The sequence below is a fragment of the Myxine glutinosa genome, chromosome 10 (assembly GCF_964187855.1).
Source record: "Myxine glutinosa chromosome 10, kmMyxGlut1.1, whole genome shotgun sequence".
NCBI classification, from domain to species: Eukaryota; Metazoa; Chordata; class Myxini; order Myxiniformes; family Myxinidae; genus Myxine; species Myxine glutinosa.
In genome coordinates, this window is record NC_136270.1 from 89,673,492 (window position 1) to 89,776,584 (window position 103,093).

At 44.5% G+C, this 103,093-nt stretch overlaps 1 protein-coding gene across 1 annotated transcript; it reads right to left on the bottom strand.

The window, feature by feature from the left end:
- Positions 1 to 9,036: 9,036 nt before the first annotated feature.
- Positions 9,037 to 82,480, bottom strand: LOC137433990 (nuclear factor of activated T-cells, cytoplasmic 1). Its single transcript, XM_068126548.2, has 13 exons — positions 82,208 to 82,480; positions 49,819 to 50,000; positions 48,329 to 48,534; positions 46,303 to 46,609; positions 42,155 to 42,579; positions 37,689 to 37,851; positions 35,083 to 35,282; positions 29,945 to 30,117; positions 26,628 to 26,768; positions 25,851 to 25,906; positions 17,434 to 17,566; positions 13,290 to 13,847; positions 9,037 to 9,427 (listed from the first exon to the last, which is right to left on the bottom strand). Exons 1-13 carry the CDS (start codon positions 82,305 to 82,307, stop codon positions 9,402 to 9,404), a joined length of 2,670 nt encoding a protein of 889 aa, XP_067982649.2. The 5' UTR covers positions 82,308 to 82,480; the 3' UTR covers positions 9,037 to 9,401.
- Between the last annotated feature and the right edge of the window lie 20,613 nt (positions 82,481 to 103,093).

Sequence of the window (103,093 nt, forward strand, 5' to 3'; positions counted from 1 at the left end):
GGCAAACTTGGTATGGCATTCCTGACATTTTCCTGCCATGCAGTTGTCCGAATCCTGATCACATACAATGCTTCCAAGGAATTCACGAAAGTTGGTCGAAAGTCCAGGTACATGAGATGACAAGGCCTCCAATAAGAGGCGCATGTTTTCGTGATATTTGCAGAGGCAGACATTGTGCGGAAACTTTGAATTGAGGCATACATTGGCTGGACGAAGTGCTGCGAATTTGGAGTAGCCGATCTTGATGTTTGGATATTTCTCACAAAACAAACTGTATGCCTCTCGTATTGTCATCATTAGGAAACTCTTTTGAACCTTGTCCTTCCGTTTCCCAGTCTTAATGACCACAAAGTCTTTCTTCCCTGGCGACATCCATGAAATTTCCGACTGCTCATAAAATTTCTTAACAGCATCACTAACATCGGCAGGAACTTTGTGCTCAGGAGCATACTTGCTTTCCGTGTCACCTTCATATCGGGTAGGTTCGTTTCCGACAGCAAGCCGTCTGATAACAGCTTTGCGTTTCCTCTGTGATTTTGGGAGGGCCTCTCGAGCTCATTTAACAGCCTTGCCTATGCTGGAGCTGTTCTTGCAGGCAGGAGACAGAGAAGTTGGAACAGGACTCACAGTGTTTTTGCCCTTCGCCCGACATCTCCGCTGACGCGCACGTTCACTTTCCCTTGCCTTCGCAACATTAGCAGCACACGCCTCTCTTGCGTTTCACATCCAGGTCCCTGCATTTTTCCTTGTGCCTGTCTCGAAAACGCTTTTGTCGCTCGGCAGCAGTCAATGGCATCCTTTCTGTAATATGAATGCATCGACAAATTATCCATATGAATTGCACCGTACCTTTCTATGAATCATCTAAAAGATCATGAAATGTTTCAGGCCAAAAAAAACTGACAGTAGAGGTTGTAAGCGGCTTCACTCAGCTTCTCCACTGCAAAGTTGGCGGTCCGCGGTGGCGCAGTGATTTGTCTAGTTTTCCTCATATGACACGTATCCGCAGGTGACAACTTCTGTTTCCCTGAATTAAACATTAGAGGTCATGGAAATCGGCTTGGTAGAGTGAAATGCATGTATACCTGATTAATTAAACAGGAGGCCAAGGAAATTCCCGAGAATTTGTTTTTCTTCTTTTCGAAGTTATTATGCACATGTACACTTTGAAATGTACATGTAAACGTTCCATGTACACGTGAAATGAAAACACTTTCGTACACTCGACATCACCTCTGAATTTATGTACATTTTTTAAAACGCGTTCAAACCTGAACAAGGTACGTTTTCATGACAAAGAAGTCTTGATATACATGTGATTGTCTCTGTCTCTGTTCCTTATGTACGGCCACACTTTTTAAGGTACAAACTCCAAACTTGGGGTACAAATACAACTTTGTGGGTGGGGTAAAATAGGCTATGTGGCCGTGGTCTCATTTCAGGGTGTGGGGGGGGAGATGGTGGGGGGAATAAATTCCCTATGTAAATGTGTACCGTGTAGCGCCACCTGGTGGTGGTGGTGGGGGGGGGGGTTGTAAATCAATACTCAGACCTCTTTCAAGTAATGAGGTTTTATTGAACTATATCTCCACTCATCCTAAAACACAAATCAATGCACAATCATTAGCACTACAAAGGAAGCAATCAAAGCAAACATCTCCTCCAAGCCCCTCCAAGCAAGCAATCATGTACTTGTTAATCCCGTTAGTCTCTTGGCACTAAGGTAACAGAATGCCAAGAGATTGAGCGCCGAACAGTCCGGACTTATATAAGCTCCCTCAAGGTCGGTCCTCCGACCGAACATTCTCTTCAAGCTCGAGACATTACATCATATTTCACCACATTCTCTCTCCGTTAAAATCAAGCGAGCAATAAAGCAATAACAAGATAATAGAGCAACCTAACAAACCACAGGATTCATACCAACCGAAACGATTAGGTGGCTGGCACAAACGGCCCGTACGGGTGCGATATATCCCTTCATGTTCAGATCCTTCACCGCCTGTGGCGGGAAGTTCGTCCCCTCCAGATAGGTTTCTTTGCAGACTGTCACCGTCCAGACTGGCGACCCAGATAACGAAGTATCATCTCCGATCATCTCGTTAGCAGACTCCGGTGAATCAAGCGGCTTCAATCTGTCGGGAACCTCTGTGACCCCATTAGTTTTAGTGTCCAGCTCATTTAGTATCTCTTCACAGGGCACAACATGTCGGATCGACACCGTAGTTTCTCGCCCGTCCTGCAATCGAACTTGAGCGTATTCTGGGTTTGCCTCTAAAATATGTACGCAGTCTACCAATAGCTACCTGGCTCAGACAGCCATGAGGGTAGAGGCTGCCCGCTAGCACTGCGCTGTTGGTAGCAAAATAACCGCTCGTGGGGGGTTTCGTTTATAGCAGTAGAGTAGTGCTCGGATGGCATGCAATGCCTCAGATAACACTCCCTCCCATGATTGCAGAGGCAAACCGTACATCTTCAAGCTCATAGTCATCGTTCGCCATACGATCCCATTGTAACATTCCACCTGGCCGTTACCTTGGGGGTTATATGCCGCAGTACGGCTGGAGGCTACTCCCAGTTCCTGTAGGTATTGTTGAACTTCCCGAGATAGAAACGCGATTCCCCGGTCTGAGTGAACATAAGCAGGGTAGCCGAACACGAGAAACAGTTGCTGGAGACAGCGTATAACTGTTGTGGACGACATATCAGCACAGGGGTACGCAAACGGGAATCGTGAGTACTCGTCGAAAATTGTAAGAATGTATCGTCGTGGGAAAGGGCCAGGTATCAGCCCTTTAAAATCCACATGTTGTCTCTCCCACGGTCGACCTGCGTGGAACAAAATCCCAATGGGAGGTCTATATAATCTCGGCTTGACCTCGGCACACACTGGACATGACCGACAGTATATTCAATGGAAAAGGGCAGATTCCTACATCGTACAAAGTGAGCCAACCTTGTGACCCCCGGATGGCACAATGATTCATGGATTCCCCGTAAGTCTTCTGACGTCATGCCAGCACAGACAGGCTGGGATAGTGCATCAGCTGCCACATTATCCCATCCAGGTCTGTACACAATATTGAAACTGAAGTCTGCCAATTCTATGCGCCAGCGAGCTACAGTCACGTGAAAAAGTAAGTACACCCCATGTAAAGTTTTGACTTTTTCAACATATTTCAACATACAGCTATTTGATCTTCATTTCAACAATATTGACAGATAACGGTGATATAATATAACAAATATCATGAAACATTTACATTTTGTAGTCCATTGTATAATTTAAATAAACATAAATGCAAATTTCGCATGTGGAAAAAGTAAGTACACCCCTACATTTATCACTACTTCAAATACCTAAAATTAGAATCAGGTGCATCAGCTCAGGTGCAAATGATTAGAACATCGTTAGAGAGGATCTTGGAGGAACCTGTCTTATTTAAACCTCAGACATTTAGTTTGGTTTGCTCTTTGTTGTTGAAGTGTGCGGCATCACCATGCCTAGATCAAAAGAGCTCTCTGAGGCCTTCAGAAAGAAGGTTAAAGATGCCTACGAGTCTGGGAAGGGATTTAAAAAGATCTCCAAACAATTTGAAATCAATCATTCGACTGTCCGGAAGATCATCTACAAGTGGAGAAGATTCCAAACAACTGCCAACTTGTTCAGGCCAGGCCGCCCCAGCAAGTTCAGCCCGAGAGCAGACCGCAAGATGCTGAAAGAAGTCTCTAAGAACCCCAGAATGTCATCACGGGACCTACAGGTAGCTCGTGCCACTTTTGATGTCAAAGTGCACGAGTCTACCATTAGAAAGAGGCTGCACAAATTTGATCTACATGGGAGGTGTGCCAGGAGGAAACCTTTGCTGTCCAGAAAGAACATCAGGGCAAGACTAAAGTTTGCCAATGAACACCTAGGCAAAGACCAGCACTTCTGGAACAATGTGCTCTGGACAGATGAGTCAAAGGTAGAGCTATTTGGCCACAGTACCATAAGACATGTTTGGCGAAAACGAAAGACAGCATTTGACCACAAAAACCTGATACCAACTGTAAAGCATGGTGGTGGAAATATTATGGTTTGGGGCAGCTTTGCTGCATCAGGGCCTGGGCAGCTCACCATCATAGAATCCACTATGAATTCTTCATTGTACCAGAGGGTGCTTGAGGATAATGTGAGGCCATCTGTCGGAGAGTTGAAGCTCAACCAAAGGTGGACCTTGCAACATGACAATGACCCTAAACATACCTGTAAATCCACCAAGGAATGGCTGAAAAGAAAGAAATGGAGGGTTCTGGAATGGCCAAGTCAAAGCCCGGATCTAAATCCCATCGAGATGTTGTGGGGGGATTTGAAACGAGTTGTGCATGCAAGAAACCCCTCAAACATCGCACAGCTGAAAGAATTCTGCATGGAGGAGTGGGCAAAAATTTCTCCCAGTCGATGTCAGAGACTGGTAGACAGTTGTAAGAAATGCCTACTTGAGGTTGTTTCTGCCAAAGGGGGCAATACCACCTATTAGAGCCAAGGGTGTACTTACTTTTTCCACATGCGAAATTTGCATTTATGTTTATTTAAATTATACAATGGACTACAAAATGTAAATGTTTCATGATATTTGTTATATTATATAACCTTTATCTATCAATATTGTTGAAATGAAGATCAAATAGCTGCATGTTGAAATATGTTGAAAAAGTCAAAACTTTACAAGGGGTGTACTTACTTTTTCACGTGACTGTATTTTGTCATTCTTAATCTTTTGAGGGTGTCGTGCGTTGTACATAAAACCAAAAAAGTTTCCCAAGAAGGAAGTGGCGCCACCGTCTGACGGCTTTCACGATTGCGTACACTTCCTTCTCCATAGCCGAATGGCGCCGTTCGCTATCAGACAAAGTTCTCGAGAAGAATGCGACGGGGCGTCCCGCTTGGTTAAGCGTGCCAGCAATCGCGCTATCGCTGGCATCTGTCTCGATCATGAAAGGTACCGCTTCGTTGATCGGTCACTACGGCCCCCGCTATGTTGGTTTTGAGTTGTTCAAAAGCAGCTTTCGCCGACAAGGTCAACGGGGGAATAATTTGCATTATACCAGCGGTCTGATCTTCTCTGAGTACCGTGGGATCCACTTTGAGTAATACGCGAACAGACCGAGCGCCCTGTGCAGCGCAGCCCCATCAGGGGGAGGGCCATCTCGAGCAATGGTTGCAAGCGGGTTGCTTCGGGCCTAATCTCTCCGTTGGTCACCGTGTACCCCAACAGGTCTATAGTTTTGGCGGAATACTTACACTTCGTTGAGGGTCAGGTTGTACTTTCGCACCACGACCAAGAATCTCTGCAAATTTGTGTCATGGTCCGCCTGATCACGGCCACAGACAGTTACATTGTCAACGTACACAAACACATCCTTTCATTGCTCTTTGGCTATGATGTCATTGAGGGCCCGTTGGAAGCAGGACCACCGTTTGTGACTCCAAAGGGAATTCTTCGAAATTGGAACAGCCGCTGCCCTGATTCAAAGGCGGTATATGGCCGATCGGCTTCTCTGATAGGTATCTGGTGGTACGCGCTACGGAGATGCAAGGTGCTGAACACCCAGTAGGTAGCCACCTCCCGTACCATATCGTCCATCTTGGGGAGTGGGTAAGCGTCCAATTGAGTATAACGATTAATCGTTTGTGAGTAGTCAATTACCATTTGTTTCCGGTGATTAGGATTAGTGACCACGAGTACTTGGGCTCTCCAAGGCGATATACTGGCCTCGATAATTCCCTCCCATAGCAATCGTCTAGTTTCGCCCTCGATAAATTGGGCATCCGGCCGTGAGTAACGCCTGGACTCTACCGTGATAGGATGGCAGTCGGGAGTTAGACACGGGAAAAGCGGAGGGGGATCGATCGCCATTTCCGCAAAACTGCATACCGAAAACGTCTTGGCATTAGCTCCCTCGAATTGCATTTCTAGTCGTCCATGCCGATTTTAAAAATCGTTGCCCAATAGCACATCTGAGCGCATATTCTGTAATACTAAAAGCTTAACATCCGTATAAGGGGTGTTGCAAAATATTTTACCTTTTTTCCCCCAGAATGCGTGCACAACCGTAACGGGTTCTCGGGGGACAAAAAGGTAAAATGTTTTGCAACACCCCTTACATTACCCTGTTAGCCACCAAATTTACAACACTTTGGTTTTGTTTTTTTTTGTCTTTTGTCCACAGAATATTGTTTCTCACAGTCTGTGAGTCCTTTAGGTGCTTTTTTGCAAACTCCAAGCGGGCTTTCATGTGTCTTTCACTGAGGAGAGGCTTCCGTCTGGCCACTCTGCCATAAAGCCCAGATCGGTGGTGTTGCCGTGATGGTTGTCCTTCTGGCAGTTTCTCCCATCTCCACACAGGATCTCTGGAGCTCAGCCAGAGTGACCATCGGGTTCTTGGTCACCTCTCTTACCAAGGCCCTTCTCCCCCGATTGCTCAGTTTGGCCGGGCGGCCAGCTCTAGGAAGAGTCCTGGTTGTTCCAAACTGCTTCCATTTAAGAATTATGGAGGCCACTGTGCTCTTGGAAACCTTCAATGCAGCAGAGATTTTTTTGTAGGCTTCCCCAGATCTGTGCCTCGACACAATCCTGTCTCTGAGTTCTGCAGGCAGTTCCTTCGACCTCATGGCTTGGTTTTTTCTCTGATATGCATTGTCAGCTGTGAGACCTTATATAGACAGGTGTGTGCCTTTCCAAATCATGTGCAATCAATTGAATTTACCACAGGTGGACTCCAATCAAGGTGTAGAAACATCTGAAAGATGATCAAGAGAAATGGGAGGCACCTGAGCTAAATTTCAAGTGTCTTAGCAAAGGGTCTGAATACTTATGTCAATGTGATATTTCCGTTTTTTCTTTTTAATAAATTTGCAAAACTTTCTAAAATCCTGTTTTCTCTTTGTCATTATGGGGTATTGAGTAGATTGATGAGGGAAAAAATGAATTTAAACGATTCCAGCATAAGGCTGCAACATAACAAAATGTGAAAAAAGTGAAGGGGTCTGAATACTTTCTGAATGCACTGTATATAAGAGAGCTGTTGGTCTGTCTGTCTGTGTCGCCATTTTTCTCAGAGATGGCTGAACGGATCTCAATCAAACTTTCAGAGGTTCATCAGTGAGTGCCTGGGAGTGTTTTAGGCAAAAAAAAAATTTGGAAAAAAAAATGTTCGTTATTATTATTCTTTTTTATCTCTCTATTATATAGTGCTTAAGCCTTTTTGATTAATGACAGTTATACACAAGTACACATTCGCATAAATAAATACAAAACAATTACCAGACATTTGAACACAAATAATCAAACAATTCCAGAAGCAGTTGAAGTTGGTGTAAGGCTTCTTCTTCTTCCTGAACGTTATCATACTTAACTCAGAAACGTGATGAACGGCACATCACCAGCAGATATTCAACAAAAAGGTAAAATGATGATTTGACATTTGTGATGAATTCTGATTTGGGTGGAACTGCTTTTCCATTATATTTGCCCTCATTTCAAATATGTTAATGTTTCTTTTTCACTTGAGCAACGCCAGGTACTCCAGCTATAAACGCTTTACTCAGGGTACAAATACAAATACAACTTTGTTTGGGGGGTAACATAGGCTATGTGGCGGCGGCCTCATTCGGGGGTGTGGGGGACTGGGAGAGGTGCGTAAATTCTCTATGTAAATGTGTACCGTGTAGCGCCACCTGGTGATGGTGTCAGAGGGTATTACAATTTCCTTTTTTACTTGGGCAACACTGAGGTTAAAGCGCTCTTTGCACAGGTAAATTTTTCCTCCTTCCCTTCCACCCCCCTCCCCCAAACCAGAGGGGCTTGTCAAAACCACTCCCCCCCCCCCCCCCAAAATGTATATGTAGCATATATTTCCCCTCCCTCTCCCCTCACCTCCCCCTTCCACTCCCTTCCTCACCCCTCCATCTCCTGCTTCCTCCCCACTCCCCCCCCCCCCCCACCAACCCCACCTCCACAGCTAGTAATAAATATTGAGAAAACAAATATTCAGTTATGACTTCCCATTTCCAGCAATTCTGAGGGTTCAGACACTTCTGAAGTTTGAATGTGCAGAGGGGACAAACAGAACGATAGCACCGATATATGTCATCAAAGTCATAATTCTGAAGAATCTTTTCAAGAAGTGTCCTGTTTTATTCAATGCGTTTCAACAAAAGACTTCATTTTCACGTCATAAAAGACCGGGGCAACTCTATGGCAGCATTGCAGGTGAAACAAATGACCTTTTCAATCTGTGTTGCACATTACAACCCTGCACACACAACACACACACACACACACACACACACACACACACACACACACACACACACACACACACACATCTCAACAATGAATGAATGAATGTAAACAAAACAATGAGCTCAAACAAATTTGTAATGACATTGTAATAGTTAGAACATCACTGCCAACCATGTTTCTCATACACAATGATAGCTGGTGCTAATTACGATCAGTTGTTGACCACAACTGTTTACACCCGGTAATGAAATTACTCTAAAGTTTCCCTTCCAGTTTATAGCTGGCCAAAGGCTGATGCCTTGTGAAATTTGTCTTTTCTTCAGGGTATAGTTCTCAGGAGGCTCATTTAGCCCAACTCAGGCCTTCGGCCTACTCCAGACTAGCAGGGAAACTTTTAGATATAGCAGTAGTTTTAGCAAATAAAAATATAACGCAAGTCAGAATAATCAGCAAGCTCGACCCACTCTAGGAATCCACCACAGTATGGAAATACACATTTTAATGTCAATATACACTGCTGGGGTAATATTTATAAAGGATACTTGACTGAGCGAGGTCTTTTCCTGGCACTTCCGGTGTTCACGGCCTAAAAGGCATCAGGGCTTGGGCTCGTCTGGCCGTATTGAATGTCTTTATGTCGGCAAATGATGGAGGAATCAGCAAAACAAATTCCGTCATAATCACCACGACGTCACGCAAAACTACATAATCACCGAGATTGGGAGAAATGCAACCAAGTCGAGAGTGTTTGTCCAAAAAATATTTATTGGAAAGTATTTGTTTCTCCCCCCGTCCATCTTTCTTTTCTCAAGACCTTTTGAGCTTTTTATCTTTTTGTTGACAAAACCTCAAGTTGGTTGTACTTTTGTGTTCCGCACTCCGTTCTCATCATTTTTGTAATGGTAGATTATCCCAGATACATTGTGCTATTTGATGTCTTCAAAACAAGGCCTCGTGTATCACCTTGCTCGGCCATGATGATGGCAAACCCTAAATTCGTCGGTCTTCATGCCTCGCTTGACCACTGCCCGTTTCGATCGACATCCCCTCGAATGGATTGGTGGATTGGTACAGGAAGTAGAAAAACCTCAATGCTTTCAGGCTAATGTGTTACTTCTTCAGTGACAACTCAAGAGCTGCAACACACAAAATGATGGTTAATTTATACATTCATGGATGAGCAACCAATCATCAATATGCTTTTGCCTTGAATCAAAGATTTCAATTTACTTCCCTCTCGGACTCTCTCTCTTTATTCAATACATTTGGTGTTGGCATCACCGATTGTCTTCAATTATGGTGCTCTGGATTTAGGCTGTTGCGGACACTTCATCGCGCAACGTGTGCATATTGATGTTGTCTACCCTGAGCAATTTATACGGGAATTGGTGAAATGATTCTGAGCAAAAGCAAGATGACACCAAAACATAGTCACATGTGCATGTGTAACAGAGATGTATCATGAACTTCCTTGTGAAGAAGAAGATCAAAACGATTGTGGCATTCATCGGAAACCGTGTGTGCAATTTCATGATATACATCTTTCATGTGGTAAGTGGTGTGTTTAAATGTTCAGAGAGTTTAAAAATTGCAAAGTGAGTGAACATTCGCACACACAATCAAATGGGTGTCACTCAAATAAAAATTAAACATCTATATTGAAAAGCTCTATATTTTGTCCAAATTTTGAAAAAACAACAAAATTATTGGATGTCGGTGATGATGGAAATCTGGAAACTCATATTTTCAGTTGAAATTCAATAAGGTTCGTGCAAAGTTGGGAACGAATGGACTTCTACTCATTGCGATGACAAACACTGGATTGTCATCGCAATTCAGACTCCACCAGGTCTCAAAATGACCTCGTGGGGACTCGAGCAGAAACGGGCAAGGAAGTAGCAAGTGCCCGTACAATTCAGACTTGTGGCCTAATGATTGTCATCGCTTTCGGCCATTCAAACGACATTCGCAAAAGGTGAAGGTGCCATTAAAATTGTCCTGAAAATGGCCGTGCACACGTTCAAAAGATAGATGTGCAGATGCAAGTGAGGTGCTGCCACATCGATGGGACAGGTGCGACAGGTAGGTAGGTACGACGGCGTGTTGAAAAGTAATGCCTCCTATTCTATTTCTCCAAAACAGGTAAAGATATTCGAATGAAATAAAGACATAAACTATTACTAACATCAATCTTTATCCCACCATTGTGCATGTTTATTTCTCAATAACCACCACTGCGGTACACACAGTTCTGCCAACGTTGGAGTAATTTTATGACGTCACGATATAACTGTGCCACCTGCGGACTTAACCGGCGCTTCACAGCCCAACTCTCATGGACGTTGTCGTTGGAAGGAAAATGTTCTCCACGAAGGTGTTCCTTAACCCTTTGAGGACCACAAGCATATTGAGAGTAATCCCAATTTGTGTCGTATTAATTTGGCTATAATAATCACGAATACGAATTGAAATTCAAGAGTATACATGATGAAAAATACACGTTTTTCTAATCAACACCAAAAATGAAAAACTACAATGGTTCTCGGTAGAGAGCATACAGTAGAGCCAGGGTGAACAGTTTACGTTTTGTATCCCACTGAGAGGTCTAAACTGGATCCAGACCTGAACCAAAATCGAATTGATTAGTCCTCGTCACACACCCAACCTGCCCACCAAGTTTTTTTTTTTGGTCTGAATCGGTCCATTACTTTTTGAGATATTATGTTCATAGACAAACAAACAAACAGGGGTGAAAACATAACCCCCGTCCACTTTTGTTGACAGACATAATTACGGAAACGACAAAAGCTTTTACTCGGTGTTAGCTGCAATGTTTGCCAATATATAAACATAAAGTTTCTGTAATAAGTCTGATATGAATCTAAAATTGTAAGGAAAATATCGGAGATACACGACTTTAAGGTTTAGGGACATGTGTGTCCCTTGGTCCTTAAAGGGTTAAGTTTGTGGAAGAGAGGAAAATCTGACGGAGCCAAGTTGGGGTTGGTGATCATTTGTGGTGGTGGTGGTATTCCATCGAGCATCTTATTCTTAGCGTCATTATGGTGCAATTTGGTGCATCCAACTCTCATCTCCAATCATCTAGTCTCCAGTCAGTCATTCCAACCATCATCTCCAGTCAGTCATCCCAACTCTCATCTCCAGTCAGTCATCCCAACTATCATCTCCAGTCAGTCATCCCAACTATCATCTCCAGTCAGTCATCCCAACTATCATCTCCAGTCAGTCATCCCAACTATCATCTCCAATCATCTCGTCTCCAGTCAGTCATCCCAACCATCATCTCCAGTCAGTCATCCCAACTATCATCTCCAGTCAGTCATCCCAACTATCATCTCCAATCATCTCATCTCCAGTCAGTTATCCCAACTATCATCTCCAGTCAGTCATCCCAACTATCATCTCCAATCATCTCGTCTCCAGTCAGTCATCCCAACTATCATCTCCAATCATCTCGTCTCCAGTCAGTCATCCCAACCATCATCTCCAGTCAGTCATCCCAACTATCATCTCCAGTCAGTCATCCCAACTATCATCTCCAATCATCTCATCTCCAGTCAGTTATCCCAACTATCATCTCCAGTCAGTCATCCCAACTATCATCTCCAATCATCTCGTCTCCAGTCAGTCATCCCAACTATCATCTCCAGTCAGTCATCCCAACTCTCAACTCCAGTCGGTCATCCCAACTCTCATCTCCAGTCAGTCATCCCAACTCTCATTTCCAATCATCTCGTCTCCAGTCAGTCATCCCAACTATCATCTCTAATCATCTCGTCTCCAGTCAGTCATCCCAACTATCATCTCCAATCATCTCGTCTCCAGTCAGTCATCCCAACTATCATCTCCAATCATCTCGTCTCCAGTCAGTCATCCCAACTATCATCTCTAATCATCTCGTCTCCAGTCAGTCATCCCAACCATCATCTCCAGTCAGTCATCCGAACTCTCATCGCCAGTCTATCATCCCAACTCTCATCGCCAGTCAGTCATCCCAACCATCATCTCCAGTCAGTCCTCCCAACTCTCATCGCCAGTCAGTCATCCCAACCATCATCTCCAGTCAGTCATCCGAACTCTCATCGCCAGTCTATCATCCCAACTCTCATCTCCAGTCAGTCATCCCAACTCTAATCTCCAGTCAGTCATCCCAACTCTAATCTCCAGTCATCCCAGCTTTCATTTCCAGCTCTCCACGTTTCACAGCAATGATGAAGTCACGCTGTCCTCTGCCATCTTGACTAGCGTGGCACTGAGACATCCCATGTCAGAATCATGAACCTTCACACCTAGTGGCGGGAAGAATTAATGTGCGGACTGCGCTTTGTTTCATTAGAATAAACTTATCTAGCGTTCCAGGGAAAATTAATAGGAGGCATTACTTTTCAACACGCCATTGTATGAGGATGGGAAAAAATAATCAGCAGGTGATAAATGCCATTTCCTCTGCCATTAATGGCGGTTCTGTTGCTGAGTCGTATGTATGGTACCAGCCCCCTGCCCACAGAGATGCTGGCACAAATCACACCAACCTCATGTTAAACCGGCCAATGCCGAACCAACCATGCCCGTTGCAGCGCCATGCACATGATGAGGCATTTATGAAAATGATCTGGGTTTCTTCATCTATTGTGGCACTGATGCAATCCCCAGCTCCCTCCTCCGCTCCCCTCAATGTCCCACCTCCTCTCCAACGGTACCTGCCTCCATTGTCTCGAATCAAGACTACTCTGTCATTTCCCTACCAAGCAATTGCCATCATTGGCAGTGTCTTTTTATGCTTAAGGATCAAGACCGTGTGTATATATATATAATCAAGTCTTATTACAGCAATTGAGTCAATTTTCAATGTACACAAAGCCAACAGTACAGAATGAATGAGATGAGTTGATGACTGGTACAGGAAGTGTAAAGTCAAAAATTAAGGGTCAACTGAGGTCCCAAATATAAGTTATGTTGAAATAAATGATTATATACCTTCCTCCATCAAACTGTATTGGGAGCACACGGTTGAATAATTGTCCCCATCGGGCTCCAGTTTCACACCGAGTCCCTGGTGAGTCAGAAATGGGTCGTATAATGGCTGAGGGTTCAAATGGAAACCCTCTTGATGAAGGGCTTCAGTTCCCCCATGAGAGGTGGTGCCGTAGCCAAGTAAGGCCGAATGCAAGGAGTGTGAGTTTATGTGGGTGGATAGTGGACTTTGGAGCCGTGTGTATGTTTGCAAGGACAACGCAGGCTCAAGCCCCAGTGAAAGTTGGTCGTATGCAGCGGAAGTTGCGACCGATGGATCGCAGCTGGTGTAAATTAAGGAGGCTGGTGATGGCCGAGGCTTATCTGTTGGCGGTTCAGAGCTGTAACTTGAAAAAGAACTGCAGAGAGCGGAGCGACTGGATGGAACGTCACCGGAGCACACAAAGGCAGCACGTGCAGCTTCTCTGGGCCCGGGGAGGGGAAGCAGGTGCTGCAGAAGTGGGCCGAAGGCCAGGACGTCATCGTCACCTGGTTCATCCTTCACACAGCATGACGGGCCATCTGTGTGGCACACATTGGGTGCTGTAAGAGTTTGCAAATAATACGACTTCCTCTTCTGAAGATAAATGTTTACAAAACACAAATCTCTTCAAGAACCAGGATGCACACAGAAGCCTCGTATTGTTTCCAGTCATCTACAGCTTCTGCATTCCACTTAAGATAACTCGATGGAACTAAACATTGGCGTGTAATGCAAAGGAAGGGTGCAATTATTTCAATCTTCGACAATTAGATGACACGAGTACATCATTAGCAGCGGCACATTTCTTTTCATGAAAAATTAGTTTTAAAATTCCCATCGTTGTAGCTGCGGTAATGTGACACCTGGCTGGTGTTGTGCCTGGCCAACGTGCATTCTAGCAGTCAGTCCATGGATCTATACCTATTACTCTCAATTCCCTTCCTGCCATATTGGACCCATGCGCAGCAGGGTATTGCAATCACTGTGTGTGTGTGTGTGTGTGTGTGTGTGTGTGTGTGTGTGTGTGTGTGTGTCTGTCTGTCTGTCTGTCTGTCCAGGCCGCAACGTTTTTTTTTTTACCATTTGAGCTATTGTCATCAAATCTTCTCCAATGTTTTGTTATAATACGGAGAAGGCAGATTAATCATTTTGTCAAACGGTCAAAGGTCAACATCACATAAAATCATAAATTTTCATCCATTTGACCTGAAATTTCAATTTACCATTTGAGTTTTGTCATCAAATTTTCAATAAAGCTTTATTATGAGAATATGGAGAAGGCAAATTAATAATTTGGTCAAAAGGTCAAAGGTCAGCGTCCCATAAAATCGTCAATTTTCATCCGATTGACATGCAATTTTTAGAATTTGCACATTGGATCACTCCATCAATTTTCAACCACGAAGTTGGTTCACCAATCAAAAGCAACAGGCAGATCGTTTTTTTTTTTGATCAAAAGGTCAAAGTTGCGTAAAAGCACCAATTTTCATCCCGATTGACCTAAAATTTCAGGAATTTGCATATCCGGTCACTGAATTGGCTCACTAATCAAAAGGTAGGAGTCGATTGTTTTTTAGATCAAAAGGTCAGGGTTCAAATGGTGAGCTGTAATTTTAAGAATTTGCATATCGGGTCACAGAATTGGTTCACCAATCAAAAGCTAGAACCTGATAATTGTTTTAGCTCGAAAGCTCAAAGGTCAAGGCTGCATAAAATCCTCAATTTTCATTCTATATATATATTTTAAACTGTTTTCGTTATTTTGAGCATACAGAAGAAGACGACGACTGAATACAAATGGACGCAGACGGTGTTTGCATTTTCACATGCTTTCTAGTATTGAATCTGCACACATAACCTGAACATTTTCACATTCATCAACAAATGTATTACTGACTTTCTCACTGTAATTTACATGCGATACAGTCCACTCAAGTTTGCCTGTTACCTGCGGCCTTTCTCGCTCACCTGAAACTATATTCTCAATCCCGTATCCTTTCTATTACATCCAGTCTACCACAACCTGAACGTTTCAGCATTTATCACCAAATTATATTGATGCATTTTAACCATTGCAGCAAGTCTCAATGCAATTACTGACATTTGCCTTCATTGCTCAACAATAATACAGGACTTATTTCAAAAGAATGTTGAAACACATGACTTTTCACACAAAAATATATAATTTTTAGCAATCAAACACGGGTTCAAACTAGAGAGTTCATAGAACCCATTACCCCGTGCTGTCTTGAGAAATAAGAACATGGGCAGTGTTTACGAGCGGAAAATTTGATTGGTAGAGATGATGTAAAATGCCATAATATTTTATCAAACTACTGTTACACAACACAACAACATGCATTTTAAAGGCCGAACTACTGTTATCAGTATCAAACTACTGTTAAACGGAAGGTATTTGAAAGTGCCGAAAAGGCGATTTGTGTTCATCAGTGTTCAAGTATACAATTCAATCATACTAAAATACGCCATTTTGTGTCTGTCTGTCCGTCTGTCTGATGAATTTTTGACACCAATACATTGTCCTTACTTACCCAATCTCAACCAAACTTGACAGGATGACGAAGGGTTACATAATGAAGGTTGTAGCGCATTCATTTGCCCCTCTCCCCAAGGGGGTTTTCTCCCCCGAGCACGTTTCCCCGCCATTGCCGTCAATGGTGTTGCGTGTTGAGGTGTATATCAATGTTAAATTAGCTTTATCGTGGCGTTTGTCCAAAGAAGAAGATTTATCATGGCGTTTTTCCAAAGACGCTTTTAATATACAAAATTAATGATAAATCACATATTGTTAATGTTATTACAAAACAATATTAATACTAATAATCTCCCACTTCCCCAAGGCGTTTTTCCTGCAGTGATAACGTGTATAAATAACTTATAGTTATAATGGTGTTTACGTGGGAGCAACGGCTTCTACAGGAAGTAAAAAATATTATAAACCACAAACACGTATGCTTAGCTTTTTAAACAGTCGCTAATGCTCTTTATAACACTAAATGAAGAAATTTGGAGGAATCCCGACATGCGTGAAGGAATGTTTACTTACAGAACTGAGAGATGATCTAATGTACTCGATATAACCCACAAATGTTGGGTTAATAACATGGCTTTTTCTGCCGCTACCGTGGCATTTTTCATAGCGAACTTTTGAAATTCGCTCCTGCTGTTTGATACGAAACTGAAAGGGAGAAGCTCGGGTTGTGCTCATTTACCAAGCAGCTAGCTAGCGCTTGCCCAGCCAGCCGTTCCTTAACGGTTTTGAATGGAGTGCTTGCTCAAATGTTTAAACCACTTGGCGATCTCTCCACAAGAAACTTGCGAAATGAACACACACCCAACGTTCTTGAGATCCGACCATAGATCGACTGTAATCTACATACCCCACGAGGAATTACCCTTTTTTCCGCTCCCGTAGTGAGCGGGTGTACTAGTTTAAATAAAATAAAGATTTTAAAGGTTGTATAAAAAAAGATTCTGGATTAAAGTTTACCACCGTTGATGCAGCATCTTTTACATCACCTTATTTAACACATTACATTCATTCTTTGTGCCTGTTGTTTGTGTCCTTTATGATGTCCCAAAAACAGTAAGTTTCCTGTTTGGAATGATTTTCAATTTTGTTTGACTGCGAGACAGCGAGACAGGCAAGCAGACAGCCTGAACTAATTACTTTATCGTGTTGCGGGTTGCGCGCCTGCACGCTCGGGCCGAGCTTCTGTACAATGTGCCAAATTCAGAGCCAAAGTACTGCTAAACTGTAGGTTTGTGTTCCGATTCATGTTCTCCAGTGTTAAAAATGTGAAATTTAATTTGAGTGAAGTAGTTCCTCGATCAAAGACTGATAGAGAGCGTGAATTTATTGATTAACCCCGCTTTGTTTGTGCTATGCACGTGGGGTAAAAGTCCTGTTCTGATTCTGATTTATAAGGGGTACTGCATCAGCAGCACTGCTGCACCCCCAGCAAATGATGTTAACTGCAGCCACATGTTGCATGCGAAAGAAGTATTTTATGGAAGGGAACGGAGTTTACAAGAGCACGTATAAAATATTTTCACCACCATAAAAACCCCAAAAGTCTCATCAATCGATCATCAAATTCTCACCTGAGGTGGGGAGGTAAGTAAATGGGTAGAGCTGGCTGCGCCTCCTCTTGCCATTGCTAACAAGAAAATGGATGTGTGTTGGGACAGAAAGATTTTGGTTGCAATACGGAGGTACATTCACCACCAGGCAGGTCTGCAAAACAAAGCACACTTGCCATATTCATATATGAGAACTTTGCAGGAAAAATGACCAACACCTGCAAATAATATTATGGAAAAAGCATATATCAATGCACAACAGTCGGTTATAGGAACATTCATTGTATGAGAAAACAATACAAGAAAGAGCTCGAAAGGATTAAGGAAAGCGAAGTGGAGGCCTACATCCTTTGCACATGTCAAAACAATGTCGGATCTTCGAGAACCTTGATGGTCTTTCTCAACCTTGTGATTTTAATACTACTCTTGACCCATTTGTCAGCCGAGCAATGAGCAATGCACACAGAGTTCTGCTATAAATAACAGGCTGTATCCCTTTACATTGTTGGCTCAGTCGGTCCCTCTCACCGTCTATTTCCAAACACTCGCACGCGTGTGAAACGTGCAATCGTTGCAAAGAACGAGGTATGAGTACTACGGCCAGAGTCATATCTTTAAACTCCATATTCGGTTTATTCTGAAAATTACATCAAAATGAACACATGATGCCTGATAATAAAAAGTCCTTTAAAATATATTTACCTCTTCTACCTAAGGTGGACGGAGGTGATGTTTTCACCTCTGTTTGTTTGTCTGTCTCTGAACAGGATACCTTAAAAGGGTACAGATGGATTCGGACGAATCTTGGTGGACAGGTTGGGTGTGGGACAAGGACAAATTAAATAGATGTTGGTGAAGATCCGAATACGAGAATTCTTCAATTTTTCAAGTGATTCTTCATCATTGAGAGATAGTGCCAAAACGATATATAATAAGATATTTCAAAAGGTCGTGGACAGGTTATGACAAAACTTGGTGAATGGGTTGGGTCGGTGACAAGAACAGCAAAGTCGATTTTGGTTCAGGTCCAAATACAGATCCGGCCTATTAGTGAGATACAAACCGTAAACTGTTCGGCCTGGCGGAGGTATGCGCTCTACCCAGTGCCATTCTAGTTTATCAATGTTTTGGAACATTTATAAATTAGAGGATTTCTGCCTGTTCAAGCATTGTGCACCAGTCTGGAAATTAATCAAATGCATACATGTTCACTCTTTTTCACAAATGATCTCAAGCTGCCACAATGGGTAGATTGGCATCACGTATAATGCACATGGTGAGGCAGGGTAGGATCAAGATTACCCCTTTCTTGAAGCTCATTCATTATGATGAGCGAGTGTGGTCGTTTTATTGAACAGTCTGATATGATCGCAGCATGTCAATATAAAGTTCATCATTCACCTAGTACCAAGGAGAGGACATAAAGTAGTCTTTGCAACTATTGTTAAATTCATAGTGATGCAGAGGAAAAATAAGTTACACATGGAACCCAACAGGAAAGTTTTACGGTTCATCCCAACACTTGTTCGTACTTGGGGCCTGCTTCGTTATGTGTATCTGGGAGGAGTAACAGATGTGTGCAGCCACATCCACTGTGTTAGACATTACAGAATTAATTAAATGAGAGTTAAAAGTTGGTTGATTGCTGTGTGAGACGCGTCAAAGAGAATAGAGTAATTACAGTCACGTGAAAAAGTAAGTACACCCCATGTAAAGTTTTGACTTTTTCAACATATTTCAACATACAGCTATTTGATCTTCATTTCAACAATATTGATATATAAAGGTGATATAATGTAACAAATATCATGAAACATTTACATTTTGTAGTCAATTGTATAATTTAAATAAACATAAATGCAAATTTCACATGTGGAAAAAGTAAGTACTAGTCCTTGTGCCCACCGTCGAATTTTGAAGTTTGACTACCAAAAAAGAGGGCAAGTCGCCACTATATTTTTCAGTTAGAATTATATATTGCCTGTATGAAAAAATGTGATGGACATTTGAATTCGGTAGCTGAACCCATTTTGGTGGCCATTTTCCAAAATGGCCGCCAATTTCATATTTCATCAATTTTCATATTTCATATCTCATAAATTTGGCCGTAACTTTTAATCGGCTGGTCTGAGGCACATGCTCCGCGACATAAGATATGTTCAGTATGTCATTTGGCATATTTTAAAGTAAACTAAAAGGAAATAGGTTAACTAGCTGTCGAGATAATTGAGAAAATATGTCACAAATGTGCAATTTCAACGCAAAAATGCTCAACAAAACCTGATATCATTGCAATATATATTACATTTTTTCATATACAAGCAACATGTAAGACTAGCTGAAAAATATAGTGGCGACGTGCCCTCGTTTTTGGTAAACAAACTTCAAAATTCGACGGTGGGCACAAGGACTATATCTATATATTTAAATATAAATGCATCTATCAAACCAGCAAAATATAATAGATGTGTTGTTTGTGTATTCTCAGGTATTGAGTGAATCCCAAGCCAACAAGACAAACCATGGCTGAAGCAGAATTGAAAGCGAAAAAAAGGAAATTGTCTCTCCAAACATGCATTATATGCACGAAAGCGTCACCACTGCATGAACTATCATCATCACAAGATGAACAATCATGGGTCGTATTGCAGGCAGCCGCAAGGGTAAGGCAATTTGAACCAATTCTTAATTTGAAACATGATTCAACTGGTATACCCACACTGCATTACCATAGACAATGCAGAGCACAGTTCACCCACAAAAAATCATTGGCCAGTTTGTCAAAACAGGAAACATCCACAAAAGAAGACAATACCTCAAACCCAAGAGAATCATCACAACAAGTGCGCACCACACATACGAGAGTCTATGACAAAATATGCATTTTTTGTCAGAAGACAACAAAGTATATGAGAGGTTCAAAGAGTCGTGAACCTTTGAAACAAGCTGTGGAACTTAGAGCAGACAAAACACTTCGCGAACTTGCAACCCAACGCCTAGATGAACGAATTCTTTCGATAACTTCACGGGACATCGTAGCGGCTGAAGCCCAATTCCACAGGACCTGTTACAGGGCATATACACGTCCACAGGCACAAAAACCTGCCCCAGATGAGAACCCTTACCAAGAAATAGAGAAAGCCGCCCTTACATCGCTATTTGCTCATATTCGGGATGATTTGTTTTCCAACCCACGCATTGTTCCTTTCACTGAACTTACTGCGCATGTAGTATCGGTCATAAAAGCACGGGGAATAGGAGAGGTCACAGATGCGACAAGGAACCACCTACGTAGAACTCTTGAGACTGAATTTGGAGAGTCCTTACATTTCTTCACAGTAAGTCGCCAAGTGTATGTTAGACCAGACAATTTGACGGCTGAATCAATCATGATTGACTACATACAATTGAAAAACAAACTGGACGCATACGATGAACAGCAAGCTGTTGACATGCTCCAACATGGTGAATGACGAAAAAGAATTTCTACAGGTTGAAAACGTTTCGTCGGATAGCGATGATGACTGAACACACATTGTTTACATATAAAGTCTGCAAGAACATCAGAGGCCTACACATATTCATCAATCAAAGGCGTGCCTTCTAGATGGATCTACGTGGGAGATGCAGGTGGACTTGCACCAGAAGCTAGCCTTTCCAGATATTGTGCATTCAACCCTTCGGCCAGATGTTGTTATCTCGTCAACTCAGGAAGGCAGAGGACAGTAATACGCAGACGAGGAGAGCAAGCAGGGAGGGCGTCATGCTGGTTATGGTATCGTCGCGAAGATCCCCATTGGAAGCCGCATAAAGACAAATGGGTCGAAACGTCCAGTGACAGTTGGCAACCATCTGATGATGTCAGCGGTGAAACAACAAGGGTAGTACGACGAGCAACCGGGGGCATACAACTCCCAGAAGTCAGACGATACAAGCCTGTCCAGAGTACGAACAGACACCATCATCGGTAAGTGGATTATTATATCATGTATATGAAATGACTGCAATCAAACGTATATCATTCTTCACCTGAAGTAACATAAAATGGCTCTACGTTAAAATTTCTGTTTGCAAATGTCCCTATATATAACACACAACTTATAGATTTTATTCTTCATTCCGTTTTTACGGATTTGAAGAATGTTTTTTGGGTGTAAATTACCCTCAAAATTCACTGGCACAGGGAAACTCTCCACAAGCGCACAGCCTATTAATTAAATAATTAATGACAGCCAGCAATGAAAAATATTCAACCTTCCCCAAGCTGGGCAAGTTGAGCATTTTTGCATGAAAATTACACATTTTTTACATATTTTCCCAATTATCTCGACAGGTAGTGAACAAATTTCCTTTTAGTTTACTTTGAAATATGCCAAATGACATACTGAACATATCTTATGTCGGGTGCATGTGCCTCAGACCAGCCGATTAAAAGTTACGGCAAAATTTATGAGATATGAAAATTGATGAAATATGAAAATGGCCGCCAAAATGGGTTTAGCTACCGAATTCAAATGTCCATCACATTTTTTCATACAGGCAATATGTAAGGCTAACTGAAAAATATAGTGGCGATTTGCCCTCTTTTTTGGTAGTCAAATTTTATCTGGCTCATGGACTATACACCCCTACATTTATCACTACTTCAAATACCTAAAATTAGAATCAGGTGCACCAGCTCAGGGGCAAATGATTAGAACATCGTTAGAGAGGATCTTAGAGGAACCTGTCTTATTTAAACCTCAGACATTTAGTTTGGTTTGCTCTTTGTTGTTTAAGTGTGCGGCGTCACCATGCCGAGATCAAAAGAGCTCTCTGAGGCCTTCAGAAAGAAGGTTGTAGATGCCTACAAGTCTGGGAAGGGATTTAAAAAGATCTCCAAACAATTTGAAATCGATAATTCGACTGTCCGGAAGATCATCTACAAGTGGAGAAGATTCCAAACAACTGCCAACTTGTTCAGGCCAAGCCGCCCCAGCAAGTTCAGCCCGAGAGCAGACCGCAAGATGCTGAAAGAAGTCTCTAAGAACCCCCAGAATGTCATCACGGGACCTACAGGTAGCTCTTGCCACTGTTGATGTCAAAGTGCACGAGTCTACCATTAGAAAGAGGCTGCACAAATTTGATCTACATGGGAGGTGTGCCAGGAGGAAACCGTTGTTGTCCAGAAAGAACATCAGGGCAAGACTAAAGTTTGCCAATGAACACCTAGGCAAAGACCAGCACTTCTGGAACAATGTGCTCTGGACAGATGAGTCAAAGGTAGAGCTATTTGGCCCCGGTACCAGAAGACATGTTTGGCGAAAACCAAAGACAGCATTTGACCACAAGAACCTGATACCAACTGTAAAGCATGGTGGTGGTAATATGATGGTTTGGGGCAGCTTTCCTGCATCAGGGCCTGGGCAGCTCACCATCATAGAATCCACTATGAATTCTTCATTGTACCAGAGGGTGCTTGAGGATAATGTGAGGCCATCTGTCGGAAAGTTGAAGCTCAACCGAAGGTGGACCTTGCAACATGACAATGACCCTAAACATACCTGTAAATCCACCAAGGAATGGCTGAAAAGAAAGAAATGGAGGGTTCTGGAATGGCCAAGTCAAAGCCCGGATCTAAATCCCATCGAGATGTTGTGGGGGGATTTGAAACGAGCTGTGCATGCAAGAAACCCCTCAAACATCGCACAGCTGAAATAATTCTGCATGGAGGAGTGGGCAATAATTTCTCCCAGTCGATGTCAGAGACTGGTAGACAGTTATAAGAAACGCCTACTTGAGGTTGTTTCTGCGAAAGGGGGCAATACCACCTATTAGAGCCAAGGGTGTACTTACTTTTTCCACATGCGAAATTTGCATTTATGTTTATTTAAATTATACAATGGACTAAGAAATGTAAATGTTTCATGATATTTGTTGTTATATTATATCACCTTTATCTATCAATATTGTTGAAATGAAGATCAAATAGCTGTATGTTGAAATATGTTGAAAAAGTCAAAACTTTACATGGGGTGTACTTACTTTTTCACGTGACTGTAAGTTAGTCAGTGGTTCTATCTCCCATATGTCGGTAAGAACTTTTGGGATGAACCTTGTAAAAGCTTAGTATCAATATTCTTAATACTGTCCACTTCAGTCGTATTTGAACTAGGCCTCTGGAAATGCAGGCATCCATAATGATACAATTTCATATCATTCCGACATGTCTCGATGATGCATTATAAGCTAATTGAGGATAACGGAAAATTGTCCAGCATTTTGATTATACATTGAAATCATACTTAAATATGCCATTTGTGTTTGTCTGATGAATTTTTTACGCCAATACATTCCGCCGTTACTTATCCAATCTCAACCAAACTTGACAGGATGACGAAGGGTTACACAATGAAGGCTGTAGCGCATTCATTTACCCCCCTCCCCAAGGGGGTTTTTCTCCCCCCGAGCTAGTTTGCCCGCCATTGCCGTCAATGGGGTTGCGTGTTGAGGTGTATAGCTATATTAAGTTAGCTTTATCATGGCGATTTTCCAACGCCGCTTCGAATAACAAAACTAACGATAATAGCGTAATATTAATGTTATTACAAAACAATATTAATACCAATAATATCCCACCTCCCAAAGGGGTTTTCCGGCGAGTCAACGTATATAAATAGCTTATCATGGCGTTTTCGTGGGAGCAACGGCCTCTAGCAGAAGTAATGAACATTAATGAACAGTAATGAATATTATAAACCACAAACACGTATGATTAGCTTTTTAAACAGTCGCTAATGCTGTTTATAACACTAAATGAACAAATTTGGAGGAATCCCGACATGTGTGAGGTATGTTTTACTTGCAGAACTGAGCGAAGATCTACTGTACTCTAGGTACCCCATAAGTGTTGGGTTAATAACATGACCCTTCCTGGCGCTAACGTGGCGTTTTTCCTCGTGAACTTTTGAAACTCGCTCCTTCTGTTTAATACGAAACTGAAAGGGAAGAAGCCCGGGGTGTGCTCATTTACCAGGCAGCTAGCTAGCGCTTGCCAAGCCAGCCATTCCTTAACGGTTTTGAATGGAGTGCTTGCTCGAATGCTTAAACCACTTGGCGATCTCTTCACAAGAAACTTGGTAAATGAACACACACCCAATGTTCTTGAGACCCGACCATAGATCGACTGTAATCTATGTACCCCAAAGAGGAATGACCCTTTCTGCCGCTCCCGTAGTTAGCGGGTGTTCTGGTGTATGCAAAAGCATCAAGTGCTCCAGTAGATGCAGAGCCCCCAAGATTGCCAAACGGTGATTGGCGGAATTGACTATGGTGGTGGAGATACCGTTTCCAATGCTGATCACTAACTGATGATGCTCCAATCCAATGACAAATTAAGATTGCAACCACACATAACTTGAAACAATTTAATGATAGTGACGATGGCTTAAATAAATACAGGTAACACACGTCTGCTTAATAATTTAGTTAAACAAAGGAACCGAGGAACAAATTAAATGAGGAAAGACACAAAACATGCACTCAATGATCAAGGAAAAATGGAAAATATCATTAATTATAGCCACAGATCCACAAAAATCAAATAATTTGGTAGGGAATGGTGGGAGAGAAAAGAAAGAAATAAAAATTGCTGGAAAAAGAGGGAATAACCGAGTTTGTGAGGTCGCCACCGAATTATCATTGCTGGAAGCAACTCGGTCAGGCACGACGGGCTCTCTGGGCATCATGCCCGCGTTGTCATGCCCGGTGTTTGGTGCTCCATAGCTCTTCGGCTCGCTCTCGGGACCACTACTCCATACCCCACATACACTATTGACCTGTGTTACAACTCTCGATGATCCTCAAAGGCTTAATCATCTCCGGCAGCTCTGAGTGCATCTCGTGCCACCAATTCTTTCTGAGTTTCCCTCTATAATCTCTGCCCTGCCCCAACTGAGGAGCACTCCAGGTGCTCCACCCTTAAAGGATGAGGGCCAAGTCACCATTCCAGCCTCATCATCCTTCCTCGTTTGGCTGTGATTGGTTAAGCCCACCCCCCCCCCCCCCCCCCACCTGCCCCCTTGGTGATGCAGAATCGCTGGGAATAATAATCAAATTATAATTAAAACGAGGTTCCTGTGATGACTGGGTAACTGGATAAACAACAATATGGCGCACACAAGCAATTTACTTGCATTCTAAAGTGCTATTTCCTTACACATTCAACCAAACATCTTAAGACTAGCAAAGAACCCGGCCTTGCAGAAGCATCAATTCCCCCACTTGTAACAGCATTTTCCATGAGGCAGCGCTTATAGTTTTATATGATAAACAACAAACAAAGACACTTCTCAAATTATATATAATATTAGGTCGTAATCAGAAATGAAACGGAACAGAAATTTATGCCAAATAGATTTATCCAACAAAGAATATGACACATAGGTGGGCTACCTTACCGGCTCACATTTTCTTCGATCCACCTTGGCCTCCATTTCCCACATGCTACGGCCATCTGTGCAGCATGAACAATAAGACATTAGAAAATAATTCTGATGAACATCCTTCACCTTAGTCAACCATTTGCTATTTATTTAATTTAATCTATTGATTGTGCACAATGCAAATTATGCTCATTTTGATTGTTAAATATGGGTTGCGTTGTAAAAGCTCCAAAGTGAATGTCCAAGACCCATTTGCCTTCTGTAAAGAAATCTCAGACCATCGTCTCAAGTGCATTACCTCATCGGTGTGTTTGCTCAAACCGGTGTTCCGAATAGGAGTTTTATGGTGAAAAGGCTTCCTTCCTAAAGTTTCCTCTCTTGTGGATGTTCATATGTGATAATGCGCTACTTTTCATGCATTTTTAAAATAAAATGTCTACTTCTCACAAATAAAAGCAATCGGAGTACATGAGTACAGTCTTTATAAATATATATCCTGGAAGTCATCATCTGAGTGGGTGTTTTGAGAAAGTTGCAAAATACGTGAGATATAGGATTGAGAGTTGACTTCGGTCGACTGGCTTGGCCTGCAACGCATTTTCTTACCCAAGGACTGACACAGGTAGTGCACTCACCTTTTCCACCTGGACATTTAACACACTTTTATATTAAGGTAGCAATTGATTCGATTGTTGCTACATGATAATGAGATGATTACAGTACTGTTACTTGTACATCGTCATTTTCAATCTCCCATTGGCCAGTTCCTCAAGCGATTCCTTTCCTCCTCACCTGGTCCTTTTTCTATAAACAGAACCCGTGACTCTAAGAGGAAGTTGTGCCCAGTGAGGACAAGATCGCCACCACCATGGGCAGGCGCAGCTACTATACTCTGTTGTTCCACCATCGGAAGCTCCTGTGCAGATCGCTGGGCTGGGTTTTCAATAGGTGTCAGGGGTTAGAGATCAGAGGTCAGGGTTGACAATGACAGCATTTACACAAGGACATAGTTCCCATTCATAAAATGATAGAAAGGCTTTCTTTACATTTAGAATAACAAAAGCTTACTTTTCATGCAACTTACAAAATTATTCTACAAGATGTTTCCATAAAGATTGGTCGAGATAAAATTTAAACAACGATTTTAATGTAAATAGATCTTACTTTGAGATGACCTCTTACTTTGATGACCTCTTACTTTGAGAACAATCCCACAGTGTGCACAGGAAGAGATCAGTGGTGTCAGAGCTTTCATTCATTATGCTTCACGAGGCTGACCTGACTCAAACACTGGAGGGCTTTGTGGTGGTAATGTGGTGGAAAGAAAGGCCTGGAGCTGAGATCAAATACCAAAATAAAAACTTGCATACAACAGGAGTTGAGAACATTTGCTAAAATGAAGAAAGTACAAAAAAAAAGACTCCAAAGCCGGCAATCTGTAGCAATTCCTTCATGCATGCTCCGAACGATAACTCGAGAGCGACTGACGCTCTCGGATAAGTTGATGCTCAAGAGTCAAAAGCCGTACGAGCATTCCCATGGTGTGAACCCCGAGTGGTATTCTGCTCAATTTCAAATGCATCGAACGATTTCCTGCATTTAAAAAATAATAATTTAAAAACAGACGGAACCATCTGACACACAAATATGTGAGGGGATCGCGTTTGTGGAACTCCGAGGTGGATGTGGTGAGATACGCAGATGTGACGTCATGAGCTTTGCTGTAAATCACTGGAAAATTCATCAGAGTGCAGATAATTTTCTCCTCGGTGGTGATCAAGGGCTGATATTCAGGTAAAATAAGCTATTTGCAGGTGAGCGCTATCCGACATACACTCAATCATGAGGCGACCCCTGAATCCGCTCTTGGGCTAAGCCCCTTAACTTTGACGCAATTCACTCAGGATTCATGTATGGACTTCATTTTTGGAGGAGAATGATGAACACGGTTGACAAGTCAGTATGTGATGGTTTTTAAATGCTTTTTCTTATTTCTAACATATTCTAGTAGCTCGTTGTGGATTTTCTCCTCTAATTATACAATCAAACTCAAGAAGGGTGTGAAGCAAGGCTGTGGTGTGCTTGCTGGATGCAGCTGCACACTTCGACAAACTGTGGAGTCGTGTGTGGCACTCCACTGGCATCGATTTGTAAACAAAATTTGCTCGGTATCGTGCCGTAGTTTTACCTACTCTTACCTATAGGCCGTCACATGGTGTCGGCCTAACGGTTAGAGTGGTGGGCTTGGGATCCTAAGGTCCTGAGTTCGAATCGCGTTGAATTAATGACAAGTGGGGCTGACTCAGCCTGTCATCCTTCTGAGGTCGGCGAAATGAGTAGCAGATGACTGGTTATAGAGAGGCATTGCATCAGCAGCAGACTCGCCACAAAAAAGTGATGCAACCAGCAGCCGGGTGGCTGCACACGGACCACCCACCACCTACAGACATAAAACTTCCCCCTGTAATCCAGCCAAGTTAAACGGCTCAATGTACTGCAGAAACGTCACTTGCGTCAAATTCTGAAAATCAATTGGTCTGACTCTGTATCTCACGGAGAAGTTGAGCACATTTCAAACTTTAAACCGACGTTTGTGCAACATAGCCAGAACAAAGCTATGTTGGGTCGGCCACGTGGGTTGTATGGATGACAACCGAATGCCAAAATCAATTTTCTATTCTGAAATCGACTCTGGTCAATATCTACGCTACAAAGACCATCTCAAAATAATTTCGAAAAAGTTAGAGTTTGCACGTGAGAACAATCTTGTCACCGCAGTAACAATTGAAAAGACTCGTGTGAAAATGGCATCGCAAAAATGATGGACAAGCACAATTATATTTTGATGAACCCAGTCTTGATAGATAGATATAAATTGCCCTTATAACTCTAATCGATAAATCGGTGACTCCTCTGCTTAATCATTTCTACTCTTTGGGATTATTTATTGTAACTTCATGATTGTACGAATTGACCTTATCCTGTCATAGGATGGTGAATGATTATAGACAATCAATAAAGGCCTCTACTTGAAAGTAGAGGACAATTACACCATGTGATTCAATAAACCTACTAGGTATTACCCTAACATCTAATTTATTCTGGAATCCACACATTACACAAATATCTAAGTCTGCCCCAAAGAAACTAGGAGTCCTGTTCAGATGTCTAAGATTCTTATCCTCTGAACAGTTGCTTCAACTGTATAAATGATTGATTTGTCCTTGTATAGAGTATTGCTCTCACATCTGGGGAGGTTCTAGCTCCACATACTTACTGGTCAGAATTGAATCCAAAATAATCCGAGTTAGCAACTCTCCCAATCTGACCTCAAAACTCGACCTGCTCAAATTACGCTGCAAACTTGGCTCTCTTTCTCTTTTCTACAGATATTACTTTTGGTTTCTACTCCCAAGAACTTGCTGCTTGTAGCTCCACCATTAGCAAGACCATTAGCAATCCATCTCATGATTAGTGTGGCCATTGTCAACTCAAGGTGGCAACTGTGGCCATTGGGCCGTTATGATGTTTGTTTCTTCCCCTCCACTGCAAAACTCTGGAACTCTTTACCTTCCCATGTCTTTCCAAACACGTATGATCTTCCCCTTTTCAAAAAGCAGATTTTCTGCTTTCTCAAAAACCATTATACTATTCTCTACTTCTTCACTTTTCTATCAATGCAGCTCTTTTATTTAAGCCTGGCCTCGATGAGGACTACATAGTCTGTGCCTGGAGCCTTCTGCATTAAAAAAAAAAAGTTCTTCCAAGCCTTTCCAACAGGTTACTGCCCTCACAAACCTCACATCCTTGGGCCTGGTGAGCATTGTGATACGTGATGACAAAAAGCTTTGAGACCACTACTCATGCACAGTCCAGATTGGTAGGACAAAAAAAAGCTTTATCGAAAACAAATATTGTTTCTCTAGTCACAAACACATGGATGACAACGTTAAAGTCAGAAGTCGATATATTAAAAACGTGTGGAACGTCGAAATGATGGAATATAAGGAAAAACGTTGAAGAACATCACAACAGAAAGCGATGTTGAGTATACAGTGTTGGGAAATGTGTGTGGGGGGAAAAAAGGAGCGGCCTTGCGATAGACATACAGCATTCGATGGGGACAGACATTGTCTGCAGACAGAGTACCCGGCCTCCTGGTTGTGGAATGTTGACGCGAAACACAAGGCGAACGCGAGTGTTTTTACGTCCAACGTCCGTCTCCCCTTTCCGCAGCTCAATGTCCGAGTTCCTCAACTTCAGAATACCGGCACAGTCTATACTGAGAATTCAGAAACAGACAAGGAAATAGAAAACACACCAGTCTTTTGACAGGTTATGTTAAACAATAAAACACTTAGAAAAAAAGATATAGATATACTGCAGTCAAAAATAAACAACTGTATACTATACTATACTTGTAAAATACATTTAAACAATAAAAGAGACATTCCTAAGATTTTCGGTTCACACTCATCCTTATTTTTCACACAGAATTTCCTTAGTCAGTCAAATGTCAAAACAGTGGGACCTGATAGATGTCCGGTGTACCTGCGCTTACCCTGGAAAGGAAAAGTGTCTCAATGGTTTAGAGAACCAAATTACACAAACAGTTTACAATTTCTACCGATGCTGTTCAACCACAAGTAATTTTCACTACGAGTAGATTGCTTCCATCAACCCGTATGGATGTATTGCCCAACATTCAAACCAGCAAAGTTGTTTATGAGTACATGTGCTGATGCGGAGCTATTGACGGATCGCATTAAACAGCACGTCCCTTTGACTGTCCGACATTTAGCAATCGGACAAAGACAACCACAACCACTACATGTCCCTGTGCTTTGGCAATTGGAGCTCATTTTTTGAGAATTCCTCAGTGTGCAGAGCAATACAATAAAAGTTGGTTCCCGAACCCTGAGCAAGGCATGGAGTGTTTCCCACCCCCGCATAATGGAGGTGACATTTATCAGGTCTAATGACCCTATACTCTGTGGACAAAAGGAATTTGTGCGTACATTGTGTTTGTTCTGACCAGGTTAACTCCGTCGATCAACAATGGCGAATCGTCGACGGATGATCCATCCTCCCATCCTATTGGTTACTCGTTGCCTCCTGTAACAACCAATGAGCACCGAGTTTCTTACCTTGTTGTCTATAAAACGTGGTTTCTTTTACTGCTTCTTCCTGTTCGCGTTTCTTTCCCTGATGAAGCTTAGGAATGTCTCATCTCTCTTAGAGGATGATGCCCTTGTATGGTCTTGTATGACCATGCATTGTGGCCCTTCGGGGTCAGGATGCATGTGTTTTGAATGACCATGTGCTTCAGCCTTTGGGTTGAGGTGCATGTGTATGCCAATGGGACAGCCTTGATAGACGGTGTGCCTTGGCCGTGGGGTCAAGGTGCACGTCCAAGGCTGTTCAAATGTTTGATTTTTTTAACCTTTTTTTCTATGAAAAAGGCAGGCCTTAACTGCTGGCCTCAAAAGCAGGAATGTCTCTTTAATTGTTCAAATGTATTTTAAAGTTCTGTACCACGAAACGTTTACTATACTTATACTGTAATCACGTAATTAACCCACGAGTGAAGCAAAAAATAGGGTGAAGCAATAGGTTTACTCTGTCTGTCTGTCTACAAACATCAGTCTATGATCGAGAGAAAAAAACAAAAACAAAAAAAACACCTTTAGAGGCCATTTTTCCCCGCAAGCGGGGGTTGGCCTTTTTCGGGCACCGTGGTTGTTGTTGTTTTTCGGTCCCCTTTTTGAAGCAATGTTTTACGGCCGGATGCCCTTCTTGCCGCCAGCAATGTTTTACGGCCGGATGCCCTTCTTGCCGCCAACCCTGTTTGTTGCCTTTTACGACAAGCAGGGAATTACCAGTGAACTGGTACTCAATTTGCCGACCTCGGAAGGTATGACAGGCTGAGTCAACCCCCCTGGCGTTAATTCAGCAATCGACCGGGATTCGAACCCAGGATCCTTGGTATCCTAAGCTGGCACCCTAGCCGCTAAGCCAACGCCAGTCTATGATTGAGGAACAATTAAATTTCAATTATTTTTTATTTTGAACAAAACCTGTAGTTTAGCTCTGCATTTGGAAAATTGTACGGAATCTCATCTCGAGCACACATGCGCACAGAGTAGAAAGGGAACTTTGGTCGTAAGGTAAAATTTAAGAGTACCGTGAAATGGGGTGAATGAGGACAGCAAGGTGAATAGGGACACAAACTGAAAAAAAGTTCGGAAACCTTTTTCGCTGAAAATTGATAACCATACTGATTTGTTGATATTCGGGTTGAAAGTGTTCTCTTGTTTTAAAAAAAAAGCAACTTATAGGATTTTTATATCTTATATATATATATAAGGACAACTTATAGGACTTATAGGATTTTTATGGCTGTCCCTGTTCACCCCGTTTTACGGGTGAATAGGGACAGTCACTAATACAAAAAAATAATAATCAAGAAACAATCCTGAGTTTCCAACTTATTGCTAAATTGATCGCTCAGATGGATGCACATAATATGCACCCATAATATAAACCATGGTGCCAATGAAAAAAATATGGGATAAAAAGTTTCTCCAAACTCCCTATTTCTTGATTATTATTTTTTTGTATTAGTGACTGTCCCTATTCACCCGTAAAACGGGGTGACCATGCATTGTGGTGACCATGCATTCACACGTAAAACCGGGTGAATAGGGACAGCCATAAAAATCCTATTTATTCCTATTTAACCCATATATGGGGTTAATAGGGACTATAAGTTGCTTTTTAAAAAAACAAGTGAACACTTTCAACCCAAATATCAACAAATCAGTATGGTTATCAATTTTCAGCGGAAAAAGTTTCCGAACTTTTTTCAGTTTGTGTCCCTATTCACCTTGCTGTCCCTATTCACCCCATTTCACGGTAGTAAGGTAAAATTTATTTTCGTCGGTCTGCCTGTCTGGCAGTCAAACAAAATTGGAAGTCATTCCAAATAGCAAGCTTACTGTTTTAAGGATGTCAAAAAGGCCACAAACAACAGGCATGGAGAACTAATTTAACATGTTGGTGTAAATTTTTTACAATGTAAAAATTTTATTGTGTAAATTTTTTTTTTGTAAATATGTAAAATTTGTAATTTTGTATTTTACAAGGTGGTGTAAAAATTGTAAAATTTTAAAATTTTATTGTAAAAATTGTAATTTTTGTAATTTGTAATTTGTATTGTAATTTGCAAAAAATTGCAAAAAATTGTAATTGTAAAAAAATTGTTTTACAATTAAATTGTAAAAATAAAAATTGTAAAAAATGTAAAATTTTTACAAGGTGGTGTAAAAGATGCTGCATCAACGGCAGTAAACTTCCAATACTTGAAACACTGTAGAACACAAATAACCTTGACAAAATAGTCCGCCATTGCACACCATCTCAACTAATCAAATATGCAGCTCGCTTTCGCAACATTAGGGAAATTTCAAGATTCAGACAAAATGGTGGCTCATAGGAAATAGATTGTGCTCGGAAATGCAAAGAAAGAGTTCAAAAGACCCAACCCATGTCCTTTTTCTCATAACTGCGTGGGGTGAAGTGTTCTGTGAACTATCTTGTTTCAATAAGAAATTGTTAAACAAGGGGCCAATCTAACTTTTACGTGCGCAAATAATCGCAAAAGTTTTAGCAGCAAAATTTCAACATGAAAATAGCAATATCCTTCAAGTTTAGACCAGAGATGGGAACACTTTCCTTCCTCAAGCACAAAAAGAAAACGAGGAAAGATTTCCAAATTTGCTTCGCTCTGAAAAGGGAGTGGGGAGGGGAGAACGATGCAAGCACTGTATTTCACTGCAAAGGTGTTCAAAGATCGAAGAGACTGACCAACTTCCATATCACAAAATGACAGCACATTAGTGGGGTTGATAAGCTCATATATGGAGGTATTGTGCATTTTATGACTAAAGCATGAAAGTTTCAGCATATAATCTGCATACCCCAAGGTTTTATTTCACACGTGGAGGCAATTTGTATCTGACCTCTGGTGACCTTGAGAGGTCATTGACCTCAGCATCGCATTTTTCCAGTTTTTTCCCCATCACGCTTCATTATAATCACGTATATCTTTGCCAAAATTGCATTTTTGTTCTAATAAAGATGCTTACCTACCCTGCCAAGTATTTGTGTTTATTTACAGGTGTAAAGAACACCTTAAAATTGCCCCTACGATGAGATCAAATGGATTAATAATTTAATGAAATTTCACTCATTAAACATGTTTGCATTTAGTATTGCTGCATAAAAATTGATAAAGACCTGTTAAATATACACTAACAATGTGGTGTGTTCTTGTGCATTACAGGATAATCCCTCTGCATGCCTCAGCTAGCTCCTGGTACTCTGGTCTGCACTCTTCAGACCTGTAGTGGTGGAGGAAAACCTATAGAACCCTAGACTTAGACACTTCGACGCCTTCTGTTCTTCCCCTTCTTTTCTGCTTCTGGTGTCTGCTTCTTTGTCACCATGTCAAAACGCCATATACTGATTGATCCTGCCCAACCTTCGACATCTAAGCATCCCAAGCCACGTTGCACCACTAACTGGGAACTCTGTGCTCTCTGCCAAGTAGAAACAGGGGAAACTTTGCAATGCCCTGCCAGGTCAAGCAAGCCACCAGTAGGTAGCGGTTATGTGTCACTGACCAAGGATCTCCTTGAGTTTCAGGAACTTGGACAAATACCAGCTGAGCTGGACCTGGACAGGCTCTGCTCATCTGGATGATGGTAGCGGCATAGAAGCCACACTGATGACCAACAGGGCCCAGTGGCATAAGACCTGTCGGTTAAAATGTAATCAAACAATGCTGCAGCGATGGCACAAGAACATACCACAAGGTTGGATTGTGGACTTCCACGAGCCTCGACTATGAATGCAAATTTTTTTTTATACCTGACAAATTAACGTACCAAGGAGTGGATACGGCACAGGTGTGATTGCCCAAATAGCCAAAACCGCAAGGAGAGAAAAACGTGACATATTAGATTAGAGACTTAGAAACGTGCTGCTGCTTCCATGCTTGATGCTTATCATTTACAAAATGATAGAGCAAGGAAAAACAACCATAGGTGGGCAACTATTGTGCGGACTCCATGGGCCAAAGGGCTCCTCCTGCTTTGAAGTTCCTTGTACAGGAACTTGTAATACAGTAATAAATGCAACCGACAATACAGTCACCACAAAAGAGCATGAAGAGGACGAGGCATACCAGGCTGTCATGTTGTCTTCAGGGTGTAAGGGAATCTCCAGCATCTTGATGCCATCCAACTCCATCTCTTGACTGGAGGTGCCCACTGCTTTTCCAGTGATGCGGTGCACCTGATAGAATGGATGAGGACGGAGAGGGCGCTCGTCCGCTGTGCCAATGAACAGCTGTACTTTTAGCCCTTGTTGGCTGCCACCCTTCAACTACACACAATACATACACAGACACGCACACATTGCTCTATTGTAAAGAATAATTATCAAGGAAAAATTATACGCATACAGGTGGCACACACAATGGGTAACTGCTGAATTAAAGAGAACTGCCACTTTATAACTGCTGACAGAGATGACCAGTTTCCTCCGCCTTACCGCTTTCATACAACCCCGCTTTCACATTATTATTATTTTCACACACACACACACACATCCACACACACACACCCACACACACACACACACACACACACACACACATCCCCATTCCTCATACAAATATCCCCCCCCCCCCCCCCCCCCCCACACACACTGGTGGGTGTTTTCTGCACACATCTTTATTCACAACACATATAGCATGCATGGTTCCAGTACCGTTGGGGCATTTCAGTGGCTGTTTGACCGATTTTGACCAATTAAAAGTTATCAGCGGTTGCACAACCCCCAACATTCTATGAAAAGCGAAAGTAGAATTCAAATCTGAGCTAAGACAAGCACGTACGGCCAGCCTGCAGGAATCGCGCCAAGAAAAAAATTAAATAATTACCCACTCACCACCTGAGGTAATTCGGTCAAAATTTATCCGATTTGTGATGTGGTTTTTTGGGGCTTTTCATTTAAAACAATATGGCGGCCAAACCACGTGACATACGATGTCATTATAAAAAAATTCTGCATCAATTTATACCGAGATGATGTTCAAGAAATTTCATCCTGATCAGATGAAGTTTTTTTACTTGGCGAATTATGACGTCATAATGGAGGCACCTGTAACATGTTATTCTGCATGGAGAGTACTTTACAATGAGATATGTCTCAATTTTTTCTGTGCAGCGGTTTTGGAGATATAGAGGTGCAATTTTTTTCGTTTTTTTACAAGATGGCGCCCATATCACGTGATGTACAATGTCATAATTAGCTTTAAAAGATTATAGACGCCAAAGTCCTCCTTTGGTGAAAATTTCCTGCCCATCGGTCAAACCATTGCAGAGAAGATGATTTTTAAAAATATATACCTGAAAAATCCCAGTGCTGGAATCATTGACATAGCCTGGGATGCTCATGTGGAGTTTCTTCTTCTTCACACAATAACAACCTCTAGCTTCCAGACCGTATATCCAATCATCTTGAAATTTTGCACACTTGTTCCACTTCATGACTTCTGCCTTATTATAGAGTTTCACGTTGGTCAATGAAGCAGTTCAAGAAATATATATTTTAAAGATTTTCGTTCAATCATCTATCTCTGCCAAACCACGTGACCTATCGCAAATTCCAAAAGGTCATCTTAACAGACTGATATGGGGAACACATCTCTGAAGTTTCCACTCGATAGGATCAAAAATGAGGGAGGAGCTAGGTTTTAAGTTTATGCTTCAAAAAGTAAAATAGCTCCTAAACCATGTGACGTATGACATCATGCTCGCTGAACTTTTAGTTCGCCTGGGTATGCGATTCGGCCTGCAAAGTTTGGCCTCAATCTGTTGAGTCGTTTTGGAGAAAATTGGTTTTTAGTGTTTTTTCAGGCTTTCACTTAAAAGAATATGGCGGCCGAACCACGTGACCTACGACATCATTTTTTTCTGAATCAATTTATACCGAGATGATGCCCAAGAAATTTCATCCTGATCGGATGAAGTTTTTTTACTTTTTGAATTATGACGTCATAATGGAGGCCCTGGTGTTGGGCTAGCGGCTAGGGTGCCGGCTTAGGATCCTAGGATCCTGGGTTCGAATCTCGGTCGATCGCTGAATTAACGCCAGGGGGGTTGACTCAGCCTGTCATCCTTCCGAGGTCGGCTAATTGAGTACCAGTTCACTGGTAATTCCCTGTTTGTCGTTAAAGGCGGCAAAAAGGGTTGGCGTCAGGAAGGGCATCCGGCCGTAAAACATTGCTTCAAAAAGGGGACCAAAAAACAACAACAACCACGGTTCCCGAAAAAGGCCAACCCCCGCTTTGCGGGGAAAAATGGCCTCTAAACGGTGGTTAATGGAGGCACCTGTAACATCACCAACTAGAACGGCACTCAGTAAAGAGCATACCTCCGCCTGGTTGGCCATAACACTCAATGGTGAAGAATCACTTAAAAAATTTAATAATTCTCATGTCCGCTGAGAAAAAAGTGTTGCGTTTCTTCTTCTTTCAACAATAACGACTTCTAGCTTCCAGACCGCACAACCAATCATGCTGAAATTTTAAACACTTATTCCCCTTGATGAGAGGCCTTCATACAAGCCTACCGCTGTCTCATCGAAACGTCTAAATAAATTGTCATACAAGTGACGAGGAAGTCAAGTCGTTACAATAGCAACCATTAAATAGAGTTTTAAATGCCCCATGCACCTTTACTGTTGTGTTTGAATAAAACAAAATAAAAACAATCGCTCCCTCACCTTAATAACTGGGTGCCCACCACCTGCTGCCTTCACCGCTCCGCGACTACCCTCCGTCTCATAGTGGGCACGGTGATGAGATTTGGGTTGAACATCCAACCGAAGCTCGTACACACCAGCCTGGCTGGGTAGTTGCCAGTCCAAGGGAGGAACGGAAGTTGATCTGCAAACACAAATCAAACTCTTCACATGCATATTAAAAACTGAAAATGGAAATAGATCACTCGGCCTATCATCCCAGAGTTACATTCATTTACTATTTTACTATTTAACAGTAAAACAGTAAATGGTTATATGCCTCTCCTTGAGTCTAGTCCATGGTTACGGAGCAAATAAGAAACTAGTTATTTGTCTTTTGGGAAAAAAATTGGTGGGCAGTGGGGATGGGCAGGGGGAGGAGGTGCCAGACACCACATTCATATGAATCTAGGCCAATAGTTGCCCACCAACAGAATAGATGATCATTACACCAGCAAAGTAGAATGAAAAGTGTATCGGATATGTTAGAACTTAAGGAAATAGGTTATTGGGTTAGAACACAATTATTAATGGTGTCATACAGAGTAAAACTTTACATGTTTGTCATTCTTCTTCTCCTACTCTTCCCCTTATAAGGAATGAGGTCCAATGGCAGCAAGCTCCTACCCTGCCGAGACCACAATCCTCCGGCCTCCACTCCCCTCTCTCCTCAGCCAAATCTCTCCACTCTCCAACCAACCCCACCTGACTGATATTCCTCTTCACACAATTCTCCCATCTCAACCGTCATCTACCTCTTTTCCTCCTACTTTGTTCCCTCAACCTATCCGCTCTCTATGCCATTCTCTCTTCCCCGTTCCACACCAAGTATCCAGCCCATCGCAGCCGGCATTTCACCAATCTCCCCGTGAAGTTCATCAGCACACCAATCCCCTCCATCAGTTCATCCATTCTCCTTCTTTCCACCCTCTCCACTCCCGCAATCCTCCTGACCCAGTTGTTCTCGCAAACCCGCAGCCTCTGTTGTTGTTTCTCTGTCAGTGCCACCGTCTCCAGACCATACAGGTAAGCTGGTGTTACACACGACATCAGAACATTCCCTTTGAATTTCCTTGATATCTTTCTGTCTGCCATTAATCCCTCCAACCTCCTCCACACAATTGCACCCGCATGAATCCTCCTCTGCACCTCTGCTGCCTCCGACTTAGCATCCCCAGTCACTATGAAACATTAACACAACAAAACACTTCGAAAAACAAAACTAACTAGAACGGCACTCAGTAGAGAGCATACCTCCGCCTGGTTTGTCATATCACTCAATGGTGAATCACTTAAACATTTTCTACGAGTTGGATCCAGATCAGGATTTTCACCAAAATTGAATCGAATCTTCCTTGTCAGACACCCAACCGGTCCACCAAGTTTCGCCCAAATCCGTCCACAACATTTTGAGATATCCTGCTTTGTATCGTTTTTGGCCCTATCTCCCAATGGTGAAGAATCACTTTAAAAATTCTAGTAGCCGGATCCGGATCCGGATCTTCACCAACATCTAATAATTTCGTTCTTGTCACATTCGCTACATCTCTGCCAAATTTTGTCCGAATCCATGCACAACTTTTTGAGATATTTTGTTTACAAACGGACAGACAAACGGACAATACGGACAGACAGGGGTGAAAACATAACCTCCATCCACCTTTGGTGGCCGAGATAAAAAGTACACCTTTTCCCTCCTTTGGTGTGCCCCACCCCATACTGTTCTACAAAACCCTCCTGCAAACTCCAATATCCAACCTTAAATAGTATGCATCTGCAACATTATAGGTCTGCCTTCAACCTCATGGGTCCTTCCTTAGAGGTGACCGTAAGATCTCCAGAAATTATGCATAACTAAAGACGATGTCACACAGGACAGATGTTATTCCCTTGACAACCTCCCTCTGTCTTGCCTTGATCGGTCAAACTTCAGTTGGACAAATAATTTTCTCAACCAAATGTTGAGAGAGGTATGTTTACTGTCATTGGAATGAAAGTAAAGGGACAAGTGTAAAGGCAACGCCAAGCCTATTTATTTTTATACATAGTCCAAGGTCATGGAAGAGCTAGTACACTGAGCGCATCATGATGTAACAGACAAAAACAGGACACAAAACATGCATGGGGTAGACAAGATGGACACAGAAGGAATCACCAAGGAGGGGAAACTGGAAAATTGGTAGGAAAAGGGATTTTGGTGCGCATAACGTAGAAAAGTAGAAAAGATCATAGTTGTGGATAGGGGATGATTGAAGATGGTGAACAGCTGTCTTGAAGACCAGAAAGGACGAATGAGATTGAAGAGGATGTGGAAGTTAATGTGGCGAACAAACTTTGGGTACATCAGGGGTGATGAAGGTTGTGGTCAAGTTTCATCAAAATAGTGTATGTAGTTTCAGAGGAAAAATCAAATTCCTATTTTGGGGGGTCAAACCTGGATCCACTTTGACGCCCGGTAGACCCCCCTGAGACCGCGATGTTTTTAATGCCATGAACAAACTTGAGTTGCAAAATACCAAATATCATTTGTGCCAAGTTTGGTCAAAATCCCTTCAGCAGTTTTGGAGAAGAAGTTGCAATCTGTGTTTACAGACCGACAGATGGATGACTCGCCATCCTCGCCATCGCATAAGCTCCCCGGAATTACGTTCCGGGTGAATGAATGAATGAATGAATGAATGATCGTTTTGAGGCCATTTTCCCCGCTAGAGCGGGGGTTAGCCTTGCGGGCCCCATGACAATCATGGTTCCCTGTTTGAGGCAATGTTTTTATGGCCGGATGCCCTTCTTGACGCCAACCCTTGGTCACGCTCTTACGATGCGCAGGGATACGGTGTACCTATTCTAAACCGGGGTACACACCGTGATCATTCATCCCAGCAAGCTGGTCCTCAATTTGCCGACCTCGGAAGGATGACAGGCTGAGTCAACCCCCCTGGCGTTAATTCAGCGATCGACCGGGATTCGAACCCAGGATCCTAGGATCCCAAGCCGGCACCCTAACCGCTAAGCCAACACCAGGCTTAGTGGTGAGCTAAAAATTAGCTCTGGTGAGCTAAAGTGAGCTAAAGTGGTGAGCTAAAAAGGTGAGCTAAAAAATAAACCAAAAAATAATTAATTTGGGTAAAATCTCACATGTGGACGGCCATTTTCGACCACAAAAGGTAACCTTGATATAAGCAGCAAAATGTTGTGAAATACAATAACCCTGCAAACCAAAGGATGACAGTAATTATCACCAATAAATGTTGATTATATTTAACATTGTCTTTACAAACATTATACTAGTACCTATGAGTACAACATATAAGTTTTCATCAAGTTACCTCCTTGCAATGGATTGCATTCCATTAACATCCATCAGATTTTGCCATCAACCTCTTGTGTATGTCTGTGTTAGTTCATCACATAACGGACCGAGGGGGATGCATGTATTCATATCCTTCGTGAGGGATAAATGGCAGAATGGTTGGATGGAAAATTCCTGTCAGATTTGAAGGGATCAGGGGCGAGGGTGCGCAAAGTGTCAGTGTTGTCAGTGTCCAAAATCAAGACTCTCTGCTCACCTTCACTCCTCTTTTCTCCCGCCTCTGGAACAAACTCCCTCACTCTCTTCAATCCCACTCTTCCCCTCCCTCTAGGTCTTTAAAACAGCTGTTCACCACCATCTCTTATCTTCCCCCATACAAAGCCTTGATCTTTTCTACCCCCGCTAATTCACCCCAGATCCACTTTTTTTGAAATACCGAACTTCTTTCCTGGAAGTCCGAGCAGTGTACATGTGTTTTATACCTCTCCCACCCCCACCCCCCCCCCCCCCCCCCACCCCAAGCCCTCTCCCTCCCACAGATCTCCCGTTGTCCCTGTTCTCAAATGTTGTACTTGTGTGCTTCCCTCTCTCTCCCCATCTTGTCTCCCGCTCCCTTTATCATATGTTTTATGTCAGTTTTTTTTTGTGATCAATGTTAGCTCTTACACGAGCCTCGATCTTGTATACGAAAAAAAAAAAAGTCTTGAGACAGGGAGGGTTTTGCTGCTTGCTTCTTAGCTAGCCTCATGCATTTCCGAAGGGACGGGAGCCATATTGTAATTGATCTGTGTGTCAGTAAGCGAGTGTGCGTCCACACCAAGATCTTCTTTAATATTTCATCTCGCCCATTCCCAAAGGGATGGGAGAGGCTATTGTAATCCTTCTATGTCAGTGTGTGTGTGTGTGTGTGTGTGTGTGTGTCCTCGATCACAGATCTACTTAAATATAGATCCAATGTAATCTCGAGACCACGGCAAGAATCTGCATAAATGCTCCGTGTTGTTCCACTTGTTTTTCCTGAAAATACCATCGATCATAAATTTTCAACTACAAATTTTATTACCTTGTAATAAATGCCCAAAATATAGAGATCAGTACACAAAATAACATTGTGCTTGCTTGCTTACCAGGAACTCACCGGAAGAATGGGGAATGATTGCTGGTGCTTTGCTTCCCCTTGGACCATGGGTAAGGTGGCGGAACAGACAAATAAGGCTCAGAGACAAAACCCGCATCCTCCTGCATGCCTATCGACTCTTCTCCAACATTACTGTTGTGTTTCACATCGGTACGACGATTCTTGGGTGGGATGTTTGCTGAAATGTCCAGGACCACTGGTGAACCTGGGAGTTCCGTGTGGCACCCTGCGTCTTGTGGAGGAGTGAGCATCTGAGCAGTGGGCGACGTTGACAGAGGGGAATAGGCTGAAGCAGGTCTGAAATAATCAGAACTAACATGCTTACGTTTTCCACCAGGAGAACAAGGCTGGGAGAGAGGTGAATGAAGAGAGTCATCACTACGGCCTGAATATGGAGATGTTCCAGGAGAGGAAAATGGAGAAACCTGCAAACAAAACAACATACCAAACACTTTAAAAATGGCACGTGCTGCTTTCTTGCTTGACGTTTGGCATTTAAAAGAATAAGAGCATGCACTATCCCATATAGGTTGGCATCCATAGGAACGAGGGAGGAAATTGTTCCTGAGGATGCCCTGCTGAGTGCGGTGAGAAAGGTGGTGCCATTGTTGTGACATCACTGGTATCCAAAGTGCCCTGGGAAGTGATGGGACTTTCCCCAAGTTCAGCGGCTGTGTGAGTCTTGTCTAACAGTCCTGCGTGTATATGTCTGTAGGTCCACATGTGTGAGATGTGTATGTGGCAGCTCTACTACGAGTTTCAGATCCTGTATTATTAGGTCATCTCATCTCGATTCTCAGAGATTAACTTGGAAATGGGTCGTGATGTCCGTCCGTCCGGTCGGGTCGTCCGTTAACTTTTTTCCTATTTTTGATAATTCTCCCTTATCAATCGCCTGATTTTTCTGAAACTTGAAACAAGACAGTTCCCCACACAATCACTCAGACATCGATTTTTATATTGTGGATCATGAGGGCTACCAGGGGGATCCCAACCCGTCCCTTATTTACCAAATCGATTGCTCTGCAACCCGATACAGCCCTTCTCCTCAATGGTCTGTAGGAATGCTCGGCCTTAGATTTTTTTGCCAATTAAAGCCTATGTAGGCCGACTAATGCTGTGTTCAGCAGTGGTAGTAGATGACACTGCATTATGCGGGGGCGGGGATGGGCGAGGTGCGAGGTTGGGAGGAGGTATATACAGTAGTAGGCACTGATGCATTCCAATATCCATAGTTTTCCCAGAGCACTGGTGTGAAGGCAGAAATTCCACTGGGTGGTTTGCCAATTTGATCAAGGGGCAGGTAAACAATGGCTAACTCTTGCGAAAGGCACCTTTTATATCCACCAGCATTTGTAACAGATGGAGTAGACCTGGCTTAACGTCCCTTCAAAGTACGGCATGCACACTCATTGATACGATGCTCTGCCTGTAAATAAATCACCAGAGGACTATTTATAGTTGGGTTCAGATTCAAATCCAAATTAGACACAGTATTTCAAAGGTAAGTGCCCAACGTACACACTATCCTGTCATCATGAGCAGATGCATTGTCAGTATAATATTTTCTGCCATTTTTAGGACTTGACATTCTCCTTCTTGCGTTTTACTATCACTGCTCATTCTCACTTGTTGCGGTTTTGAGAACCCACACACGTAACATCATTAAAGGTTAAAGGTTTCACCCCATAGATAGGCCACAAGCAACACGTAGGTCACCTTAGGACGTTAATTATTTCATAGTATGTGTTTAGATAAGGCCATTCCCAATAGTTGCATCTGCATTGTGTAAAACAAATAAGAGTAGGCCCCATTCGTCCATTTTGCAGCATCCCTTCCTTCGACGCCATTAAGTGCTAACCAGTCTGTACTCCATCGCCCTCGCCATTTAGGCTGCCAGCAGCCTTCGCTGCCCTTGGGCTTGCTCAAACCAGCCCAAATGCCATGAGGTAAAGCCCGGAAAGGGGGGCGGAGTGCAAGGGTGGGGGTGCGGCCATGTCAAGCAGCCATCAAGGCGGAGCCGGTAAGCCCTCGACAGCCAGTCAGGGCTGATGTGAGATCGCCTGACAGGGTGTGGCTAGAGATTCCAGAGGGTTCGCTGGGCGTGGCAATATAACCCCTTGCGCGAGGCCCCCACCTCAGTTATGAGGAGGGACGCAACTACGAGCCTTGTTCAGAGTTATGAGGGGAGGACTCGAGAGTTGAACAGAGAGAGTTGAGTTACGGGAGAGACGCCTGAGTAGTTACGAGAGGGAGAGACGCGCTGTGGCAAGCATTTTACAAAGGGCTGGCGCGCGGCACGCATTGCAGAAGACTGCAGCGTGAGAAGGACATTGGTGAAAGGCGCTTGGATCGATCATAACAATGCCGGGAGCGCGTATAAAGGCGCCGGTACAAGTATTACGGACGATATCTAATCGCCAGCTTACCTTTCCCCGATATATACTTGTCCGCATCGCGCCTACGCCACGGGGAGAGCTGCCTGCCGTATTCCACCATCTGCACGGTACAAGTCGGGGACCGGACGAGCTGTGGACCCTTGGACCCTCAACCCGACCATCTTCAAACCCCGTGTGAGTGACCCTGAGAGTGAGTCTGAGAGTGAACGGGCCCGTGTCCAGAGAATAAGTTAAGACTGTTATTAAGGCTGCCCTGTGTATCTGCTTCTTCCTCTTCCCTGTACATTCTTTCTTTTCCTTCCTCCTCTTATTTGTACAAAGTGTAAATAAATTCCTTGTTCTTCCTGGTTTCCTCTCAATTCGACCGTATCAGTCTTTTCCTCAATTGGGTAAGCGTGGCACGTTTAAGAACCGCTCTAATCGGGTTTAGTACCTGTTAACGGCCCGAATCGCGGCTCGCTTCGTTCGGCGTGTCCACTAACGCCGTGGTTCGGGTGGGGTTATTTCCTTGCTTCACCGTCGGTGTTAGTACTTAGGTAATAGGACTAAATTCGACCAACAACCCTATTTAACACCAACCGGAAGGGACGTGATAGCTCCGGATCGCGTCGGCTAGTAAAAGGACAAGGGGATTAATCCCCCCTTAAGGGGAAGGCCGACGTATGGAGATCCGCAACAATATTTTCTGCCATTTTTAGGACTTGACATTCTCCTTCTTGCGTTTTACTATCACTGCTCATTCTCGCTTATATCTCTTCGCAAGACTCGTAACGCTTCTATTACTTTACGTGGAGCTTCGATTTTTGCTGGCATCCCTGACACTGATTTGTAATGACTGCAGGACAGTGACAAAAAAATTAGTGGACACGTGACATATCGTTTTAATTATCTTAATTAATTTAAGCATTTTAGACCCCATGCTTTTGTCACGGTCATCAGTTGTCATCATTGTAGTAGGAATGGGCCTCAACACATGAGTTAAAGAAGCTCAAATGGAAAAAATAAAACCATCATTGGACAAGACATTCCTTTGCACTCGAGCAAGTCTTAGGAGCTATGCATTATGGGCTCTGAGGGCATTAAATCAAAGATTATGCCAATGATGTGCTCCGGCACATTCGGGTAGGAATTTGGCCAGGGTAGCAGGGTAGCATTATTGAACGTTCACCAGATAATGCAAGTAGGACACCAACTCAACAACAATCCCAATGATGACGCACTGATCTGGTGCAACAAATTGCCTGCGAAGAACCAATATGACACTTTATCATTTGGTTGACAATCAAACCCAGAGTAGACAGCTCAACGGCGAGTGCATGACCTCTGTGCCATCCTGCTAAACTTGGTACAAGTCGAGATTATATATCCGGATCTAGCGGCTCAAGTCCAACAATTTATAATCACAGTCAAATGTTTCCACTGCATTAATTTGCTTCGTTAATTCCAAGCTACTTCTATGCTCTGTACTTGTGATGTTCATTGTTGTTTCTATGATATCAGAAGTTTTCACATTAGCTGTGAATTGTGAGTGCAAAAAGGATGTCCAAATAGAAGGCAACCTTGTGATCGAAACTTCAGGTGTGAGTCTTTGTCCTCAGAAATAAAACCGAATTATTTATGTCCGTGCCATGAAATTTAGCAATAATGGCATGTCGGTACACTTTGAATGTAATGTGTCCAATCTCGCCTCTATTTTCTCTCAAATGAAACCGACATTCGAAATTTCAAAATCGACAAAATGACAACTACCTGCAGAAAGCCCGAGCAGTCCTGCCACCCTTCCTGAAGTATACTCGAGGTGGACGGAGCAAGCGAGTGGCTCGGCGAGGGGAGGAGAGGTGAGCCACTGGGAGAAGGCACTGGTGAGTGATGGTGCAGGGCGATGTGAGCCGTCTCATGGTTCAATTCTGCATCAACGTCGTCCACCGTTAACGTATACGACTCCAACGAGGAGGCTTCAGAAAAGCAGCTTCGTGATGAAGGGCTACTTGCTGGGCTCAAGGAAGGCTCACGGCAGAACATGTGGTCGATCGGTAGAATCAACCGATCTTGACATCTGCACAAAATAGGAAAAATAAAGCTGCATTTCTGATTTAATACCACAAGGAATTATTGCAACATCGTATCATACCCACACCGGAACCAAATCAAATTCTCATGTCGATGTTGTTGTATTTTGAACTACAAACCATTTTAAGTAGATATGGTTTGTAAAATATATCCATTGGTTGATTGGAATAAAACAGAGAAAGGAAATTTCCAAAAGAAAATGTTGTACATGCTGTTGGTTTCACATGGAGTGTTTATATTTGCTCTCAGTATAGTTAATGACTGATGATTTATCACACGTTTTCTATCTATATTTCATATAAATAAAAGGATGGTGTATGTCCACATCCGATTCAATTTCCCATCCCTTCTCTCACCACGCATCATCAAAATCAGTGGACTGAATTACCTCTGCCACTGAAGGTGGATGGAGGTTATGTTTTCACCTCTGCTTGTCTGTCTGAATGTCTTCGAGGTGATGAGGGGTGTTTTTCTCTTACATATGTATGTATATAAATACATACATATATACATAGATGTATAAATATATATATATATATACACATACATACACATAAATATACAATCGTGGCCAAAAATATTGGTACCCTTGCACTTTTTTCAAATAATGCACCATTTCTTCCAGACAATTGTTGAAATTAAAAAAATATTTTGGTATCCATATATATGGCTGAAATGGCTGAAAAGAAAGAAATGGAGGGTTCTGGAATGGCCAAGTCAAAGCCCGGATCTAAATCCCATCGAGATGTTGTGGGGGGATTTGAAACGAGCTGTGCATGCAAGAAACCCCTCAACTCAAACATCGCCCAGCTGAAAGAATTCTGCATGGAGGAGTGGGCAAAATTTTCTCCCAGTCGATGTCAGAGACTGGTAGACAGTTATAAGAAACGCATACTTGAGGTTGCTTCTGCCAAAGGGGGCAATACCACCTATTAGAGCCAAGGGTGTACTTACTTTTTCCACATGCGAAATTTGCATTTATGTTTATTTAAATTATACAATGGACTACAAACTGTAAATGTTTCATGATATTTGTTATATTATATCACCTTTATCTATCAATATTGATGAAATGAAGATCAAATAGCTAGCTGTATGTTGAAATATGTTGAAAAAGTCAAAACTTTACACGGGGTGTACTTACTTTTTCACGTGACTGTATATACATACGTACATAAATACATACATATATATCCATACATTCATACGTGTATATATATATATATATATCCTACATTTAAGTGAAGTAAGCCAATACATATATAAAGCCATTATATAAAGGTGTAAAATAAAAGTGTGATAAACACAACTAAACATTCCCAGTAAATACACCTCTGTCTCACTTTTATCATTTGCCACGTGTTTTCTGCAACATCCAGCAATTCATATCCGTGAAGGAATGCAAAATAAACACAGTTTTCTTCTCTTGCATAAATACTTCTTCCTAAAGGTGTTAATATCTCCATGATTCTGCATGGACGTTATTTTTAAACGCATATTTCCTATTTTATCATCTCAATCAATAATCCGATCTTTCAGTAATGAAATACGAATACAGAAGAGTCTCGTTAAGATGAACGCAGTAGTCGACACTTTCAGAAAAATTATTCTGAAAGACCATTCGTCTTAATTAGACTCGTTGTAAAAGCATACAACGCTCTATAATGCCTCCACAGCACACACTGCCCCGGCTCCGCCAACTCACTGATAATGTTCCCGTCCCAGCTCTGGATTGCATTCTTCATCTTCAATTTGTTCAAGCTCTTGGCGGCATGGCGAGATGGATGTGATCTGAATGCTCGGGCACTCAAACTGAGGGTGGCATCGACCAACTGGATCCAATTCTGAAGCTGCTTCACATATTGCCTTTGCGTCAACTTTACGTCGGCCCGCAGAGAAAAAGGTCTGCGGCTGGAGAGAGCAAGAAGAGACGAGAAATGGGAGAGCAGGAAATGGAACTTATGAGGTGGGATAAGAACAGTAAAAGAGTGGGACATTCTACATCGTATTGAGTATTATGCGCAATAATGGTGAGATTTTAAAGCCTCACTATACCCATAGACATCGCATTTACTTTATCACAGTTTTTAAACATAGTTTAAAATGAAATCATACATGGGATATCACAACTCGGCCAACTCAATCCCCATAGCAACACGTCAACATGAGGCAATGGGAATTTAAGCAGTGGATAAATACAATTGCGACGCACGAACACGAGTAGACACATTACCTGGCTTCTTCATACCATATCCATGTTTCTAAAACCCATTTCTGTCTGCACACTTTGAAAATGTGATTCACCAGACTACACTCAGTTTCCATTTTCCTGATAGGAAACCAACATTGTAATTGTTGTCACCAAACAAATGGAAACACCACCTGCAGTTGCCTGCAGTTGTGCCAATCCTCCTGCAGGATGCCAGTTATTGGCAAAGCAAGAAAGCAGCTCATTTAGGTGAAGTAAGCCAATACACAAGGACACTTGGAAGTGGTGACGACCATATCTACTCAATGTGAAGTGTACGTCGGTTGACCATCTTAACTGAATAAGGCCATTTAGATGAAACTTGTGAACTACCTGGTCAATTTGTTTACAGTGCAGAATATGTTCCCAGACAGGAACCACACTCTAACATATTATAGTAAGTGGTATAACCCGGTGTCAAGGAAACTCAAAGAAGACCAGATCACTTGCTACCCACACTCCAGGCAGGGATTTGTAATTGCTTCAGGGTGCCAGAGATAACTCACCCACTCTTCAAGGACACGGTAGGATCTTTAACATCTACCATCTAATGCTGACAGACGGAAAACCAAGTTTAACGTCTATCCGAGGGATATCACACTTTGTGATGCATCACCCTGCTTTGAAACACCAATCCGAGAGTTTATAGTCAGGTGAGGAATGAAACCCAGATTAGACAGAGCAGAGGTCATTGTGCTACCATCTTGTCGGATATACTGCGCCATCTTGTCGGATATACTGCTCTGAACAAGAATAAAAATTCCTTCCAGACATTGTGCAAGTAGTACTGCCACCTTCTGGCCATTACAGCGTTCAGATCGAAAATTGTATCAAAAATAAATATTTGCCATTTGGTACATTTTGCCATAAAGTTTATAGTTTAGTTTTGCCAAATATTTGCCATAAAGTGTTGGGTTGATTTCAAAAATGACATTTTAATGGCTTACCTCTGTTTGGTTTCCATCGGATGATGATGGTATAGCAGACAAGTGTCTCAAAGCCAGGTGGCCCAAAGGTGAAGGCTCAGGTGCAGTGGGAGGATGAGAAAGAAACTTCGGAGTAGAATATACTTGAATCGGAGTAGACATGAGGTGGTCTGCATATTCGGCCTGATATTCATTGTTGGCACCTACGGTGTTGGAAGCAACAGGATCTAAATATTTTACAATTGCATGAGCTAGCTTTAAGGCCTATTAATCACACCTCATGCATGGGAGTCTCTGCCAAGAACTACCATGACAATATTGAAAAACAGCACCATTAAACTGGTGTCCATACTTCACCTTGTCAGACACGCAGTTACAAGGAAAAATGCAAACAACTGACAAAAAATCTGTAAAAGAAAATTTAGGCGAATGAAAGATAATTGCAAAGCAAAATACTGAAGAAGTACGAAGCCCTCTTTGGACCTCAGATCTGACAAGTGGTTTAACCTTCTAGTGAGGTTAAGCCCGTTTAGTCCCACCCTGTCATCCGCGTGTCCAGGTTTAGACTGTGTGAGGAAGTTTGCTTCAATCCGGCAACAATGAAACTTATATTTAGAAATAAAACAAGAACTGAGCAGCAATCAAAATCTACAGAAACAGGCAGAAAACGAGAACTGCACTCGGTAAAGCACAAACCTCCGCCAGGCTGAACAGTTTCCGTTTTGTATCCCACTGATAGGCCGGATCTGGATTCGGACCTGAACCAAAATCGAATCGGCTTGTTCTTGTCACATAATCAACTCATCCACCAAGTTTAGTCATAACTCGTCCATAACGTTTTTAAATATCATGTTATATTTCGCTTTTCGCCCGATCTCTCAATGGTGAAGTATCACTTAAAAATTAAATAATTGTCGTATCCAAATCCATATTCAGATCTTCACCAAAATCGAATAGATTAGTCCTCGTCACACACCCAACCTCTCCACCAAGTTTCGTCCAAATCCGTCCATAAGTTTTTAAATATCATGTTATATTTCGCTTTTCGCTCGATCTCTCATGGTGAAGAATCACTTAAAAATTAAATAATTGTCGTATCCAAATCCATATTCAGATCTTCACCAAAATCGAATAGATTAGTCCTCGTCACACACCCAACCTCTCCACCAAGTTTCGTCCAAATCCGTCCATAACGTTTTTAAATATCATGTTATATTTCGCTTTTCGCTCGATCTCTCAATGGTGAAGAATCACTTTAAAATTAAATAATTGTCGTATCCAAATCCATATTCAGATCTTCACCAGAATCGAAATGATTAGTCCATGTCACACACACAACCTGTCCACCAAGTTTCGGCCGTATCCGTCCATAACTTTTTGAGATATCGTGCTATATATCGGTTTTAGCCCGACCACTCAATGGTTAAGAATCACTTTAAAAATTCTCGTATCCAGATCCGGATTCAGATTTTCTCCAGAATCTAATCATTTCGTCCTTGACACGTACCCAAGCTCTCCGGTAAGTTTAGTCCGAATCTGTCCATAAAGATATCATGCTCAGACAGACAAACAGGGGTGAAAACACTACCTCCACCAACCTTCAGTGGCAGAGGTAATGAACAGAGGATGGCACCAAAACAAACTCCATAACCGTATCCCTTATGGCCACAGATGAGTCGCGAATGAATGACCAAACACAAAAACCTTATCTCTTCTTTCACAAATCGCTGAGAAGGCTGCACAGACCATAAACTAACACGAACACAATGGGGAAGGAAGATTCCCAAGAGTGCCATCAGTGAACCCTGACAACCAGGCAGGAAATGCCAAACAACTCGAATCAAATAAGATTACCGACCGCTACCACTACTACTATGGTTTGCAAGCTATGGTTGGTTGCCAGTGGTGCTATATCCTTATAAAATGCTGAGGGTTAAGAAGCGCGTCCCATTTTTAAAGTCTTTCCAGGGATGACTCAGCTGGGGTTCAAACCACAGACCTCCCAGACTCAGAGAGGACGCTCTAACATTACACTACCAAGTCTGGTTACAATATTATGTTCATAGTACCGGATATAGTTTGTCTACTCTTCGCAAAAGACACCTTGGGATCTTTAACATCCCCACAAACAACCACTGCCGACAGATGGGCCGAATGCTCATGAATGCAAAACACCAGGAGGATGATGGTTCATAGCTACGTCAGGATTCAATCCTAAGTGAGAAAGCTCAGAGGTGAGTATGCTTGTGTTATGTACCATTATAATTATCATTATTATCATTTCAATCGTATGTAATTAATAGACATACTCACATTGTGCTGACAACCAGCCAAACAAGCGGATCCAGATGGAATGCCGCTCCTCTGGTGAGGGTAATAATGTGAAATTATTGAAAACGAAACTAAAATAAAGAAAATAAACTTTGCCTTTTGGAGAGTTTTGCTTCTTTGAAAAACGTATCTCAATGGAGCCCTTCCAGATTTCAGTTTTGTACCATTCCAATAAAGACACACGATGATTACATGAGTCCGTCTCCAGCAAATTTGAACAGGGGTCCTTCAGCACAGCTGCAAACAACGACAGGTCCATGTGGCTTGTGACGTCGTTTTCATAGCATTCCCAGAGCGGAAAGCCTACGAGTGTGTTGCTAAATGTCATTCCGATTTCCAAAAATAATCGCTCGGTTGCAACCAAGCAAACTTACAGAGGTTTCCAAAGCAAAGCCGCAACAGCATGATCGTGCGGTCGATAGGCAGGGGGACGGCGCTTGCTGCTGAGCTACAAGATGCATCAAGAAAAAGCTCAGATTATATTATAAAGTCATTTTTGTTTTCAATTTTATTTCACGTTTACACCCTCTTACAACCACCGCTGGAAGATGTCCATGAACTTGATTTGAAATGCATGTATAAGTCATTTTTACCAATACACTTCCATTCAATACTTCCATTCCATATTTGGAATTATTTTTTTTTCAATTTTTTTATTTAATTTTAATCTTTTTATTTATTTATTTTTCCCATACATTTTAAATTTAACAATATACTTCCATTTTTACCAATACAGTCATTTTTACAATATGAGTTAGACCAATACACTTCCTTAAATAAATTCGACCAGTAGACTTCCTCATATCTTTCCTATTCTCCCTAATTATCTTCCTTTTATTAGTCCCCTACCGGTGTACACCAGAGGGGACTATAGGTTTGCACGCCGTCCCTCCGTCTGTCCGTCCGTCCGTCAGTCCGTCAGTCAGTCCGTCAGTCTGTCAGTCCGTCACGCAAAGAACAGCTTTCCGGACGTTTTTTTCTAAACGCTTAATGCTAATGATTTCAAACTTGGTACATGGTTTCCTCATGATAAGTTACAGATAAAGTTCGAACTTCACGACGTTTCGATCATTTTTGACAAAGTTATGGCACTTTGAACTTTGGGAATTTCCCCAACAGTTTTCCGGACGACAGACTGCCGGTAGGGGACATGTATTGCAGCGCAATACTCAGAATGCTTGTTCATTTTCCTTTTCTCAATTACATCCCCTATCTTCCCCCTTTTGTGCATATAACACATAGATCAACCCTTCCTATATACAGAATGAAAAGAAAAACTGAATCAAACAAAACCAACAAGGCAATTTATGTTCCACAATGTCCATGTATTATAATTAAATTGAAACAAAATAATGATTTTAAAGGCTGTGGAAAATTGTCCGGAGGTTTAGCGCCGTCGATGCATCGTCTTCTACACCACCTCATTCAACACGTCACATTAGTTTGTAGTTCCTGTTGTTTGTGTCCTTTATGACGTCCCTAAAAACAGTAAGTTTCCTTTTTGGAATGATTTTCAATTTTGTTTGACTGCCCCGGAGTTTTATTATTTCTTAATTTTCATAACTGTTTCTTTACTTCCTCCACTACAATTTGGATCTCTTCAAGAAGCCCTTGCTCACCACCTCAGCTCTGAGACAGGTACCCTCAGCTATTGGAAGTTCCCCTGACTATTCTTATGTAAATATTGAAGGAAAACAAAATTCAATAAACTTGCCATCTCACCATCATCATCCACCAATTCTCGTGTGTTCTTCCTCGATGGGCCCACGCTCATCTTAACCTGTTCTTAACCCCCTTATATACAGTACCACCTTCAGAAAGTATTCACACCCCATAACTTTTGTTTCACATTTTGTTGTTACATCCTGAATTTAAAACGGATTAAATTGAGATTCTTTGTCACTGAACTAAACAAAATACCCTATAATGTTAAAGCGGGATTTTTTATGGAAATTTTAATAAAATAATTTAAAATGAAAGGCTGAAATGTCTTGAGTCAATAACTATTCAACCCCTTTGCTATGACACTCCAAATTGAGCTCAGGTGCATTCAATTCCTTTGATCATTCTTGAGATGTCTCTACAACTTGATTGGAGTCCACCTGTGGCCAATTCAATTGATTGGACATGATTTAGAAAGAAACATCTTTCTATACAAGGTCCAACAGTTGACAGTGCATGTCAGAGCAGAAACTCTACTAAGGAGTCCAATGAACTGTCCGTAGAACTCAGAGATATAATTATGGGGAGGCATTGATCTGGGGAAGGGTACAAAACAATTTCTAGTGTTGAAAGTTCCCAAGATCACAGTGAGCTCCATCATTAGGAAATGGATAGAATATGGAATTATCCAGACTCTTTCTAGAGCTGGCCATCCGACCAAACTGCAACCAGGCAAGAAGGACCTTGGTCAGGGAGGTGACCAAGATCCAATTGACCACTCTGACAGAACTAGAGTTCCTTAGCGAATATGGGAGAACCTACCAGAAGGCAACAGCCTCTGCAGCACTTCACAAATCTAGGCTTTTTGGGAGAGTGGCCAAACGGAAGCCGCTCCTGAGAAAAAGACACATGACAGCATGCTTGGAGTTTGAAAAAAGGCACGTGAAAGAAACAGAGCATGAGTCAAAAGATTCTGTGGTCGATGATAAGAAAGTTAAACTCTTTGAATACTTATGTCAATTAGATATTTCTGTATTTCATTGTTAATTATTTCGTAATTTTTTTTTAAAATACCCACTTTGACATTATGGGGTATTATGTGTAGACCCATGACCAAAAAAATCTCAATTTAAACCATTTTAAATTCTGCCTGTAACACAAAATGTGAAAAGGTCAAGGGGTGGGAATACTTTCTGAAGGCAGTGTACTTAAAGGATGCATTGCTGTTACATTAAGTATTTTTGGCTCTATCCTTTTCATATTTCCTTTTGGCTTGGTGAGATATTTTCTTAACTGCTCTCTGTTTACTCCTACAATGACGTGTGTCGGACTCCAGTCCTGTTATTTCATACTTACTGATTTATCCTTCATGTAATAACACTGCTTACCTCCCCTGCTCAAGCACCTTGGTGGTCTCTTTCTACCTCTGGATTTACACCTCACTGGAATATATACTTACTCTGCACACTGCAATTTTTTGTACACATAGTCAAGGCTCATTAAAGAGCTGGAACACAGAATGGATTAGGAAACAACTTATCAAAAGGAATAGCAAAAAGAGAGGAGGGAAACACCAACATAAGGGCCAAGGCACAAAATAGACGGAGATGGACCACACCAAGGGATGTGCGTAAGATGAGTTTGCTCCTTGAAGGTTGTCCATTTATCTGATGCTGATGATGCCCCTCCTGTTCGTTTCTCCCAAGCTAGAGCACCTAACTATCTCCTCTAACCGTTAAAGGTTGCTTCCTGAAATATAACACCATTACTCTATAATCCTGAACTTGAACTCTTAACAGAGTACGGTACTCACACACACAATGCTATGGTCACTTGTCAGTTGTCTTTAAATGCTTTCTGACATACACTTCCTCTACCAGATTGGGATCATTACTGAAAAAGAGGTGTGGGCTGGCAGGATGGCCGAGAGATCCACACACTCACCTTTAAGCTGCTTATCCTGGGTTCAAATATTGGCGCAGCTATAAACTGTCACCTTGGTGTTTGACAGGTAGGGCGATTTCCTCGTCCATCGGATGGACGTTAAACGGTAATGTGGTGGAGGTTAAAAATCCCACGGTGTCCTATTCCTGGCAAGAGTAGGCGAACTATTGCTGGTATCATGAACAAATTCCAAATTCCTACCCCAAGCTTTCGTCAAACGTCAGGCATGGCCATCGTGTTCGTGAAGGAATTGGGCCAAGATTCTTCCGGCCAACCCCACAAGAACGTGGGAATAATAATTGTGGACATTAAAGAAGAAAAAAGACACAAAAATAAATGTAACACAACACTGCAGGGCTGCACCTAGCTTTTAGGTGGCCTATCATTAACTATATACCTGGTGTTGGTCTAATGGTTAGGGTGCGGGGGCTTGAGAATCTAAGGTCCTGAGTTTGAATCCCATTCAGCTGTTGAATTCATACCAGGTGGGGTTGACTCAGCCTATCATCTCAACTCAGCCTGGCGAAATGAGTACCAGGGTACTGGGTCCTCTCTCAAGGAGGTTGGTGGCAGGATTTGCACTCCGGCCGCCGTAAAAACACCTCATTCCGTAGCACACACAGTGGTGTGTGTGGGGATGGTGCTGAGGAGTCGTCCAAGGAACGCAGCGACGTGCTGATCCAGCATACACTCCCATATATATATTTATGTTAATATATACTAGAATATAAAACCCATCGCTTCACTGGCGCAATACCAATCTTTGCTGCGATGACTAATCTATGGGGGAAGAAAAAGAAAAGGCTTCCTGGGAGATCCTGCTCCCCATGCAGGGATAACCAACGTCTTGTGTTGGCATTTGCAGTTTTGACACACGTGTCCATGTACCCATAAAGAAAAAAATCACTTATTGTAGTTGTAGTTGGATTTATTGAAATCCGTTAATCAGTTCTCAAGTTATAACACGACAAACAAACAAACAAACAAAGAAAAACTTTCTTTTATATATATATATATATATATATATACAGACTTGGCATTTAATATGGAATATTTTTTTTTCTTGACTTGGGTTTACTTTCTTAACTCAGTATATCAATCTGCTGAGTTTCTTTTACACTTTGGTGATTTATTTGTTAAAAGAACCATGTCACTGATTGTCTGTCGCAGCAAGAAGTCAACAACAGGATTATATCACAGGTGGCGTGGCAAAATGTACAGACAGGTGCATTTGATGATTGGCTTCACAGTCGGGTACACAAGGGTTGTTGCGTTCTGTATTAGTGGAAAACAACTGCTGCACGTCTCCAAAAGTTATTGCCGCTTCCTCTGGAGATGGTCCGTCAACTCGACAATGCTGTTTGTCATGGAGTGGTGGCTTTACGAAATTACGGCATGAAACAGCGTGCTATTGCTCGGCAGTGTGGCATCACTCAAGGTCAGGTGTCAAAGATCCTGAAACGAAATGCTCAGACGGGTGTCCCTACTCCAATACCGAGGCCAGGACGTCCCCGCAGAACCACAAGGAGGGATGATCGCCAGCTGCACCGGTTAGACCGCAATGGCCGTACCAAGTCAGCTAATCGGCTTAGGGCTGAGTGGCAGCAACTGACAAATGTGCCTGTATCCAGAAGGCTAGTCAACCAACGACTGGTTCAAGCAGGCTATCGTGTCAGGCGTCTCCTGAGAAAGCCACGCCTGACGAGACAACACCGCCAGCGCCGATTGCAGTGGGCCAGAGAGCACCGTCAATGGCAGCCAGGACACTGGAATCACGTGATTTTCAGTGACGAGTCTAGATTTCTGGTCTATCGTCAAGATGGCCGCGTCCGAGTGCGTAGACAAGTGCATGAAGCCTACAACAAAGATTGTATAGTGCCAAGAGTCCAAGCTGGAGGTGGTGGGGTGACCGTTTGGGCTGCTTTTCATGCAGGGGGCAAAACTGACCTGGTTGTTCTGAATGGAAACCTGAACCCGTTCAAGTACAGGGCCATTCTGGAAGAAACATTGCTTCCATTTGCTTGTGCAGCCTTTCGAGGAAACTTTGTCTTCCAAGATGACAATGCACGGCCTCATCGTGCTCGCATTATCCAACACTTTCTTGCTGACCGTGGTGTAGAGCATATGGAGTGGCCTGCCATGTCCCCGGATATGAATCCGATAGAGAACTTGTGGGCAGAATTAATGCGTCAAATCGACCACTTGGACCAGCAGCCGACCTCTGTGCGTGAATTGCAGCTGGCTATTGTCACTGCATGGCAAGCGATTCCTATCCAAACCTTGGCAAATCTCGTGAACAGCATGCCTCAACGTGTACGTGCTCTCCTGAATGCTCGTGGGGGTTATACGAAGTACTGAACTGTAATTTTACTGTCCGTAATCCCAGTCGTAATTTAACTTTTGTTTTTGTTAAAAAAAATTTTGGCTAATGTGCAAAATAAAGAGATACTTCTGGAAAACGTACAGAAGTTTAACAGTACTGTCCATGAATTGAGTTCGATATCAGTTTACATCACTTTCAAGGATCAATTTATTTGTTTCGAAATGTCAAATGTGGTTTTTGTTTCTTTTAAAGGTCACATTAACAAAATCTAGAATAATTTCAACATAATTCCAATGAACTTTTGGTTCTAAGACATCTTGAAAAGTAAGTTCTACCCCACAAAAAAAATATTCCATATTAAATGCCAAGTCTGTATATATGTATATGTATATGTATATGTATGTCTATGTATATGTATATGTATATATGTATATGTATATGTATAATTGTATATGTATATGTATATATATATATGTATATGTATATATGTATATGTATATGTATATGTATATATGTATATGTATATGTATATGTATATGTTTATGTATATATATATATATATATATATATATATATATATGTATATATATATATATATATATATATATATATATATATATTTATATATATATTTATTTATATAATTAACTAGTACAAGAGCAGTTTCGCTTCTTATATCAATGACAGCAATTTTTAAGCTGATAAAGAATTAGATATCTTCAAACAAATAAATATACCCAATCCCACCACACTAACCCACATCTTCCCCACCTGAAATTTTTAGATGGATCCGGAATCTATTTCAAGATCTACTTGAATGCAAAAAGGATATTTGGCGGAAGTCTGGCTTGTCTGATTGTGCTAAAAAAAAAAGGAACTTCAACGTTTTGCTTGAGGCCTGAAAATCTATATATTCCATCCCCTCCCTCTTCCTCTTCCTCTTTAAAAGACTATTAAAATGTGTTTGCAACATACAAGTTGTAAAAGACATAATGTTGTTGCAATGATCCACCGTTCAGCTGCACAGAATAACTTTTATCCAAAAAACTCATATTGTTATAACTTACAATGAAAGGTTCTGTCTGAAGAGGTCCACCACCTGGGTTTGGTGAAAAAGAAATGGAAATTTGATGTTTCCGAAAACATTTCCGGATGGGAGTGTTGGGTGAGGGAGAATAAAGAAAAGGGAAATTATTTTGATGCGAGATGTCATTTTAACTCAGGTTCCGAGAGACAAAAGCAATCGAACGGCCTGTGTAGTCCGAGGTTTTGAGTACTTCTCCCATGGACAAGCCGCACTGTCCGAGGAGTGATCTCGGTGTTTGAACTTCACCAACTACTCGCACCAGGGTTCAATAAGATGGCGCAGGAAAGACATGGTGATATTAGATTGATATATAATTGATATTTTATTAGTTATTAGATTGATATAAGTTTTAAGAAGATAGGAATTCGCACAAAAGGAAATCTGATTTGAACAGGGCAATGAAAATGACAGATGGTCAGTTTTGTACTCGAGTCTTAATGGCAAATAGTGTGGTGTTGGGTTTTCCATTCGGTCATCGTGGGAAGGAATGTGGGAGGAAAAAGGGGTGGAGGAGGTTTAGGGGCATGGAAACGAAAAGGGGGTGGGTGGGGGAGATTTGGGGGAGGGTAAAATAATGGAGAGACAGAGGGGGGCTGACTATTAACTGTGTGAAATATTATCAGGTGGTCTTGGAGTTTACTACTCAATAACTCACTCTTCGGGGGAATATTCATCATCATGGTACTCACACAGCCTCCGTCACCGGAGATGGAAGTTCACACGTGACGTGCGACCAACGTGAATGAAGTACGTGAATTTGTTCACAGTATATGAGCACCCCCTGAGCCCCCTGAGCAGCTGCCCAGGTAACGACAACACCCACCTGGTGTCAAGGGACATCTGAGAAGACCAGGCCACTTGCTACCTGCAGTTTAGGCAGGAATTTGTAATTGGTTCAGGGTGGTGGTGATAAATCGTCTACCCTTCACGAAAGAGATCTTGAGCAATCGTTATCGAATCTTGAACGCCCACCAACGACCAGTGCTGGCAGAAGAGTCCTCTGGGCAAATGTCCTTCTGATGGGCGATGTCCACACTGACAAAATGTCCACTTTTTTGTGCGATGTCCACCAAAATGTCCACTTTTTTGTGCGATGTCCACCAAAATGTCCACTTTTTTGTGCGATGTCCACCAAAATGTCCACTTTTTGGTGCGATGTCCACCAAAATGTCCACGTTTTTGTGCGATGTCCACCAAAATGTCCACTTTTTGGTGCGATGTCCACCAAAATGTCCACGTTTTTGTGCGATGTCCACCAAAAATGTCCACTTTTTGTGCGATGTCCACCAAAATGTCCACTTTTTGTGCGATGTCCACCAAAATGTCCACTTTTTTGTGCGATGTCCACCAAAATGTCCACTTTTTGTGCGATGTCCACAAAAAAGTGTTGAAACTGATAAATACACACAAGTAAAATGAAAAAAAAAGAAAAGAAGAAAACGCAGGATGCAATAAGTCAGGAAAATAGATTGAAGAAATGTGCAACTGCCTTCCATAGGTGGTGCCATCATCACTCATCTCCCCAGGGCTTCAAGCAGGTGGTGCACTACCATCTCATGTCATGATCCTTACTCACAATATATATTACCCCCATTAACCCTCCCTAATCCAACGCTATTGCAGGTGACTTTCTTGCCTCCCCACCTCTCTTTTCCTGTTTGTTCATTCCCACGCTTGTTGTGTCCAATTGTTGTCTCACTGCCCTACTGTCAGTTCATACCCTTCGTGACCTTGCTCTTCCACTAGCTTCAAGCATGTAGGGAGAAAAGGAATGGTTAGTGAACAACGAATTCGACTGGCAAGATGACCTAGGCCCTAGTCTAGATGTACGCAGACTCGCCTCTAAGCTGTCTAGCCTGAGTGCGAATCCCGACCCAGCTGTAAACTGTCATCCTGGTGTTTCGCAGGCAGGGTGATTCATCAATGTGTGTGCCGTCCCTTGGATGGACGTTAAACAGGCATCCTATTTACTGAAATAAGTTGCGGGATGTTAAAGTTCCCACAGTGTCCTTTGCGAAGAGTAGGCGAGCTATCGCCGACACCATGAGCAAATTCCAAATTAATACCCTGACTTCCTGTGTCGGACTGGTGACCCATCCAGGATTGCAACCCGAGCCAAGAAACTTTTTGGCAAAACTGAAGTTCTGTATCTAGACCATGGCACATGAACAACTCGGTATACACTCAGTAGAGTGTATACCGCCGCCAGGCTGAACAGCTTACATTTTGTGTCCCACTGATAGGCCAGATCAGCATCTGGACCTTAACCAAAGTCTAATCAGCTTGTTTTTGTCACCTAACTAACTCATCCATCAAGTTTCGTTCAAATCCATCCACAACTTTTTGAGATATCGTGCTATGTATCGTTTTTGGTGCAATCTCTTATTGGTGAAGAATCACTTTAAAAATTAAATAATTCTCATATGCGAATCCATATTCAGATCTTCACCAAAATCGAATCGAATCGTCCTTGTCAGACACCCAACCGGTCCACCAAGTTTCATCCAAATCGGTCCACAACGTTTTGAGATATCCTGCTATATATCGTTTATGGCGCAATCTCTTATTGGTGAAGAATCACTTAAAAAATTGAATAATTCTCATATGCGAATCCATATTCAGATCTTCACCAAAATCGAATCGAATCGTCCTTGTCAGACACCCAACCGGTCCACCAAGTTTCATCCAAATCGGTCCACAACGTTTTGAGATATCCTGCTATATATCGTTTATGGCGCAATCTCTTATTGGTGAAGAATCACTTAAAAAATTGAATAATTCTCATATGCGAATCCATATTCAGATCTTCACCAAAATCGAATCGAATCGTCCTTGTCAGACACCCAACCGGTCCACCAAGTTTCATCCAAATCGGTCCACAACGTTTTGAGATATCCTGCTATGTATCGTTTTTGGCACAGTCTCTTATTGGTGAAGAATCACTATAAAAATTAAATAATTCTCATATGCGAATCCATATTCAGATCTTCACCAAAATCGAATCGAATCGTCCTTGTCAGACACCCAACCGGTCCACCAAGTTTCATCCAAATCGGTCCACAACGTTTTGAGATATCCTGCTATGTATCGTTTTTGGCACAGTCTCTTATTGGTGAAGAATCACTATAAAAATTAAATAATTCTCATATGCGAATCCATATTCAGATCTTCACCAAAATCGAATCGAATCGTCCTTGTCAGACACCCAACCGGGCCACCAAGTTTCATCCAAATCGGTCCACAACGTTTTGAGATATCCTGCTATATATCGTTTTTGGCACAGTCTCTTATTGGTGAAGAATCACTATAAAAATTAAATAATTCTCATATGCGAATCCATATTCAGATCTTCACCAAAATCGAATCGAATCGTTCTTGTCAGACAATAAACCGGTCCACCAAGTTTCATCCAAATCGGTCCACAACGTTTTGAGATATCCTGCTATATATCGTTTTTGGCGCAGTCTCTTATTGGTGAAGAATCACTTAAACATTCTCGTATCCGGACCGGATGCAGATCTTCACTAAAGTCAAATAAATTTGGCTTTGCCACACACCCAGCCTGCCCCCAAGTTTCATCCGAATCTGTCCATAATCTTTTGAGATACCCTGTTCACAGACAGCCAGACAGACAAACAGATAGACACACAGACTTTGGTAGCAGAGGTAACGAATTGCAGAAAAAAACAATGACCATGATCTTCGGAGGGAGAAAACGCCCTTGTATGAGAGATCATACTCACCACCAAAAGTCACATTCACCACAAAATGCATGTGCTTGCAACAAATTAGTCACAAATTATAAATAACAAACCATGACCCGAACAACATCTATTAGCTCCAAATCAGTCTCGTTCAGTCCAAAACAAAAAAAGCACAAAACAGAAAATACAAACAGACCACATAACTCACACTCATAACCCAATAACCCTAAAACAAACAAAAAATGTTATATATAGATGAATATTGAAATCGATAGATAGATATAATCTAGATATTTAAAGAGATAAATACATACAGATATATATACACAAATAGATTAATTAATTAATTAATAACCTCATGGAGATCTCAAAGACCATCCCCGGGATTATTACGACAAACAAACTGCAGTTGGAAGCTGTCCGAGGCTTGGTGACGCTCTTCAAAAGATCCCTCCGAACAAAACTTTGAGAGCAAGAAAACCTCACAAACTGGTCCATGAATCATGATCCTTTACCGAAACGGAAAACCTGGTGTTGGCTTAGCGGTTAAGGTGCTGGCTTGGGATCCTAGGATCCCGGGTTCGAATCCCGGTCGATCGTTGAATTAACACCAGGGGGGTTGACTCAGCCTGTCATCCTTCCGAGGTCGGCAAATTGAGGACCAGCTCACTGGTAATTGGGGCACTGCATCAGCGGCACAAACTCGCTTCCAGAAAAATGATGCAACCAGCAGCAATAGGCTGCATACGAAACAACTGAAACGGAGGTGGATACTTCCAGACCTGGAATGACTCCGTTCCACCTTCTGAACCCCGCATATGTAGGTATTATTGGTATTACAAACAATTATTGGTATTACAAACATAGGTATTACAACGTAGGTATTACAAACAATTATTGGTATTACAACGTAGGTATTACAAACAATTATTGGTATTACAAACATAGGTATTACAACGTAGGTATTACAAACAATTATTGGTATTACAACGTAGGTATTACAACGTAGGTATTACAAACAATTATTGGTATTACAAACATAGGTATTACAACGTAGGTATTACAAACAATTATTGGTATTACAACGTAGGTATTACAAACAATTATTGGTATTACAACGTAGGTATTACAAACAATTATTGAAAGGAAAATTAACTTTTGTACAACATATACGATTATCATCCAAAGGAAAGACAAAGAACAGCTCTGGCAGTGAAAAACTGAGCATCCACAAGATGCTTCAGACCATCAGAAAAACTGCAAGCACCACAATATGCAATCCCATGGCCAGACATACACCGGTCTCCTCCATCACAATGAGAGTGACCTAGCGCCCCGCCCCCACTCTGCTGCACCGGCGTCCCGCTCCTCTCTGCTGCACCGGCGTCCCGCCCCTCTCTGCTGCACCGGCGTCCCGCCCCTCTCTGCTGCACCAGTGTCCTGCCCCTCTATGCTGCACCGGCATCCCACCCCCTCTCTGCTGTACCGACGTCCCTCTCCCTCTCTGCTGCACAGGCGTCCCTCCCCCTATCTGCTGCACAGGCATCCCTCCCCCTATCTGCTGCACCGGCATCCCTCCCCTCTCTGATGCACTGGCGTTCCGCCCCTCTCTGCTGCAACACCGTCCCATCCCCTATCTGCTGCAACACCGTCCCTCCCCCTATCTGCTGCACCGCCATCCCTCCACCTATCTGCTGCACCACCGTCCCTCCCCCTATCTGCTGCACCGGCATCCCTCCCCTCTCTGATGCACTGGCGTTCCGCCCCTCTCTGCTGCAACACCGTCCCATCCCCTATCTGCTGCAACACCGTCCCTCCCCCTATCTGCTGCACCGCCATCCCTCCCCCTATTTGCTGCACCGCCGTCCCTCTTCCTATCTGCTGCAACACCGTCCCACCCCCTATCTGCTGCAACACAGTCCCTCCCCTTATCTGCTGCACCACCGTCCCTCCCCCTATCTGCTGCAACACCGTCCCACCCCCTATCTGCTGCAACACGGTCCCTCCCCTTATCTGCTGCACCACCGTCCCTCCCCCTATCTGCTGCAACACCGTCCCACCCCCTATCTGCTGCAACACTGTCCCACCCCCTATCTGCTGCACCACCGTCCCTCCCCCTATCTGCTGCACCGGCGTCCCACCTCCTCTCTGCTTCCCTAGCATCCTGCCCCTCTGTGCCCACTCCACTTCTTCCCACCTCCTCCTCTCCATGTACCCCCACTCCCTCCACTCTTTCCCACTCCCTGGGAACAGCACCTCCTCTCCTCCTCCATTCCTAATTATATGGACTGCCAACATCGAATGTCTTCACTCCAACTTGACAGATCTGTCAATCCAAGCTGTCACTGGCAAACCTGGCATTATCTAATAGAATCCTTCCTCCGACAGGATGTCCCGATTCCTCGGTGTCTCTCCCTGGGTATTGTCTTTTCCGGTTTGACAGGCCTGAACACTATTATGGCAGCAGACTTGCATTTTCCGTCAAGAACTACATTCCCCACTTTCCGTGTACTACCCTTGCCTCTTTTAATCTCGAGTACATTTGGCTGCACTTTCCCCTCCACAACGACCTCCTGTTTGTCAGTGTGCTGTACCGTCCTCCCAACAGGGATTGATCTATTTACATCTCCCTCTAGGTGAACACGGACCATCTTATAGCCACCCAACCCAATGCTCTCTTCCTCGTATTCGGTGATTTCAACTTGTTAACACGCAAATTGGCTGGGTGTTGGTACCTCTTCAACGAGGCATAACATTGCAGCAAAGGACTTCTGTGACTCCATGGACCTCCCCCAAACAGTGAAGATTCTGACCCAGATTTCCTCCAATGGCACGTCCTCCCTTCTGGACTTGGTAATGATTAATGTTCCTACAAATATCTCCTGTGCCTCTTCTGCTCCAATACGTTCATCGGATCCTGTGCTTGTGAGAGAGTCAACATCTCTCTGGCTATTGTCAACCTCAGTGCTGTAGATTCTGGCAATGAGCTGAAGCTGACTGGCAGGAACTGCAAGCTTTCATCATGTAAAGACTGCTACTTCATTTCCAACTTTCCTTATATTAACGCGGCCTGGGAATCCTTCCAGACAAGCTTTCTTTCCCCCTATGTACAGATTTATACCATCTCATCTGCAGTTATCACACATATCCTCTTACTCCAGGTACACAAAATGCTGTGGTGAGGCAGATGCCTTCAAACAGATCATTCCATAAAGCCCAGAACAAATGGGTTTCCACTCTCAGGAAAACCAGAAATAATACCTGACTAACCTCAAGGCTGGATTCTCAAATGTCTCCTTCCTCAAAGACCTGGCGGCGCCTTGTCAAGTTTGTCTCTGGAATAAGCCCCCTCCATCCCTTCCCTCACTTCAAATGGCACCACAGCTGACTCTGCTCGGGAAAAGGCCGAATGCCTCAATGCTGTATTTGCTTCCAAATCTCGTGGTCTAGGCAAACCTAGACTCCGACTCTGTGACAGGCCCAAACGGCATCAGCGCACGTGTTCCAACAACTTGCTCTGCTGCTCTTGTTCATCCTCTTTCTGCTCTGTTCACTTGAACAGTCTCATTGGGTCGGTTTCCATCTGCCTAGAAGTTAGTTAACATCAGTGCAACACACAAAAATGTTGCAAAAACGGATCCTGGTAACTACAGGCCTATTATAAGCAAGGACATGACATCCATCATCACAGTTGATATGAAATCCTTCCTTTTCTTCAACGGCCTCATCTCAAATAGTGTAATCAGTTCGGAATCAGACCTGGTCACTCTATCTTGGACACGCAGCTTCTACTCTCCCACCGATGGATGGAAGCCATCAATCTCAGATATGAGATCAGGACCGTCTTTTTGGACATATGTAGATCATTTGATACAGTTTCACATCCCACCTTGATCTCCAAACTCTCTACTTAAAGCATCCAAGGACACTTCCTCTCATGGATAGCTGACTTCCTGCGCTCCTTACATCTCCTCTCCCTGTTAAGGCAGGAGTACCCAAAGGCAGTGTCTTGGGCCCAGTCTTGCTCCTAACCTTCATCAATGATCTTTCTGATTCCCTGGAAAATCATGCTTATCTCTTCGCTGATGACTCCAACCTCTGCCATGACATCACTCATCCTTCAGGCTGCCTCTCTTCAGACCTTCCCTCTCTTCAGAACTTGAAAAAAAAAATTACAAGCTGGCAAAACACTTGGAATATGTTTCAATCCTGACAAATCTCACACTTTCACCATCTCTTTCCAAAAGGACTGTCTGGCAAACTGTCTCATCTACTTTCTAAATAATCCTCTTGAGGAAGTTTAGTCATTCAATCTCCTGGGTGATGGGTCTCACTATCAGCCATGATCATTTTTGGGCAAACCACATTCAATGTTGGCCTCCAAAGACTGCCACCGACTGGGCATCCTCTGTCGTACAAAGTCCTTCCTTGGCACACCTGAACTCAAATTCACCTACAAGGCTTTCAGCTGCAGTTTCATCGAGTACTGCTCTCCTCTCTGGGCTGTCTCCCCTGCCTCACACATTGCTCAGCTTAACGCCATGGAAACCAAGGCCTTTAAGATTATTAGAATCCCCTGTATTGAAGCTGAGTCTATGGGTCTATCACAGATAGGTCGGTGGTCTCTATGTCTTCTACCACCTCCTTTCTGGCGTTGCACCCTCCGCTCTTTCCGTTCCTTGCCCCCCCCCCCCAAAAAAAAAACACCACCACCAGGGTCCACCATTACTACTCACGTCCACTCAATTTGTTCCTCTTTCCCCCACTTGTGGAACCAACTTCCACATTCTCGTCAATCTCATTCTTCCTTCCAGGTCGTCAAGATGGCTGTTCACCACCACCACAGATCATCCCGAACCCGCAACCATTATCTTTTCTACCCTCGTTGAACCTCCTGCCGCAAGCCCTACTCCTTCCAAATTTCCTTTTTTTCCTTCCTGAGAGTTTCCTTCTGCATCCATCTTGTCCACCCCATGCATCTTTTCCTACCCCTCATTCTTCCCCATACCCATTGTTCTGTCTAAGTCTCCCCCTATTTTGTCCTTCAACTCAGTTGTTAGTGTTCATTCCCACCTCCCCCTCCCCTATCTCTGTACTGTTCCTTTTGCCCTGATCTGTTGAGTGTTCTAGCCCTTTCACAAGCCTTGACTGCATACAAAAAAGAAAAGAAAACCAAATCAGCGATGAAGACCATTCAGTGGTCAAAATATCAGACCTGAACTTAGCCCACTGGGTAGCTATACTTTTTATGTTGTAGGTACACAAAAAAGGTCGTCCACGGAGTCATTTAGAATGACCTCCTGTAGCAAAGAAAGGAAAACATTTTCGGATTCAGCGTTCAATTCTGTATAAGTGAGTGTATTTTGAGGCATGTGTGACTTCAAATAAAATATTGTAAGCCAGGAAAAAACGTTCGTTTCATTCCTTAGGAATACAACATATAAAACTGGCCCAAACGTGAAAACAAAACTCGCTCATTTTAAGTCGTACAAGCTAATGCGACCATTCATTCTTCTGGGAAGAATCCCGTGCACATACTAGTCACACTTATAACTCACCTAAGTCTTTATAAGTTCATCAAATACTGACACCGCGATTAACATTCGCTGAGGTAAATGTTGATATCTCTTCTGAGGTAAAGAAAAAAAGAAAGAACAGTTTTAAAGCATTATACGTATCAAACGATACATTTTATGAAACGGGGAAACGTAATACATACTTTGGTGGTTTTAAAATGACAGAATATGTCTTTATTAGAAAAAGAAAAAAAAGAACCTTGAAGACGACGCTGCTAACAAAATACACCGCTTTAACGCATAACCACGAGTTTAAACTACATTTACAACAAATATGAAAACTATTTTCATATCACAATGTTAAATATAGAATATATAGAAGATAGTGTTAAAAAAATGAGCCCTATCTTCCAATGGTAAACAATCCTTCAAAAAGTTCCTGGATCCGGAATAATATCCTGAGCTTCACCAAAAACTAATCAATTCTTCCTTATCCCAAGGGCAATCATCCCACCAATTTTCATCCAAATCCGTTCAGAACTTTTCCAGATATCTTGTTCACAAACACACGAACACACACACGCACACACACACGAACACACGATCGAATGCATTACTCCCTGGCGGGAGTAATAAGAGAAAACTACATTAAGTGGACTAGCATCACATGAATACCAGATTGGGTGGGGCACTGGGGCAGGCATATGATTCCACACTGAAGATCATCAATAAGCCAGCATGGGTCTTTCCAACAATGCAATCGTGGTGTGGCTATTCTCTCAAAAACAAGTTGACTTACTGAAGCGCAGAATCCAAATCCTTAATCCTGTTTGATTTTTTTCTTCAGTTTTTCCTTCCTAAGAGTAAACCCACAACCTCTAGGGTGCCAGTGTCCTTGCCAAAAGTTACCACCTTGCTAGTTGGTGGTCCATTCATTTTTGAAATTCGGCAAAAGTAAAATAAAAACGACAGACAATTGAGAAAGGAATACAAGTCTGAGAAGAGGAGTTTCAAAATGTCCACAGAAGCCATCTTGGCCAGATGTTGCAACGTGATGCCATTTGTCTTTGCACAACAGTATAATGTTATGAAAAGAGAGAATGTCTCGGAAAATCAGCAACGCAGAAGCAGTACGCCATGTCGCACATGGATTTGGCGTGGAAAAACGGTATTACAGGACCCAAGGAAGGAGCGAGTTCATCTGATGCGTCGTTCACTCTCGGCACACACGCACACACTTCCTCAAACGGTGGAGTGGAATGCCCTGATAGTCTCAAGGACTTCGTCTGAACATTTCCCATGAATGCGGCTTTTCTTCTGTATGACGCAGGACCAGGGTGACGTGACAACTCACAATGTGGATAACTGCCATTTGTATTTGCGCAAAAGCTGCGAGGGCATTCTCAAGAATATGTTAGCATTTGTCAAATCAACCTGCCGACCTGTTTGGGATTCCCAACCATTGGAAGGTGGTTTACGGCGTCCCAGGATGTGAATTTAAAAAATGACGCACTAAAAACGTAACAAAAAAATACAAGTCACACCTGAGTTTTTACAATACGTGGTTCAATACCTGCTACTCTGGGGTCCCAGATCAATGTCGGTCATGTTCTTGAAATATTTATTTATTTCTCACTTTATTTTTAATACTTCTTTGACTCATCAGGTTGCTTGTACACTCGGAAGAAGGATGGCGTCCCACCTCCCCACCCTCCAACCCCAGGTATAACTAGTTTCTGGCTCATATGCCTTGTTAATTGCCTTTGCCACATGGTTCTCAAAATCAGTCAAGGAGACCAATAAGATGGGTCAATTTCACGGGAGGACGGTTGATGCAAGAATAAATTTCACTACATCATACTGAACATCAAAGCATATTTGGCCTCTGTAGTATTTCTGCAATGGACTGGCAGCTGTCCAGCCTGTGTTCGAATCTTGAACTAATCGTCACCCTGGGGTTTCCACCGTCCATCTGATAAACGTTACTCCGGAGGACCCGTCTGCCAGTACTGTTTTTTGGTAGATGTTAAATATTCCACGGTGTCTTTTGTGAAGAGTAGTGGTGGGTTATCATCAGCACCATGAACCAATTACGATTTTCTTCCCTGACCGACTGCTGGGAAGGCAACGGCTAACTACACAGCACGACCAAACCGCACAGAATGACCAAACTGCCTAGCATGACCAAACGGCCTAGCACGACCAATCGGCCCAGCACGACCAAACGGCCCAGTACGACCAAACCGTCCAGCACGATCAAACCGTCTAGCACGACCAAACCGCCCAGCACAATCAAGCCGCCCAGCACGACCAAACGGCCCAGCTTGACCAAACGGCCGAGCACAACCAAACGGCCCAGCACAACCAAACGGCCCAGCATGACCAATCGGCCCAGCACGACCAAACGGCTCAGCAGGACCAAGCCGTCCAGCACGACCAAGCCTTGTAGCACGACCAAACCGCCCAGTATGACCAAACGGCCCAGCATGACCAAACAACCTAGCACAACCAAACAGCCCAGCATGACCAATCGGCCCAGCACGACCAAACGGCCGAGCACAACCAAACGGCCCAGCATGACCAATCGGTCCAGCACGACCAAACGGCCCAGCATGACCAAACGGCCTAGCATGACCAAACCGTCTAGCATGACCAAACGGCCAAGCACGACCAAACGGCCCAGCATGACCAATCGGCCCAGCACGACCAAACGGCCTAGCATGACCAAACCGTCCAGCATGACCAAACCGTCCAGCACGACCAAACCGTCTAGCATGACCAAACGACACAGCATGACCAATCGGCCCAGCACGACTAAACTGTCCAAGCACGACCAAGCCACCCAGCATGACCAAACCGTCTAGCACGACCAAACCGTCCAGCATGACCAAACGGCCAAGCACGACCAAGCCGCCCAGCACAACCAAGCGGCCCAGCACGACCAAACGGACCAGCACGACCAAACTGTCCAAGAACGACCAAACTGTCCAAGAACGACCAAGCCACCCAGCACGACCAAATGGCTCAGCACAACCAAACGGACCAGCATGACCAATCGGCCAAGCACGACCAAACGGCCCAGCATGACCAAACCGCTCAGCACGACCAAGCCACCCAGCACGACCAAACGGCTCAGCACAACCAAACGGACCAGCATGACCAATCGGCCAAGCACGACCAAACGGCCCAGCATGACCAAACCGCTCAGCACGACCAAGCCACCCAGCACGACCAAACGGCTCAGCACAACCAAACGGACCAGCATGACCAATCGGCCAAGCACGACCAAACGGCCCAGCATGACCAAACCGCTCAGCACGACCAAACCGCCCAGCATGAACAATCGGCCCAGCACGACCAAACCGCCCAGCACGACCAAACCGCTCAGCACGACCAAACCGCCCAGCACGACCAAACCGCTCAGCACGACCAAACCGCCCAGCACGACCAAACCGCCCAGCATGACCTTTGCCAAGAGACTTTTTCTGCAGCACTGACATTGTCAAAAGTATGGTACATTTGAATGATTGTAAGTTTCTGGGATTGTGCTTGAAATTTGTTGCCGAAGCTACTTGTCTTGATGCATGAGAAATGCTCAGTGAACTTGACGTTGGAGAAGAGAAAAGGAAAGGGCAGGGTTTGGGTAGGAGGGGTTTTTGTGACGGCAGATCACTATTAAAGGATGCTCATCTCCATGCTCCTCTGTTACACTCCATCCAAAATTGAGGCCACATTTCCCTCCTCAAAAAGCTGAAGTGTAAGTAAAACAACTTATTTTCCTCTTGTGTCCAGCTCACTGCTGACATTTTGCAAAACCGACAAAATCAGGTTAATTGATGTTTCTATTCTCAAACATACACTTCGATGTAGTCTCCATTGAAAAAAAAAAGGACCTCGTTCAGGAAAACAAAGTAAGGGAACAATATGCCATTAAATGATCCTCTCCAAACAAATAGGAACCCAGAAAACCACAGCCACAGATATTCACCATGTGCGACATCGACGACCGAATGATGCATCGGACAAAATTAACGTTATGGGTCTCAAACATGTCCCAGCTATCTCGCGATTAACACCTGTGCTCCAGCGATGGTTTTCCTTGTGAATAAACTTCCGTTACAACTGAAACACCAATAATTATAACTAACCACCGAACTGTATGTAGAAAACAAAGTACTGCACGTCCGACAGTAGAGAATCAATTTTAAATAAAATAAAAGGATCCCGCAAAGATTCCCAGTCCGGATTCCAGCGGAAACACTCTCCGGTGGATCCAGTCCGAACATTGATCCAAACACGGACGAAAGCGCTGAATGCGAGAGGAGAGTTGGGAGTTCTTGACATCAGAGCAGAAATAGATCTACACAGCGTGACACTGGGGAGCGCTGGTAAAGCAAAGATTGATGGGGTATCGAAAATAATCTCCAGCCTTAGTCATTCCCGACACGCAGGACTACCTGCTACGCAGGACTACCTGCAGGACTACGCAGGACTACCTACACGCAGGACGCAGGACTACGCAGGACTACCTGCTTGCCAAAGAATACGCATCACAACCCAAAGATATATCCGCAGGAGTTCCTCGGGGCAGTTTTGACCAAAAACGACTTCAGTCACCTTCCCTTCATTTTCAAGTCATGACTAGGTTCTCCGGATTGTAAATGGCACTAATATTCCAGATGAGAGTCTTCCAAAGTCAATATCCTGGGATTCATTGTTGACCAGAAAATTAACAGAGGCAGAAAAATCAACACAGTGGGAATGACGAAGTGGAGTTCTCCAACTACCTATTCACCACCAAAGTTCCTGTCCCACACACGTCCTCATTGCCCCCAGCCCTCTCTGGTTCATACATTTTCCCACTTCCACCTTGATTTCATTCCAAGGTTGAAAAGCTTGTGGCTGACATTGATCTACCCTCTGGAAAGAGACCAGGAAGCATCATTGTTCAAGCCGCTGTCACACCTTGACGTTTTAGCCAGCGTATGCCGACGTATGAAAAATTTGGCTACGTTAAGAGCACGCTGAAGCACGCTGGCATACGTCGTAGTACGCCGAGCTCGTCGACAAATTTCGTGCATGCACAAAATTTGTCGACGTATGCCAGCGTATGACTCACACCAGCACTCAATTTTGATACGTCGGCATACGCTGGCTAAATCGTCAAGGTGTGACAGGGGCTTCACGTAGTTAAATCCCGCCAGACCAAGCTAGCACCATGACGTTTGTTGTCGTAACCAGGTCCTTCAATTTAGGCTGTACTAGGTGTGTCTAATAGTCGCTTCGCTGACAGTTTAATCAAAAGACTGCATGTTGTACTTCACAAACATATTGCATGTCTATCTGTGAATCTCAATCACGATGTAAAATTAAGTGAACCACGTGAGAAAAGATGATGATGGTAGTAGTAGTAGTAGTAGTAGTAATAGTAGTAGTAGTAGTAGTAGTAGTAGTAGTAGTAGTAGTAGTAGTAGTAGTAGTAGTAGTAGTAGTAGTAACTTCCACCACCAAACTTGGTGGACAGTTTGGGTGTGTGACAAGGACAAATTCATTTGATTTTGGAGAAGATGCGGATCCGGATCTGATATTTTTTTAAGAAATAAATTTAAGCTCAGTCTTAGATTTTTCGATTTCGGATCACGGGGGCTCCAAGCGGATCAGGGGACTCCCAGAGGTGTTCCCTCAAACCAGCAGAGGTCTGAACTACAACCTCAAGAGCCCAATCGGGGCTATTTATTCAGGATGTTTCCACGTTTTTTTTGTAAATTTTGATATAAATTGTGGTTCTTTAGATATAAACAATTCTTGATTTAGATATAAATCGTATAAGCAGTGGGCCCCAAACATTTTTGTCCACGACCGAAATTTTAAAATCACAATCGTCTCGTGACCCAAATGGTACCGGTACTTACTCGATAAAAATTGTCGGAAAAAAACGCTTTCAACTTAAGAAACCCCCTCAAAAAACGGAGTTTTTTTTTCAAGTTGGGGTCAGGACCCTGGATTTGGAACCCCTGGTTTATAGAGAGGGAGTACGGTATTGAATTCACAAAATGTTGATTGGGGGTGGATGGTAAGATGGGTGTCTTCAAGCGTTACCTAATATCTTAGGAGGTGTCTGGTCTAGCATTACAAACTGTTTGTGTGTTTATTATTAACATTGCATTACAAACATTACAAACATTACAAACAGGGAGGTGATGGGAAAGGTCAGATTTTAGCAAAAATAGCGTCACGTACCTTTTGAACGGCCCCTTACAAATCATAGCCAATCAGATCTTTAACATCCAAATGCAGGATGTATGCGCACAAGCATTAACTTTATATCAGTATGATAATACAACAAACTTTAGGTTTTAAACGAGCCAAAATTCCATAAAATTTTGCCGCACTCGAGCCGGAATCAGGCCAAGTCCTCGAGTACTCACTACCCGAGTTAAAATGCGAGTCTACCCCGAAAATGGACTCGAGGCCTACATCACTGCTGTCTGCCTCCTTCGCAGTCAAACAAAATTGAAAATCATTCCAAACAGGAAACTTACTCTTTTGAAGGACGTCATGAAGGACACACACATGCATGGAGAGCTAATGTAATGAGTTAAAGTGATGTAATAGCCACTGCGTCAACAGCGGTAAACTTTTACAATTAATTATTTACTATGACTTTTAAAACCTTTATTTTATTTCAATTTAATTATACATGTTACTTGAATACTAAACTGTAAAACACAAATTCCCTTCTTATCACATCCAAAAATCTCCAGTTTTGCAGTACTTGGACATATTAAATAAGGTGATGTATAAGCCTGCATCAAGGGCGCTAAACTTCCGGAATCTTACTGTAATTCACCAAATGTCCGTTCAAAGGTACGCAAAAACGGCTCAACCGATCGCAACGATATTTTGGGTGGGTATTCCTGGGACCCTTGGGAGTAAAATAGGCTGTATTGTTTTTCAAATTTTTCCAAGTTTTCCAATTTTCCAGTTTTTCCAAACACGATGGAATAATATTTACCGATATGAACAGTGATGTGGCTTTTGTTGAAATTCTACAAATACTGTTTATTCTACGTACCAGGAGAGAGTAGATCGACTCCTGACAAACTCTTCCTATATAAACGTGCGGCTCAGAAGTAACATGGCAGCGTGTGCAAAGCGACTGAGAAACAGGTGTAGCAGCCGCTTCCGTGTTACAGATTCGGCGCGCACTCTTCACACATAAACGTGCGACTGAGAAAGACGTGCAGCGGCCGCTTCCGTTTTGCAGAATTCAATCTTTTTTCAAAATGGGCCCCATGTACTGTTTAGATTTTGATGATTTGCGTGTGATATGATTCAACGGACGTTTATAGCCGGCGAAGCCGGTGATGTGAATGAACGCGTACGTATTATGTTGAAAAGCCAGATTTTGCTGGATCCTTTGAGAATTTCTAAGCTTTGACGCACCAAATCGCTCCATGGAGGCCGCCATCTTGCGGAGGCGGAAGTATACATAAAAAATCGCGAAAAGGTTCAATAGAAGTTTGTTTCAGTTTCACCCGTCTTTGTTTGATTCACAATCTTATGCACCTCTAATTTGTAATTAAAATACTTTAAGACCAACCTCGTTCCCTGGGCCCACACGGGCCCTGGTTATCTTCAACGAAAATCTTCACCAAACACTGGAACCAATGAGATTCGAGCATTTGAAAAAATATTTCAAAAAAGCTTATTAGCGGTACCGCGTTCCGGAGGCTGAAAACGGCGTCAAATATTCTAAAATTGACGAAGAATTATTTTTTTGAAATCTCACGGCCGTAGGGGATAGTTTTTCACGGCCAGAAATATCCGAAGTTGAGACGGAAATAGTGGCAAGAGGCTTTGGCTTCGCCGGCTCATTGTGGCTTTGCAGTAGGGTACTAGTATGAATCGTTTAAAAGAAAAAAAGCCTTCAATTTCTGATATTTTGCCTTTTCATTTGGGCTTCCCAATTGAAGCCCCGCCCATTGGGCGGGTACGGTTGCTAGTATTTTTTAATACGAGCTTTAAAATCATTATTTTATTTAATCGAATTATAAACCTAACACTGTGTGGGGTAAGGAGTTTTATGAACTCCAGATGTTTATGTGCTTCTTCATTCTTCAGTGTACTTCTATAATTTTTACCCTCAGCGAAGGAGAGGGTATTGCATTTGAGTCCATTTGTTTGTCTGTTTGTTTGTTTGTCTGTCTGTTTGTTTGTTTGTCCGCACAGAATAAATATGATTTTCTCTGCAACCGTTGGTCCGATTGACAGGAAAGTTTCACCATAGGTGCAACTTTACCTGTGTAATTGTTACGGCGTAGCCCATCGGGCGAAGCCATCTAGAGCAGTGTTTGTCCGTCCGTATGTACAGTCACGTGAAAAAGTAAGTACACCCCATGTAAAGTTTTGACTTTTTCAACATATTTCAACATACAGCTATTTGATCTTCATTTCAACAATATTGAGAGATAAAGGTGATATAATACAACAAATATCATGAAACATTTACATTTTGTAGTCCATTGTAAAATTTAAATAAACATAAATGCAAATTTCGCATGTGGAAAAAGTAAGTACACCCTTGGCTCTAATAGTTGGTATTGCCCCCTTTGGCAGAAACAACCTCAAGTAGGCGTTTCTTATAACTGTCTACCAGTCTCTGACATCGACTGGGAAAATTTTTTGCCCACTCCTCCATGCAGAATTCTTTCAGCTGTGCGATGTTTGAGGGGTTTCTTGCATGCACAGCTCGTTTCAAATCCCCCCACAACATCTCGATGGGATTTAGATCCGGGCTTTGACTTGGCCATTCCAGAACCCTCCATTTCTTTCTTTTCAGCCATTCCTTGGTGGATTTACTGGTATGTTTAGGGTCATTGTCATGTTGCAAGGTCCACCTTTGGTTGAGCTTCAACTCTCCGACAGATGGCCTCACATTATCCTCAAGCACCCTCTGGTACAATGAAGAATTCATCGTGGATTCTATGATGGTGAGCTGCCCAGGCCCCGATGCAGCAAAGCTGCCCCAAACCATAATATTTCCACCACCATGCTTTACAGTTGGTATCAGGTTCCTGTGGTCAAATGCTGTCTTTGGTTTTCGCCAAACATGTCTTATAGTACTGTGGCCAAATAGCTCTACCTTTGACTCATCTGTCCAGAGCACATTGTTCCAGAAGTGCTGGTCTTTGCCTAGGTGTTCATTAGCAAACTTTAGTCTTGCCCTGATGTTCTTTCTGGACAGCAAAGGTTTCCTCCAGGCACACCTCCCATGTCGATCAAATTTGTGCAGCCTCTTTCTAATGGTAGACTCATGCACTTTGACATCAACAGTGGCAAGAGCTACCTGAGGTCGCATGATGACATTCTGGGGTCCTTAGAGACTTCTTTCAGCATCTTGCCGTCTGCTCTCGGGCTGAACTTGCTGGGGCGGCCTGGCCTGAACAAGTTGGCAGTTGTTTGGAATCTTCTCCACTTGGAGATGATCTTCCGGACAGTCGAATGATTGATTTCAAATTGTTTGGAGATCTTTTTAAATTCCTTCCCAGACTCGTAGGCATCTATAACCTTCTTTCTGAAGGCCTCTTAGAGCCCTAACCCTAATCCTAACACTTCAACAACAAAGAGCAAACCAAACTAAATGTCTGAGGTTTAAATAAGACAGGTTCCTCCAAGATCCTCTCTAACGATGTTCCAATCATTTGCACCTGAGCTGGTGCACCTGATTCTAATTTTAGGTATTTGAAGTAGTGATAAATGTAGGGGTGTACTAACTTTTTCCACATGCGAAATTTGCGTTTATGTTTATTTAAATTATACAATGGACTACAAAATGTAAATGTTTCATGATATTTGTTATATTATATCACCTTTATCTATCAATATTGTTGAAATGAAGATCAAATAGCTGTATGTTGAAATATGTTGAAAAGGTCAAAACTTTACATGGGGTGTTCTTACTTTTTCACGTGACTGTATCAGTTTCGTGTCCATTACATCATTACGTCTATGATGTCATTACGACGGCTGACTCCACCGACCGACATTTTAATTTACTTGTCCACCTGCTCACTACGGGAGTGGCAGGAAGGGTCATTCCTCTTTGGGGTATATAGATTACAGTCGATCTATGGTCGCGTCTCAAGAACATTGGTTGTGTTCATTTACCAAGTTTCTTGTGGAGAGATCGTCAAGTGATTTAAGCATTCGAGCAAGCACTCCATTCAAAACCGTTACGAAACGGCTGGCTTGCAAGCGCTATCTAGCTGCTTGGTAAATGAGCAAACGCCCAATCCTTGTGGGGTTCAAAGATTACAGTAGATGTTCGCACAGTTCTGTTCGTAAAACTTACCTCACGGATGTCAGGATTCTTCCAAATTTCTTTGTTTAATGTGATAAACAGCATTAGCGACTGTTTAAAAAGCTAATCATGTGTGTTTGTGGTTTATAATATTTTACAAGCCCAGCTACGCCGCTGTTAGACTTTTTGTCTAGTTTTAATGATATTTATGACGTCATATGTCACGTGGTATTGGCGCCATCTTGGAAACACCGAAAAACTTTGCACCTCTATCTCTGAAAGCGCTGCATAGAAAAAATGGAGACATGGCTCATTGTAAAGAACTCTCCATGTGGAATAACATATGTTAATGATGATGTCATAGGTGCCTCCATTATGACGTCATAATTCGACAAGTACAAAACTTCATCCGATCAAGATGAAATTTCTTGAGCATCATCTCGGGATAAATTGGAGAAAACAAAATGACGTCATTGGTCAAGTGGTTCGGCCCCCATCTTGGAAAAATCGAAAAAAAATTGCACCTTTACATCTCTGAAAGTGCTGCATGGAAAAATTGAGACATGGCTCATTGTAAAGAACTCTCCATGTGGAATAACATATGTTAATCATGATGTCATAGGTGCTTCCATTATGACATCATAATTCGACAAGTACAAAACTTAATCCGATCAAGATTACATTTATTGCGCATCATGTCGGGATAAATTGGTGGATAAAAAAAAACAATGACGACGTCATCGGTCACGTGGTTCGACCGCCATATTTGTTTTAACACAAAAGCCTTAAAAAAAAACAATTGAAAACACGTCCTGGCGAGGGTCTGCAATCTCTGATTGCTCTTTCTAGTTTGTCTTGCTTTGAGCAGAATTACGATGTACAATTGTGTGTGCTCCTTCCGTGTCTGTCATTCTATATTATAAAGGGTCCCTGTGTCCGTCAGGTGTCGGACGATAAAAAATGATATTGTTGGATCCGCCAGCTTAAGATCTAAATCTCACTTCTTCCTCTTCGCTCCTTGAAAGGTGGGCTTTTAAAACAGGTATCTTTTCATTATTATCAAACAGATAGCAATTTTTGCTCCATTTAACCTTTACAATAAAGAATGATGGACGAACGACGCTCCTTTTATAAATAGGTTCATCTTTTGCTTAAAAGGAGGTAATTGATGTCAATGATGTAACTTCACTTGTCATCCACATAAACATTACGAAAAGTGGTCTCGCGATGTAAGTTACACTGAATTACTAAATATACAAGTGGGAAGGTGAATGTCAACATGGGGTCGACTTTGCTGTGGTTTCGGTTGTTAGTCTGTGCCACGTTGATTCACTCTCAAATCTGTTACAACAAACCGTTGTGATTCTGGAAATCCTCAACGCCCATCGATGGAGGTGTTCGGGTGAGCTCACTAGGAGCATGCTCACCCTTAAGATGTGGAGCTATGATTTCAGTCTCCATGGAGCTGGACCTAAATTAAAGCTTTCGGTGGAGTGCTCCGCATCTTGAAACACTCGATCCTTTGAGGTTGTGACATGACAGATCCCATCCTATCTTTCAAAAGGAGTGAACTAATGTGTGCCGGTGCCCTGGCAAACGTTCCCGGCTTGAACTACAGTCGGAGTATTACTACCCGCAGGTGGAGACGAATGCTGGGACGTGAGTGGATAAGGGCCAAATGGACTTTGGAATTATTCCCTTGCTTTGAAAGGGGAGATGAGCCAGAAGCAAGAAAGTGGAGATGTCAAAATAAGATAAACCTTCATGAGTCTAAACTTGACGACACTGAATGAATACCATTGCCCATAAATCACCATCTTTTTTCATTACTGTGCCCTCTTGTTGTTATGCTCATGGAGGAGCTTGTACATACATCACGTGCAGGAAGGACTAATGCATTAGTAGATTTCAGTGTGCTTTTACATTAAGTGCAAGGACATGAGCAATACATAAACAGACATGGTAAAGGGATTTGAACCTGGGTTCGCAGCATCATGAGACACCATGGGAGCAACAACAGGACAAACATTATAGATAAAAGTGTTTTTAGGGAGTTGAACTGATCGGAACTTCAACTTGAAATTCAAATGATATGCCCACCAAAATGTAAAAGTCACCAGGGTGGGGGATCCACAGGTTGAGCCAGCCAGGGGGGGGGGGGGGGGAGGTAGGAGGGTCCACGGGTCGAGCCATCCTGGGGGGGAGGGGGGGAGGGTCCACGGGTCGAGCAATCCTAGGGGGGGGGGGGTGGGAGGGTCCACGGGTCGAGCCATCCTAGGGGGGGGGGGTGGGAGGGTCCACGGGTCGAGCCATCCTAGGGGGGGGTCCACGGGTCGAGCCATCCTAGGGGGGGGGGTCCACGGGTCGAGCCATCCTGAGGGGAGTGGGGAGGGTCCGTGGTTCGAGCCATCCTGGGAGGGGGTGGGGGGAAGGGTCCATGGGTCGAGCCATCCTAGGGGGGGGGGGTGGGAGGGTCCACGGGTCGAGCCATCCTGGGGGGGGGGGGGTCCACGGGTCGAGCCATCCTAGGGGGGGGGGTGGGAGGGTCCACGGGTCGAGCCATCCTAGGGGGGGGGTCCACGGGTCGAGCCATCCTAGGGGGGGGGTCCACGGGTCGAGCCATCCTAGGGGGGGGGTGGTCCACGGGTCGAGCCATCCTGAGGGGAGTGGGGAGGGTCCGTGATTCGAGCCATCCTGGTGGGGGTGAGAGTCCATGGTTCGAGCCGGCAAAGGGTTCACGGGTTCAGCATAGCGAAGCGTTTAATTCACGTCTAGTTTTTCACTCCCACCTGGAAAAGTAAAACGTTGCGTGAAACGCACGTTATGGATGGCGGAAGGTCAGCATAGGTGAACAGGTGAACAGGTGAACAGGTGAACAGGTGCTGGAGGGGCGGTTGAGACAGAGATTTACAGATTCGAGCGTTTTTTTGAAACACGCGTTTTAAATGTGTATTTTGCTATTTGATCAATTTCTGATATTTAGGAAATACGAATGTTCACCTATTCAGAGATGAGGAGAATTGAGGTGAAAGGTGAGGTGAGGAGACAGAGTGGAGGAGGTGCGGAATGGTGTATACATGAAAATAAGTTGGTGGGGGTGAGACCGTGAGGATCGTGTTCGTGGTGGGGATATGTTTTTTTTTTTATTGTCCAAGCCCAAACTACACCTTTTTACATATAGGCCTACGGTATAAAAGGTGTAGTTTGGGTACACGAATCTGGAGATCTCACTCTTGGTGTTCGGCAGCCTCGACTCGTGAAGACCCGATCTCTATCACCCGAAGCATGTGCGGACCGTCGGGCGCCGTTACCCGGCCTTGCGTTAGTTAACCTTAGGCCGTCGGACGTCACTCTCTCTCTCTCTCTCTCTCTCTCTCAGCGCCAAAGGGAAATGAACGTTTTATTAATTAAAGGGCAGAACAGGTAACGGAACACGAACGAGTAAGGAGACCAAGAAAAATACAGTGCTGCGAACACGGCACCCGGTCACGGACGAGGCCGATTTAGCCTTTCCATAATTAACCCGAAAAGCGGACACACCTTGCGATAGACGGACGGGGGACCCGCGGTCTCCACGAGGGTCGTCCGGAAACACGAGGCCGGATTCCAGGTCGAACCCCCGGCCGGAGTCTCCGCTCATGGAGCGAGCAGGCTGGGCCAGACCCCGGGAGAACGGACAGCGGCGTCGTAGTGAGAGGGCGCGGCACGGAACGGGAAGAACAAAGTTACTTACTGTCCGGACAAGAGAGAACAAAGTTATTGTGAGAGGAGAACGAAGTTACTCTCCGGAAAAACAAAGGGCAACACTGTCCGGGAGAACAAAGGTGCTAACTGTGCAACAAAACGAGAAATGTTATATTATTGTCGGGGAGAAAGAACAAAGTTACTGCCCGAGAGGGTAGGGGGGTGGGGGGAGAGGGGCCGTTACTGTGATGGAGAATAAAGTTTCTCCCCGTAGGAACAAAACAATAACTGTTTGGGGAACAAATGTATTGATTAAAAAATAATAATAAAAACCCCCAAAAAAAGAACAAAGTTACTGTCCTGTCCAGTGAAAAATATAGGCCTATATATTACGTGGAGAGGAGGGGGGCACGGATGGGAAACGGTAGGATTTTGACTTCAGGGGAGGAGGAGAGAAAGGGAGGGGAGAGGAAGGGTGGAGGAAAAGAAAGGGGAGGGCAGAGAGGAAGGAGGAGGAGGAAAGCAATGTGTGTTCCTCGGCGCGGCGTCCGCTCCCTCACTGTCAATTTAAACTTGCTCTTTGAGCCTCTTGTGGGGAGAAAAGAAAATAAGGAGGATGGACAGAAAAGAAGGGGAGGGAAAGAAGGAGACGACGAGACATGCAGGGATGTGAATGAGGAGAGACGGGGATGTGAATGCGGAGAGACGGGGATGTGAATGAGGAGAGACGGGGATGTGAATGAGGAGAGACGGATGTGAATGGCGAGAGACGGGGATGTGAATGAGGGGAGACGGGGATGTGAATGAGGAGAGACGGGGATGTGAATGAGAGACGGGGATGTGAATGAGGGGAGACGGGGATGTGAATGAGGGGAGACGGGGATGTGAATGAGGAGAGACGGGGATGTGAATGAGGAGAGACGGGGATGTGAATGAGGGGAGACGGGGATGTGAATGAGGGGAGACGGGGATGTGAATGAGGAGAGACGGTGATGTGAATGAGGAGAGACGGGGATGTGAATGCGGAGAGACGGGGATGTGAATGAGGAGGAGACGGGGATGTGAATGAGGGGAGACGGGGATGTGAATGAGGAGGAGACGGGGATGTGAATGAGGAGGAGACGGGGATGTGAATGAGGAGCGACGGGGATATCAATGAGGAGGAGACGGAGATGTGAATGAGGAGAGACGAGATGTGAACGAGGAGAGACAGGGATGTGAACGAGGAGAGACGGTGATGTGAATGAGGAGAGACGGGGATGTGAATGAGGAGAGACGGGTATGTGAATGAGGAGAGACGGGGATGTGAATGAGGAGAGACGGGGATGTGAATGAGGAGAGACGGGGATGTGAATGAGGAGAGACGGGGATGTGAATGAGGAGAGACGAGATGTGAACGAGGAGAGACAGGGATGTGAACGAGGAGAGACGGTGATGTGAATGAGGAGAGACGGGGATGTGAATGAGGAGAGACGGGGATGTGAATGAGGAGAGACGGGGATGTGAATGAGGAGAGACGGGGATGTGAATGAGGAGAGACGGGGATGTGAATGAGGAGAGACGGGGATGTGAATGAGGAGAGACGGGGATGTGAATGAGGAGGAGACGGGGATATCAATGAGGAGGAGACGGGGATATCAATGAGGAGGAGACGGGGATGTGAATGAGGAGGAGACGGGGATATCAATGAGGAGGAGACGGAGATGTGAATGAGGAGAGACGGGGATGTGAATGAGGAGAGACTGGGATGTGAATGAGGAGAGACGGGTATGTGAACGAGGAGAGACGGGGATGTGAACGAGGAGAGACGGAGATGTGAATGAGGAGAGACGGGGATGTGAATGAGGAGAGACGGAGATGTGAATGAGGAGAGACGGAGATGTGAATGAGGAGAGACGGGGATGTGAATGAGGAGAGACGGGGATGTGAATGAGGAGAGACGGTGATGTGAATGAGGAGAGACGCTGATGTGAATGAGGAGAGACGGAGATGTGAATGAGGAGAGACGGTGATGTAAATTAGGAGAGACGGTGATGTGAATGAGGAGAGACGGATTTGTAAATGAGGAGAGACGGGGATGTGAATGAGGAGAGACGGAGATGTGAATGAGGATAGACGGAGATGTGAATGAGGAGAGACGGGGATGTGAATGAGGAGAGACGGTGATGTGAATGAGGAGAGACGGAGATGCAAATGAGGAGAGACGGGGATGTGAATGAGGAGAGACGGTGATGTGAATGAGGAGAGACGGAGATGCAAATGAGGAGAGACGGGGATGTGAATGAGGAGAGACGGAGATGTGAATGAGGAGAGACGGAGATGTAAATGAGGAGAGACGGAGATGTGAATGAGGAGAGACGGTGATGTGAATGAGGAGAGACGGAGATGTGAATGAGGATTGAGGAGATGTGAATGAGGAGAGCCGGTGATGTGAATGAGGAGAGACGGAGATGTAAATGAGGAGAGACGGAGATGTGAATGAGGAGGAGACGGGGATATCAATGAGGAGGAGACGGAGATGTGAATGAGGAGAGACGGGGATGTGAATGAGGAGAGACGGGGATGTGAATGAGGAGAGACGGGGATGTGAATGAGGAGGAGACGGGGATATCAATGAGGAGGAGACGGAGATGTGAATGAGGAGAGACGGGGATGTGAATGAGGAGAGACTGGGATGTGAATGAGGAGAGACGGGGATGTGAACGAGGAGAGACGGGGATGTGAACGAGGAGAGACGGAGATGTGAATGAGGAGAGACGGGGATGTGAATGAGGAGAGACGGAGATGTGAATGAGGAGAGACGGAGATGTGAATGAGGAGAGACGGGGATGTGAATGAGGAGAGACGGGGATGTGAATGAGGAGAGACGGTGATGTGAATGAGGAGAGACGCTGATGTGAATGAGGAGAGACGGAGATGTGAATGAGGAGAGACGGTGATGTAAATTAGGAGAGACGGTGATGTGAATGAGGAGAGACGGATTTGTAAATGAGGAGAGACGGGGATGTGAATGAGGAGAGACGGAGATGTGAATGAGGATAGACGGAGATGTGAATGAGGAGAGACGGGGATGTGAATGAGGAGAGACGGTGATGTGAATGAGGAGAGACGGAGATGCAAATGAGGAGAGACGGGGATGTGAATGAGGAGAGACGGAGATGTGAATGAGGAGAGACGGTGATGTGAATGAGGAGAGACGGAGATGCAAATGAGGAGAGACGGGGATGTGAATGAGGAGAGACGGAGATGTGAATGAGGAGAGACGGAGATGTAAATGAGGAGAGACGGAGATGTGAATGAGGAGAGACGGTGATGTGAATGAGGAGAGACGGAGATGTGAATGAGGATTGAGGAGATGTGAATGAGGAGAGACGGTGATGTGAATGAGGAGAGACGGAGATGTAAATGAGGAGAGACGGAGATGTAAATTAGGAGAGACGGTGATGTAAATTAGGAGAGACGGTGATGTAAATTAGGAGAGACGGTGATGTAAATTAGGAGAGACGGTGATGTAAATTAGGAGAGACGGTGATGTAAATTAGGAGAGACGGTGATGTAAATTAGGAGAGACGGTGATGTAAATTAGGAGAGACGGTGATGTAAATTAGGAGAGACGGTGATGTAAATTAGGAGAGACGGTGATGTAAATTAGGAGAGACGGTGATGTAAATTAGGAGAGACGGTGATGTAAATTAGGAGAGACGGAAATGTGAATGAGGATTGAGGAGAGACGGGAATGTGAAGATGACAGACTGCAATGTGAAGAGGAGAGACGGGGATAAAGAAAGGATATTATGGATGGAATCATATAAATGGTGACGTGCACAAAAAGATCGCCGAGACCACGAGTCCAACCAGTGTCAGGTGACGTCACGGAATCACAAGGAAGAGTCGAGCGTGACCAACGGCCTGAATAAATCATGAAGTAATTCTATTAAACTCGTTTGTGGCTTCGGAGAGGTTTTAGTTCCGCTTAATGAGAGGATCCGAGATTTTAAAATCGAGACGAACCCCCCTTTATATCACAACTGTGAAAAACAAATTCATGACCAGCGCCATTGGTCCTCGTGGTTGATTGGAAGTCCGTAGATGCGAGATGGAGGAAACACGTTTGTTGAAGTTTGGTGTTGTATCGTCATGACGTTGTAAGAACAGCGTGCTTTGAGATGCAGCACCAACTGGTACCACCAGCGATCGGATCTTGAGATTCCTGCACAAGTAGTGAACACATGTAGTGTAGGTAGTCCTAATGAGAGACTCTATCTATGTAGGGATGGCGCGAAAAAAATGTCGCTCCCATCTGCTACATACAAAACTAAAGTTGGAGTATTGAAGTGTGGTGCTGCGCACACAACTTGCTTGCCAAAGAGGTAGGCCACAACGCGTTTGTTAAAACCAAAACAGTCTTTATTTCGAAAGCTCGAACTGCAGCACTGAGCGGGCTCGAGCCTCGAGCTTAGAGCCTGCATATATGTGCCGAGGCCACGCCTAGTCCCCGGGCGTGGCCGATCGGTCGAAGGGCGGGGCATGTGCCGTCGGTCCCCGCCTGGGCGCTCGGGCCACCCACTGGTGCGCGGAATTATTGCCCCTTGTGCCCGCCACACGCGCCCCCCCAGAATTCCCGCGCACCTGAAGGGTGAGTTTGCGGGGAAGCCGGATGACCCGGCCAAAACGCCCCCTGGCGATGGGTGCAGGGCTGGGGGGTAGCGGGCCGGCGGGGCTGGGGGGTGCCGGGGGTCCGACCGCCGGGGGGTGGCCTCGACGCGGAGGCAGAGCTGCTGGCGGGGGTGCCGGGGGTCCGACCGCCGGGGGGCGGCCTCGACGCGGAGGCAGAGCTGCTGGCGGGGGGTGGTCCGGATCGAGGTGGGCCGGCTTGAAGCGGTCCACGGAAATGCGATTTGGGGCACCGCCGATGCCGACCGTGAAAAATTTGTCCCCGGTCTCCAACACGCAGAAGGGCCCGTCGTACAGGGGCCGTAGCGGTGCCCGGTGGGCGTTGTGCCGGATGAACACGTACTTTGCCGTGCGAAGCTCCGGGGCGACGTGGGAAGGCGGGCAACCATGGTGTGCCGTTGGCACCGGGGCGAACCTCCGGGCGGTCTCCTGAAGGGCGGAGCGCTGTTGCGCCGCGGACCAAGGAGCCGTGGAGTCGGGGATAAATTCACCCGGTACCCGCAGTGGTTGCCCGAAGACCAGCTCCGCCGAGGACACGCGCAGGTCGTCCTTGGGCGCCGTCCTGAGGCTCAGCAGGACCCAGGGGAGCCTGTCGACCCAGCCGCCGTCGCGGAGCCTGGCCTGGAGCGCGGCCTTCATGGAGCGATGAAAGCGCTCGCACAGGCCATTGGCCTGGGGGTGGTAGGCCGTGGTGTGGTGTAGTTTCACCCCGAGCCCTTGCGCCACCGCGGCCCAGAGCTCCGAGGTGAACTGGGGGCCGCGGTCGGACGAGATGTCCGAGGGGGCACCGAACTGGGCAACCCAAGTGGCGATAAAGGCTTGCGCCACCTCAGCCGCAGACGTCGCCGCCAATGGGACGGCCTCCGGCCACCATGTGGTGCGGTCGACCATGGTGAGGAGGGGGGTGAACCCTCGCGAGGGGGGCAGAGGTCCCACCAAGTTGACGTGCACGTGGTCAAAGCGCCGCTCGGGCACCGTAAACGGGGCCAACGGTGCCTTGGTGTGGTGGTGGACCTTTGCGCGCTGGCACGCGAGGCACGTCCTGGCCCAGTCGCGGACGTCCTTTCTGAGGCCATGCCAGACGAACTTCGCCCCGACGAGTTTCTGGGATGCCATCGCGCCATGGTGGGACAGGCCGTGGATGGCGTCGAACACTGGGCGCTGCCAGCCAGCGGGCATGATGGGGCGAGGCCGGCCGAGGGAGACGTCGCATAGGAGGGCCGTGCCCACGGCGTCGAACGGCACCTCGCTGATGCGGAGGCCCGTGACGGTGGTCCGCAAGGCCTGGACGCCGGGGTCGGCAGTCTGGGCCTCCGCCATCCGGGCATAGTCGACCCCAAGGTGGACCGCATGCACGACGGACCGGGAAAGGCAATCCGCCACCGGGTTGTCCTTACCCGCCACGTGACGGATGCCCGTCGTGTACTCGGACACGGCAGAGAGGTGGCGCTGCTGCCGTGCCGACCATGGCCCGGCGACCTTGGCCATCGTGAACACAAGGGGCTTGTGGTCAACGAAGGCCGTGAACGGGCGGCCCTCCAGCAGATGGCGGAAGTGTCGGACCGCCAGGTGGAGCCAGAGCAACTCGCGGTCGAAGGTGCTACAGCGGCGTTCGTGCGGGCGAAGCTGCCGGCTGAAAAACGCCAGCGGTTGCCAAGCACCACGCACCCATTGCTCGTGCACCACGCCCACCGCGTAGTCCGACGCGTCGGTGGTGAGGGCGATCGGTGCATCGGGCGCCGGGTGCGCCAGCATGATGGCGTCGGCCAGAGCCAGCTTTGCGCCCGCGAACGCCGCGGCCATCGGCTCCGACCATGCGATGTCACCTTTGCCCGGCTTGCCCCGAAGGGCCTCGTGCAAGGGGCGGAGGAGCTAGGCGACGTGGGGCACGAAGCGGTGGTAAAAATTTACCATGCCCAGGAACTCCTGGAGCCCCTTGATCGTGCAGGGCCGCGGGAAATCCCTGACCGCCTCCACCTTGGCCGGTAAAGGGACGGCCCCGTGCTCGGTGATGCGGTGCCCCAAGAAGTCGATGGTGGCGACGCCGGAACGGCACTTGGCGGGGTTGATGATTAGGCCATGCTGGCCCAGGCGTTCGAAAAGCGTGCGGAGGTGGAGCAGGTGCTCCTCCCGGGATGCGCTCGCGACTAGGATGTCGTGCAGGTAGACAAACAGGAAAGGTAAGTCGCGCAAGACACTATCCATAAGCCGCTGGAACGCCTGAGCCGCATACTTCAACCTGAAGGGCATCCTTAGGAATTTGAAGAGGCCGAAAGGGGTGATGATGGCCGTCTTCGGGACGTCGTCCGGTTGGACGGGGACCTGATGGTAGCCCCGGATGAGGTCCACCTTAGAAAACACGGTCGTGTTGGCCAACCGGGCGGAAAAGTCCTGAATGTGTGGGACCGGGTAGCGGTTGGGGGTGGTGGCATCGTTGAGCCGGCGGTAGTCCCCGCACGGCCGCCATCCCCCGCCGGGCTTCGGCACTATGTGCAGCGGAGAAGCCCAAGCGCTGTTGGAGCGCCGTACGATCCCCAGCCGCTCCAGCGTGGCAAACGCCGCTTTCGCCACGGCAAGCTTTGTGGGCTCGAGTCGGCGTGCCCGGGCATAGACCGGCGGCCCGACCGTGGGGATGTGGTGCTCCACCCCGTGTTTAACGGCCACCGCTGAGAAGGTGGGCTGCGTGAAGGCCGGGAAACTGGCGAGGAGGCGGGTAAAGTCGTCCGCTGCCGGAAGCATGCAAACTAAACTCGCCGGGACGGAACCTTCCAGCAAGCCGCTTGGCAAGCCGCTCGGTGAGCCGCTCAGTGAGCCGCTCAACGAGTCGCTCAGCGAACAAGCGAGCGAGCTAAAGGTTTCGGCCTGGACGAGCCGTCTGCGCTTCACGTCGACCAACAACCCATTCGCACATAGGAAGTCCGCACCAAGCAATGCCATTGGCACGCTGGCGGTCACGAACGACATTGAAAGCGCTGCCCTCCGAACCGCAGGGAGAGGCAGCGCTTCCCGAATGTGCGGATGGGTGTACCGTTGGCGGCAAGCAACGCGGGGCCCCGGCCCGCGGTTCGCTTGTCGGACGTGGAGGCGGGGATGACGCTTACCTGCGCTCCTGTATCGCAGAGGAAACGGCGCCCGGACAAGGTGTCCGTAATGAATAGGAGGCTGCCGGAATGGCCGACGCTCAGGGCCGCTAATGAGCGCTGGCCTGGTCGTTTCCCGACTTGTGAAAAGAGCATGGCGGGCGACATGTGGCCGAACCTGGCTTGGAAATAGCACCAGGCTTGCGGCGGCCGCGGTTTTCTCGGCGGCGGTGGTGGTGGGCGGGGCGCGGCAGCGGCCACGAGGGACGCTGTAGCCTCTGCCCCGGGATCCATGACAGCAGCATTGTAACTCGACCGCGTGTCGCAAGCCGCGAAAAACTTGTCGGCCTCTACGGCTAGGGTGCGGGGTTCCTTTATTTCGGAACCGGCCAGCGCGAGGCGTACCTGTAGAGGTAGCTGGCGTAGGAAAAGCGCCCGGAATAAGAAATCCGGGGCTTGGTCACCCAGCAGCGACAGCATAAAATCCATCCGCACGGATGGTCGTGTGTCGCCGAGTTCGGGAAGGTCCAGGAGGCGGTCGGCCCGTTCGATCTCCGTGAGGCCGAACGTGGCGATGAGGAGACGTTTGAGCCCCTCGTACTTGTGGTCGACTGGCGGGTGCCGCATGATGGACATGACTTGGGCGGCAGTGCCGGGCCCGAGGGAGGCGACCACGTGGTAGTAACGGGTCTCGTCCGCCGTTATGCCTCGAAGCTGAAATTGAGCTTCGGCCTGGACGAACCACACGTCGGCCTGTGCTTCCCAAAACTCTGGGAGTTTTACTGCGACGGCGTTGGTGGCCATGGCGCGTTCGGTGGTCAGCGACGGCTGAACCAATCGGGGTCACCAGTGAAGTGTGGTGCTGCGCACACAACTTGCTTGCCAAAGAGGTAGGCCACAACGCGTTTGTTAAAACCAAGAGTCTTTATTTCGAAAGCTCGAACTGCAGCACTGAGCGGGCTCGAGCTTAGAGCCCGCATATATGTGCCGAGGCCACGCCTAGTCCCCGGGCGTGGCCGATCGGTCGAAGGGCGGGGCATGTGCCATCGGTCCCCGCCTGGGCGCCTGCGCCACCTACTGGTGCACGGAATTATTGCCCCTTGTGCCCGCCACAGTATCTTCTTTAAAAACTCGCTTAGGCTACATATGAGAGCCTACCTGGTCTGTTCAGCTGATTGTCCCGGTAGGGATCACTTTTCAGTTCTCCACACCAAGCCAAGGCCAAAGCAAAATAAAGCAAAAAAACGAGATCTGTCAAACCCGGGAATTCATCTTCTTGTTCATAATAATAATAATCTTCTTCAGACGACATATTTCCGAGCTGTCTCTATCAATGGCAATGATTCTGCTGCCATCCGACGGACTTTTACTTCCTGCAACATCCTTTGGTATTATAATTCTCGTAGCTTTAAAGGATTCAACGAAATGTACATAAAACTACATTCCCATGTAAAATAATTGGGCCGGGATAGGCGTGGCTATGACTGTCAATCAGCTTCATGGGGGCGGAGCTGCTAGACACATTTGCCTCAGTGTCGGCGTCATGCGTGATAATGTTATGTGGGATCAAATAATATCAGCAGAAATATCATGTCTCGGGGAAATACCTTGTTTTTCATTGTTACATTTATGAAAATAAAATAATAGCGCGGTAACGCACAAGGGACACGTGATCACGAACCCTGGGGTCACGGGTCAAGGTAAAAGCAAACCACGTGATCAATAAACCATCTCGAGTCACGGTTTCTCGGCGCCAGATTCGCTACGTCAGCGCATCATGGATGGCGTCGTATAAACAGCCTGAACAAGGAATCCACGCGAATTGAATCTACTGTGGGGGTTACCCCATTGAGACATAATCCACAGGCACGGGACCAGTGGGTCTATTGATGGTATGGGCGTGGCGTGCGCTCGGTTGTTGGAGCCACGCCCCCTTAAGAGTGATTTGTGTTATAAAAGATTTCCGGTCGTGAGTTCGTTCTGTTGGAATAAAGGAGCTTTGAACAAGCCAAGAAGTGTCTCGCCCTCTCGTTATCCGCACTCCTACACTACTATAAATGAATGAGGTGTGTATGTGTGTGTGTGTGTCATACTTTTTCACGTCTATTAATTAATTACATACTATTCAAATGTACCTTTTAACCCTTTGGACTGCTGAGACCCCTTAAACCTTGAAGACCCTTTCACACTTGAGACCCAAAAAACCCCTGATGACCCAAAAGACCCAAAAAGTCCTCGAGGACCTAAATCACCCAAAACCCCCCAAGGACACAAATCACCCAAAAGTCCCAGATGGCCCAAATCACCCAAAAGTCCTTGATGACCCAAAAGACACACATGACCCAAAAGTTTCTGAGGACCTAAAAGTCCTTGATGACCCAAAAGACCCAGATCTCCCAAAAGTCCACGAGGACCCCAAAAAAACAGATGACCCAAAAGTCCCCGAGGACCAAAAAGACCCAGATGACCCTGATGACTCAAAAGTCCCCAAACACCCAAAAGTCCCCAAAGACCCAAAAGTCCCCAATTAAAATCTGGTCCAATGGACCAACGGGTCCCCTAGTTTAATAAATATTTAAACTGACATTTAGTGTTCCTTTCATCTTTGTTTTGACATACTGCATCGACTGGAGTGGTCAATGGTCAATTAATTGATATTTAAATATAAAGATCCTAGTTTCCTTATGGCTCTGCTCTATTGGCATTACCTATGGCTACTGGGATTGGGGATTTGGGAGAGGAAGGTGGAAGCAGGGGGTGGAGAGGGAACAATTATGTTATTATAAAATACTAGCAGAAGTACCCGGCATTGCCGGGTGGGGGAGTGGAGGGGAAAGGGGAGGGGAGGAGAGGGGAAAGGGGAGGGGAGGGGAACGGGGGGGAGGGGAAGAGAGGGGGGAGGGGAGGAGAGGGGGGGAAGGGAGAAGAGGGGGGAGGGAGAGGGGGAGGGGGTAGGGGAGGAGAGGGGGGAGGGGGAGGAGGAGGGATGGGAGGGGGAGAGGGGTGGGGGAGGGGGAGGTTGGGAGGGGGGAGGGGGAAGGGGGAGGGAAGGGGAGGGCCAGTCAACAATGACGTTGCAGTTCTCATGGTCGGAGAGCAGCACAACAATCGCGACATCGTCCTGCATCTTCGCAACAGCACGAAGCGGATTTTGGAGACTCACCGATCCTGTGACGCCCTCCAGTACCGGCGTTGCCGGGCGGGGGAAGGGAGACCCATACATTACACACATTACAACATTACACACACACAAACTGTGTTTTATGTTCAATGGTCTGGCGGCGGGGATGGAACATCACGTGATCGCTCTGAGCGAATCAGCGCGCTGCTCTGCCACCAGGTCAGATTCCATGTATAAGGTCAGATTCGACATCAGCGCCGCCTTTGACACCATCAATCACACCATCCTCCTCACCCGACTTGAAACCACCTTTAACATTACCGGCACTGCCCTCTCTTGGATCAAATCATACCTCTCTGACAGACGCCAATTCATCTCCATCAATAACTGCAAATCCCCCACTGCTCCCCTCCCCCAAGGTTCAGTTCTTGGCCCCCTCCTCTTCATCCTGTACCTGTCCCCCCTTGGTCACTTAATCCGCCGTCATGGTCTCCAATTCCACTGCTTCGCCGATGACATCCAGTTTTTCATCTCCACCGCCACCCACTCTATCCTGACAAACTGCATCACTGAAATAAAATCCTGGCTTCAAATCAACTTCCTCAAACTTAACGATGATAAATCTGAAATAATCATCATTGGCCCAAAAACGCTCACCAAATCCACCCATAACTTTGCCCTCAACATCAACGGTTTCCCAGTATCCACCTCCCCTCACATCCGGAATCTTGGCATCATCTTTGACCAAACCCTCTCCTTCGACAAATACACTAAACAGATCACAAAGACAGCCTTCTTTCACCTGAAAAACATCGCCCGTCTCCGTCCATCCCTCTCCTCCACGGCTGCAGAAACCCTCATCCACGCCTTCATCACCTCCCGTCTGGACTACTGCAACAGCCTCCTCTATGGTTCACCCTCAATAATCACCAATAAACTCCAATACATTCAGAACTCCGCTGCCCATCTACTCACCCATTCCCGGACACGTGATCACATCACCCCCGTCCTTTACAAGCTTCACTGGCTCCCTATCCCCCAGAGAATCCAGTACAAAATCCTCCTCTTGACCTACAAAGCCCTCCATAACCTGGCCCCATCCTACCTGGCTGACCTCCTCTCCAGACACACTCCCACCCACAACCTCCGCTCTGCTGGTACCAACCTCCTGACCCCTCCCCCCATCCGGACCAAATTCAGATCCTGGGGGGACAGGGCCTTCTCCATCGCTGCTCCCACCCTCTGGAACTCACTACCTCACAGCATCAGAGACTCCTCCTCACTCACCACATTCAAAACATCACTCAAGACCCACCTGTTCAACACTGCATTCAACATTTAACCCACAGTATTTAACCCCTGACTATCTCTTCTCCTTCCTTTTGCTTTGATTATTTACCTATTGATTTTTGTCTTTTTGCACTTGTTTTTTGTACTCTGTCAAAGCGTCTTTGGGCTTCTTGAAAAGCGCTATATAAAATAAATGTATTATTATTATTATTATAATATTCCTCGCTGAAATGCGCTGAGGTAAAAATATGGTGAAAAAATATTATGAAATCTTTTTTTTTAGGTCGGCCATGTTCTTCCCAGGCTCAATGGCCATGTCTGTGCCAAATATCAAGTACGTGAGCCTCTCCGTTTAGGAGTCTATCGGTAACATTACACACACACAAACTGTGTTTTATATATATATATATATATATATATATATATATATATATATATGCCAGACACCCTCAGTACGCCACTGGTGAGCACATCTTTAAAGTTTGTACTACAACATTTGTAAATCAGTAGAACATCATCTACTTAAATATTATAATAATTATTCAGACGGTGTATTTCTCAGCTGGGCCTCTCTCAATGGCAATGACTGGAGTTTTACTTGGTGCAGAATCCTTTGTTATAATTTGTTTCACCAGTTAATTTCTACAGTTAAATATTTACAGATACTCTTTACAGAGAGCGTGTTCTCTCGTGCTCAACCGAGGCCATCTTAGTTTGGCAAGGCCACGCCCTTCCCCACACTTACTCGATCAACCTTGCACCTTGCTATGTCATGCGCAGATAAGAAAGCGTGTCACGTGTACAGTGTTTGACTAACTTCTTTCTGATGATTTATAGTGATTGTATTTTTGTCTGGCGAGAATCTACTCAAGTATTACCGAGGTCTTCTGATTGCTCAGAACCAGGATTTGGATACTACAGATAAATACTTATATTTTGTCTTGATAAAGTTCTTCATTGAAGTTAATTTTACAAAACTATAATTATCAGAGAGTGCGATGGCACTGTCGACTCTACGTACTAACGTAGGAGGGATGACGTGGATAAAAAAAATGTCGGCCCCACCCACTGATACAAAACAAAGGTTGGAGTACCTCTTCATACTCTCACAGTAGTTTATCGAGGACATTTGCAGTTGGAGTGTATAATAAGTTTTATTGACACTTCAAGACTTCAAGTAAGCAAAAGAGTAAAAACCACAAGTCTTTCATGTCCAGCCATGCATAAATTCCTCAACAGGCTCCGCCCCTCCCCTCTGTCCACACCCTATTGGTTAGAGGGAAACCTTCAAACCACACCAGGTATTTTGGGCATTTCTAAGTGCAGGTCATTGTGTGGCCTGAGGCTGGATGAAGACATTACTCTTTGAGAAACGAGCAAAAAGACAGAGCTGCAAGATACAGTCAGGGTTACGTAAGACAATATCGGAACACATGCAGTGTTTGACTTTACTGACTAGGATATCTTGGCACTTTTGCTCCAAGATTGGGTATCCTCTGAGTACGATATACCATTGTGTTATTCCACATTGTAAAAAATTACAGAAACAAGTGAATAAAAAATGTGTGCTAATGCTAATAATAATAATGAAGATGAGCTTTGGGAAAATTATATAATTGCTAGAAATATGAAATGAAATGGTGCTGGAGCTTAGAGCAGAGAGAAGCTCATGTGGTGACATTTTTTGACCTGCTCTACCAGTTTGCTGGCTAAAGTGCAAACTCTGGTCTCTTATCTCAGACTCGCACAGTCTTTAAGCTACAACCTGTGAAATGTCTGGACTGCGGCGTCTACTTGTCTGGGATACAATGACCTATGATGACCTTAAATACCCATCTGCTTCTCTTCACTATATTCAAAGAACCCACACGACTATAGAGTGGACAGAACTCTCCAAATGCAAGAGAACCTAGCTGGACGTCCTGCTGTGTTATTGTAATGTACGTGGTGTAATTGTAGTTTGTACTCGCAAGTGTTTTATTAAAATTGCCCTCAATACGTGGTATTCTCTGTCTCAATACATCTTATGAGTAGAGATATTACAGCGTTAGCATGACTGAAAAATCTTCCATATATTTGCTGACTCCACCCTCTGCCATGACATCCTTCATCCAGGTAGGCTAAAGCATCTTCTCTCCAGACCATAAAAATAAATAAATAAATAATCAAAAGCTGCTCAAACGCTTGGAAAAAGTATTTCGATCCTGACAAATCTCACTCTCAGTACCTCTCTCCGAAAGGACCGTCTGGTGAACCCCCTCCCATTTACATTCTTAACAACCCTCTTGAAAGAATTCAGTCACTCAAACTTTTGAGTATGACCATCAGCCACGAGCTCTTTTGGGCAAACTGCATATCCAAATCGAATATCCCAACTGTTACGGATCCGTCACTTCCGCCTTTGATGTTCATTATATACTTGTCGGATTTTTAGTTTCAGGTAATATTAAGATTTTTGTGTGAAATGGAGATGACTTTAGTAAAAGGTAAAAGTAAATGTGTGTGAAGGAAAAAGGAAAACGTGGCAAAGAAACCGGAAGAAGGGAGAGGAGGAGATCGGCAGGGAGAGGAGGAGATCGGCAGGGAGAGAAGGAGACAGCTGTGTCTCATCGAGGCTGCGAGCGGCTTTTTTATATTGGTCGCGAATGAGTCGAGGCTTCCCGTGAAAGGAATTGCTCGCGACATCACATATTGCGATTGAAATTAAACCTGCGTCTTAGGTTTTATTACAAAGCGTGAGTTATTGTTGGCGGAAAAGCAAGAGCCTCCATTACAGGCCGATCGGCCATTTTTTCCTCGAAGAGGCCGTCCGTCTGGTGCTTTGTTTTGTTGTTGGGATTCCCATATCGACATTGTGTGGATTGCCTTGGGTTCCCACATCGGCTCAGTTCCCACAATGACCTCTCACCTCGTAACTCCTTGTTCACAACCGTGCCGATACCTGCCTGTTCTTTTCGTTCTGCACGACTTTGACCTTCACCCAGCATGGGGATTCGTGCACAGACTTTGGGATTGTTACATTCCACTCACGTTTGGCATATCGTGCGTTTATTGCTTTGAGAGCATTGGGGAATGATGGAACCATCATAGGTATTGTTCATTTGATGCAAGTGATATTTTTATGGTACATTCTTTAAGTGTTATTATTGTGTATGTGAGAGTTCTTAATACAATTACTTGTTTTGTTCTACACAATTGCATTGGTGTGGTTTTACCATGATTTATTAGAACACTCAATAAAACAAATCTTTCTGTGGTGTTCCCACTCGAGACTGAGGGGCACCGTAACCGGAGTTTGGAGTGGTAACACGTAACACAACCCCCAAACCCATCCGACTGGACAGTGGACAGCCTCCATTGTGCAGTCTTTCCTTGGCAAATCCAAACGTAATGGAAGATGGGTCAATGGATTGCTCCTCCCATTTGGCCTTACATCCTCAACAGGCTGATGCCAAGGAGACCAAGGCTTTCAAAATCATTGGAATCTTCTGTGATGAAGCTGAATATATGAGATTGTTGCTCCTGCATCCCAGAGAGGACATTTACCTCGGGTCTTCTAATATCTTACCCTTTCCATGTTGAAATTACAGGCTGAATCAACCAACCTGATGTTACTTGATGGTGGCTCCAACTCGAGACCTTTTAAGATCTTAAGCCACCACCAGGCTTATCAAAGCACATTACTGGATATAAATGTTCTGCACAAATGGCAACACAAACATAATATGCATGCTTCACTGTTCAACAATGGATGTGCACGGTTGAGTGAAGCACTTTATTTATTTAATTAGCTAGCTCCAAATTGTTATGCAAATTTACAATGAAAAAACATTTTCCATTCCCCAGCTTTGACTTTTTTTCCCGCAATGTACGCTCATTCACAGTCATGATGCATAATGCATATGATGCCCACGTTAATCTTCTAATAAAGGTAGTAAAATGTACCCGCCTCCAGATTAGTCTCACCATGGCTGCATTACCATATGCAGCATTGTTAAAAGACTTGGTGGCCCCCCAATGACAACAGATCTTCTGGTACACATTTGTGGCTACTGACAATTATGTATACAGAGCAGATGTATCGACAAAAGGAACACCAGACATGACCTTGCATGTCCTCCTTTGTGAATTTTTATCCAATGTACACAACTAATTGCACCCGTGCTAATCACCCATAAGCACCTAAGAGCTTCTGATTAATAGTCGGGATGAATGCTTTTAACTAGAACAGCACTCAGTAGAGAGCATACCTCCACCTGGTGACCAGTTTACGTTTTGTACCCGAGTAGACCAGAAAATCACAATACAGAATCACATTTAATCAAAATCAATCACAGGAATCACCACAGGTCCAATCTTTCATACCCTGATCTACCCCTCGTTTTTGGCCATATCACTCGATGGTGAAAAATCACTTAAAAACTTCCACTAGCTGGATCTGGATAATCACCAAAATTGAATAGATTCTTCCTTGTCACACACACAACCAACATCTCCAATAAGTTTCGTCCAAATCCATCCACAGCATTTTGAGATATACTGCTATATATCGTTTTTGGCCCGATCTCCCAATGGTGAAGAATCACTTGAAAAAATTAAATAATTATCATGTCTGAATCCATATTCAGATCTTCACCAAAATCGAATCGAATCGTCCTTGTCCGACACCCAACCAAGTTTCGTTCAAATCAGTCCACAACTTTTACCACCTTTGGTGGCGGAGGTAATTCGATTTTAAAAAATAAAAATGTGCAGATACATTCGAAGTACACCGACCGCATGCCAAATAAACAAATATCCTCCAGCGCGGCAGGCACCCGGCAATGACACCGTGCCACACAAAGACAGTATTGGCAGGGAGAGATGCACAATAATTGATTGATGAATTCCGTAATTACATAAATGAATACAACAACAACAACATGCATTTTAAGGCCATTTTCCCTCCGAGAGCGGGGGTTAGCCTTGCGGTCCCCATGACAATCTTCTCCATTTTTCCCTATTTTCTGCATCTCCCCTCGTTAACCCCCTGGCCCGCATTTCTTCTTCCACCATCTTTAGCCAAGTCTTTCTCGGTCTTCCCCGTCCTCTACTTCCTTCTACATTCATTTCCATCACTCTTCTCAACCAGTCACTTTCATCCTTCCTCAACACATGACCAAACCATCTCAACCTGTTCCTCTTCACAGCATCAATCACAGGCTCTATTCCCATTATCTTTCGCAATTCATCATTTGTCTTCCTCTCTCTCAACGAAACTCCGCACATCCGTCGAACCATTCGCATTTCCACCCTTTCCAACCTTCGTTGCTGCTCTACGTTCATTACCCATGTCTCGCTCCCATAAATCATAACACTTCTCACACATGCAGCATACACCTTTCCCTTCAGCTTCAACGACAGCAACGACAACGACAACGACAACGACTTTCAACGACAACGACTTCAACCTCATCATCAGCACGCCACTCAGTTCCCGAAACTTCTTCCATGCACATCTCACTCTAGCAACCGTTGCCGAATCTGATCCACCTTCTCCATTCAGCATGTCTCCGAGGTAGCAAAATGATTTCACACCTTCCAGCTTCATGCCGTCTCCAAGATCCAACTCAACATTTCCTCCATCTGCAGCTCCCTCTGTGCACACCTTACATTTGAATGTAGCTGCCACACTGGTTAATGACCCTCTCAGACCACTACATTTTTGATGAACCCACTCAGCGCACATTGTACATTGAATGGAGTTCACTCCGACACCCTTCCTACAAACAGCACAGGGCCACTTCCCAGTTCTTTCCACCTCACCACATGCTTTACCACTTGCCATCACCTTCGTCTTTCCGATATTCGCCTTCAGACCTTTTGTCTCCATACATTCCTTCCACTTGTTCATCTTTTCCTTTAGTCCATCCAAACTTTCCGCAATCAACACCAGATCATCTGCATACAACTCCCACGGTAAACCCTCCTTTACGTTCTGAGCCAGCAACTCCATCACAGATACAAATAGTAGTGGACTTAGTACCGACCCCTGATGCACTCCCACCTTCACTCAAACTCAACACTGTTCCCGTCCTTCGTGCTTACAGCTGTGTGCGCTCTTTTGTACATTGCCATCACTACTCTGATCAACCATTCTTCCACTCCTAACTTCCTCAATGCCCATGTCAATACTTTGCATGGAACCCTATCGAATGCTTTCTCCAGATCAACAAACCCAAGAAACAACTTCTTCCTCTTCTCCATGTACTTCTCCTGCAACTGTCTCACAATGAAAAGCATGTCTGTCGTTCCTCTTCCTGGCATAAATCCAAACTGCATTTCGTCGATCTTCACTTTCTTCCTTATCCTCCTCTCCAACACCCTTTCCAATACCTTCATTCCATGCTCCAATAACTTTATCGCTCAGTAGAGCCACACTCCAGAGGGTCACCATTCCCCTTGTATAGAGGGACGAGGGTACTCAGTTCCCAATCCACTGGAATGCGGCCTTCTTTCACCACCAGATTACAGATCTCTGTCATTCTCTTCACACCCCAACTTCCTGCTGCCTTCAACATATCTCCCACAACTCCCGTCGGCCCTCCCGCTTTTCTACCCTTCAGTGCTTTTATCGCTTCCTCAACTTCCTTCTCAGTTATCTTCTCTGCCGGTCCTAAAACTGGGTTACTCTCTATGTTGCCATCCCATTCATTCTCTGTATTCAACAGCATTTCCATATATCTTTTCCATCTTCCTTTAATTCCATCTGGGTCGACAACGATTTGTCCCACTTCATCCTTCAAGCAACTCACACCCATCACATCACACCTCTCTTTCGCTATCTGCTTTGCAATCCTGAATACTGCTTTCTGACCCTGTTCCGAATCCAAGCGTTCTCCGAACATTTTCCTACATGCCTCCTGCGCCTTTGCTACGTCTTTCTTTGCAGCCTTCCTGGCTGCCTTATAACTTCCATGCTCTGCTTTTTCTGTTCCCGTACCCTTCGCCTTCTGCCACTCCTTGAACTTCTTCCTCTTCTCATCAATCCTCTTTCCAACTTCATCATCCCACCACCATGTTTACGAGTGCCTCGGTGGTCCTTTTGTCCATCCACATACCTCACCAACGGCTCCCAACAGACTAGCTTTCATTGACATCCAACCACTTTCAAGCTCAACCACATCATCCTCGACCCTACTCAGCCTCTCTTTTAATGCCTCCCTTACCGTCACCTCTTTCAACCTCCACACCTTCATTCTCGGTTGGTACTTCACCCGCCGAGCTCTCCTCGCACCTTTCACCCTTATGTCGCAGACAACCAAGTGGTGCTGTGAAACAGCCTCCTCCCCCGGGATCACCTTTGTGTCCCGGAGGTGCCCCCTATCTCGCCTACGCACCATCAGGTTGTCAACGGTTGTCGTCGATGCACCTGACATGTATGTAACAAGCTTATTATCCTCTTTCTGGAACTGAGTATTACAAATCAACAAATCAGCTCCATCAGCAAACTCCAAAATCCTTTCACCTTCTCCATTTCTCACACCATATCCGTAACCCCCATGAACTCCGTCAAAACCATCCATACTCCTTCCCACATGTCCATTTAGGTCTCCTCCTACCACAACAACTTCCTCATCTTTCACGTTTTCCATCAGCTTCTCTATCGCACACCAGAACTTGTCCTTCTCTTCATCGCTTCGACCAACCTGCGGAGCATATCCCGAGATGACGTTCACCAAGAGCTTTCCAATCATCATTTTCACCATCATCAACCTATCACTCACTCTAGTCACACTCACCACACTGTCTACAAACTCCTCAGAAAACAGGACACCAACACCATTCACGCCCTCCAGGCACCCTTGCCACACAAACTTGTATTTCTGTCCCTGCCTACCCTTCACCATTCTCACACCACTTCCCTTCCATCTCATCTCTTGCACACAACATATGTCCACTCTTCTTCCGACCAATACTTCCACCACTTCTCCTGATCTCCCCGTCATTGTCCCTACATTCCATGTCCCAAACCTCAGAAATCGATCTCCACTCCAGGCTGTACCCTGCCCATATGTAGTTGTAATTGTCATGGTTCTCTTTTTTGAGGCAATGTTTTTATTACCGGATGCCCTTCCTGACGCCAACCCTTAGTCGTCTCTTACGACATGCAGGGATACGGTGTACCTATTCTAATCCAGGGTACACACTGGGAAACGTTTAAAACATGGAAATTCTGGGGGGGGGGGGGGGGGGGGGAGGGGGGGGAGGGCGGCGTCAGCATCACGGCTGCGGTTTAAACATATTTAAATAATATTTAAACAAAACAATGAAAAACAATCTGGGAAAAGTCTCTAAGTGAGAACGTGGATTTGAGAAAGCAGGAGCAGAGGTGGAAGAAAAACGAGATATAGGGGGCGGGGCACAAGTCGAGACGAGGAGAGCGAACAAGCACGTGTCCGGGAGGAGAGAAATAATTAATATAGAATTTTTTTTTTTTTGTTCTGTTTTCAAAACGCTGGACAAAGGGTAAGATGTTCGTGAGAGGTAGGGGGGAGAAAAGAAAATCAAAGAAACAAGCAAATACTATGAAGGAAA

Bases quoted from the DNA above. Each gene is read 5' to 3' on its own strand.
- LOC137433990 (XM_068126548.2), bottom strand. From the start codon at position 82,307: ATGAGCGGAGACTCCGGCCGGGGGTTCGACCTGGAATCCGGCCTCGTG. The intron at 30,118-35,082 runs GTATGCCTCGTC...CTGAATTCTCAG, and splicing joins GAAGACAACATGACAGCCTG to TATAGACTGTGCCGGTATTC. The intron at 26,769-29,944 runs GTATGTCTATCG...TTGAAAACCCAG, and splicing joins GTCTGTCCCCATCGAATGCT to CCCAGCGATCTGCACAGGAG.